At 50.4% G+C, this 143,052-nt stretch overlaps 1 protein-coding gene across 1 annotated transcript; it reads left to right on the top strand.

The window, feature by feature from the left end:
- The first annotated feature begins 44,264 nt into the window (after positions 1 to 44,264).
- Positions 44,265 to 103,426, top strand: MDGA1 (MAM domain containing glycosylphosphatidylinositol anchor 1). The gene is given in 22 exon segments (XM_032649733.1): positions 44,265 to 45,233; positions 74,158 to 74,297; positions 78,191 to 78,365; positions 79,467 to 79,663; positions 80,429 to 80,561; positions 80,803 to 81,072; positions 83,278 to 83,607; positions 86,507 to 86,535; positions 86,537 to 86,801; positions 87,641 to 87,846; positions 87,848 to 87,926; positions 89,564 to 89,583; positions 89,586 to 89,637; positions 89,640 to 89,692; positions 89,695 to 89,718; positions 90,560 to 90,737; positions 90,981 to 91,004; positions 92,003 to 92,155; positions 92,512 to 92,646; positions 97,287 to 97,417; positions 97,629 to 97,737; positions 98,459 to 103,426. Coding segments are annotated over 22 exon segments (2,862 nt in total). The 5' UTR covers positions 44,265 to 45,166; the 3' UTR covers positions 98,551 to 103,426.
- The last annotated feature ends 39,626 nt before the right edge of the window (positions 103,427 to 143,052 follow it).

Genomic DNA, 143,052 nt, shown 5'->3' with positions numbered 1-143,052 from the left:
ACATGCTTCCCTGTGCCTTAGTAGCCTTTTCTGTAAAGAGGGGAGCATAAAATTCACCTCACTAGGTTACTGTAGGGATAACAGAGTGAAGTGTCTGGCACATAGTAGGTGCTCAATGCGTGGCACGTGAAATGATGATCACAGTTACATTATTCCTGGGTGAAACCGCTCTCCTAGACACAGAGTTCCCAAAATGACAGCCTCTGTGCATCTGCCCTGAGCATCTCCTGGACCTCCCCATCCTGGTCACCTAACCCAGGACAGTGGCTTCTCTCTCCATCTCTCACTGCCTGAGCCAGTTTCTGTGAAAACCCAAGTTTATCACTGAGCAGAGACGGCAGCGTCACATCTCCAGGTCTCATGGTCCTATTAGGACAACATCAATGTAAACATTAGTTATTCACAAACCCAATTATGTTTTGATTGCTCTGACCCAAGTGAGATTGGGGTTACTCTTGATCCACATTTATTTTTTGTCACAAGCTTCCTAAGGCGGGGGGAGAAGAAAACAACCTCCTTCTTCCTCTACTGTACCCAAGCAGGAATCTTCTCCCAGGTTCCCTAATTTCTTCTCCTTCCCTGCTCCAGGACTCAGCCATACCTGGGCACTCTGCCATTAAATGGAGAGGAGGGGGGCTGGGCCAGGGAGGGAGGGAAGCCCAAACGCCTTTGAAATTTCAGTTTTAGTGAAAGGAGCAGCTCCACCAGGGAAGGGGGTAGGAGAGGACATGAGAAGAAGTTATATCTTTGCCTAGCCAGGGAGACTGAGAGAGGAGCTGCCTGGATTTGGGGTGGGGATGGCAAGCTGACCCCCCAACACCTGGGGCACCATGTGCCCACATTCTGGGCTATGCCCTTACTGATGTGCTCTAATTTGAACTCTGGATCTTCCCCCCCCAAACCTGCTTCTCCGGATGTCTTCCCATCTCAGTAAATCTTTCCACTTGCTCAGGCCAAAAACCTTGGAGGGGTCCACAGTTCCCTTCTTTTGTCATTCCAATCCATCAGCAAGTCCTGTTGGCTTTACTTCAAAATCCGTCAAGAGTGTGGCTGTTTCTCACCACTCCCGTCGCTCCCACCCTGGTCTAAGCCACCACGGCCTCTTGCCTTAATAGTCGTTATTATGGTCTCGACCATAATAGTCCCGAGTGGCCTCCTGTTCCATTATAATCTATTCTCAACACAGCCAGCAGAGTGACCCTTTGAAACATGTGTCTGATCAAGTCACTTCACTACTCCAAATGCTGCAAGGGGTCCCCGTTTCCCTCACAGTAAAAGTCAAAGTCCTTAAAATGCCTACCAGACCTTAGCTGACCTGGCCTCCTGCCTCCTTTCTGACTTATCTCTACCGCTCTCCCCCTCACTCGCTCTGCTCCAGCCACAAAGATGCCAAGCGCAGTCCTGTCTCCAGCTGTTGCACTTGCTGTTCTCATGCCTGGGAAACTTTCCTCCCAGATATCCACATGGAGGATTCCTTGGTCTCCTTCAGACCTCTGCTCAAATGTCACCTTATCACGGAGCCATCTCTATCTGTCAGGTCCCAGCAGAAAACAGATGGCACACTCAGACTGAGATCTATTGAGGAGAGTTTACAAAGAGGTGGGCGTTTGGAAACCACAAAGGATAGAGCAGGACCCCTAGGCTATTAAGAGTGAGGGGCCGTGACCATCCCAAGGACAGACAACAGGGTGGGGAGGTCCTGTTGGAGGGAGGCAGCTGTTATAAAATCCAGGATGTGAAAAGGACTGAGTGGAAAGGGCAACCTGCTAGGGGCTGAGATCTTTGGTGGAGGGATGCAGTCAACCTGGGTGCTCCCCCTTTTCCCTCTGATCTGTGGGGCTCCCCATCGGCCAGACCTAACAGAAGCCAGAGAGCAGGGGGCCCAGGTGATGCAGCCTCACGGGGCACAGAACCTGGTGGAGAAGGGTGGTGAGTGAGTCTGGAGAGGCAAAGGGAAGGTGGTCAGGTCATTACCCATGACTGCACTATTTAAATATCACTCCCGGCGCTCTATACCTCTTCCCTGCTTATTTTTCTATGTGCCAGTTATCACCTTCTAAAGTACATATAATTTTTGTTTGTTCATCTTCACCCATCAGATTGCAAGGTCCATGAGGACAGGGATTTTGTCTATTTTTGCCCACTGATGCATCCACAATGCCTTGAATAGTGCCTGGCATATCATAAATGCTCAACAAATATGTGATGAAGGAGCAAATGAGTGAACTTTTAAAAGAGGGAAGCAGCGTGGGAAGGGCCAGGTGAGATCTAATGGGGCCTGAGCTCCCTGGATTTCACCCTGGGAATTAATTGCCATGCGTAATGGAGAAAGAATGCATTCCTTGTTCAAGTAATTGGTGGTAACTGATGGTAACTTCAAGTAATTGAACACTAATCCAATGAGTCAGTAATGTACTTATTTATGGTATCTGTTTGTTCCTTATAAATAGTGGTATTACTTTTGTCAGGCTATTAAAATCCATTGGCTTTTAAAATCCTCAGCGACTTCACTGAGGTCCCTGGAGGTTACAGAATGAGTGGTGGGACCCGAGTTGGGTGAAGTTTGAGGTTGGAGCACAGGTCACGTGGGGTGGGTCAAAGCAGGCACTGGTAAGGGGTTTCGCGTCTGGTCGGCTGATGCTGGTTTGGGGATGGGGATTAAGAAACTCAGTCACAAAACCCTTTCCAACTTCTTGACTTCCTCTTTTACTCCCCTCTCCGTCTCAAAAGTATTCTTTTTAGATTGGGACATATGAGGTCCACGGGGGTCACTGGGTATAGGAGGTTATTTTTCCTCCCCTGACTTCTTTTCTAAGAGAACAGCAGTGTCCTGAGCTCTTGGACTTTGAGCCCAGCTAATTCTGGGCTGGATAAAAGGTGGAGGCGAGGAAGGGGGGATACCTCAGCCTGCAGACCCCGAAGGACCCAGAGCAGAACCTGAAGGGCTGAGAGGAGTTGTATGGGGGGTGGGGGGTGCTGGGGGAGAGCCTAAGCTCATAAAAGGCAAGTCTGAGGCTTTGGGGGTGTCTCGATGAGTTTAGGTCCAGCAGGTATAAACCTGGTCTCACAGATGGACTTGCACAGAAGGATGCAGAGTGATGATACCTAGAGAAGACACAGCCTCATCTTTCTAGATTCCTAACCCACATTCTCCCAACACCCCCAAACTAGGGGTGTCAAGCCTTTGGCCAAAATGTAAACCTCTCCTCCCCCACCACACTTTGCTTTTTAGATCCTCCATGGCCACTTGGCAAATTAAACTTATTACAGGTTAGAAAAAAAATATCAAATGGGCACAGAGAAAGCAGAGAAAGAGGTCGGTGCAGGGCTGAGTGTCTCAGAGGCTATAGTACGTAAGAGATCTCCTCTCCCTTCATGAGCCTCCACAATGATTGTCTCCCTTCCCTATGCTTCCAAAGTGGCAGCAGGAAGGCATTAAGGCGCAGACCCTGGAGTCAGATGACATGGGGTCAGACTCTGGCTGACTCTACCACTTCCTTGCCCTGTGACGTGTTGGGAAAGTTACTTAACATTTCTGAGCCTCAGATTTTTCATCTGTGAAATGGGGATGATAACAGTACCTGTCTTATAGAGTTGTTATAACATTTAAATGCACTTATGCACATAAAGCACTTAGCCCATGTAACCTGGCAGGCAGGAAGTGCTTAATCTGCCTTAGTTAGTAGAATAACTATGCAGGTGTCCCGCCACCTGTGACTCAGTTTCTGCATTCCAGTTTGGCCTCATCTCTAACCGCAAAGAATCTCAGATCCCCGATAGTCCTGACCAGTCCTAATAATTCTCCTTCCAAGGCTCAAGTGAACGAGCACTGCCCTTCTAGATCTGGAGTGGTCATCTCCTTTGTAGCAGACTTTTGATTTTGGCCCCTAAACATCAGCCAGGAATCATCTTTCCTCTGCTTCTCCCCTGCAGCCTAGCCTCTGGAGCAGCCCCAGCTGCCGAGTGACCTCCAGCTTCAGATTTCTCACTGTCTCTGTGACTCACCACCACCACAGTCTTGCTCTGTCTTCCTGTCTCTGTCTCACTGTCTCTGTCCTACTGTCTCTGACCCTGTCCCTGTCTCTCTGGCCTGTCTCTCATTTCCCCTCCTCGCTCCTCCTTTGTTCTCTCTGTGTCCCTTAATTAGCCATATTTTGGAACCGAAGTGTTTTTATTATGTATTATTTATTGAATGGCTGTACGTTTCCTGTTCTTAATTTAAAAGGCAGATCGATAAAATGCTTTATATTCCTTGCTTAAAACAAAACAGAGCTAAGTTGTTCTTTGTTCATGTGGCTTTCTTGCTTATTTCTTTTTTCATTGGAAGAAAAGATTCCTCACCCCCCTTCCCTTAACTGACAAGAACACTTAATTTACTCACTGGTTCATTCATTCAGTTAATTATTCAGTAAACAGCTATTGAGCCCCAGTTGTGTACCAGCTGTGGGACTTGGGGGACATAAAGATAATACAAAGCAATATTCCTGTCCTCAAGAGGCTCCTATCTAGCTAGGGAGACTTGTTTGGGGGCTGATACATGCCAGAAAATGTTAGAGGTACTGTGTCAATGTCTGATAGCATTGTATCTGGCACAGGGAGGGAGTGGGAAAGGCTTCCTAGGTGGAGAGCAAGTTGGGCTGAGAATTCAAAGATGGGTAGATGTCTTGATTTGAGCTTACCCAGAAGGAAACCCTAAGGCAAGGAAAAGAGTGCAAGGAGTTAATTTGGGAGGATCCCAGGATGCACTAGCAGGAGTGGGGAAGAGAGACCTGGAAGGAAGGGAGTCAATACAGGGTATATCAGTGAGCAAGTTATCACTGTGGGCAACTGGGCTCACTCCCTCTGGGAACTGTGAAGTACTTGTCTCAGAGTTGTCCCAACTGAGTGGTGAGGGAGCTGGGGTATTTATACTCCCATCAATTCCCATCAATCATTGGTGAGAGCCACCCTGGGAGGCATTAATTCTTCAACACTCCTGGCCTGCTGCACAGATGGCAAAGTGGGCTCTGATGGCCAGAAAGAGCCTTCAAACAAAGAAGCAGGTTCTGGCTGTGGGGAGTCAGGCTGGTGTATACTGAAGTGGTAAGGACAAAGGGGTGCTGTGGGGCCCCGACATCATCTGCTACAGTAGGTGTTGGGGGAGGAGAAGGGCATGCCAGAGAGGTGGAAAATGTGACCAAGGGCAAAGGGTGTGGTGACCCTCGGGGCCCACATAGAGTTTTGGCTGGTTCCAAAATATAAGTTGAGGAAGCCTGGCTTTGCTTCCCCTGGGCCTCAGCTTTCTCATTTATAGAAAGGGGACACAGATACCTTCCCTACCCATCCAAGATGATTTGCACAGAACCCCTTACCCCAACTTGGACCCTGAAGAGCAGTACCCAATTCAGCCCTTTCCTTGAATTTTTCCACCACACCTCCTGCCAGCCTCCAAGGCCTTGGATATGCGAGGCTATTTATGATGCCCTGTCGATATCTGTCTTGGTGGAGGAGTGTGGAGGGGGACAGATGGAGCCTGTGGTCCTATCCATCAGTCACTTGGCTGCAATCTCTAAAGAGATTTTAATTGTGAGTTCAGATTTACTGTAGCCATCAGTAGTGCCGCCCGCCTCTTTACCGGCACAGAGCAGGGCCTGCAGGTCTGCTGGGGTTTGCCAAATGGATGTCTTGTAGCAACGCTGAGGAAATATTTGCTGCGGTGAAACAATGAGCCTGGTGGAAAGCAATTGCCCAAAATCACCCCCTGACAGCCTGCTGGACCTCTGCCGGGGACTCCCCGCATTATATGCGCAGCTTTCTTCATTGAGCTGCACCCTTGTTACCTGCCCAGGAAACAAAGAAGATGGCCTCAAACTTGAACTGGAGGGAAACTGGGGCAGGGAACCCTCACCCCCCATCCTTGGGCACCCGTTCCCTGACCTGCCACCCCAGGAAGAGAAATCATCCTGAACTCTGGGGAAGGGGCACACAGAGACTTCCCACGCAGAGGAGCAAGTTCCTAGTCTAAGCCTGGAAACCCTGTGAATCCAGCCTGTAGATGACCCTAACTGAACTACACACACACACGCCAGCAGTGGCCTCCTTGGGTCCCTACAGCTCCTCCACAGCGTCCTGTGATCAGAGGGCATCAAGCCTCTCACCCCCTCCCCATAATTAGAAGCCTCGGGGAGAAAATGGCTGCCCCTCCTTGTCCTCCGGCTTCTGCTATGTCTAGAATCAGCATCTCATTAAGTGACACATACTGTACTGAGTCAGGTAGCAGTCAGCCAACTTCTGAACCAGGGCCCAACTTTGGTTACCTTCCCCCCGCTGCCCCTGCACCCCCATACCCCAGACAATCATGAGTAGAAACATTTGGGAGACAGGAGGTCAGGGAGTGAGCACAGGGGATTCCGGAAGGATTCTCCATGCATCTTCTCAGGTGCCTAGTGGGCCCTGCAGCTGAGTGCTGGGAGGGCAGGATGGGGTTCATTCTCTTTCCTGGATTGGGGAGGGGAGTCACAGGGCGGGTAACCCCTATGCCAGGCTGACCTGGTGACTTCAGGGTTCTGTGTTCCAAAGCCCTGGCTGCCACGCATCACCCTCATTTGTGACTTGTTTCCCCGCTTCTGAGACTGTGTCTTTTTTAATACTATTTATTTATTTGGCTGTACTGGGTCTTAGTTGCAGCATGCGGACTCTTAGCTAAGGCATGTGTGTGGGACTACTTCCCTGACCAGGAATCGAACCCGAGCGCCCTGCGTTGGGACCGCCGAGTCTTAACCACTGCACCACCAGGGAAGTCCCTGAGACTGTCTTTTTTTTTTTAGCTGTACGCGGGCCTCTCACTGTTGTGGCCTCTCCCGTTGTGGAGCACAGGCTCCGGACGCACAAGCTCAGCGGCCATGGTTCACGGGCCCAGCCGCTCCGCGGCATGTGGGATTTTCCCGCACCGGGGCACGAACCTGCGTCCCCTGCATCGGCAGGCGGGCTCTTAACCACTGCGCCACCAGGGATACCGCCTGAGACTGTCTTAACCGCCAACTCCTGACTATCCGCTCTCTAGTCTCCTCCCTCAGACGGGCGGGGTGGGGTACCCTCCTGTACCAGAAAGGGGCTTCCCGTGTCCTTCAGCAGATGGGGAACTGGCAGAAGCTGGGAGAGGAGCACTAATTCCCAGACGTCGGACCCCGCCTCCCCCATCAGCCTGGACACACAGCTCTGGCCTCCTGGGAGCTCAGCTGGTGGGGGGCGGGGGGGGGAGGCGGGGGGCTGGGCAAGAGGAGGCAGGAAGAGACCATGGGTTCTGCCCTCTGCCCCCGCCCCTAATTGCCTCCTTCACCTTTCTCAGGTTGTGTTTACCTTGGCCTCCTCCTTGTGCCCTGTTCTCCCAGACGATCTGATTGCTGTAATTAGTTAATCAGTAACTGGCATAATTTCCCCCTGATTAATGCAGGAATAATCACCCGCCAGGGCTGCCAGCAATTTGCTTATCAGAGTCACTTTGAAACAGCTTTGAAAAAGAACGATTGGCACCTTCCTCGGGGTTAAAATTAGAGCCAGAGGGGGCTGCCCTCTGCCTTGGGCGTCTGGGATGTTGGGAGGGGCCAGCAGGGGAGCCCCCGCCCCACTCCCTGTGTCCGGCCCTGGGGCGGCCTGCGGGGCCTGTAGAGAACACGAGGGGTCCCGCGGGTCTCCCGGCCTCCCCGGACCCTGGGCAGTCACGATCCTCGGGCTGCTTCCCGGCTCACGTTAGCACGGCTCAGCTGCGCCCCAGGCAGCCCGCGGCCTCCTGAGCTCGTGAGGCTGCCGTTCCCACGGTGGCTTCTGGCTCCACAAATATTTGCTGAATGGATGCAGGAGAGAGGCTGTTCCTGCCTCCTGTGTGCCCGCTTCAGGGGCCTCCCGGAGACACGGGGAGACAGGGCACGGGTACTCACATCATTTACAGCCACTCGGTCATTTCAAGGGCGATGGCAGTGTTGCAGAGCCCTCCAGGATGGAGCTGGTGGGTGGAGACCAGGATCGGAGGCCTGTCCAGGAGTAGGAGATTGTCGGTAAGGGCACAGGACAGGGTGATAGGACAGCAGGAGGGGCCTGCTCTAGGAAAACCACAACCCTCCCGCCCTTTTCTGGAGTACAGGAGTTATACTAGTTTCTTTGCATACATTACCTCACTTAATCCTTATGAGATAGTACATACTTAAAGCCCTTAATGAGCATGTACTATGTGCCATTTCTGCTTCTTTATTTTTACAAGTTTACTTTTAATTATGGCAATTTCCAGACATAAAGAGAGAATTGCAATAATGAACTCTTATGTACACAATATCCAGGTTCTACAACTTATTATTTTTCTAATTTTGTTTCATCGACTCCACCCTCCCTTCTTGTACTTGTTGTTCAAGTATCTTAAAACCCATCCCAGACATTATATCATTTCACCAGCAAAATGAGGTGCAGATAATAAGAGCATCATCCTCACAGGGTTGTTGAAGGATTTAAGGACTTTATGGTCTTAGGACATGTATCACTCAGTAGATATTTGTTATTATTATAGAAGTGGCGGAGGTGTTTAAATCTTGTCTAAGTCTGTAGGGTCTAGAGGAGAAGTGAAAGGCAGAGCCAGGGGTGTGAGAGCCTCCAGGTGATGGTACAGGGATCTCTCAGACAGGTCTTGGGGGTGTGGGGCAGGGGAGGCTAGTGTGATTGTTATTAACGTTTCCTGTGAGTGTAGGTCATCTGTGGAGCTGTGATAGGGGCCTGAGAGAATGATCACAGGGGATGCTGTGGCCTTACAGCTGAGCTGTGGCCCCTGCATGTTCCACTTGGCTCATCAGGTACACACCTGTCTCTCCAGCTCTCCTCTAGTGGGTGGAAGAATTGAGGGGAAGGGGTAGACGGGTAACTAGGGGCTCTGGAGGACTAGTTCTAAATCTCTCAGAAGGAAGCATCACAGCATCAAGTCAGGGGAAATCTGAGCGGTCCCCGAGGACCGCTAGGGGCTCGGGGTGCTCTGTTGTTGGATTTGCTCCCAGGTGCACCACCGGGTAATGAGGGACATGGGAAAGAGGTGATAGAAGCCACTGTGCTGGTCGCTAGGAGCCCGCAGGCTGGTTGGAGCACAGTGAATTAAGCCACTGATCTATAACAAGACACGCACTAGCACATGGTGGGGTGTGATTGTCCAAATCAGTTCCCAGGCCTGGCCTGCTGGAGCACTGACCCTGAGCAGATGGATGTCCATGTGTGCACATGTGGTCACACTCCTGACTTATAAATGCCCTGTCCTGTGCATACACTGTCAAGTCACGCCTGTCACAGAAGCTTTTGTCAGGGTGAGGAATAATATGTTAATTTAGAAACATTTCTCTGCCAAATAGGTGAGACTGTATGATATTGCATTAAAAAAAAATAATTTAAACTCCACAAAAGAATTCTAAAATGGGCTTTATTTTTAAACAACCAAGCTGTTTTCTGTGCTAGGGCAGCTGCCATTGGCCAGTTTGCCGCGAGTGCAGGAAATAAGCTTGATGGATTAGGCATGGCAGGGGGTGTCTGTATTTCTCAAGGTGAGTCTGCTCCCCTCCCTCTCCTCCCCATTCCACAATGTCACCCTGGGTAGGTCCCACTTTCTGCTGGCACGGTTTGCCTACCCCACTTTGCACAACATTGACACTTGGTATCCATCTACTTCCTTCTTGAAACTCACTCTCTCCATTTTGCTGACACTGAGCTCATTCACTTCTCCTCCTACCTCTTTGGCAGCTCCTCTTCTTCCACTCACTCCTCCCTCTGTCCTCCCCTTAAATGCAAGCAGCCCCTCTGAGATACCATCCCCAGCAGAGTTCAATTCTGGCACCACGTGTCTCCCCTTCCCAACCACCGCCATGATCTCTTCAATCCTCTTCAACTCTTTTATTGCCACCAGGCTGATTCCCAAATATATCCCTGTCCCTTGTCCTGATATTTCTCCAAGGACGCCCAGCCGGCAGTTCCCTTTGTGTCCTGGGCACTTCCACTAGGCGCTCATGCTGGAACCTCAAATTTAATTTGTCTCTATCAATTTGTTAGAATCTTCGTCTGCAAATTAGATTATCTTCTGCAAATCCTAAACCTTCAACCAGCACCACAGCCCCTTCAGTCCCTTTATCCAGAAACTTGGGAGCCACACACAGCCCCCACCATAATCATGTGGATCCAGGGCGTTCCATCCTGCATATTTTTTCCTTCAACCCCTCCTCACCATCCCCACTGGGTTGAGCCTCGGCCCTCTCACAGGGACTCTTTGCCTCTCATCTTGCTGTATCTCCCACCCACCCTCCAAGCCCAAACCAGAGTATAAAGTCCAGACTACTCAGGAAGGTGTATGTGAGCTCTCCAAGGTTGGTCCCAATGAACTCCTTCCCCTTCATCTCCCTGTACTCACTTTCTTCTCCCTGAACCCTCTGTGCAAGCATCACCCTGGGTGTGGCAGCTTTCTCAGAAGACACCAGCCACTCACATACATTTGTCCCTCACCTAGGAAGGCCATTCCCTACCCCATTCCCAACTTCTACTCATTCGATTCCTACCTACTTTATTATTTAATTTAAAAAATTTTTGGCAGTTCTGCATGGCTTGTAGGATCTTAGTTCCCTGACCAGAGGTCGAACCCATGCCCTCTGCAGTGAAAGCACCGAGTCCTAACCACTGGACCACCAGGGAATTCCCCTTACTCACTTTATTAGTTAGCATTAGGTTTAGCTGCAAATCACAGGGACCCCAAATAATAGTGACTTAAACAAGATAGATGTTACTTCTCTTTCATGTGGAAGTCCAGGTGGAGCTCTGCTCCATAAAGTCCTCAGGGACCCAGGCTCATTTCAGTTTATTGATTTGTCATCTCAAGGCTGTGGTTCCCATCCTCATGATCCAAGATGGCAGCTAGAGCTCCAGCCATTACCTCTATGTTCTCGGCAGCAAAGAAGGCAAAAGTTATGTGTGACTGCTTTTAAGGAAGGCTACCAGATGTACTACACTGAATTTCCACTTATCTCGCATTGGCCAGCTGCAAGGAAGGATAGGAAATTTAGTCTTTATTTTGAATCATGTGCCTGGCTAAAAATCTAGTCCAGAAGAAAGGGAGAGAATATATTGGGGAACAGCTAGGGTTCTATGATTTCATCTGACAGAGACCTATTTAAATGCCTCTCCCTTCAAGTGCCCTCTCAGAGCCCCAAATGGAATTAACCACTTCTTCCTGGGCCCTTGCCTATAGTACTTACCAGAAATTCCCTCTGCCATCTATTACAGTTAGTTCTGGAGTTGTCTTCCCTTCCAGACTGTGAGCCCCTGGGGGCATGGGCAGAGCCTTCTACAACCTTGAGCCTCCTTATGGCCAGATGCAAGTAGGGCAGAGAAGGTGCTTGGTGAGTACGTTTTTTTGACCAAGTTAAGCCCTTGAGCATCTCAGCTCATTCCTCCCTGGGGACCAGGGCTTTGAAGGTGCCTGGTCATTATCAGATCGTAGTCTACAGCTGGTGCACTTGTGGAACTACCCTGTAGCTATGATTGGTTTGCTTTTATGTAACAGGGCTTTATAGACATATAACATATACCATAAGTGCCCTAAACTTAAGTCTAAGACAATAACTTTGAGTAATGAACACATCCATGTATCACCACTCAGAGCAAGAGAGAGAACATTTCTAACACCTCAGAAGACACCCTTGTGCCCCTCCCTAGGAACAGACCCTGCAGAAGTAGCCATTGTTTGTGTTTTGTGTGTGGCTGTGGTTTTATTTTTTTTTTTATTTTTTATTTTATTTTTTTAATTTTTTTCAGTACGCGGGCCTCTCACTGCTGTGGCCTCTCCTGTTGCGGAGCACAGACTCCGGACACGCAGGCTCAGCTGCCATGGCTCACGGGCCCAGCTGCTCCGCGGCATGTGGGATCTTCCCAGACCGGGGCACGAACCCGTGTCCCCTGCATTGGCAGGCGGACTCTCAACCACTGTGCCACCAGGGAAGCCCTGGCTGTGGTTTTATTGATGCTTGTATTAACTTCAGCAACAACTGGCTGCTTGGTAACCATAAAGAAAGCACCCATCTCTCTGGCTCCAAGTCTTCTCCTGCCTCTCTATGTGCCAATCACACTAGTCTTTAAGTTTCTTGAACTCACTGAGATTTCTCTGGCCCCAGGGCCTTTGCACATGACAGTTTATCTTCCTGGAGCACTCTTACTCCACACATGGCCTATTTAATTCCCGTTTGACCCTCAGGTCTCAGCTCAAACATCATTCTTCATAAGACTGTCCCTACCTCACCAGGACTGGGTTCTACCTTCCCATAGCACTTTGCACTTTTTCTTTTGTAACAATCGTCACCCTTGTAACTCTTTAATTCCTTCTGTGGCAGACACACCCTAAGATGACCTCTTGATGAGTCATATCCCTTGAGTGTGGTTGGGACCTGTGATTTGCTTATAATCAATAGACTAGGTCAAGGATTACAGGATTGTGCAGTCCCAAATCAATTGAAGTTGAATTAATCAAAAAGGAGATTATCCTGGGTTGGCTTTACTTAGTTTAAAGCCCTTAAAAAAGGGACTGGAGGCCTCCCTGAGGTCAGAGACTCTCCTGCTGGACTCAGAGAAGCAAGTCACATGGAGTTCCACCTCTACAAGGAAATTAATTTGCCCTGAGGGAGCTTGGAGGCAGATGGTTCTCCAGTCAAGCCTCTGATGAGAATGCAGCCCAGCTGACACCTTGACGTAGCCTGTGGGATCCCGAGCAGAGCACCTAGATAAGCCAGGCCTGGACTCTCGACCCAGATAAGAAATGTATGTTGTTTTAAGATTCTAAGTTTGGGATAATTTATTACACAATAATAGATAACTAAGGGAGGGTGGGACAGAGACGCAAGAGGGAGGGGATGTGGGGATATATGTATATGTATAGCTGATTCACTTTGTTGTACAGCAGAAACTAACACAACAATGTAAAGCAATTATACTCCAATAAAGATGTTAAAAAAAATAGATAACTAATACATCTGCCTTTACCTCTTGTAAAGGGACCTTGTCTTATCTTTAGTGTGGGTATCCCTGTTCTCTAATAATAGATGTTCCCAAACTTTCTTGGCTCATGGTATCCTTAATGTCTTAATTTTTTTTTCACGATGCCCCTAGATCAAAAGAAATAGTAACACTTCCATTTATTAAGTAGTTATATCCAACAACTTAATAAGTATCTATGTCCTAACAACTTAGTAGCCATTTGAAGAAATAACACACATAAATTAAAAGAAAGAAAATTTTAACTTTACTCTTAACCACAATTGCTTACTAGTAGGATGTGTGAACCTGTTGGGCATTGCACAACTTCTCAAACCTTGAAATCAGATTGGACACCACCACCCACTTCCTCTTTTCTTGTTCTACATTGATTTGCACATGGATGAAAACCTATCTTCACAAAGATATGACCTTGTTTTTTTTTGCAAAAGACATATCTGATATAGGACTGTTATCCAAAATACACATAGAACTCCCAAAACTCAAAAATAAGAAAACAAATGGGAGAAAACAATTGCAAAGCATACATTTGACAGGGAACTCACACAGCTCAATAGCAAAAATGTATAAGGAACTCATACAACTCAATAGCAAAAAGATCAAATAATCCAATTTAAAAATGGACAAAGTATCTTGTGAGATAATGGAAAATATATATTGGTCTCTGTCCCCAGTTCCTGAAACCCTTGTAATTTCCTGGGTGATAGGAGTGTCTTTTGTTCTAATGAGGTGACTCTGGGTGGGCTCCTGGATGAGGGCTGGTCACCAGAAAGATCAAGCCATAATCAGAGGCTTGGCGTTTTCAGCCCCACTCCACCATCCTCCAGAGAGGAGAGAGGAGCTGGAAATGGAGTTAATGATTGATCTTGCCTACGTGAGGAAGCCTCCATAAATCTCCTAAAAGTATGGGGTTTGGAGAGCTCCCAGGTTGGTGACCACATGGAGGTGTGGGGAGAGTGGTGTGCATGGACAGGGCATGGGGGCTTGGTGCTCCTGCCCGCACACCTTGCCCCCTACACATCTCTTCCATCTGGATGTTTATCTGTATCCTTTATCATATCCTTTTATAATAAACTGGTAAACAGTAAGTAAACTGTTTTCCTAAGTTCTGTGAGCCACTCCAGCAAATTAATTGAATCCAAGGTAGGCATTGAAGATATCACCTTTTTGAAATAAATGCAGTGCAATCTACTGTTTAGTGTGAATGAGAACTACCTCAAACTAGTAGCTTGTGTGGTATACAACAGATGTTGCTGCGTTTTCTTTGAAAATTTTAAATATCCCACAGTGCCCCTATGAATTCACTGAGGTGTCCCAAGGTACCTTGACTCACAGTTTAGGAACCGTGAACCTGATACATGGAAGGGACTCAACAAATAGTCATGAACTGAGTGACTGGCTGCCTGGATGAATGCATGAACTGTGGTGGGAAGGGAAGCCCAGAGAGGACCAAAGGGAGCTCTGGGTGGAAAGGCTCATTTCCTCTCACCTAGCACAGTGGCTCCAGAGGGCTAACAGTCAGAGTCTAAACAGAAGCAGAAGCCACTCCAGATGTTTCAAACAGGAGGAACTCAATACAGGGGATTGGTTTTACAAGTGGTGGAAGAACAGAGAAGCTGAACAAGGGATGGTGAGGTGACTCAGAGATTAGTGAGAGTAGGAAACTGCTATTACCCTTAGTCTGTAAAGACAAAAGGAGAAGGTTATTTCCAGGCCCTAGGGGAACCACAGTAGCCCTGTTGGGCAGGAGGTGCAGCCAGGAAGGAGATGCAGCAGCTGCAAAAGATGCCAGATGAGGCACAGAGAGAAGGGGCACAACTGCCCTGGCGTTTCCCTACTTCTTGCCTTCCAATTGCTCACCAGTGCCTCCTATCAGCCCAAACCAGCAGGAAACCAGTTGGCATAGAGCCTGATAAATGGACCCTGGCAGGGGTGAGCCCCTGTTACAGAAAAGAGTTGGTGGGAGGATGGTTCTGAAAACAGGCCCAGGACCTGCTCAAGAGGGGTTGAATGAATTGGTTATGTAGGGAGAGAAACTGGGCTGCAAGGAGGGTCACTTCACCCAGACCCTTAGCCTCGCTTAGGAGCAAGCCAGCATCATTCTGAGAAGCGCCAGTGTGTCTAGGATTGGGCTAAAGTGGACACACTATGGTCTCCCAAACACTGGGGAGACTCTTCCTCCTCAAACTGGAACTGAGACCAAGCCTACATTATAGAGCTTTGGAGACAGACCTGTGGTCCACTGGCTGAATGACTTCCATCAGGTCACCCAAACACTCTGAGTTCTGGACTCCTCACTGTAAAACAAGGGCTTGGACAAGATGATCTCTTGGATTCCTCCTATCTTCAGCATCTTTCTGTGAATGGCTAAGCCAGACTTTGAGGATGGAAAACGTCCCAAAGGGCAGCTTGTAGGTGGAGGAATGGGTGGGCAAGAAGGTGGAGCCAGATTCCACCCATTTATCTAGTAAAGCCTGGGCTGGAGGCAGGGCACCAGCAGACTGCACGCATCTCAGCTCACTGGCAGGATCTGGGGAGTTTTCTTCTTCCTGGAGGCATTGCCCAGGCCCAGAAGCTTTCTCTGGAGGGAGAAGAGACCCAGAACAGTCTACCCCTTGGCCTCACCTCTTAAATGGTGGAGAGAGCTTGGAATCTGGGAGAGGGAATCATCTAACTCTGGAGGCATCTGCAGTGATCCCAAGGAGGGAAATAGAGTTTGCAAGACAGATTCAGGGGACCCTGAAAAGTTGGAAAAGGAATGAGGAGGAGAGAACTGGACCAGAAGTTGTCAAATGGCTCATAGACCTGGAAAATGTCAGAACTAGAATACACCTGACATATGACCTACTGTAGTCCTGTCACTTTACCAATGAGGAAACTGAGGCACAGAGAGGGGAAAGTAACTTGCCCAAGACACCTCATATATTATCAGCCAGTCTCCCGACTCTCAGCCTGGTTCTCTTCTGAACTACAGCTATCTCCCTCATCACATCAAGATCAAAACTGACTTGATCTGTGTCCCATTCTCTAAGGGCTCTTCTCTGGGTTTTCTGTTGCTCCAGAAAGTGAACTGAGTAGTGAATTTTCATTAAAACACGAGTTAATATGCGGTCCTACTAATAGAATGTCAGCCTCACAAAGACAGAGATGTTATCTGCTCTGTTTCCTACTGTATCCCCAGCACTTAGAACAGTGTCTGGCATGTTATAGGTGCTATCTCAACGATCCCACTCTGAAATCACAGTCTGTTGGGGATGATGTTCTGGTACACAGTGTAACAAGTGGTGGACATTTCAGGCTTTGGTTGTGGGAGCTGTTTGTGATTTTTTTTTCCTGAACACCCACCCCACTGGCCCCGGTGAGACTGTTTTATCTTTCCTCAGTACCCCTCCCTCAATATTTTCATAATAGAATTTCTCCAGCTGGATCTGCTATGTCACAGAGTCTCTCCCCTCTCTTTCACTTCCCTCTTCAGAACATCTTGTGGAACCCAATTCAGAAGGTTAGGAGAACAGTACCTAAGACCCTCCTTCCCCCTTGACCCCAGCCTGGCACCACCCTCAGAGCCGTTTTTCTCAAGACGTCAGTTCCAAGCTCCAAGCCCACATTCTCAAATGCTCACAAGGCATCTCTTTCTGGTTGGTTGTTGTGGGTTGAATTGTGTCCCCTAAAAAGATATATTGAGGATACCTGTGAACGTGATCTTGTTTGGAAATAGGGTCTTTGCAGATGTGAACAATACTAGGCCCTAAATCCAGTGACTGATGTCCTTATAGAGGGAAATTTGGACACAAACACAGAGAGAACACCATGTGGGAAACCTAGAGGCTATGCCTGGCCACCTACTTTGATGGCAGATATAGGGACAAATCATTTGTAAGGGCAAAGGACGCTGAGAATTTCCCATGGGGCATCTGGGAGCCAACTGGGATTGGTCTGTAGTCTTTCTAAAGGAATGGACCAGCAGATGCCCAGAGATTGATGGCAGATGAAATGACAGGTGGGGAGTGCCACACCCACGTCAGGTAACAATGATAGGTGAGAAAGCCCAGCAGTGAGTTAGCAGGGGGGTGTCTTTAAAGAACCCATGAAGGGACTTCCCCGGTGGTCCAGCAGTTAAGACTCCGCGCTCCCAATGCAGGGAGTCTGGGTTCGATCATTGGTCAGGGAAGTAGATCCAGCATACCACAACTAAAGATCCTGCATCGCCACAACAAAGATCCCGTGTACCACAACTAAGACCTCACGCAGCCAAATAAATAAATAAATATTTAAAACAAAAAACTTACGAAGTTTCCCGTGAGAGGAAAAGGCAGCTTTGCTCACATGCCGAGACCTGGGAGACCTCCACTAGAGTATGAGACAGTACCAGGCAAGTCAAACCTTTCCTGCTCCAGGCCTCTCCCACCTCCAAACTTGGAGGGGCAGAAATGGCCTGGCGACTGGAGGAAGGGAGAGAGGGCTCTAATGGGGAAAGAGACAAGAAGCAAGTGAAACACATCCCTCCCCTTCCCACAGTGGGGGCTGGACACCTGGGGCGGGCAGCCAGGAAGAGCCTTCAAATTTGTATGTAGGTACCTCTCTGGAAAGACGTAAACTGGACTTTAAAAAAAATACAAGCTTTATCAAGGAAAATTTTAAACATACCCCCAAGTAGAGAGAATGCTATAATGGACTCCTATGGACCATTTCTCGGCTTCAGCTGTTGTCAGCACAGAGCCAGTCTTGTTTCAGCTGCACTCCCACCCTTTTCTTTTCCCCTTAATGAACTGGACATTTTAATTACCAAATGAAAGATTTTTTGTTACATAAGCAAATGAGAACTTTTTATTGCCTAAGAGTGGTTTTGGTACAGTGTGGCCTTGGGACAGTGGTTTCACCTCTCTGTGCTGTAATTATTGCAAGGTCATGATCCCTGTTCTTCTGACCTCATGTAAGATGCTGGACCATGGAAGTCCTCTGGGAATGATCACACACGGGGTGGACGGGAGGTGGTGACGATGACGACGAGGATTACCAGGGTCTGAAAGTAAGCATGTGTGTGGTTGGGGTATGGGTGACGTGCAATTGCCATTTGGTGGCATGTGGTGGTATGTGGGTGGAGTGTGGTGACATGTGTGCTGGTGTGTAGTTGGCATGTGTGTGGTATGTAGGTGGGAAATTGGGTGGCATGTGGTTGGCACGTAGCTGGTGGCTGGGGAGAGAGATGTGTGGGTGTTGGCTGGTTCACTCTGGGCTCAGAGTGTGAAATGATTTATCTGATTTGCCCTCCCTTGTGCCTCCCCTCCCGGCAGCTGACTGCATCTCATACATACCAAGGTTCTTATCACATCAGGAATTCATAATCATCCCAAAATATTCAAAGGGGGCATGAAATATTTACACACAAGGCACCAGATGATGAAATGAAGCAAGCTCGTCCCCAGACCCCGGCAGATATCTCTCTCCTGCAAGGACAGCAATGGGGCTGAGAAGTGGGGACATCTCCATGGGTCCCATCTCACCTTTCAGAGTTCTGGGGCCCCCAGGGCACATACAACAAGTCCTTGTTTGGTGGGGGAGAAGCAGATCTCCAGACTCCTTCCTGCTGCCTGTGTAGGCATCCCCTCTCTCACTCTTCCCATGAAGCCAAGGATGCCTCTCCTTGGCAGGGGATGGCTGAGGGAGTGGCGGGAAAACTGAGAGGGGCTTGTCCTATATCATAAGGACCCCAAATCTTGGATGTGGAAGCAATTGCAGAATTCACTCATCCTTCTCTCCACCAGGTGCTGCAGGAATCCTTAGTTATCTGCTTGCTTAACTCCACCAACAGGGAGGTCATTACCCTTATTTAATAGCTGGTGACTTGTGGTTAGAAAGCTCTTCCTTGTATTGAAATACCTGCCAGCCTTCTTTAACCTGATGACCCTTCAGCTCCCTCTGAGGGTCACCTTGTTCACTGCCCTGAAGTCTGGCTTCTCAGTGTCTTGAAGCCCCCAGCCCTGCCAGCCACCCTGGGATGCCCCGGAGCACAGATGGGCCCCTGAGCAGCCATAATGACCTGGTCTGTTTAATTAGCATGAGATTAGCCTAATGCATATTTTAACATCACACCAGAGCTGCTCATCAATCACCTGCAGCTGGGGACAGACAGACAGTCAACCTGCAGAGCCAGGAGGAAGAAGTTCTTCTCAGTGACTTTTCGGGGGCACAGCACCCCCAGAGGGTTACAGAGCCGTGTCATGTTAAAAGGCTCAAAGTCCTTCCCTCCAGCTTCCAGGGCAGGAGGACGATGCTCAGGCCTCAGTTTCCCCAGTTACAGCTCTACCCCGACCTGGGCCAGCAGAATCGGCTGGGTTTCCTGCTAGTGATGTTGATTCCTCAAGGACACTGTTTCCCCCATCAGCCTGGAAATCCTTTGAGGACAGGAACCCTATCTTCTCTTCTCTCCTGTCTTCTCACTCCATCTGGAATTCCTAGCCAAGAAGTAGGATCCAGAACAGAAAGAACCCTGGACTGGGAGTCACTGAATGCGTGTGTTATGTTGCCCAAGCCATGTCTTCTGGCACAATCTGTCTTCTGGCAGGGTCTGTTTCCATCATAGTGGAGTGCAGAGAACAGAGGCTTGCAAGCTAGATCAGTTTTCCATTTCAGCTCTGCCAGAGGCTAGCTGGGTGAACTTAGGAAAGTGTCTTTACCTCTCTGAGCCTCCATTTCCTCAAATGCAAATGGATCATAATAATACCTACCTTATAGGGTTGGTGGGAGAATTAAATGAGTTAATACAGTTCCAGCACTTAGAGATACTTAACACAAAATGCCTTCCTCCCTTCCCCCCTCCCTCCCTCCCTCTTTCTCTTCCATCTCAGACTGTCTTGAATTCACAGGTCCTTCCATGGACTCTGGAGATTTTGCTGGTGGGGAGGTGAGACAGTGGATCCCTGGAGCACAAAAGAACCCTTACTGTCAGTGCTGGGTGGAGCCCTTAGTGGGGAGAGCTGGGGTGTGTGCTGAGCAGGGTGTAGCCTTGGGTGGATGAAGCAGGGCATTCTGATTGACACGTCTTCCATGAGGATAAACCAGAATGTGACACTGTTACTGTCAGACCCTGTGCAGCAGAACATGGAGGAGCCTAAATATTTCATGGTCAAATTCATCAATAATGGAGACCGAGACTAAATTACATAACTGTCACCTTTCTGTTAAATAATATTTTCTGCAGGGTGCTGGGAGGGGGCCATGGAAGCCTTTATTGCAAGTCATGAATGATTTAGGCCAGCAAATAAAAGGGATCAGGAAGAAAGAAAGGGAGAGGAATTTTCTAGGATCACCTAACTCATCATTGAGGGTGGCTGGAGGGAATCTGAAAGGTGTGAAGGTCTTGGGGGAGAGGGTGCTAGGCATACCTACAGGAAGGCTTTGGGGGCTGAGGCCCAACTTCCACAGCAGGACAGGGTGATTAGCATGCTAACCTGAGTCTCACTGTCAAATTGTTCCTTTTATATGGAGACGGACCAACAGAAGCTCAGAGACAACCAGAAACCAGGGGCTATGTCTCCTCATCGAATAGAGAGGTACTCGGAGTACAGGGGCTTGTCTCTCCCATCAGACCAAGGGCTTCCTGACAGCAGCAGCTATGTCTCCTCCATCAGAATCAGAACCCTAGTAGGCAGGAACTGTGTCTCCCCCCATGAAACTGGGGGCTCCCAAGGCCAGGGCCTAGGCCTCCCTCATCAAAGAGCTCCCCAAGGGCAAGAACACTTCCTCTCCACTGCGGGGGTGGGGTGGGGCAGGGGTGGGCTGTGCCTCTCCGGCAGGCTCCCTGATGGCGTGGGCATGATCCGACATCTGCCCTGATGTCAGAGCAGGGGTTCCTGGAGGGCAGGCATTCTGTACTCCCGATCAGAATTGGGCCCTGTAGGCAGCAACTCTCTGTTCCATTAGACTGGGGTCTACCTGCAGTCTTGGTCTGTGTCTTTTCCATTGGACTTGGGAGCCCCTGAGGGCAGAGGCTATGTCTCTCCACTCAGACTGGATGCTCCCTGAGGGAGGTGACTGACTTCTTTTTCCTCTCCTTCCTTCTTTGCTCAGTCAGGAGGGAAGGGCTAAGGCCTAGTGGCCCCGTGTCTTGGGACACAGCAGCAGCAGGTGGGCCCTCCCCTCCCCGGGAGGGAGCTCCAGTGGGTATGGATGCAAACTCACCCTGCACCGTCAGCCCTCCGTGGGAAGGGTGAGGGTTGGGAGTGCGGTGCCCGCTAAGTGTATAATTACACACTACTTGGGGTAATTTTCCTCTTCCTCAAGAAGCGCACGTTGGCCCTGATTTTCTTATCTGCAGATTGTAAGCTCGTAATTAGCAGCAAATTACCCACACAAGTGACAAATTTTTGTGCTTTCAAGCAAACAGACAAAATACCCACGGTTCACAAATTGCCTCTTGGTGCAGCAGGCACCTGGCTCCCGGCAATGCCCAGCCTGCCCACACGTGGCGGGGAAGGGGGTGAAGAGCTGGCGTGAAGGCTGAGGTCGCAGTCACAGGGATCGAGGGTAGACTGGCTTGCCTTTAGAATTAATCCTCCCTGCTCACCGACCAGCGCCACCAGGTCAGAGTACTTGGTCTGGGTCAGCTTCGTGGTCCCTGACGTGGATATGGAGCATGGGGTGGCAGCATCAGCCTTCAGGATAAGAGCCAGGTCCCCAAACCCTCATCCTCACCCAGGAGCTCATTGTAACCAGTTTTGTGTCTTTTCTCAGCCAGCATCCCCTCTTGGGGTACCACATGCCAGCAGAGCACTGCCTTTTACTTGCTTTTAAACAGGGATTCTTAACCTTTTCTGGGCCATGGATCGTTTGGAGACAGGGCATTTAAGGAGGTAATTAAGGTTAAAGGAGGTCATAAGGCTGGGGCCCTAATCTGATAGGACTGGTGTCCTAATAAATAGGGGAAGAGACACCAGATATCTCTCTCTCTCTCTCTTTCTCTCAAGTGCACCTGGAGGAAAGGCCATGTGAGGATACATTGAGAAGGCAGCTGTCTGCAAGCCAGGAAGAGAGGCCTCCTAACTGCAAAACAGCCCAGCTGATACCTTGATCCTGGATTTCCAGCCTCCAGAACTGTGAGAAAGTAAATTTCTGTTGTTTAAATCTCCCAGTCTATGGAATTCTGTTATAGCAGCCTGAGCAGAGTAACACACTCGGGTTACTTCTCTGAGCCTGTTTCCTCATAGGTAAAATGGGGGTAACCACTGAGCCTCCCATACAGGATTGTAGGGATCACATGAGATCAGGTGCGAAATTCTTATCAGTGTCCCTAGCACAAAGTAAGTGCTCGATGGCTGTGTTATTACTAACCTTGTAGGATTTTGGTGAGTTACTCTCTTTGCCCTTCCTCTTCATGTTCATTCAAGTTCTTTCCCACCAGGCTCCCAGACTTGATGAACACTCATTTAATAAGATTTGATTTCCTGTGCTCCCCAATACTCTTGAACCCCTCAATACCATCCAAAAACTACGGGTTGGCCAAAAAGTTCGTTTGGGTTTTTCCGTAACATCTTATATAATATATGTAATGCCCCTACCTTCCTGCAGAGGAGATGCCTCCCTGCTAGAGGCAAATAGGATCTGAAGTTACAGACTCTGTCACCCTCTCTGATCTCAGGGTCCTCACCTTTAAAATGGGGTTAATAGCACCTACCTCATCAGGCTGAAAAGAGGTAATATGTGTAAGATGTCTGGCCCAAGCATCTCTTACCCGTGGGCATAATGTAATGATAGCTGTGATCAGTGTTATTGTCCCTAGTAACCTGTTACTTTGGTAGCTCCCAATGAAACACACCTCCAGGAATCATGGCCTGTGTACTCCCCTCCCACCCACATTGATGCCGGGCTGGCCTGAGACCTGCTTTAATCAATAGGATACGGTGGAAGTGCTTTGGGTCAATTCCTGGCCTAACCCTTAAGGAGGCCTGGCAGCCCTGGTATGCTGGAGCTTTTGCTCATACCTGCTTGCAAGAGCGGATTGTTAAATCTTCAGGAATTTTATGGACTGATTGACCTCAAGTTGGTAGCTTAAAGTTAGTCTTGATGGAAATATTTACCTTATGGAGATTGGCAAATACTACAAAGCAGGAACCTTCCTTCTTTTCTTCCTCCCCTTCTTCCCTCCCTCCCTTCCTTCCTTTTTCTTTTTTCTCCTGTAGAGCCAGTTACCAGCACCCCACTGCTTGGCAGCTTCCACTTTAGAACTTTTGTGAACCCTGAACCACCACATTAGAAGTTCAGCCACCTTTCAGGAAAGAGCATCACGTGGAAAAGCTGCATGAGGAGAGAGAGGCCCTGGGACTACATAGAGGAGAACCAAGGAACCTGGATAAATGACCCAGTTGGGTCACTCCAGCCAGCCCGCAGCCTCTGTGCCCTCCTCGCTGAGGTTTCCAACCTGTGAATGGAGAGGCCATGGACATTCCAGCCTCAGGAGACATCATCAAACGGGTCAGAGATGAGCTGTCCTGGCTGTAACCTGTCTGCATTCCTTCTTTCTATCTTTTTTTTTGGTTTGGTTTTTGTTTGTTTTGGCTGAATGGCTTTCGGGATTTTAGTTCCCAGACCAGGGATCGAACCCGTGCTCCCTGCAGCAGAAGCGTGGAGTCCTAACCACTGGACAATCAGGGAACTACCTGTCTGAAGTTCTGACCCACAGAGTTGTGATCAAATGAAGGACGTATTGTTTTAAACCATTAAGTCTTGGGGTTTCAGGATGCATCCATGGATAGAACTGCTGTCCACCCTGAGGCAAAGAGCCAGACACTCTCTTCATTGTGTGGCTTTTCATCCCCTTCCACATTTCCTGGGTTCCAGGAAGCCCAAAGGAGAGGTGCCCAGCATTCCACACCCCAACAGGGGTGGCCTCATTTGCCCCTGAGTCACCCTGATCTTCCAGGGATCTCAGGGGGCATCCCCCACTCACACCCCTCCCCCACCCCATATAAACAGATAAGGAGATGTGGAGTGAGGGATTCTGCTGGGAAGGCTGGTGTGGAGCTGAGAGAGGAACAGAGCCCCCTCCCTCCCCTGTTGACATTTGAAAAGGACAAAATTAGGAGGAAGGTAAATGTTACTCTTCTCTTCTCCTGGGGATCAAGGAAGAGAGAGGCTGACCCAGGGTTCAGATTGTTTCAAGTTTGGTGAGGGCGCTGGAGTGCTGGGCATGAGGTCACTGCAGGCTGAAGGGGGCTGCTGCTGGTGGGCTTAGCATACTGCAGTGGAGCTTACTGGGACTGGTATGGGGCAAGACTGCCCTCTCTGTGCCATTCCAGCACCGCTGAGGCTGGGTATATCCAGTGTTCCCGACCAGGGTTGATCCTACTAGTCTGCAGTGTTTCCGAATTCCTAACAGCTTCTAATTTGGTGGATTTGGAAATAAGAAATTGGAATCCTGAGAATTCTTGGAAATTCCTGAAATCATTCTGTATTTTGTACTTTGCATAACAGTATATTTGTGTGTTTTTTAAAATGAGTGACCATAAATAATAAACGGTGAATAATTTTTCTGTAATAGTTTCTAAAAGTTTCAGAGGTTTTTTTGTTTAAAAAAATAATATTAGGGCTTCCCTGGTGGCGCAGTGGTTGAGAGTCCGCCTGCCGATGCAGGGAACACGGGTTCGTGCCCCGGTCCGGGAAGATCCCACATGCCGCGGAGCGGCTGGGCCCGTGAGCCATGGCCGCTGAGCCTGCGCGTCCGGAGCCTGTGCTCCGCAACGGGAGAGGCCACAACAGTGAGAGGCCTGCGTACCGCAAAAAAAAAAAAAAAAAAAGAGACATACACCACAATGTTCATTACAGCTCTATTTACAATAGCCAGGACATGGAAGCAACCTAAGTGTCCATTGACAGATGAATGGATAAAAAAGATATTGCATTTTTTACAAATTGAAGGAAGGTTTGTGGCAACCCTGCGTGGAGCAAGTCTATCAGCGATGTTTCTCCAACAGCCTTTGTTTGCCTCATTTCTCTTTGTCACATTTTGGTAATTCTTGCAATATTTCAAGCTTTTTTGTCATTATACTTGTTATGGGGATCTGTGATCAGTGATCTTTGATGTTACTACTATGACTCGATGAAGGCTCAGAAGATGGTCAGCATTTTTTAGCAATAAAGTGCTTTTTAAATTAATTAATTAATTTTTGGCTGCTTTGGGTCTTCGTTGCTGTGCGCGGGCTTTCTCTAGTTGCGGTGAGCTGGGGCTACTCTTCATTTCAGTGTGCAGGCTTCTCATTGTGGTGGCTTCTCTTGTTGCAGAGCATGGGTTCTAGGCGTGTGGGCTTCAGTAGTTGTGGCACAGGGGCTGAGTAGTTGTGGCTTGCAGGCTCTAGAGCGCAGGCTCAGTTGTTGTGGCACACAGGCTTAGTTGCTCCACGGCATGTGGGATCTTCCTGGACCAGGGCTCGAACCCATGTCCCCTGCATTGGCAGGCGGATTCTCAACCACTGCGCCACCAGGGAAGCCCCAAGACTATGTATTTCAATAACGTAGATTTGCTGCCTTCCAGATATAGACATTTGAAAGAGAAAACATTAAAAAAAGGAACATTAACACAAAATTAATGACAAAACTCATTAAAAATGGAAAGACACAAATATTAAAAAATTTTTATTCTTAAAATAAAAGTTTTTTAAACCACAAAACATTAATTGACCTGACAATTTTGATCTTTGTTTTGCAACAAATATTCCAGACATAGAAAAAAATCCTTTGTGTTGACACTGTTGGAATTGTCAAGCAAATGTCCAAAAGCACCTTCAGTCTGAGTGTCAGGATGCACATTGCTTCATATAAGCTCATTTTTTGTTTAACAACGGAAGTGTTTTGTCTCCTTTCCCTGATTTTCTTTTTGCCACTGAAATTGATATTGTCTTTGCTCATTCAGATTTTAGATCAGTATCTGATTTTGCGTCTGAGAATTCTACAACATTCCTATTTCCTTCTCTTTGCATTTCTTCCACAGAGAACATTCAAGCACTGGAAGATGCCAAGTGATCATGACTGGGTAGTACTTGAAGAATGTAACATTCAGATCCCAGCAAAGTTAACAGGACTACAAATACCAAATTGCCAATTTAAGGGCTAATTTTGCTTCCAAAGCTTATTTCTTGGAATATCATTCAGAGGATTTGTATAAAATATACTATGCATATAAACGTATTAATATTTATTTTATTTGTAAGAATGACTCACCATTGGGAACTTGGGAACAGACAGGGGTCCCAACATACACTGATATAATAGCAACAGCTACAAGCAAGATTGACAGATTAGATGGTAAAATTCCCACCTATGAGCTCCTGACCAAATTCCCAGAGACATTGACCTTAACATTCAACTCCATGTATTGGGGTTTTCAGATTTTTCTTTCAACTTGACATCATCAGTTGATCCCTTCAAACCAGTAACATCTCTATGTTGATTATGAAGCTTTAATTTTTGCAGGAGAATTATAATACTTTTTCCCATCTTTCAGTTTTCTTGACTGACTTTTCTTGAGACTTGGGATTTGAGAAAGAGAATTTCTAGAAACGCAGAAAAGACATTGTTGCATTGTAACACTAGGTCTACAGCATGGCTTGAGGGACATGAGCTTTATCCAAGGAGCGTGAACTCTTGACATGCCTGCCCTTGGATGCGATTCTGTTGCACAGAGGTTCATTAAAGAGAGAGCTGGACTTCAGTAGAAAGAACACCCAACCTCACTGGCTCCCAAGTTCTCCGTCTCCCCTGCTGAACTCTTACAAGGCAATGTTCCCCAGAGACTTGTTTTTAGCTCCTTTCTTGTCTTCAGCTTCATGCTTATTTGGGACACTCCATCTCTGATCATGGTTTCAATGCACTGATGAAACCCAAATTCATGTCTCCAACCCAGATCTCTCACTCTTTTACCTAAATACCCATTTGTAAGGTTTTTGCTTTCCAGCCGCATGACTCCAGACTTTGCTACTTTAGAAGTCTGAATATCCACGATAGGAATAATTCTAGCAGGGGACAAAATGGTTCCATTGAACTGAAAAGTGGGTTTGTCACCAAGACCTTTTGGCTTCTCATGCTAAAAGGAGGATTATAGTGTTGACTGGGGTGATTGACCTTAATAACCAATGGGAAACAATGGAGCAGGAAGGTATATGAGGCATCTCCTAGTAATTCTACATCAAGTGATAAAAGTTAATGGAAGGGGGACTTCCCTGGTGGTCCAGTGGTTAAGACTTCGCCTTCCAATGCAGGGGGTGCAGGTTTGATCCCTGGTCGGGGAGCTAAGATCCCACATGCCTCGGGGCCAAAAAAACAAAACATAAAGCAGAAGCGATATTGTAGCAAATTCAATAAAGACTTTAAAAATGGTCCACATCAAAAAAATTCTTTAAAAAAAAAAAGTTAATGGAAGACCAGAGCGACCCCAAACAAGCAACACTATCAAAGGCTCAGCCTTCTTCAGATGGAAGATTACAACTGTCCCATTACATAAAGAACCATGACCAACTGAGGTACTTGTGAAGTGCAAACAGGACATGGGATGAGATGACAAATACCAGCTACGGTCTTGTGAGTAGATGCAGAAACAAGAACTATCGTTTCTACCCATATCGTACCCACCCCCATTTGTGATGGATATATTGATCTGCTTTTTAAAAATTTCCCTTTTTTCTCCCATCCCCATTCCCTATTATTTGTATATAGGGATTTTCTGGATGGCTATATTTGCAATTTGTTGAATGGATTATAGAATATCAGCATGGGATCATGATGGAATTGGAAAGAGAATGGACATGCCAGTTACCTTGGTGTAATTACCAATATGAATTTGGGTTGAATCCCTTTGGGCAAAAGGGTAAGTTTTCATTAATGAGGAATAATTATGTTAGGTGGAAGCAGGTTTTGGTGGTCGTGGTGGTGGTGGATGAGCTTAAGAATGGAAGAAGGGTGTATGTTGACCTTAGGCAGTCAGGAGGTGGATTGTAGTGGGCATTTGTTATTCTTCCTGGCTGCCTAGGACCTTTAAACCTTCTTCCTTTGTTTGGGACTTCATATCTTGTGTGCTTGCCTTTCCCCTAAGTAGAAGCCAGAGCTCACTTTCCCAGGATGCCTTGCACCCAGTATGTAACTTAATAGCTAACGTTTATTGAGTACTTGGATTGCACCAGACACCGTGCTAAGCACTTTTCCTTCTATATCTCAATTCTCACAACTACTTTATGTGGTAAGTACTATCATTCGCCTCATATTGGAGACAAGGAAACTGAGACTGAGTGAAGTTAAGTCACTTGTCCAAGATCACACAGCTAGTAAATGGTGGAGCTGAAATTCATCAGTGAGTGGTGGAACTGGGGCCGTCTGACTATGGTGACTGTTCTAATTTTAACCATCTGCCTCCAGGTGATATCTGTGTTTGGTGAGAGAACACACAGATAAAGTCATTATAATTTCATTGTATTAAAGGTTATACTCTAAGAGCATGGAGGAGGAGAACTTAATAGAGATCCAGGAAGACTTTTGGTAAGAGATGTTGCCTGAGCTGAGTCATGAGGGATGCGGGGAACTGGTTAGACAAAGGAGGATGGGCAGGACACTCCAGACTGTGGGAACCGCACGTGCAAAGGGCCAGAGGAATGAATTGGCATGACCGGACGGGCCATATCGCAGTGTGTCAGGAGAGCGGAGGGTGGGAAGGCAGGGTCCGGATCCTGCAGAGCGCCGTGTGCTAAGCTAAAGAGTCTGTACTTGATCCTGGAGTCTGTGGTGAGTCACAGTGGGATTTTCAGTGGATTTGCAATTCGGAAGTCTCAGGCAGAGCAAGAGGGTGGTTTGCAGGGTGTGTAGGTTGCGAGCAAGGAGCTATCAGGAGGCCTTTGCATAATCCAGGTGAGAAATGAGCAGGGTCACACCCCAAAAGTAGTGGTGATGGGAAGAGGAAGTGGATGGAGGAGATGGATGTGAGAGATGTGGGAGGAGGTAGAAGCTGCAGGACTTGAATGTGGATTTAAAGAAGGAGGAGTTCAGGGTTTGGTCCCAGGTGTCTGCCTGGGCGACGTGGAAATGGTGAGCTGTTCACTGAGAGGAGAAATGCAGGAGGAAGAATAAGGTTGTAAGTGCTAAGCAGAGAGATGGGCAGCCTCAGAGCAGCCCGGAGCTGAAGGTGCAGCTAAGAACAGCTAACGATTACTAAGTGCATGTAACACGCTAGGCCTGGTGTTCAGAGCCAACCTCACAGGGACATTCGAAGGTTATGTGAATTTACACGTGTGAGGAGTTCAGAATAGTGCCTCTCACAAAGTAAGCAGTCTGGAAGAAACTACTGTTAATACTATTAGTAGCTTTGTTTTACAGACAGGGAAATGGGGGCTTAAAGAGGTGAGGTAACCTGTCCAAGGTCACACAGGAAAGAAGCTGCAGTCTGACTCCAGGGAGCGCCCCTGACCTCATACACGCTGTGGGTGGTGATCAGAGGAGGGGCAGTAGATGAGCTCACACAGGGGGCGCGTGAAAAGGATAAAGGTGCGGGCCAAGAGCCCGGGGAACGCTGACAAACCGTCCCCAAAGACCCTTGGCCAATTGTGTGCCCTTGGGGCCCCTCTGGTGCCTGTGCTTTAATGAATGTACTGCTCACCTCTGGATGTTTTTGAACAATACATTCGCAATATATTCCTGTGTCCCACCCAAGAACTTCTCCTTCAATCATTCTAGGAGAGTTGAGGTCCTGGGCCAACCTTGAGAGACCCCGGGGCTCACAGTGAATTCCTTCAGACAGGAACGATGCTTCGTGTCCTCCACTGCAGTGCAGGTGTAAATGTGGTACGTCTTAAAGTGGTGAAGGTTGAGATGGTGTTGTACATGTACTCCATTAAGCTTAGTCATTATTATTATTACTCACCATTATCGTCATTGTTATTGAATCTCCAGGGTTTAGCACAGCCTCTAGGACTTAACAAACACTTGTGGAATGAATGTCTGAATCAGAGCACCTTGGTTCTCGTTCTACCTTCTCCTTGGACGAGTCACTCAGAGTGCAGGCTAGGGTCACCAATCCCCACCTCACAGTCTTCCCAGAATTAAATGAGCGAATACGAATCTGTATTTTGAGGACTGTGGAGTGTTCTACAGATGCAGTGCACAGTCATGCTCTGCCTCCCCTCCTGGGATGCGGCTGGCAGCAGACCAGGGACAGTGATGGGGAGGCTGCCTTGAACTAGTAGGAAGCTCAGTTCCTTGTCAGACAAGTGGGGTGAGGCAGGTAGGGTAGCTGGGAGGACATGGGTCAGGCTCACCAGATCCAGGAGGGATTGTTAAGGCTAATGGACTGTAGCCTCCCCAACACCTGCCTAATGGTTTGGCATCAACGGTGCTGCATCCTGGATGTATACTTGCCATTGCACATATGCATGTATGTATATGTCTGGGGGAGGCTCAGCTATCTCCCAGAGTAAGGAGGTGGCAAGTATTAAATCTCTGAGAAGCTTCCTCTTATGTGGGATGGAGATAGTTGAAGTACTGGGAGCATTTGAGTTTGTTTGGGTGTCTATCCTGATATCTTTAAGCCAAGCATGTGCACGCGTGTCTGTCTGAGCTGCTTAACAGGGCCAGTGAGCCACGTGGGAAGTAATGATGGGGTCAGTGGTGACAGTGGGGCCGGCCTGGGGGGTTATATACATACCATGACAAACACTGTGGTAGCAATGGCGGTGGTGTTGAGGGTGGGTTGATGGTGGCCTCTTGGCTGCCCCTTTCACACACTGTAAATATTTAAGAAGGAATGGAGGAGGAAGGAGGAGGGGCATCCTCATCCCTCAGTATCCAACCAGCAGCTTCTCCCTAATAATCCAGCTCTTGCAATATCAATTTTTCCTTCCAGAAAGCAGTTCACTTTTGCTGTGTGATTGGGAAGGTAATAGGTGGGAGCAGCACCCCGCCATGGCATTTTTATTTAAATGGAGTGAACACACTGTACCCGGCCCTTCCTCCGAAACTTTGCTGAGACTGCTCCCACCATTCAAAACACCTTCCATTCAAGGTGACATCTCACCCATCCCTAAAGGCTCAGCTCAAATACACCTCCTTTATCACGCCTTCTTATGTCTTGCATGATAGAATTAAATTCTCTGTTCTTGGTACTCCTAGGTTGCAAAGACAACTGTTGTAGGAGTCCTGTGTGGCTCTGAGGCCAACGAATCTGGGTGGGCTAAAGGTTACATTGGAAATTGGGTCAATGTCCTTCTCTGGTTTAGACTGTAAGTTCTGGGGGTTCAGCTTTGTGTGGCCCCGTATACCGAGGCCTGGTATAGTGGTGGGTTAGTAAATGTTTAACAACCAGCTCTCTGGGGAAAAGGCCCCGATTTGTACCACTTGCCAATTTCCGGGATATAAATACTCCCACCATGGCTGACCTAAAGCTACCTACGTGATGCTACTGAAGGAGCAGTTGAGAAGAGATATGTACAGTCAGCTGTGAGCATGTATGAGCTTGTTCCAGAACACAGTTGCTGATTCACGCCTATGCTCCAGAAATGTCAACACCACCTAGTGCCTGGCACATAGTAGGCCTCGATACATGTTTGAATGAATGAATGAATAAATGAATACATAAATAAATGAATAGACCAAGAGCTGGATGAGTGGGTGGGAGGAAATCAAGAGGCTTGGGCAGTGGTGACTCATGGCAACTTCGGCAGGGGCAGGTGGGAGGAGAGAAGAGCTTGTTCTGCGCTGGGCAGGGGCATTGGTGGCCAGCACCAGGCAAATGCAAGGTATCCCAGTCCCCCATCCAGAGGGCCTTCCTGCCTCCCCCAGGCTTCCCCCAGTGCAGAGGCTGCCTTGCCTTCTCTTATAAATAACCCGTAATGCCTCTGAACGGGGTTTTCTTGCTGGGACTTTTGTTTCTTCAATCATGACAAAAGCTGCACTAATGAGTTATTGGAAAAACCAAGCCCTGCTCCGGGTCAGAGAGGCTGGGTGAGCACAGAGGGGGAGGTGCGGAGCCCGGCAGCCCAGACGGGGCAGGAGGCTGAGCTATTCCCTGAAGAGAGCTTGCCAGCTCGAGAGAGGGAATTTAAAAAGCCCTAATGGCTCATATGTGTCCAGGGCTTTCCAGTCCACACAGACTATCTCAAGGAACCCTTCTCTGCAAGCTACTGGGCAGGTGTCATTAACATCCCTCTGTTCCCAGGTGTTTCCACCTCAGGGCCTTTGTACCCGCTGTTCCCTCTGACTGGAACACCTTTGCTGCCAGGTATCCACTTGTCTCCCTCCTTCCATTCACTCAGGTCCTTGATTGAATTGAACGTTACCTCCTCAGAGGGGCCTTCCCTGACTACCTTGTCTAAAGTGGCACCTACCCTTGTTCTCCACTTTCTTGTCCTGCTTGAATTTTGTTTTGATAGCACCAATCATAATCTGATGTCTTGGACTGGCAGAAGCAGACCCCAAGATAAGGATTTGAGGGCAATAGTATTCCGTGACTCCAGGAAACACCCAGGGGAGGATGGGGAAGTGATACAGGGGAGGGGAGGCAGCCAATAAAGGGTGCAGTTATTTATCCAGTTACTGCAGAGGGAGGGATACTGGAGCCCAACCCTGCTGGGGAACTCTGGGAGCTAGTGTGGGACACATACCTTGGGGACATCCTGCCTGAGAGGTGAGGGAGCTGGGGTGTTTATGCACCAGCTCTGTGAGTCATTGCTGAGGGCTGCTCCCGGGGAGCTGGGGGTTCCTGGCTCTTCTGGCCACTATGTGGGCAGGCAAAGAAGGCCTTGGGCAAAGGCAATTAGAAGTCAGCCCGAGGGCAGTGAAGTTAGTATAATAGGATATGGGCTGACATAACAATGTTATGTTTGTCTCATCCAGTAAAATGGAAGGGAGGGACTTTGTCATGTTCACTGGTACAACCTCTGTCCCTGGAACAGTGTCTGGTAATCATGACATAGTTATCGAATGAATGGATGCCCATTTTACAGATAAAGATGTTGAGGCTCAGAGACGTGAAGGACTGTGCCCAGATTAGATTCATCCACAACGGAAGTATTTACTGAGTACCTACTTTGGGTCTAGCACTTTAGTCTCTGACTCCAATTGCTGGGTTTCCCCCTAGTCATGCCCTCCCCCAGCCAGGGTCATAGTGAGGGGGAGATGGGACATCCCGAACTCCATTCCACACCCCCTGGCGCATAAATGCCCCTCTGCCTGACCTGGCAGGGAGAGGTCTAAGAAGTCGTCAGTTGAAGTTCAGGCATGAGTTGTATAGCCAGGATCTACACTGAGATGTTATTTTGTGTTTTCCCATTTCGCTTGGAATAATGAGTGACATTTCCCCCTCCTCCATCCCAAGAAAGGAACCAAGGTCAGTGTCTGGGCTTTCTTGCCTCAAGGAGTTTTGGGTTTTGTTATCAATGCAACAGGGACACCCCCATCCGGTTCGGTTTGGAAGTAGAGGTCTCTTGCGGGGGAGTGAAGAGTAGACTAGACAAGCGATGAGGAAAAAGTGACTGACTAGAAAGGCCTCTCCAGCCCAGGAAGGGACAGACATTTGGGGGTTTTTGTCTGGGGCCTTGTGTCCCTCTGGCCTGCAGTGCCAGATGGGGATATGTGTGGAGGCTGGATGACAAGTGCTGAGGCCCTGAGGGTCTCCAGGGCCCAATGTGGTCACTGAGAGGGCTGCTGTGGAGAGCTCTCACAGCCTGTCCAGGGCAGCCGGCCAACTGAGGTCTGGTCCAGGGTTCAGGAGCCAAGGCAACAGGAGTCAATTACCATGGCAACCACAAGGCCCAAGGGCTCTTTCCTGGGTCCCAGATTCTTCTATGACCCTGGAGACTCCCCCCAAACATAACTAAGGCTGATTTCTCAGCACTCTGGCAACTGGGGAGACTTGGGGTCAGAATTTATTTGACTTGAAAAAATAAAACGGTATGACATTTATTGCATGTGGATGTTGCTGAGTAAATTCAAACCCACTCCAGTGCAGAGGGACCTGAGGGCCTGTGGATGAAGGGGACTGAGCTGAGAGGCACAACACCAGCTTCCTTTCTGCTAGGAAATCTGGCCAGGCAAAGCCAACCCCTGGGTCAGACCTCCTAACTGCTTGGAGGGCAGAGGAGACCACAGAGGAAACACTGGAAGAACTTTATATTTTTCTTAATGTATTTGAAAATCACATTTGTTTATTTCTGGTTATGAAAATAATACATACTGCTTAGGACTTCCCTGGTGGCACAATGGTTAAGAATCCTTCTGCCAATGCAGGGGACACAGGTTCGAGCCCTGGTCCGGGAAGATCCCACATGCTGCAGAACAACTAAGCCCGTGAGCCACAACTACTGAAGTCCGTGTTCCTAGAGCCTGTGCTGCGCAACAAGGGAAGCCACCACAATGAGAAGCCCGCGCGCTGCAACCAAGAGTAGCCCCCGCTCACCGCATCTAGAGAAAGCCCACACGCAGCAACAAAGCCCCAACACAGCCAAAAAATAAATAAATAAATTTACATTAAAAAATAATACATACTGCTTGCAAAAATAAAATGGGGGAAATAGAAGCATATGAGGACAGAAATGCAAATCACCCATAATTCCATCACCCACAATAATCATTAAAATGGAACTATCTGTCCTCACCTTTATTCTATATACAGCTTTTACATAATTGAGACCATATTAATATTATTTATATGATTTATATTCTATCTATAGGGGACAAAGTTCCCTGTGCTCTGCATGGTAAACAAATAAAAAACACAAGCACACATAGTCACATGTTAAGTTGCACAGACAGTGGAGAATAGAGCTGGGGGCAGAACACTGAAGAGTAATAATTCCCCACCCTGCTACTAAACAGCATCATGAACCTGAAGAATTTACTTCACCCTCTCTGTGCCTCAGTTTCTTAATCTGTAAAATGGGGTTGACAAAACCTCATTTAATTGCCTCCTGGCACTTTGGAGAGGGTCAAATGTGAAAGTTCTTTATCAACTGTAGTGGTATCATTAGGCCCTGATAAAAAGAACCAGGAGCCCTAGCTTCTGGCATTTAATTTGCTGTGTGGCTTTGAAACAATTCCTTGATTTCTCTGCTTCTTAACTACCTACTGAGTTAAGGGAAGGACTGGGCTAGAATTCCTAATAATAAAAATAATTTTTAGGGACTTCCCTGGTGGCACAGTGGATAAGACTACGTGCTCCCAATGCAGGTGGCCCGGGTTCGATCCCTGGTCAGGGAACTAGATCCCACATGCATGCCGTAACTAAGAGTTTGCATGCCACAACTAAGGAGCCTGTGAGCTGCAACTAAGGAGCCTGCCTGCCACGACTAACCCCCAGTGCAACCAAATAAATAATTTAAAAAATAATAATTTTTAGAATGCTTACTATGTGTTAGGCACAGTATGGAGCACTTCATATGCATTTCCTCATTTAATCCCCCTAACAGTCCTATGAAGTTGGCACTATTCATCTTTTTTTTAAAAATTTTATTATTATTTATTTTATTTATGTATTTTTGACTGCATTGGGTCTTTGTTGCTGTGCGCGGGCTTTCTCTAGTTGCCATGAGCGGGGGCTACTCTTCGTTGCGGTACGCGGGCTTCTCACTGCGGGCTCTAGGCGCCCGGGCTTCGGGAGTTGTGGCTCGCAGGCTCTGGAGCGCAGGCTCAGTAATTGTGGCGCACGGGCTTAGTTGCTCTGCAGCATGTGGGATCTTCGCAGACCAGGGCTCGAACCCGTGTCCCCTGCATTGGCAGGCGGATTCTTAACCGCTGTGCCACCAGGGAAGCCCCTGTTGGCACTATCCTTATCACCATTTTTTTGGATGAGGAAACTGAGACACAAAGAGTTTAAGTAACTTGCCCACAGCTAGTAACTTACTCAGCTAGTAAGCAGTAGAGCTGGGGTGAGATTAAAGACTCCTGAGCACTGCCGTCTACAGAACTCCTATGATGATAGAAGTGTTCTCTATCTGCATTGTCCAGAACGGTAGTCACTGGCTATTTGTGACTGTTGAGTTGAGCGCTTGAAACGCGGCTAGTGTGACTGAGACACTGAATTTTAAATTTGACTTGATTTAAACCTATGTAAATACTAGTAGCCAGAGGCTGTGTGTTTGGCCAGCACAGCTGTATTATATCAGCTTTTGGCCCCTCTTCTATGTGAGAGGCAGCACCAAGTAGTGGAGAAGAGTATAGACTCTAGTTTCTGGAGCCAGATTCTCTGATTGGAAAACCAGCGTCGCCACTTACTAGCTGTGTGGCTTTGGGGGAGTAACTGAACCTCTCTGTTCCTTAATTCCTCATCTCTAAAACGATGATAAAACTACCTACCTACTGGGTGGTTGTGAGGGCAAGTGGCCTTTAGGCTGAGCATTTTATGCTTATGCGATTGTCTACTTACTCTTTCAGATAAGCCCTGGGTTAGGGGGTGGAAACGGTAAGAGGTGGGGCTAGACTGCTTTCAAAGGGCTGAGTGGGAAGGTCCCTCGGGGTCCCCCTTCCACGCTTACTCAGGGCCAGATGTGGCTCCCGAAGGGCCCCGGGAAGTGGCGGTTCCCCAAGGAGAGCCGGGAGGGCCAGATAATGAGGCGAGTTAATCAAAAAGGCAGCGAGTCCCCAGGGCTTGTAGTGTGTTTGGAACAAGGAGCTTGTGGGACACGGCCCGGGACCCCTCCCATCCCCTAGCGCATCGTGCTGGGGGCCAGAGGGGCTGGGGGCTGCGGTGGATTGGGAAGAGAAGGAGCGTGGTGCAGGGGGTCGGGGTGGGTATGAGGTACAGAGTAGGATGACATCAGCTTGTCCTGGGGTCGGGACAGAGCGGAGGGAGCTGCAGCTGGGCCTCCCTGTCGCACCCACTGGGGGTGGGAGATGGGCGCCGTTCCTGTCATATTCTATGTGAATGGCGCCCCCTGGAGTTTATGCCACGCAGCGGTCCTGTCGGTGTGTGTGCCTGCGATCATTCTGCTCCAGATTTCTCGCTAGCCTCACCTCCACCACCACTTTGAAGGGCTCAAAAAGAGGTGATGGTTAAAGGAAAAGGAATTTGCTGGAGAACATAAACGGAAAGGTACCTGGGAGAATCACGGGCCCTGGCCCTGGGCCCAGCCCTGGCCCCCTCCCCTCCCGTAACTTCAGCTTCACTCCCCTCCTCCCTTTCCTCCTTTCCCCTCATATCCCAGCCTGTTTTTTCAAGCCTGAGGACATTTGATCCCGCTTACGAAGAGCTGCCCTGGAGAAGGTGAGAAAGACCAGCTCAGCGAAATCTGATGCCTTTCACTGGTGCCCTGGGGGCAGATGCCAGAGGACAGAGCCACCCTCAGCCTGGCTGAACGCACCCCCACTTCAGGACACTCACCTGACCCACACCTCCCCTCCTAGAAAGCATCCTAGAATGAGGCAGCAGTGGAGGGTCACATCCCCTGCCACTTGTGTACACAATGATTTTCCCAGAACGTTCTGTCCCTTCACTTGCCTACTTCCCTTCCCTAAGAATTTGCTTCCCCTCAGCCTGCACATAACTCAAACATGTCTTCTTATATATTCACTATGTCTATTTGTCCCTAATCTACACATTGTCTGGACAATTTGGGCCTCCCTTATCCTGATAGTTCAGGTCTTGCCCAGAGCCTACTTCTGTTTCAGTCAGGGTAACCCGACTCAGTTCATTTTAATGAGCAGACGTTGAGTGGCTGCTATATGCTCAGTCCTGCACAGGGTGCTGTCTACGAGTGATCCAAACAGGAGCAGGATGCCCACCCTGCCCTTGAGCTCACAGCAAGGGCACACCGCACAGATGCCACTCTAAGCCTGGGGTGGGAGGTGACATCCATGAGACCAGAGTAACAGGCGGGGCCTTCAGGGAGGAGCTGGTCTCCAGATGCTCTGCAGCCCCCTTAGCCAGGTGTGTCTTCCTAGGGAGGTTAGTGGAGTGAGGCAGGGGTGAGGCTTCTGGCTGGGGTGGCACCTGGCCCCCAGAGAGAGTGGGTTCTCCTCCCAGTGGGTGCTGATGCTGCATGCCAGCTTCACAGTTTCGCCTTCAAGCAGGCCGGGTTCCCAGGAGCCCAGAGAGACATTTGCATTGGGAGAAACACCTAAATAAAACACCAGGCTGCTTCCCTTGGGCTTGGTTGAGACTTGGAGGGCTGCAGGCAACCAGGCTTAGGGGTATGAAACAATCTTGCAGTAGAGCCAAGAGTCAGAGTAACCACATTTTGTGCTGTCCTTTTTCCTTATGCCATTAGCATTTACCCGTGTAGTGGATAGTTTATTGTTGTTATCAGTGTCTCTGTTCCTGTGTCTATATCCTGGCTCCTTTTTTATGCCAGGATCTATGAACTTTTAGTAGCAGTCTACCCACTCCAGGTGGGGGGCCTGAGGGTAGAGCTGTGTCTCCTCCTTCAGACCGGGGCTCCCTGAGGGCACGGATGTGTCTCCCCTCAGCCTGGGGCTACCTGAGGGCAGGGCTGTGTCTCCTCGGACTGGGGCTTCCTGAGGGACTTTACTTGTTGGATGTCCCCACCAGGATGCTCAGTATAATGCAGGCACAATGCCTGGATTAATAAATATTTATTGAATTAATGAATAAATAGTCAAGAGAACCTGACTTTTCCAGCCTATTCACCCCCTTCCTAGACCCACCCAGTGGGGAAGTAGAGCTGGGTAAATCAGTGCTCCTTACGCCTCCTCAGAGTGGGAAGACCATGTGTTTCCAAGCTGGTGCTAAAACCAAATTACTTCTGGTCCACTGAACTGTCAGCTCAAAAAAGTTAAAACTTCCCCTGTTCTAACATTAGTGTGGACAAAGGGAGCTTGAGACAGACCATGTGACCCTCACTTGAGAAATGGTAGCATCTGGGTCTCTGACACAGCTCATAAGGCTTTGGAGTTGAGGCACATCTGCTTATTGTGGAAATGAGAATCTGGAAGCCAGAGAGGGAAGATCTCACAGTGAGGCAGGGTGCAATCATGACAGTGGCCAGAAATGCGGGGGAGAGACTCCTGTCTCTTTTGCATCCCCCAACCCCACCATTCTAGGACTGGTAGTTTAGTAACACACTGTTAAGCCAGTCAGTGAATGTCTCTTTGCCTCAGTTTTCACATCTGTAAAATGGTGAGGGCCACATGTCTTCACTTACCTCATATTTTAAGGACCAAGTAGGATGGTGGATGTGGAATTCCTTGAAAAATTCAAATGTTCAGGCATTCTTGTAGGGTTGTAAAATAATTTACAAGAGAATCCAAATAAATTGGACTTTCAAAAGTGATCATGGTTCCCATTCTCACAATCTAGCCCCATGAATTTTCATTTGTCATTTTATGACAAGTATTTATTGAGCACCCACTAAGTGCCAGGCACCGTGTCAGGTGCTAGGGATGCTGTGACACCCCCTTCAATCAATTCCTCACACAGAGCCAGAACAAGCCTGCTAAATTAAAGTCAGATCCTGTCCCTCTTTTCTTCATTACGCTGTCATAACTCCCATCTTACTCAGAGTAAACTCCAGCATCCTGCAATGAACGCAAAACCCAAATGACCTGCCCCCTTAACTTCTCTGATCTCAGCTCCTACTACTCTTCCCTCATCTACTCAGCTACAGCCAAACACTCCTCACCACCGCAGGGCCTTTGCACTTGCTGCCCCCTCTCCCTGCAATGTTCTTCCCCCAGACATTGGCACGGTTTGATCCCTCTTCTCTTTAAGGTCATGACTCAAGTGTCAATGGGGTCTTCTCTGGACACCTTCTCTAACATTTCAGGCCTCACATTTCCTGCTCCTCTTCCTAGCTTTTGGTATTTTCCTTACTATCTAAATACTATTTATAGACTATATTGTCTGTCTCTTCACTAGAATGTCACCTCCATGAGAGGAGGGGTTCTTGTCTGTTTTGTTCACGTTGAATTTGCAGTGCCTAGGGTAGTGCCTGGCACATAGCAGGAGCCTATTAAATATTTCTTAAATGGTGAACATATGGTCAGGGTCCCTGCTCTGAATCCTGCATTCCATGAGCAGAGAACCTGCTGGGGGTATGGAGTGAGGGGGCAGTGGAGGGGGCTACAGACCCTTTGAACAACAGAAGTCTCTATGGCCCTTCCTTTCTGAGGATGTCATTGCAGGATTGCAATATTACTAGTCTCGAGCAGCACGATTTATAACAGGAGTTAACTGCTTACTAATTAGCAGCTGGAACCATTAAATTGGCTATTTGTTAGAGCTGGAATTAATAAACTGGTCTTTCAGTGGGGTCATAACTCTCCCCGTTCCTCACTCCTCCCAGCCAGCCTTCCCCTACCCGACCAGAAAGTGGCTTGCCCCTAGATTGAATCAATACCTCTCACTGCACGATTTTCAGAGACAATTTCCCTTGCAAGGTGATGATGCTATTCCCGCAAAGACTCTCTCTCTCTCTCCCTTTTTCCTCTCCCAGGCTCTGCCTTGCTGGAGACGAGAGCGAGTGAGCGAGAGGCGGGAGGAGATGGGAGAGCTTTCTAGTAAGGCACTCTCACAACAGAAGCCCGAAGCTGCACTGCTTGGCTGAGATCTGGGGCTCCTGGTTCCCTGGCCTCTCACGTAACCCCCCCACTCAGCAGCTAGTTACTTAGTCTTCCTGGAGGTGGCAGGCTGGGCTTTCTCTAGGGCAAAATAATGGGGTTTTTCTTAGAATATCATGGGTGGAACCCAAGAGTTGGCAGTTGGGTGCTGACCATCAAGCCTCCAGACAGCCTGTGCCCAGTGGTCCGCTTCATGGATGCCTCAGGTCCAGTGGTCTAGCTCTCATCCCCCACCCCACAAGAGCCCAATTTGGGGCCCAGAGGACTGTTCTCTATTCGAGAAGAGAATAGGAACACTTCTTGTGAAAATATTTACTAAATACCTAGGCCCTTACGTCTCTTCTCTACCGAACAGTGGGAAAGGGCAAGGCTGCAGAGCCCACTTCAGCCACTTAGCAGCTGCGTGAATCACTGAATCTTTCTATGTCATTCTATGAGAATAACAGTCCTATCTCACATAGTTGTTATGAGGATTAAATAGTTAATACACGTGAAGGGCTTAGAACAGTGCCTGGCATGTGGTGTCAGCTATTACTATTATCACTCGCTTCTCTCAACCACTCTCCGAAATAGGGACCCTACTCACTTTACAGCTGGGGAACCTGAGGCCTAGAGAGGTTAAGACTGGAGCTCAGGACAGATGGCTCCCAAGCCTAGTGCTCTTTTCCTTCTCCAGGCTGCCTCCCATTGTCAGACTCAGGGCTCTGTCAGAGGCAACAGGCAAGGCACACCTAGTGGAGGAGACGACTGAATTTACAGGCACGCGCAAGCAGGCTGTCAAGGTATTTACACTGCATACAATTAGCTGTAGAGTATTCCCGAGTGGATTAGCTACAGCAAATGTTCAATCCCAGCCTGGCTAGAATTTGGTTCTCTGCTCCCCCTCCCTTTTATCCCTCCCCCATCGCAACTCTTCTCTCTCTAGGCCAGTGTAGGTATTCAGAGACGGTAAATTCAAGTGACTGTCAGCTGAGTCAGTGGGGTTCCTTGTTCACCAGTAATGCACCCCAAAGCCAAAGAGGCTCAATTAACTATTTGGGGTTGGACTAGCTAATTGAAAAATAGGAAGGCAGTTTCCAATGACATGGACAAGTGCTCATTCAATTCAAAATGGGCAAAGCCAAGGAGGGTGGGAATCACTGTGATCACTCCCTGAGAGCTTCCTGGAGGAGGTGACAATTTTTGAATAATGGGAGAAAGATGACAATAAAAGAAGCTACTCACCATCACACCCTCAGTTGGTGCCACTTCCTTTTCAGACTGGGTGGGGGAGGTTGGTGGGAAGATACAGAGCCTGATAGCCCTGTATCTCTGTGAGGCAGAAAATGGACTTTTCTCTTTGGTTTGGGGGGGCGGTAGTGGGGAGTGAAATTTTTTAAATTTTGTTTTAATTTGCGTAGAAAAGATGGTGGCATTGAGGGTATCCTAGGTCTGTGGTATCTGGCCTATGATGGAAATCACTCATTCATTTAACAAATCTTCAGTTGGCATCTGCTGGGTGCCCAAAACTAAGTTGGATCTGGTTCACCTTATTCATTCAGCCTTGGACCCACAGGTAAGGAAGGAGAGGAAAAAAAGGAGGGGTTGAAAGAGGAGAGATCAAGTGGAGGGTGGGCTGCAGAATAAGATTCTTCCGATAAAAGAATATGAAAAAGAATGTATGTATTGGGTTGGCCAAAAAGTTCATTCAGGTTCTTCCGTAAGATGTTATATGTATAACTGAATCGGTTTGCTGTACAGCAGAAATTAACACAACATTGTAAATCACCTATACTTCAATAAGATAAATTAAAAAAAAAGATTCTTCCGATGGTCTCGGACTTTCCGAGATGGACAGAAGGAAGCTGAGATGTTACCTGATGGCACGACCCCCCCATGCTGCCTGGAATTTCTCTAGACACCTCACATTCCTGCCACCCCACCTCCGAAGCTGGGGGCACGTGCTCCTGTGAGGGTTAGCCCCTGGAGGGTCAGGAGAGGAGGGAACCAGCAGGACATGCGCCTGGGAAAGGGGTGGCTTTTTTTTTTTTAATTTGCGTACTGAAAAATAAAGTCTTTTTTGGTATACAGTCTTTGAGTTTTGACAAATGCTTGGAGTCGTGGACTACCATCACAACCAAGATATTACGCAGTTCCGGGTGGTGGGGGAGGAGGGTTTGTAATCTCCCCGCTTGTTAGTTGCTGCGGTTTTCCGCGCTCCCACGGGCAGCCCTAATACAATCCTTGCGCACACGCCGAGATAAATAACGGCGACAGGTGGAGCAGGTGAGATTAGCAAGACCTGGGTAGAGGAAAGCGATCGGAGGTGCGGGGGAGGCCGCCCGCCTTGCTTCCTAGCCTTTACCTCTCCCTACCGGCGTTTGGGAGGAGCACTGTCCCCATCCCTGCTCTCGGAGGGCCGGTTTGAGGTAGCGGAGTCCGGGAGTGCGGGACCCCGCAGGTGGAGCTGGCCCCTGGCTTGGCTGCTGAAAGAGAGGGCGCCCCTGGGGCGACTGAGGTCTTGAGGGGAGGCAGGACGGAGAGAGGGGCGAGCTGGGGATAATGGAAGGTGGCCTGGGGAAGCTCTGGCTGCGGGGTCCTGCGGACAAACCTGTTGGCAACCTGCGGGCCGAGGCAAGGGCAGGAGCTCTGATCGCACCCTTTTCGCCCCGGGCTCAGCCAGCTGCTCCGGCGGTGGCCCCCAAGCCGGACGCCGAGAGAGGCCGAGGCTGCCTAGAAAGGGGCGGGGCTCGGCCAGGGGCGGAGGGACTCCAGGGCCGCGCAGACAACCCTGCAGACCCACAGCAGGCGACCGGCTCGCGAGCCTGCAGGACCCCAAGAGCCGCGGGCGCCCCGGCCCCCGGCCTTTCCCTTCGATCCCCGCTTCAGTCCCGCCCCCCCAGAAGTACAGAACATTTACTAAGTGGGCAGTGCCCCGCAGGCCAGGCTAGAGTCCCCGGGGCGAACGGCCGTGCTTGCCCAGCGAGAGTACTGGGATCGGTGCACCCGGCTCGGGCAGCCGGTCTGGGTGTGCAAGGGCGGGCGAAGAGCGAGTGTGCGAGCGCGCTGCAGAGCCCGCGCCGAAACCCACGTCTCTTCGCCTCTGTCCTCGGGATAGATGGATCCATTTCTGCTTTCTGACATTTTCCTGCTGGGGGGATGGGGGGCGGAGAGAGGGAGAGAAGGGGGGGTGCAGAGAGGGGGAGGGGAGGGGGAGAGAGAGGGAGGGGGGGAGGGGGGAGAGAGAGAGAGAGAGAGGGAGAGAGAGAGAAAGGCAGTCTGCTTCCCCCAGCCCTGTTTTGTTTTCTCTAATTGGTCCTGGGGGAGGCGAGGAAATTGGACAGAGGCTGGACCCGGCGAGCTGCGCTGCCTTTAATTGGCTCCTTTTTTTTAACTGGAGGGGAATCAAACAGGAGAGCGAGCGACAAAGGGTGGGAGAGCGAGAGACCGAACGAGGAGACGCGAGGAGGAGGGAGGAGAGGGGGAGGCGGGGGGAGCGCGGAATGAAAAGCTCGGAGCGGGGAAAAAGCAGCACAGCGAAGCCCAAGTTGCCGAGCGAGCGGAGCGCTCTCGCGGCCCGGAGCCCAGCTGCAGCCGCGCCCGGCAGCCCGGCCCGGCCCCGCCTGCTCTGGGCCCCCGCCGGCGGAGGCCGCCGGGCGGGGGCGGGGACGGGGACGACCAACTTGGGTCGCGGCGCATCCCGGCTCTCCCGAGAGCGCCGAGCCCGGGAGCGCCACCGCCACGGCCAGACGGCGGGAGCGGAGCGAGGCGAGCAGAGGCGGCGAGCGACTCCCGCGCCGCAGCCCAGGCCTTGGCGAGAGCGCGAATATTTTTCAAACGACTCAAACTTTCCTTCTTTCCTCGCGTTCTGGGGTCTCTCTTGGATGGAATTGCTCTCCTGATTCCCGCGGGGCGCTGGGGCGCGATTCCTCCCCGGGGTTCCTCGGTGGCTCGGCTAACTTCGCGGACCCGTGGACCCGTGACTCTCGCCCTTCCGCGGAGCCTAGCCCGCGCTTCTCCCCTGCTCAGGAGGGCCAGAGCCGGGGCTTTTCGCCTCCGAGAGGACGCCCAGCCCGGCTCCCTTGGGTCGGGCCATTGAGCCCCCCGCACCAGCCGCAGAACTGGAGACAGCGGATTAACCCCAGCGGAGCCCCGGCCTCCCCGCCCCAGCTCCGCGGAGGGGCGTCCCCTGGGCGGGGAAACGACAAGTTTGTCAGTCGTCGGTGGCCTGTTGGATCGAAGCGCCTCCGCCTCCGCAAAGGGGTCCCTGGCGCCCAGAACCCCGAGCGGACATCCCTGGGAACCCGGAGAGGCTCGGCGGCCGGACTTCTCGGGCCGGGGCGCTGGCTGCTGCGCCGGGCGCGCCGAGGCACCCGGGGCCGGGCCAGCGCCCCCTGCGTTCCCACGCGGGCAGCGGCCCCGCCGGAGGAGAAACCCAGGTCGCTGCCGCCGCCACCGCCGACTCCTCAGCCTCCTGATTTCCGTCGCCGCCGCCGCCGCCCCCTCCGTCGCCTCTCGGGGAAGGGGAAGACGCAAGGGGCATCGCAGGGCCCCGGCGGAGGCGCCCCCCACCGCCTCTCGGGCTGTGCCGCCTCGCGGGGATGAAGCACGGGCCGTGAAGATGGAGGTGACCTGCCTTCTACTTCTGGCGCTGATCCCCTTACACTGCCAGGGACAAGGAGTCTACGGTAAGAGCCCGCGTCCCGCTCCATGCCGGCTTAGCACCGCGCGGAAACTTTGCAAAAGGCGCAAAGTGCGCGCTGCCCGGGTTTGGTGGGTACCCCGGCTCGGACTCTGGAGTGGATGCCCGGGTCCCCGCCCTTTTCCAGAGAGCGAGGAGATCGAGCTAGCTGCTTCAGAGCACGGAGACAGGTTGTAGGGTCTGGCGTGAAGCCAGGGATGCCAGGGGGAGGTAGTACCCACTTTCCCAAATCCTGCCAGGGGCGGGAGTGAATCGGAACCCTTGAGAGCACCCAGTTGGCTCGGGAGACCCTGACAGACCGCACACCGGGGGCTGGGAAAACGACTTGCACCGAAACCTCATCCCACCCTGGCTCGGCCTCCGGAGTGGAAGCCGAGCGATGCACGATGCGGAGTTGCGCCCGGCTGGCGAGCGAGCTGGCTGTCGGTACCGCGGCCCGGCGGCTGGCTCGCCTTCCCGGCTCTCGCTGGGCTTCGCTGCTTCGCTTCTTGACAGCCCAAGCGGATGCAGGCATCCCCCAGATCCGGCTCCCAAGACCCCAGAATCCCTTTTCGGACCTCTCCTGAGCCAGTTAGTTCTTTCTGTCCCCGGTTCCCAGCTACAAACGCCCAGCCCCACCTTCCTTCTGCCTGCGCGCACACATTCAACCACAGTCCCCAGAAAAGCAAACACTGCACGCACCCATCAGGCTACGTGTCGAAACTCTGCCTCCTGCCACTCAGCTTTGCTCCCGCGTCCGCACCCACACTCTCAGGCGCCAAGGGAACTCTGGTTACCCCTTCTTCCTTCTCCCTCGTGGTATTTCCGGGAGAAAGATCCCGGGAGTGGGCATCATCCGTTCAGGATGACGAGGGCTCATCCCTCTCAGGGACTTTCCCTCTGAGTTCTGGCAGCCAGCAATGCCCTGACCCACAGCACAAAAAGTCTTTGGGGCCCGGTGGCCCTTACTTTACCTTCTTCTAACTGCAGGGTGGTCTGTATAGGTCACTTTTTTAATGATGTGTAGCTGGAGTGAGGAAGATTCTCTTTCCTTCTTTCTCTAGGGTTGAGGACCTAATTATTCATCTTTAGATCGGGAGAGGGTTTGACCTATTCTGTTGAGGGGGTGGGGGCAGAGGCATTGTCCCTCAGCTGCCAGCCTCAAGTGCAGACGCTAAATGCTTCCTTCTGGGGATGCCTGGCCTGTCTCCCTGAGCCTAGCAAGAGGGAGGGGTGTCCTGGGGGCATCTGGGAGGTGACATCCTCCTGGCTCTACACAGCTAGCTGGCTTGGGCTTAATTCCCTGGGGAGGCTGGCCCAGGCATCTGGCCAAACTCTGCTTCTTAATTAGTTTGTGTGTCTTACTGCCTGGCCCTTTACATAGGCCAGAAAGGGAAAGAAGGAGGAAGAATGCAGCAGGGACTGAGAGAGCCTGCATTGTGGAGAGGGGGCCACTGAGCGTCTTCCAAGGGCCTTGGCCTCCCCAGGGTAGGGGAAGACATCAGGGTGTACTGGGGGGTCCTCTTTCTTTTTTCTCCTCAAGGTTTCCCTACAGCTTCACTGTCTCCTTAAGAGGTGGCCTAAGGAGGGACCTGCTGAGGTCTTTGCCTTCTCACCACACCCCAGGGGCTCTGGAGAGCGATGGGGAGCCCTCCGCCTCTGTTGCTATCCTCCACCCTGCTCCTCCCTCTGAGTGCCCTTGGGCAGATCTGGCAGGCCCATCTCCTGGCCATTCCTCTTCTCTATCCCCTCCAGTTTCTTCAACCTTATCTGGGGCTGCGTGGGACCCATCTTGAAGAGGCTCCCCTGAGCCTAGCCTGGAAACCCCAGCAATGAAGGCAGGGGGTGGGGCAGTAGTTTCTGTGGACCCTGATTCAGAGTACTTTGGGGCCAGAATTTAGCCGTTGGCTTGTAAGTCCCCCTTTCTCTGTATTTTCTCCACTCCCTCGTGTGCCTGGGTCCCAGCTGCTCTCACTCAGAGCACATCAAGGTGTGTTGCTGTGCACTGGGGCCAACCCGGAGCTCTTGGGTGACATTCTTTCCACTTGCCCTTTGAGAGCATGACTCCAAGGAAGGCCTCAGGGGAACTGCAGGGTGAGAAGTCTTAATCGAGGTGGATGGAGAGTGGAGGATTTAGTGAGGAGGAGGACCACAAGAGGCTGCCGAGTTCCTTGTGATGCTAGAAGCTTTGGCCAGATATAGCAGAAGGGAGAACTATGGTATCACCGGGTCTGGGTTAAAGAAATAGTATGGGGAGGGCCTTCCCTGGTGGCGCAGTGGTTAAGAATCCGCCTGCCAATGCAGGGTACACGGGTTTGAGCCCTGGTCCCGGAAGATCCCACATGCCGCGGAGCAACTGCGCCCGTGAGCCATGACCACTGAGCCTGCGTTCTAGAGCCCGCGAGCCACACCTACTGAGCCCGCGAGCCACAACTACTGAAGCCTGCGTACCTAGAGCCCATGTCCACAACAAGAGAAGCCTCCGCAATGAGAAGCCCGTGCACCGCAGTGAAGAATAGCCCCCACTCACCGCAACTAGAGAAAGCCCGCGTGCAGCAACAAAAACCCAACGCAGCCAAAAATAAATAAATTAATTAAAAAATATTAGTTCTTAAAAAAGAAAAAGGAAATCATATGGTGAGCTAGTTCTTCTGCTCCACCACCCCCCCCCCCAAAGCAGATGAAGCAGTTTGAGAAAGAGTAGAGTGCAGGGGTGAGGGATGGCCACTCATGCCCATCATTGTATGTCAGCACCTAGCACGGTGCCCGGCACACAGCAGGAGCTGGCAAGTACTTGTTGCACGAATGAAGGGCCATTGTTGGGGGGAAGTTGAGGAAATGCTTCTTGAAATTCTTTCTCTCCAAGAACTCTGTCTAGGATGGTTTCCAGCAGCGTAGTGGGGTCTCTGAGTCTTTGCTTAGGGAGAGTCATGGAGTCCTAGGCTGGCAGCCGGAGGGGACCTCAGCTTCCCTGGCAGTGAGAAGGGAGGCAGGTTTTACTCAAGGCACAAAAGAAAAAGTGTGCCGGAGGGAGGGAACCTCAGCCTGTGTGGCTGAGGGAGGAGCAGATTAACATGGAAGTTGAATTGAGGAGAGGGAGGAAGAGCAGGCTGTGTAGGGTAAACCCGTCGGGATCTGGCCTGGGCTGTGGGTCTCCGGTGAGGCTGGTGGGAGGCAGGTGCCTGGAGCCCTATGCCTGGCTTCCCTCTGAGTGTGCTCTTGTCATCTCTGAGGTCCGCTGTCTACAGTAGGGCTGGGGAGGTGCTGTCAGTCTGGTCAGGTGGTTTTGCTCTTCTTGGGGGCACAGATGCTACAGGAGCTGAGTACTGGACCAGATGGTCCATTTGGAGCCTGTCCCCTCTTCCCTCCTACCTCCCAATCTCCTGGCCCAGTTTGTTGTGCTCCCAGTGGATCCTGTAATCTGCTTTCTGGCAAGCCAGGGGGGGGTGGGCTGGCCCCAGACGCCTAGTTCTGGGGCAAAGACAGTAGCTGGGTGATGGAGGAGGAATAATCTATGTGTGGATAGCATCAGAAAACACCCGCTCCTCCATCCTGGCTTCCTCTCTTCCTTCCATAGCTGCTGGACTTCCAGCCAGGGGCAGGTCAGTGGGACTCCTCTCCTTTACAAAAACACAACAAACCCCTGGATTATTTAATATGCAGGAGTGCGAATTGACATTATCCTTAAGACAGGTTGTTTGCAACTTACTGGTGGAAGTCAAAATATTTCACCAAAGGTGTCATCAGAAACTACTATCCTATGCTAATTTTTGTGGGAACATGAAGACAGATGTTGAATAATTTGACAAGAGTAACATAGCTTACAGAATTATCACCAAGTCAGGTTTTTTCCCCTCCTCTGAGGGGTGCGGAGAGGGAATTTCAGGAAGTGTGTCTCCCAGTGCCGTCTTCTGGGTGTTGATCTGAGTGTGGGCACCCTTGGGATTTTTCACTGGCATTTCTACCCCATGCCTTGAAACTGGCTGTCCCCTGGAGAAGGAAGGCATCGCATCAGAAAACTCTTGCCTCCCAGGGCAAGCAGAAGGCTTGGGGGTTTCTAAATGTCCTCAAGCAGATCCCTGCCTCTGTCCCTTCTTCCTTCTCAGTTATAGAAACTACATGAGGGAGAAAGAGGGCCTCGTGTCCACAAATCCAGGCTGTTTTGTTTGCTTTGTCAGCATCGTCTGCACCCCTGCCCCACCGAGTTTAAGTTGACCCTTGTGCTAGTCTGAGGGCTCCCAGGCCTGGCATCGGGCCGGAGAGTCCTCCTTCAGGTCAAGAGCCCCATAATGTCCCATCGTACACTGCAGGCTGCAAACCTGTGCTTCCTGCCTGGAAGGGGTCTCTGGGGAATGGGGCTGGGGGTGGTTAGAGAGGATGAGTTTGTTAGCCAGGAAGGCACCTTCGAGAGGCGGGCTGGGGACATGCCAAGAGCCTACTTGTAATTGGCCAGGCCTGGCTGTGAGCTGCTGGGGCCAGGGTGGCAAAGCCTCGATTAGAGCCTGGTATTAGCTCTGCTTTGCTGGAACATGGAGGGACGGGTGAGGGCTCCATTGGGAGAATGGAGGGAGCTAATCACAGCTGCCAAGGCCAACAAATGAATGATGCAGAAAATCAATACCTGGGGGCGGGAGTGGAAATCCGGGCAGTGGTAGCAGCCATGGCTTCTCCCGCTGCCCAGGAGGCGCAGGTGGGCCTGGGAGGAGTGAGACAGAGGCAGCAGTGTGAGGACCCTCCTCTCCCCCACACCCTCCCCCCTCCCCTTCATCTGCCTTCCTCTCCCCCACTCCTCCCTTTCATCTCCTTGTGGCTGGGCTCAGGAAGGATGGGCCAGGAGATGCCCCACCTGGCAAAAACAGGGGGCCTGGGAGATGGGACCTTGGGCCGCTCAGTGCTGGAAGAGCGCTCCCCAGCTCTGACATGCCTCTGGACACCTGAACCTGACTAGGCTCCAGGTGTGAGGGTGTGTGTCTGGGGACCCTGCCCTGTGCTGCTGGCCCTGCACTGCCACTCCAGAAATGGCCAGCAGGGGGAGGGCTTGGCTGTCACATTGCTTCTTGCCTTTCCTGGGCTCCTTTGGCCTCAAGACTCCCAGTAGGGTGAGCTTAGCCTGGGGCCCACGGGAGCCCCTTAGGGCCTTCTGAAGCCCCAGGCCGCCCTCCACCTCCTGTGTCCCCACCCCAGTGTCCCAGGGCATTCGCCTGTGGCCAAAGCCACACTTCCTGAACCCTAGGCTGGAGGAGAGCTCTCTGGTGGGGCTTGGCTGGGTTGTGTGCAGAGCAGGGGCTTGTGCCTTGGCAGAGCTGCCTCTTTGTGAACCTGGGTATGGCCCCTCTTCTGCATCTTCCTCCCCATAGTCAGAGACCCTGCTTTGCAGGCACACATCTGCTGACGGCTGATACTAGGTATTAAGTGGCCCCTACTGCATTTAAATGCTGATATGGAAGGCAAAAGCAATGCTTAACCCAAAGGAATGAATGTTTTTTCTTAAGCAATGCAATCTCCCTTTTCCCAAGTCTATGAGTAACACGTGTTCTCTGCAAAAACAATCAGAGTAAACATAAAAGTATAAGGAAGAAAGTAAAACTCACTTGACATCCTGCCTTGCATTCGATGATGATTCTTTCAGGCATCTTTTTGGGCAAATAGGAATGAACTTTTTAGGGAAGAATCGTTGGTTATGACGACCATATCTTATAGGTGTGTAAGTACCACGTGCATTGCCAAGCATTTTCATGTGTCTAACTCCTTTGATTCCATAACATTCTGAGAGGTCAGAACAGGGGGTCCTATTGTCCCTATTTAACAGATGGGAAAACCAAGGTTCTAAGAGTTTAAGAACTTGCTTAAGGTTACACAGCTGGTAAGAAGTGGCTTGTAGACTCGATTCCAGTGGATCTTCTGATTTGGGGGTTGGAAAACAGTATGGTGTCCCTCTTGCCATTCATTAAATATTTACTGAGCACTTCCCTTGAGCAAGGCCCTGTTCTGAGCATTGACAGGGCTACTGAGATGAATAAGATGCTCTCAAGGAGAAGGGGAGAGGAATCACATACAAGATGGTGGTTCCTGGACGATCTTGATAAATGCCATGTGACAAGGGCAGATAAAGGACTGTGGGAATTTGAAGAGGAAGGAAATTACTTCCAAGGCCTGGTAGAGGAGGGGGCATTTGAACCAGCCTTGACAAATAGAAGTAAGGAGTGAGAAGGGCATCCCAGGTGGAGGACTCATTATGGCAAAGGCATGGAGCATAAAGAACCTGGGTGTGTGTGGGGAGTTGTGAGTCGTTGATTTGGGCTGGAGTGTAGGTTGAAAGGGAGTCAGGGCAGTTAGAGTTGGAACAGTAAAGGAATAATAATAAAAACTGCTAACATTTGCTGCCCAGGCTGAGATAAGGAATATGTATTGTCTTCTTTAATCCTTACCATAATCCCTTAAGAGAGAGTCACTCATCAGCCCATTTTACCAATGAGTAAACTGAGGGCTCAGAAGGATGAAGTTACTTGTCCAAGGGGCAGAGCTGGGTTTGAACCCAGATTTGCTGATTATAAAGCCTGTGCTTGTGGGGAGTAGGCTGGAATCTTGGGTTTGTGAGGGTGTTGAGCAGGGGAATGGGTTGATATGAGCCCAGGTACCTCATATCAGGCTGGGTAGCCGTGCAGCTGTGTGTTTGAACTGGCTGCAGTCAGGTGGAGGGAGACTGGTCAGGAGATCCAGAAGTTGTCTGGGGAAGTCATAATGAGAGCTTGATCCAGGGTGGTGGCTGTGAGAATGGACAGGAGGGAGTGGGTACAAGAACTGCAGCCAACCAACAAACATGTAAGTGAAGCCTCTGTAAGTGGCACTTGAGATATTTGATGAAATAAACATGCTCTTATTCTCCTAGAGTTTAAGTTCAAGTTGAGGGGAGACAGGCAGTAAACAAGTCAGTGAATAAGTAATGCATTCTATGGTGATGAATTTTATAAAAAAAGGGTAAAGCAGCTAAGGGGACAAGGTGTGGTAGGCTGTGGTTCAAGTTCATACCCATTAGTTGGGGGTAGAAGTGCTCCTTGAGTAGGTGCCATCAGAGCAGAGACCTGAAGATGCCCGAGGGAGGAGGGAGGAAGCCCCGTGGATGTCTGCAGGAAGTGTGATCCAGGCGGGAGAATAGCCAGTGCAAAGGCCCTGGGGTAGAAACATGCCTGGACTACTTAGTAACAACGAGGAGTCCAGTATGGCTGGAGCAGAGTGAGCCATGGGGAAGGGAGTAGGAAGTGGGGTTAGAGAGTTAATGGGGGCAGGTTGTTTGCAGCCTTGAAGGCTAAGTAAGGACTTTGGACTTTCTTTTTAATTAATTAATTTATTTAATTAATTTATTTTTGGCTGTGTTGGGCCTTCATTGCTGCGCACGGGCTTTCTCTAGCTGTGGCGAGCGGGGGCTACTCTTTGTTGTGGTGCGCAGGCTTCTCATTGCAGTGGCTTCTCTTGTTGCGGAGCACGGGCTCTAGGCGCGTGGGCTTCAGTAGTTGTGGCACGCGGGCTCAGTAGTTGTGGCTCGTGGGCTCTAGAGCGCAGGCTCAGTAGTTGTGGCGCACGGGCTTAGTTGCTCCGCGGCATGTGGGATCTTCCCGGACCAGGGCTTGCACCCGTGTCCCCTGCATTGGCAGGCAGATTCTCAACCACTGCGCCACCAGTGAAGCCCAGGACTTTGGATTTTATCCTGAGAGAGGTGGGGGCCATGGGAGGGTTTTGAGCAGAGGACAGACATGAACTGACACCTTTTTAATAGAATCCCTCTGGCTGCCATGTAGAGCATAGACCGTAGGAGGTTGGGGATGGGGGAAGGATCCAGTCAGAGACTGTTACAAAAGGCGAGAAGTGAGACTGTACAATCATTGGGTCCTGACAGTATTTCAGAGCTTGGGCAAGGGATGGGAGCTGAAAACAGCTCTGAAGTTTGGTGTTGGGAGGCTTGGCACACAATGGCAATGAGATGGAGTGAAGGCCATGGGAAGTCAGACAGGTCTGGGGCAGTGGAGTGAAGCAGTTAAATGCCTGGCCTTCTGGGTAAGGAACCCGTGTTTGAACCAGCTGTGAGAGCCCGAGAAATTACATCTGCTTTCAAAGCCGTGGCTCTTCTGCTTGTCAGATGGGTTTGTGATAAGCATGCAATAAGCCGTACCTGGAAAGCCCTGAGCACTGTTCTTGGCACTTAGCAAGGCCTCGGTGAATAGTTTTATTTGAATGACAATGCCAGTGCAGTTTTGAACTTCATGGGATTCTGGTGCTGGGATGTCTGGGAGAGATGTTGATGGACATGAGTGGCGGTGCTCAGGGGAGAGATCTGTTCTGAGTGGTGGACTTGCACATCTGGATTTATGTCTACACAATGATGTGAGGTGAGACCACAAGGTGGGATAAAATTGCCAAGGAAGAGAGAGTAGAGTGAGAGAGGAGACTGGGCTGAGACCAGTGCCCTGGGGGTGGGAGGAGAAAGAGGAGACAGAGCAGGTGGCATCAGGGAGGTAGGAGGAGACCCAGGAGGGGACAGGGACCAGAAAGGCAGGGAAGGGATGGAGTCCACGGGAGGAAGGGCCATCTGAGGTGGGGGAGGAGACAGAGTAAGGGCCGTCTGGGGACTGGGAGGTTGGTGGGGATGCGGCTGCAGCACAGAGCGGGGCTCCTTCTAAGGGGACTTCCCAAGGAGTCCCCTGGGGATTTTGTGAAAATGCAAATTCTGACTCAGTGGGTCTGGAGCTGAGCAGAGATTGTGCATTTCCAACCAACTCCTGGGTGATGCTGACGCTGCTAGCCCACAGATTGCTCTTTGAACAGCAAGGGCAGACAGGGAAGAGGATTGGACTCAAATGGGAAGACTTGGGTTGGAGGGTCAGTGGGCAGCTTGCTGCCTCTGAGAGAGCCTGGCCCAGGAGCCTCACCTCTCTGAGCTCAGTTTCCTTGTCTGGAAGGCTGGTTCAGGCGCTCCCACCTCTTGGGATTACAGAGGAGCCGAGAGTGATAGCACTTCGTAAACTCTAAGGCAATCTATGTGGACTTTGTTTCATGAGAGCAGAGGAGATGGCAGGCAGATGGTAGGGAGCCCTGGGTGTGGGTGGTGTATGGAAGCAGGAGGTTCAGGCTGCTCTTTTGAGAAATGTCGCAGGCCAGGGAGGGCTGGAACCGCAGTTCCCCTACCCAGGCCGGGCCTTCTGCCTGTGGGAAGCTGGGGCTGCAGGGGTGGGTGACCTCAGTGTGTGTGTGTGTGTGTGTGTGTGTGTGTGTGTGTGTGAGAGAGAGAGAGAGAGAGAGAGAGAGAGAGAGAGAGAGAGAGAGAGAGAGAGAGAGAGAGAGGGAGGGAGGGAGAGAGAGAGACAGAGAGAGAGAGAGAGAGAGAGAGAGAGAGAGAGAGAGAGAGAGAGAGAGAGAGAGAGAGAGAGAGAGAGAGAGAGAGAGAGAGAGAGAGAGAGAGAGAGAGAGAGAGAGAGAGAGAGAGTGTGATGTGGGCGGGCGTGAGGCCGCTGCTTGGCCAGCTTTGGAGATTCCACCCCAGGCTCTTCTTGGTTCCTTTCCAGTCCCAGAAACTCAGCAGGGATTGACTTTGATTATCTGGAGGGTTGGGAGCTGTGTAGAGAAGTGTTTCTCAGCCCGGCGGGCATGTCAGAACCACCTGGAGAGCTTTTTCAAGAACAGATGCCTGACTCCACCCCCAGACCTCCTGAATCAGAAACTCTGCAGGTGGCATCAAGGCAGCTGTGGTCAGAAGCTCTCCAGTTGATTCTCAGGCACAGCTGGTGTAGACAGTGCATCTGAATGAGTCAGGCCCAAACAGATGCCTTCTTCCCTTGGGCTTTCTGAGGGCATTTCTGGGTTTTCCAGGTCACCGCCCAAGCTTTGTTTCAGCCATGCTCATCTAGACCCTTGGGTCTTAAAAAAAACACACTTACCATTTTTTAAATTATGAGCCAGGGGACTTTCTAGTTTAGTAGTCTAACTGGAAAGGTCAGGAGCTTGGGAGAGTAGCCTCTCTCACTCTGCTTCTAGCCAGGGAATTTCCAGACCTGAACCTAAAGAGACTGAAAGAAACTGCTCCAGAAATGTTGTTTTCATTGATTTTCAATAGGTAAATTCTGTTACCTTTTTGAAATGTGGCCCTTTTGTTTATTCTCTTCTCTTTTTGGTTTAGAGAAAATGAAAATTTCAGAGCGGGGCCCCATCGTAGCAATTCAACTCAAATGTAAACCGAGCAAATGTTTAATGAGCAGTTGCTAAGTGTCTGGAAGGGAGGTGGACGCTGTGACTGCAGGGAGGGCTGAAGGATACCTGCCCCCAAGGAGCTCGCAGTGGTGCGGGAGAACGCAGCCTTTTCCAGCGTCCTCATTTTCCAGATGACGAAGCTGAGGCTCAGCTTGAGGGACTTGCCCAAGCCCCTGAAGTTAGCAGGTAGTGGAGTCAGGATTTGAACTCAAGCCTGCCCAATACCAAGTCTGGTACTTGCCTACTGCCCCCAGTGTGAAATTCCAGAGGGCAGGATCTGACCTATTTTTTTTTTTTTCCCCTAGACTGTGCTGTGGAGAATGGGTTGCTGATGGGAGCAGCACGAGGACCCTCAGTCCTATATCAGTTAGGAATCACATTCTGTTGCCAGAACCAAAGACCTGACTACAGAGTCTCCAACAAATTAAAGTGACTTTCTTAAGTCTAGAAGTAGGCTATCCATGGCTGCTCTGGTGGCTCCTTGGTCACTAGCGATCCAGGCTCCCTTCATCTTGCTGTTCTGATCTCCTCACAGTGGTGCTTCTCAAACCTTGCTGCATATTAGAATTCCCTGGGGGTGTTTAAAATTTGTGATGCTTCGGTCATACCTCACATCAACTAAGTCAGAATGTCTGGGAGTGAGAACCAGGGATCAGCATTTTTTTTTTTTTTTTAAAAAAGAAAGATCCCGAGATGATTCAGATGTGCAGCAAAGTTCGGGAACCCCTGCCTTAGAGCATTTTGCCTTAATGTCACCAAGGGGCTGCTGGGGCTCAGCCATCATGAGACATTCCAGGCAGGAAGAAGGGAGGAACACTTAAAAGGCTGAGTCATTTACCAGTTGAGTCAGCTTTTCCAAAAGCCCCCTCCCAATGATGTCTGCTTACATCTTACTGGCCATTCTGTTTTTTTTTTTTTTTGGCTTAGTCGGGTCTTAGTTGTGTCACATGGGATCTTTCGTTGTGGCACGCAGGATTCTCTCTAGTTGTGGTGTGAGGGCTCTGTAGTTGCGACGTGCGGGCTCCAGTTGCCCTGCGGAATGTGGGATCTTAGTTCCCTGACCGGGGATCCAACCTGTGTCCCCTGCATTGGAAGGTGGATTCTCAACCACTGGATTACCTGGGAAGTCCCTTACTGGCCATTCTTAGATGAAGGGAGGCTGAGAAATGTAGTCTTTTAGATGGACATATTCTCACCTAAGAGAATATCAGGGTTTATTTAGATAGAAGGGGAGAATGGAAGTTGGATAGGTCATGAGCAGTCTTTACCACAAATCCCCACCTCAGGATCAGTTGGCATTTCTTGAAATGAAAGGATTTTGATGGATGTGAACAGCTGTTCTTCTCCCTACCTCACTCTACCCTGCCAGCCTAGCTCGGGTTGGGTGGGGTGCTCTGGCAGCTCTGAGTATGGCCAGAAGGAACCTTAGAGAAGACAGAGAACCAGAGCAGGGAAAAGGCTTGCTTGGGGCAACCCAGACGTTCATGTGAGGGTCCAGCTTCCCATCTGCTAATGCTCGTTTGCTCCCCCTCACCCCAGCACACTGTTCATTCACATTTCCGTGAGGTTGTTCGTTTCCACTGGTTGGTACCTCCCTCCACTAGCAGGTGGCTCCTTTCAGTCCCAGCCGCAGGAGAGCTCTGTGGACCCTCCTGGTTTGCGGGAACCAGAAACTGAGGGACTGTGCTAGAAACCATGATCTACCTCATCTTTCTGCCTCTCAGCAAGCCCATACCCGCATGAGCCCAGGCAACCCCACTGCTGTTTGCTCAATGTCTAATCCTTTGTTGGGAAGTTCTTCTCATTGTCTAACCTTATTTCAGCTTGTTGTAACATAATCTCTTATCAGAAAGATTCAGAAGCTGAGGCCTCTGACCTGAACTTGAATATCTCCTTAGCCCTGAGACTTTTCCTATGTGAAACTCTAAATGAAGGCACTTATCCCATCACTGAGAGGGACATCCGGAGGGTAGACTTGGGGAGGGAGCTGGATTCTGGTGTTCCAGTAAAATGCAGGGGGCCTCTGGAGAGGTCAGTTTATCTCTAGCAAAATACGTAAGCCCACAAGGCAAGCTGAAGGTCTGTGCCATCACAAGACCTGGCTTTACTCTCCTTTCTGGAATAAGGCCATGTATTCCAGACACAGAGAAGGCCAGGAGTTGGAGCTTGAGGGTGTGGTAAGAAGTGAGCTCAGCTGTGATACAGTGGTCTTAACTGACCCAGAGGCACTTGAATCGCAAGGAGTTTGTGCAGGAAGAGACTGAGACCAGAGAAGGTAAGGTCAAGGTCACACAGCAATTAGGTGCCAAGACTGAAGTTAAAAGTCACGTCAAAGGACTTTCCAGCTGGATCTTTCTCATTCTCCTATATTATCCTGTGGGCTCAGGAGAAGCAAGGACACATCTGCATGGCATTTATAAGCTCCCATGAAGTTCAAAACTGCACTGGCATTGTCAGAGCCAGGAGGGAACTTAGATCAAATATAATAATGTGTTAGAAAAGAAACCTGAGGCCTAGAGAGGGCAAGAGAAGTCCCCAGACCACAGAGCAAACAGGCAGCCCAGCTTGGAATCATGGAAGGTCACAGGTAATGGGCTTAAAGGTTACCTGGCCCTAACTGGTCAGTTTTTAGAGGCAGAAACCAGTGGTCAGAGGTGAAGGGTCACTCCAAGCTCTACCTGCCATTGAATACACCCTTCTCTCCCACTTCTATCTCCCAAGTCATATCTGGGCTCTAGGATACCGAGAGGAGTGTGTGCGTGTGTACACGTGCGTGTGCATGTGTGGCTTAATGTGCCAGGGGCAGCAGGCAGGAGACGTAAGAGGCTTTCTCCAGATCAAGCCACCCACCTCCTTCTGGGGCATTCAGAGGCTACAGTGAGTTCTCGCCCCCGCTCCTGGCTTCCTCCAGTTCCCCATACAGCCATGGCCCCTGGCGTTGCCCACTGGCACAGTGACCTCGGGGGTGCTGGGAGGGCTCAGCCCTGAGGGATGCCCTAATCTGCTTGAAGCACCGACACCCTGCCTGCCTCACTCCCTCACCTTCTCGGGAGCTGAGGGAGCAGGGGCTGTGAGGCTGTCCAGGGCGAGGGTGGGCTGCATCTCCCCACAGTCTCCTGCCCTTCATTCTGGCGGAGCTGGGGCCAGTGAAGCCAGTGGCTCCTTCAGGCTCCCTTGCAGAATTATAGAGCCAGGGATGCGGGGCTGAGGGGTGAAAGGAATGATTGGTGGGGAGCCCTGGCTGCTGGTGGAGATCAGTGTGTGTGTGTGTGTGTGTGTGTCTTTCTGTCTGTCTGTTTGTGTATGGAGAACCATTGGCAGGAGATAAGCTGTGCTCACTGGGTACCTCAGCCGGAGCTGAAATACATTCCCCAAGTCCTCTCTATGCTGGGCATGTACACTTCATCAGTATTTTTCATGCACATGTAAATATACGTGGGCATGCATGTGCTGAAAGTATGCATATATGTGATCATGCCCACAAGAACATGGGTTTATGTGCAGGGAGTCATGTATGTATGTGTGGGGGGACTACAGACCTCTTTGGGGGCTTCTTTGGGTCCACCTTTATCCAACCGCTCCTCTGGGCAGCCCCTGGTCATCCTTGCCTTGGTCTCCAGGCAGGGGGCGGGAATGGGCATCCAGCTCTCTGGACCGTCAACCCAGCGCTATGTCCAGCCTGGGTTATAACTGCCCACCACCGCTTCTGGGAGACCTGAAGTGGGGGGCAGGGACAGGCTGAGGCTGGCCTGAAGCTCCTGGCTAATTTTCCCGGCCTCCATCGATCCAGAAACTTCTCCTGAGTCTATTAGCAGTCAGCGAGTGAAAATATCCCCCATTTCAAGCCCTGACCTGAGACAGGGAGGAATCCATAGCAATTTGTTCAAACAGAGGAAAGCATTTCCCTCTGATTTGTATTCCAATTTATTCCAGGCAGGAAGGGGGTCAGGGTGGGGGAACGGGGAACCCTGGCACGGCCAGAGCTGGGCCCAGGCCATCCCCCTCAGCCCCCCATGCCAGCCAGGGTGGCAGCTGGTACTCCCTATGGCTCCTGGGGGTGAGGGCTGAGGAGGGGAGGGTGGGCCCCAGCAGGGGGATGGGAAGAGAGACCCTTCCCAGCAGGCCCTGCTTGGCTGGAAAGCTCAGTTGTGGATGTGGTTTTTCACAAAATACAAAGCTGCCTGCTTGGAGCCTCTCTCCCCGCACTGGGGCCTGTGCCAGGCGTGCGCTCACCCTCTGTGCCCGTGCCAGGGTAGGGGCTGGGCTGAACGCATGGGCACAGTGGCCCTAGCTGGGCTGAGTGGCAGGGGGCCTCTTCTTCTCCTGAAGCCCTCCCCAGCCATCCTCGCAGGAGCAGAACTGCCCAGGCTCAGAGGGGAGCTGGCACCTTGGAGAGTCCCCTTGCAGGGCAGGGGCCCCCTCACGGCGGGAGCCCTGAGCACATCTGCCTGACACAGTGCTCACGCTTCATTCCTGGCCTGAGCAGACTGGAGCTCACGGGTGTCCTAACCAGGGAGTCTCTTTTGAGCACCTAGGATAACGATAGCTCTGGCTGACATTTATTAAGTACCAGCTACTTGCTGGGCACTGGGCTAGTGCTGCCAAGCACCCAGTTTTGGCAGGGTCCATGCGTCCTCCTGCACCTCACTTTCCTCAACCTTCTGCATACTTCTGTCACCTCCCTCAGCCGTCTCTGCTCAGTGTTTTCAGTTTCTCCTGGGAATCACTTCTCCCTTCCACCTGCGGCTGGCCCTAGTGACCCAGGGTCTCAGGACTGATGCCTCTGCAGCCCCCCTTTTCCAAGGGCCTCCACAGACAGGCCAGCTTCCTTTCTTCTGGATCACTTTCTTTGGTGCCACCTGGTCTTCCGCTCCCCGCCAGGGCTCAAGCCTCTGCAGAGGTGGCTCCATGGCAACCAGAGAGGAGGATTCTGGGAAGGGTCAGCCAAGTGGTCCTGCAGCTTTGCCCCCAACCCCTGCTCTCCACTGTTTCCTTCCCTCATGCCTCAGTGCCCCAGGGAGGAGAGTAACCAGAGAAGTTCTTCACACCAAGGTGTCAGTGACTAGCAGCTCTCAGGTCAGCTGTCGCACATGACTTGCCAGGCTCCATGACCCCACCGAGGTCTAATTTCAGAAGCAAGTAACTAAATATATCAAAGTCATCTCTCTCGCTCAGGTGGGAGTGTGGGAAGCCGTGTGGCCTGCAGGCTCGTAGCAGAGGCTTCTGCAACAGGTCTGGGTTCAAGTCCTGCCCCAGTCACTCACTGGCTGTGTGATCTTGGGCAGGGTATACTCTGTGTCTCAGTTTCCCTGTGCACAAGCAAATGATAATAATAGCGCTCCCCTCAGGGGGCTGTGGTGAAGAGGAAATGGGAACTTGTGGAAAACCATTCTGGGCCCAGTGCCTGGGGCTTTTCAGAGGAGGCACTGCTAAGTGAGTGATTCCAGCGCCCAGGCCTGCTCAGGCCTGCTCTGATGAATCACAGAGGCTGCCACCAGGGAAGTGGCATGTGAGGCTCTATGTACAGGCATGTGACACAATATTGGAGGAAAGGCCGAGACCCTGGTGCTGGAGAAAGTGTGGCAGAATTCCACCCCTCCTCCCATCTTCCTCTTGGGGAAATTTATAGTAAGAATATTCCCTATGAGCTACTTTATGAGTTGGGAGACAGGTGTGTTTTGCACCCAGCCCTTTACTGCTACTCACATGGCTGCCCATTCCAGACCTCACTTTCCTCCTAAGAGGCAGTGCCCCCCACCTCCTGTCCTTAGCCCCCAGGAGCCTCCTAATGGCAGTGACTTTTCTGTCCCTGGTTGTGATTGAACTTAGGTCCAATTGGCCTCCCCCATCCACAGATCCTTCACTTTTCTCCCCCAGCCGACTGGGTTTCAAGTCATTTACAAGTTGTTCAGAGACTTGGCATGCTGAGATCCTACAGTGCATGCCACTTATGTGGATTCTTAAATTTCAGCCAAAAAGGAGCGAAACCCTTCAGTGATGGAAGAAAAAAATAATGAGAATACTTAGCAGAGGGGCAAGTATTACATTTCCCAATTTATAAATATACCTGATGCTAAAAGAAAATATGTTCCCAAACTTTATGCTTCTGGAATTGACTCTTGAAAAAAAAAAGAAAAAAAAGATTGGTCATCTGGTCATCCCTTTCAGAAATTTAACGTGCTTTCCCTCCCAGGGGTGTTCTCCTTTTGAAAGGGACACAGAGAATGCACAAGTGACTATTTATTTATTTATTTATTAAAATTTTTTATTTATTTATTTTTTGGCAGCGTTGGGTCTTTGTTGCTGCACGCGGGCTTTCTCTAGTTGTGGCGAGCAGGGGCTACTCTTTGTTGTGGTGCGCGGGCTTCTCATTGCGGTGGCTTCTCTTGTTGTGGAGCGGGGGCTCTAGGCACGCGGGCCTCAGTAGTTGTGGCACACAGGCTCAGTAGTTGTGGTGCGCAGGCTTAGTTGCTCCGCAGCATGTGGCATCTTCCTGGGCCAGGGCCACAAGCCCGTGTCCCCGGCAATGGCAGGCTGATTCTTAACCACTGCACCACCAGGGAAACCCGCAAGTGACTATTTAACATGCTGGTGTTGATGAGTGGTATGAAGAACACACAAAGCAGGTAAGGGGATTGAGATTGATGGCGGTGGGGGCAGGAATGCTGTCTTAAAAAGGGTGGTCAGGGAAGGCCTGTCTCAGAAGAGAGCTGAAGGAAGCAATGGGGTGAGCTCTGGAAATCCAGGGAAGAGCAATCCAGCAGGGGGAGCTGCAAGTGCAAAGGCCCTGAGGTGGAAGTGGGCTTCGTCTGCTTGAAGAAGAGCAAAGACAGCAGTGTGGCCACAGCTGGGAGGAGGGCACATGCAGGGTGTGGCAGGCTATTGAAAAAGCTATGGCTTTGACTCAAAGTGAGAGGAGACCCACGGTAGGGTTTTGAGAAGAGAAGGGACAGGATCTGACCTAATGTAAAGGGATCCCTCTGGCTGCTTGTGGAGAACAGACTGTGCCAGGCAAGGGAGGAAGCAGGGTAGAGGTCTCTGGAGGCTGCTGTAAAAATCCAGGCAGGGCGTCGTGGTAGTGGTTTCTAAGACCAGGTTGGTGTTTCGGGGGTCAGATGCACGATCAGTTCCGAAGGTTGAGCTGGTGGATTGGGCATGGGATGTGGACAGAGAGAAGGCAGGGATGACTCCCAGGTTTCTGGCTGCCAGTGGTGTTTTCAGTGACGGAGGGTGAGGAATGGCTCTCAGGCCTTGGGGGTGTGGCGGGGTCACTAAGTGCTGTCCTCCTGAGGTCAGTGGATGTGGACAGAGGCATAAAGTTAATCAGGCCCTTGCATCTCTGATCCCTGGTTTTTTTAAACCTTCAGAGGCAATCCTCCTCCTGCCTCCTGAGCTGGGGTGAAGGTCCAGCCTGGAGGAACTACACAGGGGCTGCTTTAAGAGGTTTCAAGCCGTCAGGTTGTGACACTCATAATTCTACCCCCAGGTGGGTGGGATGATGCTCAGGAACCCACAGTAGCCTGGGGTGGGGGTCGGGGGGGGCAGAGTGCTGCCCAGCCAGAGTGGCGGTGGTAAGCTCTGCAGAAACACTGTCCTTCTGTCCCCTGTCCTTCTGTCCTGGTGTCTAAGGGCCCCACTGCTGTTAAGCTTCAAGATTGATTTTGCTTTCAGGGTTGTTATTATCCACTTAAACAACTTCATAGGAAAAAAAACGGAACCTAGTGACCATCAAACATTAACCATTCATTCTAACTTCCCTGCCCATACCTGTCAATACATTTTTACATAGCAGTAAACAGTGGTCCATTCGGCTCTCTTGGCTGACTTTATCTCCTACACACATCTCCTGGTATTGACTGAGCCCTCAGACCTGTCAGCTTAATGGCCGCAGGGCACCCCCTGCATTGATGCGCTGGAGTTTGGTCACCATTTCTCCAGTGCTGGGCATTTGGGCAGATGCCAATTTCTTCTTCTAAATAGCTCTGCCATGAATATCCTCATGTGAATTACTTTTTCCTTTTAAATTATTTCCTTGGGGCCCTATTCCCCAAAGTGAGATTGCCTAATAGGTCATAGGATAGGAAACAGTTTTATGGTTCTCATTTCGCACTGCCGGCCCGTGCTACAAAAAGTTTGAGCCGGGCTTGTGCGCAGCCCAGCCACAATGGATTTTTATCATTTTAATTTATTTTCACTGGTTTAATAGGTGCATTTATGGCCTGCTTCTTAACTTCCAGAAGCTATATTTGGATCTTTTGAACACCTAATAATAATAAGACCTGATCTGTGCAGAACTTTACAGTTTACATGGCACTTTCTGATATGTCATCTCACTTGAGATGACATATCAAGTGAGACACGATGAGCCTACTATTATTGGCCTCTGTTTTGTATGGTGAGATGGGGGTTTTAGTCAAGTTAAGCGCTGGAGTGGAACTTTCCAGCCAGTTCTTGCAGGTTTGGTTGGAAAGAACTCCCCACCCACTTGCCACCATCCCATTCTTTCAGGGGGCCCAAGCCCCCGCCCCCCCCACCATCCTGTTCTTTCTGAGGACCCGGTCCCCAGATGCTCATTTCAGCCCCAGTCCAGTGCCTCAGCCCCCTGTCTCCCTCGGTTCCCACAGCCAGGCCTGTGTCATGCTGCAAGCTGTGCCCTGTGCTTCAGGCTTGGGTCTCAAAACACTGGGCTTTTGGGTCATAGGGGCCTTTGAGGGTTCTTTGCTTTAGCGAGGCCACTGCTCCCCTCCATTCCCTGGCCCAGGTTGGCCAAGGCTCTGCATTCTGGGTTGGGGCCTGGACCTGGCAGTGTGTCTCTGGTCCCACCCAGGATGTGCCCCATCCGTAGTGTTGGTCACAGGTACACTGGTGCCCAGGGTGACTGAGCCTCAGGCTCCAATAAACAGGGTTACTCAGGGGCCTGTCAGGCTCAACACTGGAGGCTTCAACTCTCAGGACTAGGGGGACCTTCTCAGGGTGGACACACCCTTAGGTATGAGTTTGTTTGTTTGTTTTTGTGGTACGAGAGCCTCTCACTGTTGTGGCCTCTCCCGTTGTGGAGCACAGGCTCAGGACGCGCAGGCTCAGCGGCCATGGCTCACGGGCCTAGCTGCTCCGCGGCATGTGGGATCTTCCCGGACCGGGGCACGAACCCGGTCCCCTGCATCGGCAGGCGGACTCTCAACCACTGCACCACAGGGAAGCCCCATGAGTTTGGTTTTATTCTGCTCGCTTCTAACTATACTTCTAGAGCATCTACTAGGCAGCATGTGCTGTGATTGGTGGCTTCCATTCTTATTGTATTTAACACTCTCAATAGGGAGCATTCTTATGCCCATTTTATAGGCAGGAAACTGAGGTTGTAGACTAGAGAGTTAAATGATTTGCCCCAGGTCACACAGCAATTATTGCAAACAATCTGAATGAGAACGCTGTGTCTACTCCAGCCCTGCCCCTCCCATGGGCTTGGTTCAATAGGTATGCTTTGTCAGTTGGAAGCTTGGTCACCTCCAGAATTTGGCCCACTGCCAGGGTCCAGGGCCAAGTGAACTGCAGTGGTGGGGTCTCCAGGACTGCAGATCTTGGTGGGGCTGCGTAGCGGGACCCCAGCAGAAAATTTTTACACGAGAAACCCTATGTCCATGGGCCCCACAGCCCTGGGCCAGGCAGGCTCAGGTCCTGGGTTCCAGAAACCATTCTCTGCTCTGATAGGTGGTAGCCCCTCTCTCTCTCCATCATCCTGGATGTTCTTCTGGGGAGAGCTTTCCTTCCAGTGATTACCGCTTTCTGTCCATATTGATGTTCTGGTCTCTCGGGATTATGGCTCTTGGCATCCCCCCAAAGTAGACCTCTTCATTCAGTTTTACATTTTCCTCTTACAGGCCCTTGGAACAGGCTCCCAAAGGGTCCCAGGCTATATGATCAAATGGAAAGGGAACTGAAATTTATTGAGCACTTACTAGATACTAGTGATTATGCTCTGTACCAAATGTGCATTATCTCGTTTCATCCTCACAACCCAGAAGTTATTTTCACTAGAGCTGAGATGTAGTATTATCCCCATTTTACAGATGAAGAGACTGAGGCTTCGAGAAATTAAATAACTTGCCCAAGGTCACATAGTTATTAGAGGAGAGATAGAGCCCTACCTCCTGCCCCTCATACTACACCATCTGGGCAGCCCCTCAGACTTGCATTTACAGCTTCGGCTCAAGCAGTGCCCAACTTGAGGCATGTGCCTTTCTGATCTCTCTTCCCCGAGGGTCCTGCCTATAATGTTAGCACTGTCCTAGGGCACCTCATTTGTTGACAGTTTTGATCTCCCTGCCCACCAGGGAGAAAGTCCCTTTATAGTTTCCCCCAGGGGACCTCAGAGCCCCCACTTTAGAGGGCTTTCTGGTGGCCTGTCCTAACATCCCTGAGTTCATTAGTTGTGTGCAGGTTAGACTTCCACTGGTATGCAGACAGTGAAGATTCTAGGAGTAGAACCTGGCCCTCTCAAAACCTGTGTGCCTTCTGATGGGGCCAGGATGTAGGTGCAGTGGTGCCAAACCTTCCCAGGGACGGGGGCCCAGATGGACTGGCCACCACTTTCAGCGGTGCCAGGCTCTGCCGGAAGCATCAGGCTCTGCAAACAGTATCAGCTCCTGAAAATGGAACCAGGCGTTACACACAGCGGCAGACCCTGCGAGCCTTACCAGGCCCTGCCTCTGACTATGAGAGCAGAGCTTATTTTCATGCTCAATCATGGTGACAGGCTGGCAGCCTGTGCCCTGATCTTTCAGCTGTGGCTGCTTTCCACACTCAGTAACAGTGCTCTTGGACCCGGAGGTCAGAGATAGATACATACATACTCAGGTTGCGGAGAGATTTTTGAAGCCAAAGGGGAGGTCGGCTGAATGTGGATCTGGTTTTGGTAAGCAAAAAAGACGTATTGCTGAGAGCAGACTTTAATAGAGTCGGCAGCAAGGGGAGGGCAGAGGTGCTTCAGGGAGGGGGATGTGCCTGACTGCCTCTGCATTCTAGAGCCGAGGGCAGGACAACAGGTGCTCAGGAAATGTTACAGAAGGGATCCATGAATCAATGGTAAGTTAACAGGCGATCGTATGTGCCTTTGAAGGGCTGGGAGGCCAGGGAGCAAGAGGGAAGATGGAGAGAGAATCATCCTGGACCAAGGTCTAATGCCCTGAGACAGTGACCAGAGGTGGACGGGGCAGGGTGTGCTGATGCTTCCCCTCAAGATGACTGACACTAAGGAGAGGCCAGGGGAGGTGGTACTGGTGGGGGGACTGGTTCAAACTTGTTTTCCCAGCATGGAATTGGCACCTCCCCTAGACTCCAGAACTCCTGAGAAGCCACCTGGCCTGCCCCCTGGCCAGCGGCCCAAATAGAGGGCAGACTTCAGCCAGCTCTGCAGACAGGGCTGTGGGGAGGGCAGGGCGAAGCCCCACTGTGGAGAGCACAGAGAGCAGGGTTAATTTTCCCGAGAGGTACACATTTGATGGCCTGTGGTCCGCAGGAGAGGTGTGTAGCATCATCTCTGGCAGAAGGAGGCCCAGGAGGAGCCAGCCGAGCGCCTGCCCTGAGAGCCTCCTTTCAGGCCCCGGCCGCCATTCTCTGAGCAGCTAATTAAAAGAGAAAAGCCTGTTAATATTTCAGCACTGTTAACTCTGCTAAATTATTAAGTGTCCATTTGCATTACATACACAAAAGGATCGATAAACATGTGTGTACCAGGAGCTGGGAGAATAAGGGAGGAGTAGTTTCTAAGGATGCCACGTGGGACAGGCCCAACCAGTGACTCAGAGACTATGTCCTGCACCTGGAGCCCTGTGTCCTCAGCACTGTGCCCGGCACTTGCAAACTGGAAATGCATGGGGCTTAGCACAAAAGTCAGAGAGTCAGATGGACTCCAAATCAGCAGGGTGTCCTTGGGCAAGTTACTTAAACTTGCTGAGCCTCAGCTTCCTTATCTGACTAGTGGGAACAATAATAGGCTTGTTGTGGGCAATAAATAAGATAATAGATATAAAACACTCAATAAAACGCCTGCGCAGAGTAATATTATTATTGTGTATATTATTATGTGATCGTTATATCATGGTGATGGGAGGGAGACCTGAGACATAACTCCAGCTCACAGTAATCCCTCCTTGTTTCCTTTCTGCCTCTCAGCAGGCCTTTATAGGCATCATTCTTATCCCACCTCTTCTAGACTACGCACTTCCCTAGTGCAGGGCCTGAGTGCCATAGCTCTCTGTACCCCCAGCACCAAGCTCAGCACGTCACACTTATAAGGATTTGTTGAATGACTATCTGATAGAAGCTAGGACCAGACCACAGATTCTGTTTTCATATCGCCTGGCCCGGAACACTCAGTGATGCTTCCAGGAGGTGGTTAGGGTGATGGTACTTGCCCTGCCATCCAGTAACTGGGAGATAGAACCAACTTCAGGTGGGGGAGTCGGCAGCACCCCCTTCTTTTCTCTCCTTGCCTTCCCACCACTCTGCTCTGTTTGGAAGTTTCCGCAGCCTGCAGACACACTTCCCCTGAAAGAGTCAGGAGGGGGAAGCAGAACACCAGATCCCACTTGGTCATGATTAACCTTTTAAAATTTAGGGTGGGGAAGAAAGCTGCAGGAAAGCTGATGTGATGGGGCTTTTAATCAAGGGTTTTCATTCCCTTTGCTGTCTGTCAGCCTTGTTTGGCTCTACATCCTACTGTTGCATCCTCGTGTACTTTGCCAGTGTCCCCCACCCCCTTGGCTCGCAGCTGGGGAGAAAATTCTCTGATGGGGGATGGGGATCCTTGATGAAATTCCCCTTCTAGGTTCCAGTGAGAATTCTCTTCAGAAGGCCACGGAGCAAGCTGGAATTTGCCTTAACATGCGTCCTTGAGAGTTTGTGGCTTCCTCACTGGGCCTCCTGGGTGCTGGCAGTCCCCACCCCTACCTACGGTTTGGGGTGTACACTTTTGGAGGTAGAAAGGAGTGAGCTGACAGACCAGAAGCATGTGCCAGGGACTTGCCATTTCTGCTCAGTTGCCCTCTTTAGGATGCTGCCTCATTGGTGACATGTCTCATGCCGCTTGGTTACTCTCAACCAAGGGGCTGGGGAGGGGAATGTTACTTGGCTCCACAGCCATTATACTCTGTTAGGAAAGAGCTTTATGGTCAAGTGGAAAGCACTGGATTAAACCAAGTTACATGGATGTGTTTACTGCAGGACTTTTCAGGGCCTTTAATAGTATACTCTTGTGTGCTGAGACTCTGAGAGGGAGAAGATGCAGCATCCTTATTTGGCGATGGGCTATCTGTGAGCATTTTATGGCGCACAGGTTTGGCAGACAGTGTTTTCCTTTTCCATGGGGTTTGTTGCTAAATATTGGGAGAGTGAAATAGCAGAAGTCTCATAGGCCAGAAGCAGGGAAATTGTTCCACAATCCTTCCTATTTTCTATCCACCAACATGGCGTCAAGCAGAGATAAACAGATCCAGCAGTGCCTCTGAAATTCAAAGGGAGCGTGTTACAAATACAACCTCTGAGGCCCGCCCCTGAAGAGTCAGGGCTAGTGGTGCTGCATGGGCCTGGGAATATGCATTGCAAGCATTGCAAAGGGCTCCCCTAGTGACACAAGGCGGGGGTAGAGGAGTCTGTGGAGGGCAGTGAACTGAGTTCCAAGCTAGTGGGAAGAAGGCCTGGGTTCGAGCCCCAGCTCTGCTACTGTCCTGTGTCTGTGAGTGGATAGGGTGTTCCCTTCTCCAGGCTTCAGTCTCCTTCTCTGCCAAAGGAGGCTAAATAGGACGTGCCCTTTCTGGCTCAGAACTGAGGCAAGGAGCTTGCAAATATACAGTGGACCCCAGGAATGTATCAGGCCTCGTCACCTGTGGCAGATAAGACATCGTCCTTTCATGTGAAGGCCTTGTAGTCCCCTGGGGAGGTGGCGTTTTAAGAGGAGTGCAGGATCACTTACGGAATAATAATGCTGGCTGACATGCTTGATGGCTTACTGTGTACCAGACAGTTTTAAACACTTTACCTGAGTTTACTTATTTATTCCTCTCCATAACCCCATTTTACAAATGAGAAAACTACGGCTTAAATAACTTGCTAAAAGTCACAAGGTAACTTGCTGAAAGTTAAGTGTGTAAGAGGGATGCTCAGAAAGGGCTCCATTCCATCCCTCCCCTCTGGTTTTCCGACTCCCTGCACAGTCCTCAACATGAACTCTGAACATGTTCATGAAACACCCCTAATGTTTTAGTGTCTGCTTTGAGCAGCTCCACCCCTGAGATATAGAGGGGGCCACAGAGGGTGGTCATCTGTCCCCACCTCTTGCTCCTATTTAATCATCTCAGGAGCTGTCATTTATTGACAGAACACATACTGTTTGGCCAGATGTTTTACATATATTGTATTCAACCCTCACACTAGCCCTGGGAGAAGGCATTATTGTTCCCATTTTACAAATAAAGAGGCTGAGGCTCAGAGAGGTTAAGTAACTTGCCCAATGTCACCCAGCTAGTGGGTAGCAGAGCCAGAAATTAGTCCCAGATTGTCTGCTCTTTCCACCTCTCTCCAGCAGATCCCTTCTCCGCCCACTGTTCCTTTTTTCACGACGCCCTGCTTTGGGGTCATCTTAGCACTTAACACACTCTGAAACCATCCGTTCATTTCTGTTTCCTTGTTTGCCATCCATCTCCCCAACAATGCTGTTTCAGAGCTGGTCTTTGTTTGCTTTTCATGACAGTCTCCCTAGCATCCAGAGCAGCGGCCTGCTTTTGTTGTTTGATAGACTGAATGAAGGGATTATGTCATGGTGCCTTTTGACTCAGGCCCTGGCCTGGTTGCCTTTAGAATCAGAAAATGTTGCCACTGGTAGTGACTTCCTGGGGTGTGTAGAGTGAGAGGCTGAGGCTCAGTGGGACAGAACCCCTTTGGGGGTCTGTAACTTGGTGGGATCTCCGTTGGTTTAGGGTCAGAGAGCAGTTCCAGCCATTCCAGGGGTGAGCAGAGTGGGGGAGGCTGACTCATGTTAACGAAACTCAGTGGGGGTGATGGGCAAATTGGAATGTCTATGCCAAGGGGGTCTGAGTGCTTTGCAATTAGGCAGCACTTGCACCAGAAGGCAAATCTGAACCGGGAAGAAGTCAGCCATGGGAAGTGGCTCATCAAGTAGGACTCAGAGTAAAGGGAGTGGGTAATTGTAACGGTTAGTGTCAACTGAGGAAGCTGGATGACATCAACAGACAGTGTCATCCAAGGGGGGGGGGTGGATGCTCTTTTTTTTTTTTATCTAATTGAAGTGTAAAGTGATATAGTAAAATCTTAAGCAAATACCTTGATGCATTTTTACATGTACATCCACCCGTGTAACAGCCGCTCAGATTAAGACTATGAACATTCCCATCTCACTAGATGGGATCCCACCTCCTCCCCAGAAACTTCTCTTGTGCCCTTCCCAGTAAATAATCGCCCACCTCCACCCAAGGGCAACCACTGTTTAGATCTCTGTTACTATAAGGTTGGTTTTTCCAGTCTCGAATTTCAAATGTATGAAATTATACACTATTTCCTCTTTTATGTCTGAGCTCTTTCCCTCAAATTGTGCTGTGAGATTCAGCAGGGTTGTTGTGTCTATCTGTAGCTCTTTTTTCACTTCTGTGTAATATTCCATTGTATGAATATGCCAGAATTTATTCATCCTTGCTGCTCTTGATGGACATGTGGGTTCTCTCTTGTTTTTAGCTATAATGAATAAAGCTGCTATGAATATCCTCGGACCTATTGTTTGGTTGTCATAGCACTAATTTCTATTGGGTACATACCCAGGAGTGGAATCCCTGCATCATGGGGTGTACACTTGTTTAGCCTGAGTAGGTGCTGCCAAAATCTCTTCCAAGGTGGTTCTACTACTTTAGAGTTGGATAGTCTTAGGAGTTAATGTCATTAAAGGGCGTTAGATAACCTGAATGATGTCATCACCCATGATGCCAGCTCATAGCCCAATGTCCAGTGAGGAAGAGTACCTGTCAGGGGGCCAGAGGCCTGGTGTCTGCTGGCCAGGCCCCATCTTTTCTGGCTTGGGCTGGCCAGGCCCTGAGAAAGTCCAGCTCTCCAGCTCTTTTTCAGTATTCCTTATCAGTCACCAAAGTGTCTATCATTACAACACTGCCTGGCTACAGGCAAGCCACAGTGTCCAAGATTACAGCTTATCTTCCATTGGAGCCTGTTAAATCAATGTCTTCCTTGTTGAGAGGCACCCCAGGCCTCTTGCAGACATCCATGCAGCCTTCTGGGCTTATCAACAACTGGCACACACATCACACATTGGTGGGTTGTTTCCTGAGGACCTTGGCCACAGATGGCTACCTTTTCCAAAGCATTTTCATTGCAGGGGGTGATAGTTCAGACCCATTCCCTAGATTCCAGGGTTCATCTTATACAGGGCCCACGTGCTGTTTATAAAATTCATAGAAAGTAGGAGTTGAAAAAAGACCTCAGAAGTCATCTAATACACTCCCCTCCTATAGGTGGGGAAACTGAGGCCCATGAGGTTTGACTTGCCCATGGTCACACAGCTTGTCTCCTGACAACTAGCCTAGGTTCATTCCTCCATGGCAGCCAGACTGGACACTCAGACTCTGGGTTGGTAGCAGCTGCCACTGTTTGCAGAACTTGCTGCTGTTTGCAGAGACTCTCATGGTTAAACACAGCCTACATCACCCCCAGATGGCTGCCCCACAAACTTCTTGATGTGTGGCCGGGCTGCCTCTGTGGACCCACCTCTGTAATGAGCTCATGACTGTCCCATCAGTGTTGGTTGGAAAGACTCTGTTAAGGTGCTATTTGTGGCAACAGTAGAACACATCAGAGTTCTACTAAGCACTTCTCATTTATCCTGTGTGATGATCACATCCACCCTTGTTGAGTTCTCAGGGTTGGTAGCATTCTCTCCATCTTAGAGATGAGAAAATGAAGGTCTAAAAATCACTAATGTTTTACCCCAGGTAATATGGAATATAAGACTGCCCTATCAACCTGCAGGAATCCCCCCTGTTTTCTGAGGGCTGGTTCAAAAGCTGCCTCTTCCACAGAGCCTTCTGTGATTCTTTCTCCAGCAGACAGTGACGTCTCTCTCCTCTCACCTCCTCTTTACCTTTCTTAACAATGCTTAGCAACTTCACCATGGCATATTCCTATAAATTCATTCATTCAGTGTTCACTGAGTACCTGCTATATTCAAGGCTTTGCGCTGGGGATACCAAGGTGTGAAGCTCATGGTCTGGTAGGCAGAAAGATAAGAATGCTGAATTTGGTAGACACGCAGATTGATGCTTTGCTGTTGCACTGGAAAAGCGATGGATACAGAAGGAGGGAGGATGTAGGTCAATCATGGAATGCTTCCCGGAGGAAATTACACATTTTATGAACAGGTTTTATCTCAGCCCCCTGCACCTCTTTAGGGCAAGGACTGAGTTTTCACCCCCTTGTGTCCCTCGTGCCCTGGATTAGCTCTCCTGCCTCCACTCCCTCCACCCTCATATGTGAGCAGACAGGTTTGAAATTGGGGGCCTTGCCCTCCTTCCCAGAGCCCAAGTACTGGTGGGCTGGGGGCTGGTTTGCCTTCAGGACAGTGGGGCTAAGACACTGAAGGAGGGCCATGAACTTTTCTGGTTCAATCATTTTCCCTTTGGGTGCCCCAGCCATATCGCAGCTCTGGTCCCCCAGCCCTGGTCAGATCCCAGCCCTGGCCACTGTGAGAGAGGTTAGGGAGGATCCAAAGTCTTGTGAGAGCTTCCAGGCCCCCGGTGAGAACTTCTCTCACTTGGAGAGGAGGCTGGCATAGGTTCAGAGAGCAATGAGGGAAAAGTAACAGGCATTTGGGTGAGGGGAACGTGCAGTCCCCGGGGCTGGGGGCTATCTTAGTTAGGTTCGCTGAAGGTTGAGCCTTGGATGGTTGGTGGCAGTGAGTTCAGGCAAGTGATTTGCTGAGAAAGTGCTCTAAGGACCAACTGAAAGGGGCAAGGGAAACAGCCAGGTGAAAACGTGGTTTAGTTGACTTAGTCTCAGCCTGTTCCCTGGGGTGGGGGTAGTGGGCCTCTGGAACATGAACAGAACCGCGGTCACCCCAGCTTGAGGCAAGGTGGCTGGGCTTTTGCATCATGTCCACCAGTCATTGGGGTGTGTATGTACTGGGGAAGGGATGACCTCCTATAGGCATGTCTGGTCCAGGCAGCTCCCACTGGTTGAGGGCAATTCCCTGGGGCAGGTGAGCTCTGCGTGCCTAGCAGCTAACACAGCAGCTGGGAATGGAGGCACCTGCCAGATACAGGGAGCTGGGCAGAGCAGCAGCAGCCTGCACGACAGGGGGCTGCTAAGACGTGATGCTCACTGGGTGATAACCACTCTGTACAGATTACAAAGCCCCCTCACAGTCCTCAGCTCGTTGAAGAGCACAGATCTCTTGCAAGGGCCGTGGGATGGGGAGGAATTGCCCCTGTCCTGAGTCCCTGGCCCTTCTGGTCTGGCCCGGGGTCCTAGGAGCATTCTTTCCTGAGCTCGATGGGATCAGGCCTCTGAGGGATGTCATGGAGAAGTCTGGGCTGACCCCTCCCCCTGACACACTCAGGAGGGAGCCTTAGACCCCCTCTGGCCTTGGTGCCTCCTGTCTAAACCTCCCCATCTCCCGCCAGCTCCAGCCCAGGCTCAGATTGTGCACGCGGGCCAGGCGTGTGTGGTGAAAGAGGACAACATCAGTGAGCGCGTCTACACCATCCGGGAGGGGGACACCTTGGTGCTGCAGTGCCTTGTCACCGGGCACCCTCGGCCCCAGGTAAGCCCCTGGCCTGGCTTGAGCAGGCCCCTCCTGACCCACCCCGCTCTGGGATCAGAAGAGGCAGTGGGAGCTGTGACTAGAGACAGACAGCAGCAAGTCAGCAGAAGACAGGAGCCTGGGGCTGGGGAAATAGCTGGAAAATAAACCCTGTGGGGAAGGGCTAGAGGCTGTGGGCTTACTCACCTGGAAATATTGATGACTGAGGGCAAAAACTGAATGTCAGTTGTTCAGTTCCACTCCAATCCCTGTATCTGTTGAGCAGACGCTCTATCAGATATATACCTTCAACCGCTGTTTGAAGGCAGACCACACGCCAAGCACTGTGCTCGTTACTTTCTCCAGTGTTTTCTCTTTGGAGCCTCGCAACTGTGCTGTGAGGAAGGCATCAGGGCCTCCATTTTAAGCTGAGGAAATCGAGGTTCAGAGAGGTTGGGTAAACTCCCAAGGTCCCCAGCTTTTGTGAGGGTGGGAGCAGAATTCAAATCCAGAACCAGCATTCTCTGTAACTTCCTCCTACTTCAGGAGGCTTCCAGTAGGCAAGCCCCACACTTTTGACATTAAGAGACTCAAAGCTATTAGAAAGTAACAGAAGATGCGTATCTGGAAAATCTGGGTGAATTTTGTCCCAGACTAAGTGTTTGGTTCAGGCAGGAAGTATTGGCTGGTTATCACTGAGAGCTGACAGGTGGAGGCAGGAGGGTGGGCTGGAGGGATGGGTAAAATTTGCTGGCGAGCTGCGGTGACCTTTAAAAGCAACAGAAAAGGTTTTGGTTGGATCCTAGGAAGCGCAGTGATTGCAAAATCCTGTTTTCGGGGGACAACTTTGGGAACAGGGACAGCTTTAGTAGGTTTGGTCTTGAGACAAGCAGATGGACAAGAAAACTCCTAAAGACTTTTTCAAACTGAAACTGTCATCACTGCTTCCTCCTTCTTAATGATTGTTTTTTGGAAGCGTAAACAATGCTGCCAGTCTTCAGGTTGGTGTTTGCATAGGTGTGACTTTAGGCATTGGGCCACCTCTCCCTCAGGCTGCACTGGCCATCTGTGTGTGTCCCCTTGTGCGTCACATGTAGGCATCATTTGTGGCTGTGGCTGTGAGTCCATGCACCCATTTTCTATTTCCATTTGTAGTTTCATTATTCTTCCTGCTACCTAGGCTCAAACCCTTGGGCTCATATTTGACTCTTCCGCATATCATTCCCCACACCTAGCCAGGCTCTGAGGCCTTCCTTTTTACGTCTCTTGCATGGGTCTCCTATTCCTCATTACCCCTTGAGGTCAGACCTTTAGTCTTGTCCCTTGGCCCACTGCAGTAGACTCTAACTGGGCTCCCATTCTCCTACATCTCCCCCTCCAATCCATTCCTGCACCCTGCTCCCAGAATCATCATCCTTAGACCTGCTACATTATATCACTCCCCTGCTCAGAAACCTTCGATGACTCCACATTACCTACCAGACCCAGTTCAGGCTCATAGAGGTGGAACTAAAGACCCCCCCCCCCACACTCCCGCCCCCACCTGCCTGTCCTGTCTGATCTCCCACGGCCATCCTCCTCACACCCCGTCTTCAGTGAACCTGTCCAAATACACCCTGTTCATCCTTGCTTTAGCCACTGCTCTTTACCTGTCCTGAAATGCCTTCTAGTGCTTTTTGCTCATTTCATTACAATAAATATTTATTGAGCACCTGCTATGTGCCAAGTACTGTGATGGGTCCTGAGGATACAGCTGCAGTTCCTGTTGTCATGGAGCATCCAGTCTAGGGGTGGAGCAAGTATCATCTCATAGCCCAGTTTGTTGTCAGATGGAAGAATGAGTGGGCATGGAATTCCCTACTCCAAACAAATAGCAAGAGAGAGGGACTCTCTATGGTTAAAATGAAGAAGAAATCTATAGCGATGGTAGTGAGCAAAAGCTGAAGAAACTGATACTTTGAGGTACTTAACTGCATACTCACCTCAGGGGTAGTAGTATTAATACACACATTGTGGGTAAGCGCTGAGGCCACAGGCCCATCTATGACTGGAGCTAGAACTGGACTTCTTACCTAAAGCTGGAAGCTTGATAAGAGTGATACCACCTATGAATGGGGACCAGAAGATCTCTGCCCCATAGCCCAGAGTCACAGCAGGGAGCAGACTTTCTGCTTCAGGGTGTGGGTGCAAACAGAGTCACCTATGAGGGAATAACCCTAATCCAGTCTGTGTCTTGCACTATCCAAGTGGTGAGGAGACCTTAAGCTGAGAAACTAATATAAAAACTGGGACTTCCCTGACGGTCCAGTGGTTAAGACTCCGTGCTTCCAATGCAGCGGGTATGGGTTCGATCCCTGGTCAGGGAACTAAGATCCCACATGCCGCGGGGCATGGCCGAAAAATACCCAAACTGGTTGAAACCTGTGAATGCATATATCTTGGGCATAGGCAACCATAAAGCTACACCACAGACAGGCCTGTCAGTGCCCAAGTGGGAGTTCTGAGGAAGATAATTCCTACTGAATACAAGCCCATGGGGTGAAATTTTAAAGCATATCTAAAAATACAGTGCCAGGAGAGCCAGTCTATAGACCCAAATAATTGAACAATTCACATCTGAGAAAACAGAGATGATAGAGCAATATGAAAGGATCTTTAAAATAAATGTGTTTAAAATGTTTAAAGAGACAATGGAAGGAATAGAATCTATAAGACGGGAGATTATAAAACCTGATCAGTTAAGATATGGAAAAAAGCAAATAGAAATCCTAGAAATAAAAAATAATAGTCTTTAGAAAAATTTGGCCTCAATACCATAGAAGTAGCTAAAGAAGAAACTGATGAATTGGATAATAGATCCAAGGAAATCAGCTACAATGCAGTCTGGAGAGGACAAAGGGATGGAAAATGTGAAAAGGAAGTTGGGAGACATGGAGGATAGAATGAGAAGCTGTAACAAATTTAGGCATTCTACAAGGACTAGAGAAAACTTAGAAAGAGGCAACATTTAAAGAGATAAAGCCTGAGAATTTTGTAGAATTGAAGAATGGTATGAACTCTCAGATGGATAAACCAAGTCCTAAGCATTTGTAAACAAACCCCATCTAGATAAATCATGGTAAAACTGCAAAATGTCAAGTACAAAAAGCAAAAACATTTTCATGGTCTTGTTCTTTTTCCAAAGCACCCTCTGATCTACGTCTGAATGTCCTGAAACTGCATGTAGCCTTCCCCAAGTTTTGTAACCCCTGGGTCCATGAGGGTAGAGTTGAGGGTGGTGAGGAGATGAGAACAGCAGTGACACACCGTCACTCCTGCCAAATTCTATTGGTCACACAGACCAGCCCTGGTACAAAATGGGAGGAAAGTACAGAAAGGTGTGAATACCAGGAGGTGGGGACCACGGCGGGCCATGGTGGAGGCTGGCTATCACACAGACCTCTTTCACAGATGAAAAATCTGAAGCTAGGAGATGAGTAACCTACCCAAGGCCACTAAGCTAATAAGTGGAATAACAAAAATTTAATCAAATTCTTACTTTTCCAGGAATGAATTATATACTCATTTAGTCTTCTCAGTAAGCCTAGGAGGGGAGTAATATTTCCATTTTACACATGCGGAAAGGAAGGCAGGAGAGGTTGGGTAACTTGCCCGCAAATCCATGATGCTAACAACTAAACATACTGCCTTTTTAAAAGCCTCTTCCACCTGACCCCAGATTCCCCAGGCTCTTCACTGAGAGGTCCTACCTCCAGCGTGCATTCCCATGTTTGGGTTAGTTTTGCAGGCCTGTGTATGCCTTATGTGCGCTCGTGGAAAAGTATGGGGGTGGGCGGGGACCCCCTCCCCTTCCCCCCCTTCCCCTCCCCCCCCTCCCCTCTGCGGTCTGACTCTGCCCTGCCTGGCTGGCCCAGGTGCGTTGGACCAAGACCGCGGGCAGCGCGTCGGACAAGTTCCAGGAAACATCGGTGTTCAATGAGACACTGCGCATCGAGCGCATCGTGCGCACGCAGGGCGGCCGCTACTACTGCAAGGCTGAGAACGGCGTGGGCGTGCCTGCCATCAAGTCCATCCGGGTGGACGTGCAGTGTGAGTCGGGTCTGCCTCTTAGTACCCGGGCCAGGGGCCTGCTTCTGGGGGCTCAGGCTGGGAAGGAGGAGTGGGGAGAAGGGTAGAGAAGTGGCACCTCCATGTAGAACAACTGTAGAGACTTTCTCTTTTCCAGGATAGAGAAGGGCATCCCTGATGTTCCTTTGACGTGCACTACCTTATACCATTCACCCATCTCTATCTTTAATCCCATATGAACCTTGCAGCATCCCTGCAAAGTGGTCAGGGAGGGCAGGACAGGTTGGATTATACCCATTCTACAGATGAAGAAGCTGAGACCAAAGGCTTGTGACTTGCTCACTGCATAGGTCTCTTCTCATTATGGTCCAGTGTCCTTCCCACAGTACCTCATGTCTCTGCTTTTGTCCCAGGGAAGCTCTGAAATTTCCCTATCCCAACACCTGCAGGACCAGGCACCCCTCAGTCCTTGCTACAGGTTGAATGGGAAGCCCTCAGTCCCTGCCTGCCATCCATGGATATTCCCTTGACCACTCAGAGGCTATCTCCCTTCTTGCCATCTGCCTCTGTGCCATCCAGGCTGACCTAGGTACCCAGAAGCTGTGGGGCCAGGCCCAAAGGTCTGTCTGCCACCATCTTAATATCTACAATGAACCTATCCATTAAATACACCCCCCTGCCCCAAGTGGGACCTGATAGAGTGGTGGAACCCCAGGCCCTCTCTTCTGTCCCCCTTCAGCCACCCAGGGGCCTGACAAACCCTGGGGCTGAGGGTCGTTTCTCAAGTTATTGCAGCTGGAAGGGTCTGGCAGGCATGGCCTGATTTCCAGTGTGCAGCTACTTCCTCCATCCCATGGTAGGAGGGTGAAGATAGACACACACATCCCCCCGCCCTCCCCACCCCCCAGCCAATGCAGGTCCCTGGGGAGAGACTGCTGAGAAGCCAACACATCCAGTCCCCTGCCTCTGACAGGTTGCTCAAGCTTGCAGGGCTGGGAGAGCATCTTGCTCTCTGGAAGCATCCCATGAGGGTAGCTTAACTTTCCCTGAGAGCTGCCAGGGGCCCAAGCCCTCCACCTAGGGGGTCACGCATCTGACTCCACTGGGGCTGTGCCCTTGCAGACCTGGACGAGCCAGTGCTGACAGTACACCAGACAGTGAGCGATGTTCGAGGCAACTTCTACCAGGAGAAGACGGTGTTCCTGCGCTGTACGGTCAACTCCAACCCACCTGCCCGCTTCATCTGGAAGCGGGGCTTGGACACCTTGTCTCACAGCCAGGACAATGGGGTCGACATCTATGAGCCCCTCTACACCCAGGTCAGGAGGGGCGGCAGCTGGCTTGGTCTCCTCATGGCTCACCCCACATTCTTCCTCCTGCACCCCACAAGGGAGGGGGCCAGGGGGGCTGAAGCCTCACCATCTGGAGTTCCAGGGACTGCCCTGACTCCAACAAGTTTCTTCTGACATCAGAAGCAAGCATTCTGATTGGGCTTCAGACCACCTGGGGCAGACAGAATTGAGACAGAAAGGTCAGGAAACAGTGGTGAGGACAGGAGAGTCCTCAAGGCAACATGTCCTCTAAGAAATTTGCCAGTTAGGAGAGGCACCTCCTGGGGCAGACAAGTCATCCCTGCCTGTTGCTGGCTGTCAGGGTCTTTGGAACGGCGGGTAGGAACAGCAGGAGTTGGGGTAGAAAGATGAGTCACTTCCCATGGCTCTCCTGCAGTCCTAGGAGATGGTGATGAAGCCATCCAGCAAGAGAGTTTTCAGAGGCAGCTTTCCTAGGTGGCTGTCAGAACTCCACATGTAGCCGTGGCCTGTAGGGCCAGCCCTATATTTGTATGGGTTGTAAGACAGAGCAGGATTCCCTCGTTACCCTTCCATTTCCTAGAATGGGGAAACTGAGGCCTGGTCCTGACCAGTGTGTACCAGGACACCCTCAGACCCATGGAAGCCCAGGGTATGGGGAGTGTGCCATCCACCCCAGGCTCAGTCCTGAATAGGAATTTGCTTTAGCCTCTGGTGCTTGGTGAATGTGTGTGAGACCCAAGCAGGCCCCTCACCCCAGTGGTCACTGCCCAGGGGGAGACCAAGGTCCTGAAGCTGAAGAACCTGCGGCCCCAGGACTATGCCAGCTACACCTGCCAGGTGTCTGTACGCAACGTGTGTGGCATCCCGGACAAGGCCGTCACCTTCTGGCTCACCAACACCACGGGTACAGGCACTTCCCTGCCCATCCCCTTTCCCACCTGGGCTGAGTCCTCAACCAGGAGGTGGTGCGCATCTCATATAAGACTCCAAGCACATCGCCATGAGTGTTTCCCCTCCTCCTTCCTGCCTGCTCCTTCCCTTCTCCCCCTGCAGGCCTTCCCCGGCCCCCATTCCCTCCCTGATTCTCCTCCCCCACATCTGGCCCTGCCTCATGGTCCCCTAAGACCCCATTCTTGTCCTCCTAGCACCACCAGCCCTGAAGATGTCTGTGAACGAAACTCTGGTGGCGAACCCTGGGGAGAATGTGACGGTACAGTGTCTGCTGACAGGCGGTGATCCTCTGCCCCAGCTGCAGTGGTCCCATGGACCAGGTCCACTGCCCCTGGGTGCCCTGGCCCAGGGTGGCACCCTCAGCATCCCTTCAGTGCAGGCCCAAGACTCTGGCTACTACAACTGCACAGCCACCAACAATGTGGGCAACCCTGCCAAGAAGACTGTCAACCTCCTGGTGCGATGTACGTGGCTCCGGAGGGGTGGAAGGAAACTTGGGAAGCAGACAGGGTCCCTGTACCTTGGGAACTGAAATGGGAAAGGGGCCTGTCTGCTTCTCCTTGGTAGGGGAGGTAGGCTGAGAAGGCAGGTTCCAGGCACTTTGATTTCCCTGCAATTCAGGTGTCTGCCAGCAGATGGCAGGACTAAAATTTGCATAAAGTTTTATTTACAGTTTACAATCAATACATTTTCAAATATAACCTCAACAACCCAAGAAGTAGGAAGGGCTGGTGTTGATTACCTAGATTTTTTTAGACTGGGAAACTGAGGCTGCAAAAAGCTAAATGTGGACATTCCAGACTCTAAGAGAAAGTTCCTGACTTTCTCCCTGTACAATGGTTTCTACATGATTAATAGAATTAAAGTGAAAATAACACACATTTCCACATACCTCATATGTAAATCTTTATTAGCAAAGCATTTCAGTGAGTATAAAGATAATTACTAAATGTAAAAATGATTAAAACTTGGAGCACAATATAAAGAAGTACAAATACTTTCCTAACTAAATTTCAGCCTCAGTAATTATCATTAGCTGCTCGATAAGATCTTGATTTTACTACTCTGCTTTAAGGAGGAAACTTTAAATTCTTCTGCTTGTGCAGCTTTAGGTGGTTGTTTTAAAATTTATTAAAAAAAATTTTTTTTTAAAGATCCAGGCTTGTTTCCAGCTTTTTAGCACTTGAAAGTAAGATACAGCTTCTGTCAAATTCAATTGAGCATCTTCTGATGAACACTCTTCTGTGTTCATCCGTCACTGACCAGTCTCTCCCTGACTCTCCTCACCAAGAGAAGCTAGCTCTCTATGACTTTTTACTTAATTATGATTAAGTAGTGAGAAAGATAATAGTCAAACTGTGGTTATCTAATGACCACTGTTTCCTTTGATGGTACTTTTCCCATCAGAAGATTGTTCTTCCCCACCTGATCCATATGCCCTTTAAAACCTGGGTTGGTAAGATTGCCATTTTCATCAAATACTTGTGGTCACCTCTCGGGGTGACATACAGCCTGCTTCACTCAGCCCAGTCCTGATTTATGGCTGTTGTAGCAGAGTCCTTTCCAATGAGCACCTAATATTAAGAATTCTGGGGCTTCCCTGGTGGCGCAGTGGTTGAGAATCTGCCTGCTGATGCAGGGGACACGGGTTCGAGCCCTGGTCTGGGAAGATCCCACATGCCGCGGAGCAACTAGGCCCGTGAGCCACAACTGAGCCTGCGCATCTGGAGCCTGTGCTCCTCAACAAGAGAGGCCGCGACAGTGAGAGGCCCGCGCACCGCGATGAAGAGTGGCCCCCACTCGCCGCAATTGGAGAAAGCCCTCGCACAGAAACGAAGACCCAACACAGCCAAAAATAAATAAATAAATTTATAAAAAAAAAAAAAAAGAATTCTGTCTAATTCTAGGCATACATAAAACAATTTTTAGATTTTTAAAGGAGGCCAGACCACTTTCTTTCTAAACTCTGTATTTTTATGTAACTGCATGTAAAATGATTGTATTGGTCTTTTTTTTTTTTTTAATGACACAAACTTGTTGCAAAGAGCTAAACAGCACAAAAGGGCAAGTTAAAATTTTCCCCTTAATTTCCCTCAGTTCCATTCTCTAGATAGAACCAGTGTTACATTCTGGTGCCTCTTTCCAAAATTTGTATTTTGTATATTCTGGGTTTAAAACAACAATAAAAATAAAGCAGCATAGTAGTTAAGAGCACAGGCTCTGAGTATGAATTCAAGATTGGCTATTTACCAATACTTCTTTGAGCAAGTGAATTAAACTGTCTGAGCCTCATTTCCCTCCTTTGTAAAATAGGGAAAATAAAATGCCTCCCTCAAAGATTGTGGGATGGGCTAAACGAGGAAACCCACATACAGTGCTTAGAACAGGGCCTCTCATAGTGTATGTTTGGTCAACAGTGGCTGTATTGATTACTAAACCCACTTTTCTACAGCGAGCTTTTCTTTTTTAACTTTTGGAAACACATCTGAGAGAGGAGAACAATTTCCAAGCAGAGAAAGTGGTGGTTTCTCCTGGGAGTGGGATCGTAGCCCCCAAACTCCAGGAAGGCCAGTTGGAGGGTAGAAGCTGCATCTGGATGGGGGTGGTGAGACAGGGAACCCTGGCTTTGGGCCAGCTCCAGCCACCTTTCCCTCCCCATCCACCCATAGCCATGAAGAATGCCACATTCCAGATCACCCCAGATGTGATCAAAGAGAGCGAGAACATACAGCTGGGCCAGGACCTGAAGCTGTCATGCCATGTGGATGCAGTGCCCCAGGAGAAGGTGACCTACCAGTGGTTCAAGAATGGCAAGCCAGCACGCATGTCCAAGAGGCTGCTGGTGACTCGCAATGACCCTGAGTTGCCCGCTGTCACCAGCAGCCTAGAGCTCATTGACCTACACTTCAGCGACTATGGCACCTATCTGTGTGTGGCTTCCTTCCCGGGAGCACCTGTGCCCGACCTGAGCGTCGAGGTCAACATCTCCTCTGAGACAGGTGGGCAGCTGGAGGGGGGCAACAGGGAGGTATGAGGGGGCTGGAGAGACCCACAGAGGGGAGGTGGGGGCAGCAGCTTGGGAAAGGGAGGCCACAGTGAGGAGGATACCATTTGTTCATGCCATATGCATTTATTAAACACCTGTTATGTGCCAGGCATTATGCTACGCACTGGAGTAAAGTGGTGGGCAAAACAGGCCACATTGAACTTAGTAGCAAATGTTTTTCAGATCATCCCACAAATAAATGTATCACTGCAAACTGTGATGCATGAGAGTCAGGAAAGAGTTTCCTAAGATAGCAGGTTTGATCTGAGATCTGAGGGAGGGGCAGGATTTTAGTAGGCAAAGGAGAGCAAAGGGAGGGTGGAAGAGAAAAGCAGGCCAAGGAATCAGCATATGCAAAGGCACCGAGGCAGGAAAGTACATGAAGCATTTGGCGCACTGAAAGGAGAGTGTGGCTGGGAGAATAGAGTGAGATGAGAGTGGAGAGGTTGGCAGGGGCCAGATTTTGCAGAGGATTTGGGTCTTTATTCCAATAATAATAAATAACGATAATGAAATAATGGCCAACATTTACTGAGTGTTTTACTATGTGTTCTGATGATTTTATATTTATCTCATTCACCTTCATCATTTACTTTATGGTGGTAGGTGGTTCATCTTCAGTTTTTAGAGATGAGGAAACTTAGGCTAAGAGAGTTTAAGAGTCTTACCTAAGGTTACACATCAATAAATGGTGGAGGTGGGATTCAAACCCAGGCATACCAGACTTCAGAGCCTGCTCTCAGCCACCCGTGAAGGGTTTACACTTTGAAAATTACAAGAGTTTGGAGGGAGTGACTTTGGAGAAGGTCTCTGGAATCTCATCTCCAGCCCCCAGTACCTTGCACTGAGTTGCTGGCTGACTTTGGCTAAGCCTCTTCAACTCTCTGGGCCTCAGTCTCTCCCTCTATGAGACATTGAAACCAGATGGCCTTGGAAAAAGGCTCCTTCCCATCCTGACATCTGAACAGGGAGAGGCCAGGTGTAGCTGGAGGTGTCAGGAAAGGCTTCCAGAAGGAGACAGACCTGAGCTGGGCTTTGGGAGTGGACTAGGCCTCCACAGATTCCACAAATCCATTTTGCAAATCACAGAGCCATGTCTGGGGTGAGGAGGCTGGGGACTCAGACACGAATGCCACAGCCCCATCATCAGAGCTCACTGCCTAGACAGAGAGATAGACCTGTTGGCAGAAGGGCCAGGCAAGGTGGAGGAAAAGGAAGGACAAACCTTAGATAAGACTCAGGAGCTAAAGGTGGGGTCCTGCAGAGCATCTGGGGGCACAAGAGGAGTACCAGGCTGCCCGGGTCATCAGGGAAGGCTTCTTAGAGGAGCCATTTTCCATGTGAGCATTTGCCCATGCTCAAGCCCATGAGAGGAGGGACAGGGAGCCCCCAAGGTGTATGAGACTTGCTGTGTCCAGGAAGTATGTTCCTTACAAGTGGATCCCACAGCTGGAACACAGGATGGGAAAGGAAGATGAGGCTGGGGGTTGACAGAGGCCAGAGCACAAGGGCCTTGTTAGAAGAGCAAGGAGTTTGAGCTTTAACCTGAGGGCAGTATGGCCTCAAAATGGAACAGCCCTTTATCTTGTGGGGGCAAAGAAGGGTTGGGAGCTGGGGGTGTTTTAGAAAACAGGGAAATCAGTGGGGTACAGGGCCTATTTCCTTCATTTTATTCGTCAGCTTGATGCCTAGGACATAGAAGCTTTTTAAGGACCTGTGGAGAGACGGTTTTAGAAGTGGAAAAATAAATTAAAATTAACTGGCTCCAAAATACAAAGGGAAAACTGCAGAATTAAAGCCAATAAATGTATAAATGTTTACAGAGTATAAATTATGCTAACTAGATAACTGGACTTCACCTTGCCTTGTAGAGTTATTACGATTTATATTTAATGTAGACATTTAATTTGTTTGATGTGATATGGGATGGGACCCATGGAAGTCTTTTAAAAGACCCTTAATTTGGGCAATGTGTTGGGTTGGATTAGGTTTGGCTGTGAATAACAGAAAAAAACCTAAATAATGGTGCCTTTAAATGAGCTAGATGTGTATTTCTTCTTTAAGTAAAAGTGAGCAGTCCAGGCTGGAATAGTGGCTCTGCTCCACCAAATCCTCAGAGCCCAGGCTCCATCTTGTCTGCTTTTCTGTTATCTTTAGCATGTGCCCCCTCGTCCACGATGGCAGTGCCAGCTGCAGCCATCAGTCTGCATTCCAGCCTGCAGGGAGGAAGAGAGGCACTGCCTCTCCATTTAAAGACTCACACCATCTTGGCCAGGATTTAGGTCACGTGACCAGAGCTAGCCATAAGGCAGGCTGGGAAATACAGTCTTTATTCTGGCTGTGTGTCCTGCTAAAGCCCAGATATTCTTTCACTTTTGAAGAAAGGGTAAGGATGTTGGGGGACAGACTACCAGCCTGTGATAACACTCCAGAAAGAGAAGATGGAGGCTTTCACTAGAGCAGGGCCAGTAGGCAGGAAGGAAGGATTGAGGGGGAAGATATTTAGCAGAAACTATTTAAAAAGTGGAACCCCCCCAAATAAATAAATAAAAGGTGGAATCCCCCAAACTTAGTAATGTTGGGGATAAGGGGATAGAAAGAATTGGCCTGGACGACTTCAACACTCTTTCTGAGTTGGGAGACCTTGAGGTAGAGACCCAGGAGGTGGAGAGGATTTGGGGAGGGGAGTTCTGCTTTGAAGATACTGCAGGATCTGTGGAACATCAGGGATGGGAAAGGAGGCTCGCACTTAGTGGGAGGGAAGCAGGAGCCCCAGAGCAGAGGCCGGGGGATGGGGGGGGGGCGGTGAGGGGAAGCTCTAACCCCGCTCCTACCTCTTTCCTGCCCCGCAGTGCCTCCCACCATCAGCGTGCCCAAGGGCAAGGGCCGTGGTGACTGTGCGCGAGGGCTCGCCCGCCGAGCTGCAGTGCGAGGTGCGGGGCAAGCCGCGGCCGCCTGTGCTTTGGTCCCGTGTGGACAAGGACGCTGCGTTGCTGCCCTCGGGGCTGTCCCTCGAGACCTCGGACGGGAAGCTGCGGCTGGAGCGTGTGAGCCGCGACATGAGTGGGACCTACCGCTGCCAGACGGCTCGCTATAATGGCTTCAACGTGCGCCCCCGCGAGGCCCAGGTGCACCTGAACGTGCAGTGTGAGTCCCACCGCCCCACCCAGACTACCGTCCAGAGCTGTCTCTCCCGGTTTACAGTCAGGCCTGCCCCCTCTTCACCCCTTCACCCACCCTAGTCCAACCAAACCCCTCTGCTGATACCCCTAAACCCTCCTTGACCCCCGGTGCTCTAAGACATGGAGGTCCATGACTCTTGCCGCACTTCTACTCCATCTTCATTCCCAGGGACCCAGTAAGCAAAGAAATAACTGATTTTGCCAAGTGAAACTGGGAGTTTGAAGGAGGAAGGAACCTTCAAGGGAACACACTGCCTCTGATAGTAAAATGACGAGAGTTAACTTACCACGTGCCAAGCACTGAGTGTTTTAATGCCCAAACTCATCTAGCCTTCCACAGTCCTATGTATAGATTCTGTTATTCACCCATTTTTACAAAGAGGGAAACCGAGTCACACAGATGTTAAGTAACTTGCCTAAGATCTCACAGCTAGTTAGAGGCAGAGCTGGGGTTTGAACCTAAGCTATCTAGCTCCGGAGATCATGCTGTAAATCCCGACGTTATGCTGCTTTTCATTACACGGAGGGTGAGGGGACCATTTGAGGCATGAATAGAGGCCCAGTCTGGGAAGCTCGGCTGGAGGTTTTGGCCGGGAAGGAGTAGGTATCTGCAGGTCGGGGAGGTATGAGGGTGGCTATTTTGTATGTTGTGAGTATGTATCCGCCCTGAGACCCTTCCAGGATGCTGCGGGGTGGGGGGAGGGGTGGCGGGAGTAGGGGCGAGTACGTCGCCTCCCCATGGGGCCGCTCCTCAGACCCCACTCGGTGGGGAGAGGCCCCGCTGACCGCCGCCCCCGCCCCCAGTCCCGCCGGAGGTGGAGCCCAGCTCCCAGGACGTGCGCCAGGCACTGGGCCGGCCAGTGCTGCTGCGCTGCTCGCTGCTTCGAGGCAGCCCCCAGCGCATCTCCTCGGCTGTGTGGCGCTTCAAAGGGCAACTGCTGCCTCTGCCGCCTGCCGTCCCCGTCGCCGCCGAGGCCCCCGACCACTCTGAGCTGCGCCTCGACGCCGTCCACCCGCGACAGCAGCGGCAGCTACGAGTGCAGCATCTCCAACGACGTGGGCTCTGCTGCCTGCCTCTTCCAGGTCTCGGGTGAGTGTCCCGACTGCCCCGCCCCAGCCAGCCCCGCCCACCTGGGGCCAGGCTCCGCCCCAACCCCAGCCCTGCCCAGGCTCCGCCTGGGGCCCCGCCCTTTGCGGCCTCACTGCGCCTGGTTTAGGGCCGTGCCTTTCCCGGACCCGCCCATGCTAGGTACAGATCCCACGCAGGCCTCCCGGATATAACCGGGACGTTCTCTCACAGCCCTGAACCCTCCACTTGCCCACTCTAGGTCTAGGCCTTCCCCTTTCGAGGCCCGCCTCGACTTGGCCTAAGCCTCGCATGTTTTAGCTTTGCCCGGTTCCTGGCATCTGACACACCAGCTCCCTTCACCAGGCCTAGACTTCGCCCCTCTAGCCCCAGGAGCACCAGGTATGGGCCCTTACCTTTAAAGGCCCATTCACGCCTGGCTTACGCCCTGCCTACGTGAGGCATAGGCTCCACCCCTTCCAGCTCTCTGCTTCCACCTGTTTGAGTAGCAGGCATCGCTTTCCCTCCAGCCCTGTCCACGTCAGGTTTAGACCGACCCGCTCAAGCCCTGGGCACCGCCGCATCTCAGCCGTCACTTCTCAAGCCCCTCCTCCTTCGTCCTTGGCCTTAGAGGCTGCAGATAGGAAATCTCTTCCTGACTGCGGGCCCAATGTGAGGGGTCTGAGCTGTTAGAGGAGGGAAGAAGGCCTCAACAGCTTCTCTGGAACGTCGTGGGTGGCGCTGGGCCAGCCAGCACACATTTCCTGAGCTGTCACTCTAGAGGTTCAGGCCCCTCGGTGCCCAGAAATCCCTTTCAGCCCCATCTCTTCATGTCATTCAGGTGGGCATTTTGGGGCTGCAGATGGGCGTGGGTGGGTCAGAAAGGAGGGAAGGTCGTGGTGAGAGTGGAGGGGAAAGGCGGGACCCACTCCCTTCTCTTCCTCCCTTGGAGAGAGCCGGTACCCTGTCAGAAGCAGCACCCCAGAGGAGAGCCCCAGGTGTGCCTGTCCCCCATTTTACTGTGCCCCCGCTCTCCCAACAGCCTCTGACTGACTGGGTGCCCCTTAGCTCTTGTTTGGATCTCCTCACTCACAGTGGGGGGCTAGGGCCACAGGTCACTGGCCACCTACCCAGCCCCTCCCCACCCCACCCAGCCCTGCCAGCCAGAGGCCCCTATGACATTTCCCACCTCCTTCCCCCTCCCCTGTTCTCCCACACTTTCCCTGTCTCCCCACCTTTTGGCCGCTCTCTATCTCTCTTCCCTTCCTTCTACCTCAAAATCCATGACCCTTCTTGGTGTCTTCTATCCAATTCTCTTCCACCTGTGTCTTCTCTAATATCCCTTCTCTGTGTCTTAACCACATTTCTCTTTTCCATCCTTTCCTTGGACTTTCCACTCCCTTGTCACCAACACCACCTCTTGGATTCCCAATCTCCCTTTCCTTCCATCTCCCACCTTCCCACCTACCCCTCATTCTCCCCAATCTCCTCTCTACCACCATCTCCTCTCCTCACAATATTCCTTCTTTCTGTCTCCCCCCCCCCCCCCGCCTGTACCACGCATCCTACTTCTGTCGCCCTCTCCCGCACCTCCCTCTCTCTGTGTCTCTCCTCATCCCCCTGCCCCTCATGGCCCCATGCCCCCCTCCCGGCCCTCTCAGCCAAAGCCTACAGCCCGGATGTTTTTACTTCGACACCCCCAACCCCACCCGCAGCCACAAGCTGTCCAAGAATTACCCTACGTGCTGCAGTGGACCCAGAGGGAGCCTGATGCTGTCGACCCTTTGGCTCAAACTACAGACTCAGTGTCCGCCATGTGGGCCAAGGGGACAGGGGCTCAGGTGCAGGCTGGCCCTGGGAATACTCATCAAGCAGGGGTGAAGGGGTTGGAGAACACATTGACCCTCTAGAGATAACTCTTCAGAGCCAGGGAAAAAAGTGTTCTGGACACAGGAGCTGGGACGCTCTAGGGACCTGTCCCCTTTGAACCCATGCTCTGGGCACAGCCCTGAGAATTAGGCAGGGGTCTGCTGGGTTCATGTGGGGGAAGGCGGGTAAAGCCAGTCCTGCTCACAAAAACAGAGAATCTACTCTTATATCGGAAGCTTAAGGCATGAGCTTAAGTCTCATCTACAGGGTCTCTAGGACACAAGGCCAGAGCACTATATGAGTCTCGAGTCCAGTCTAATTGCATGTGGTTCTGCCCAGAACTAAGGGGTAGTTGGGTGGAGGGTAAGAGTGTGACTCTGAGGTAGACTGCCTAAGCTAAAATTCAGTTCTGTATTAACTTGGGCAAGCTACATCTGTTTGGCTTCAGTTTCTTTCATCTGTAAAATGGGGGTAATTATACTGTTCCAACTGATAGGATCATTATTTTGAGGATTAAATGAGTTAATAATTGCCACAGCATTTAGAACAGTGCCTAGCACACATTAATTTTTTCAATACGTGTTACTATCACTTATTATTAAGACAGCCCTGGGAGGTGGGCATGGAAGGGGTGATTGCTCTATCTTACAGCTGAGGAAACTGAGGGCCTGGCTTCCTAGTCCTTTGCTCTTTCTGCTCCCCTGCACTGCCCCCGAAAGTCACACCAGGGCCTGGGCTGGTGCTTAGGTGGAGGGTGTCGGGCATCTGGGAACTCCCTGTATCTACAGTTGAATCAGCAAAACGCCATGGTGAAGGCCATCCCGGTGCGGCGTGTGGAGAAGGGGCAGCTGCTGGAGTACATCCTGACCGACCTTCGAGTGCCCCACAGCTACGAGGTCCGCCTCACGCCCTATACCACTTTCGGGGCTGGAGATACGGCCTCCCGCATCATCCACTACACAGAGCGTAGGTGGTGGTGGCTGTGGTGGTGGGATAAGTGGGCCCATCTCATGCCCAGGGGACCCCTCCATATTCCCCACGTGGTTCCTGAGCTTGGGGTTCTCCAATGTGCAGTGTCCTACCCTGTCACTGCAGGCCAGGAGCCTCTGGCCCCCAGGCCTACTCTGGGGACCCTGTTCCTAAGCCCACGCACCCTCTGCACAGCCCCACACCTTGGTTCTGACTTGGTTTTCCTGCTTGCTTTCTCAGCCATCAACTCTCCCAATCTGTCAGGTGAGACACCCCTACCCACTTCCCCTTCCCTTTAGGGACACAAAGGCTCCCCGGGTGGGAGGGACCCCCAAGAGATAACCCAGAGAGTAAATAGTGTGGAGGCCAGAAGTTGGCAGAAAAAGCAGAAGGGAGCAAGGCTGGGCTTGGAGATATTTGCATCCAGGATTTATTCTGGGGCTTAAAGGCTTGAAGTGAGGGTGGAGTCAGGAGGACATCTCTCTAACTCAGGGCCTTTTGTCCTCACTCAGCACCATTCACTGTCCCCAAAAGAAAAATGGAAAGACCAGGCTAATCCACATTCTCTGTTCCCTGGGGCAGAGGTCCTTAATCTGAGATCCATGGACCACCCCTACAAAGGATGAGGAGGGTCCATGAAACTGGACCCTGGAAGGGCATACAATTACTTCTTTATTTTCCCTAACTTCTAGAAATTTAACATCTTCAATGATGAATGTAGGAATGTGGTATAATCACTACCTGTGACTCTGTCATCAGTGGAAATCCAATGTTTTCACATCACCTAAAAGTTTTTGTAGCCATCTCTAAATATCATTTCCATTTATTAGTATTTCAAACTACAGTAGTTAGACCTAACACTGGATCCTGTGATTTAATTAGATAATAGAGAAGCCCACTTACTACTATATCACAAATTAATTTTTTAAATATTTTGATAACTGTATTTCAATATAATTGATTTCCTTTGTAACCCTGTGTTTTTCATTTTATGTACCTAAATAATTATTCTGAGATGAGATTCTTAACTTCACTAGACGCCAGAAGGGTTTGTGGCACAAAAAAGATTAAGAGGTCCTGTTCCGGGAATAGATTGGTCAGGGGTTCCATTGCCTGGTTTCTGAAGCCCTGGGATCCTGGGCCCGCTGCTTGGATGCTTGGGAACTGTCTCATGGGTGACCAGGAAGGCAAAGCTGGACCAGGGGACTTGAGGAGGCTGACTCTCTTTGTCTCATTCCCTCCCAACTCTGCCCTGAATATAGACAACACCTGCCACTTTGAGGATGAGAAGATCTGCGGCTACACCCAGGACCTGACAGACAACTTTGACTGGACCTGGCAGAATGCCCTCACCCAGAACCCCAAGCGCTCCCCCAACACTGGTCCCCCCACGGACATAAGTGGCACCCCTGAGGGTGAGGACATGGCCTGCTGCTAGGAATGGAGAACAGCTTCAGGGAGGGGTCTAGCCCTGGGGAGCCCGGTCTGAGAGGAGACACAGCCCCGGCCTCAGGGAGCCCCGGTCTGAGAGGAGAGAAACAGCTCTGAGCTGCTAGAGGATTGGGAAGAAGAGAAACTGCAGCAGAGCTAAGCACTCACAATTGCTGGCCCAGACTCCTGTGTTGTGCCGTGAGGCAGGGAGGTCTGGGTGGGGTGGGGTGAGGCACCTGGGATTCAGGCAGCTGATACTAAGGCCAAAAAGGAATCAGATGGAAAGAGGCCTGGGAGGGGTGAGGGGGAGGCTGTTGGCACATCTCCCCCTTCCCTGCAGGCTACTACATGTTCATTGAGACATCAAGGCCCCGGGAGTTGGGGGACCGTGCGAGGTTGGTGAGTCCCCTGTACAACGCTAGCGCCAAGTTCTACTGCGTCTCCTTCTTCTACCACATGTACGGGAAGCATATCGGTGAGTCGAGGGACCAGGTAAGCTGCACGAGTGTGTGCTGGGGCAGGGAGGGGTGTCCACAGGAAGCTGGGGACTGGCCCGGGTAAGGCCTGGGCGTCCCAAGTTGGCTGAATCACAGATCCTTATAGGGAATATGAGCAGAATCTGGGCAAGGGGGAAGTCCAGAGCCAGCTTGTCTGAGGTTTTGAGATGATCAAGGCTTTCTGAGGGTGCAAAGAAAATGGATCCACCAGGATGAGTCTTGGAGGGGATGGAGAAATCAGCTAAAAGGTTGCATGTATTGAGTGCCTGCCAGGTGCCAGGTGACATCCTGGGTTAGGGATGCATCTGTGGTCTTATTAACCCTCACAACCACCACGTGTGGGAGGTGTTACCATATAGACCAGAGAGGTTAAGCATTTGCCTGAGATCACACAGCAACCCAAGTCTGTCTGACTCTCCCAAGCCCTAAACGCAGGGTTGGAAGGGAGCTGCTCTGTGAGCAGTGAGGGGAAGTACTACTTCGTAAGCATGACCATGAACCTAAGGAGTGCCCTTTGGGAAGAGATGGCACTGGTAGGAGTGCCACATTAGTCAATGAACTCATCAGTTCAGCCATCATTTCCAGAGCTCTTGCTCTGTGCCAGGCATCTAGTGCTGCAGCGAACAGGATGGACAAATCCCTCACCCTCTTGGCACCTACAGTCAAGTGGGAGAGACAGACGTTAAATAATTAATTGCACCAGATAGGATTTGGTGACCACTGTGATGTGTGTCTGCAGCAGAAGGACAGAGGCCAAGACAGCTGATAAAAGGAATAGCCAACTGCCTCTGGGGGCTGGTTATGGAAGACTCTGCTGAGGAAATGACAATTTTAATTATTTGTTTGTTTGTTTACATATTTATGGGAAAGGTAGTGTATTTTGCACAGGTCAGAAGGTACAAAAGGGTGCATAAGGAGAGTCCCTCTCCCATCCCAGTCCTCCTGCCACCTAGAGTCCCTTCCTGGAGGCAATCAATGTATTAGATTTTGGGGCAAACTTCCAGAAATGCTTTAAGCATGTAGAAGCCAGTACACATATATTCTCTTTCCCTCCATTTTACACACACTGTCCTGTGCCTTGCTTTTCCCTCTAAACTGTGCATCTTGGTGATCAGGCCTTAACAGACCATAGAAAGCTTCATTGTTTTCCTCAGCTACATGGTAGAGGAAGTGACTTTAAGCAAGTGTGGACCTAAAGGCTCATTGTGAAGTGTCCACAGCTAGAGTGATGGGTCGGGCCGAACTGATGAACTGGAATGAGGTGGGATGGAACCTTCTGCAGCCACTGGGGTCCCCCGGGCCATCCACACAATCCAATTCACCCAGGACCTGGGTCTGGACTTCGTGAGAAGCTTCCTGTGGGGTAGGTGGGGGTGAGGGTGACCAGGACCTCCCTGCCCATCTAGAGTAACCACTTCAAACCAATCCTGGTTTGCCCCAGCCTTTCCCACTTTTAACACTAGAAGTCCCACGTCCCAGGCAAACCGGGACAGTTGGTCATTTTATCCTCAGCTCAGGAGGGGCACGGGAGACCCAGCGGGCAAGAAGAGCATGTTGGACACAGTAGGGCCCTGGGAGATCAAGCCTTAAGAGCTGGGATGCCCAGGCGCCTGGGAGCAGATAAAGCCCCGAGGGAGCCATCTGTGCTCCAGAGCTTGCTTGGTGTCCCCCAGCAGGTGGGACAAACACCAGTCACTGAAAGCCTCTGGGAGGCAGGTTTGAATTCTACCTAAGGAAGATCCTGTAAGTATCAGATCTTCCCAGCAAAGGAATGGGCTATCCTGTGCCTGGACAGGAGGACTGTCCAGCAGGGGTGCTGTGGAGGTGACCCCTGTCCCAGGTCATGTTACTCCCCTGCTCGGCTCCCTTCCATCACCATCTTCTCCAGGCCTCCCGTACCGATCTGCCCCTGGCTGCTTCTCTGACCTCGTTTTCTGCTGCTCTCCCCTGACTCTACTCAGTTCAAGCACGCCGGTCTCCTTGCTTTTCTTTAAGTACTTGAGGCCTTAGAAGCCTTTGCTTGTGATATTTTCCCCCGCCTAGAATGTTCTTCCCCTCCCCTCATTCAGGCTTCCTTGGAGAGGTCTCCGACAGCCCCATGTAAAACACCTCTGTATCCCTTTCCTGCATTATTTTCTTTATAGTGCTTACTGCCAAAAGAGCATAAGCTTCAGGAAGCAGAGTTCTTTATCTTATTCATGGATGTGTCTCTGGTGTCTAGAATAGTGCCTGCTCAATTAGATGAATGAATGGATGAATGATGGGGAGGTAGGGAGGGCTGGGCTTGATGAACCCTGAGATAGCTTCTTACCCTGAGAAGCCTCTTTTCAGTCAGCCCTGATGACAGTGATGGAAAGTTCTTCACTGAGCATTCAAATATCGAGAACAGATAGGAATTTGATGGGGACTTTCCCTCAGGAGCCAAATAGGGAGAGAGGATGTGAATCCCAGTAACTGCCACACTGTAGAGCAGGGAGTGGTCTGGGCATGGGGAACTGCAGTTTAAGGTCTCAGAGTTCACAGGAAGCACAGAGGGCTCCCAGCTGAAGCCTGGGAAAACTTCTTGGAGGAGGTGACATTTCAGAGAGGACTTGAAGCACAAAAAGGATTCGGTCAGGGGAACATAGTAGGGGAGGGCATCTCAAGCAGTGGGAACAGCCCAGGCAAAAGCCCAGAGTCTGGAAAGCTGGACTGTGTCCAGGCTGCAGCATGTAGCTCAGTGTGGCTTTGGAGGTGACAGGAAGATAGGGAAGAATGTAGTGAGCAGGCACCCTTAAGGCCCTGGCTGACCCTGTGAAACACTGTCAGGAAGAGGGGAGATCTTGGAGCTGGTGGGATGATCAGGGAAGGGGGCAGAAATTCAATTTTGGTTTGAGTAGTGAAAAGGTGGGGTTCCCCCATTAGGGTCCTTGGGGCAGGGTGGTGGAGGAGGAAGAAACGGTTTGGAGATTGAGGTTGGACCCTGGAGGTTGGGGGATTGGAACCGGGGAAGATCTTCAGGAAGGGGAAGAGAGGGAGGTCCCTTTGGGGCTGGTGAGAAGCCCAAAAGTCTCTGGGGCTTGGGCCCTGCCTAAGCCAGTGTGGCATCTCCCGGCCCACTGGGTGCTGGCTTCAGCCCTCTCAGGGCCCCATCTGCTGGTGAGGGTTCTCCACATGCCTTGAACCTTTGTTTGCTCCTCCCCCAGGCCTGGGTCTGCTGCTGGGGAGGGGTGGGTGTTTCTTGCTGTCCAGGTCCCTCCTCTCCCCTCCCCTCCTACCCCACCTGGCAGCTCTGGGCACCAGCTGTCCCCAGTCCTTGTGCCTCACTGGCTCTCCTAGGTCCAAGCCAACTCCTTTAATCTCAGGCAGGTAACATTTGGTGGCCCTCCCCCACTGGGGGGGTCTGTCTATCTGGTGTCACAGATGGTGTGGCTTTGTCTGGGGCAGTGCCATGGAAATGCCAGCTACCAGGTGCCATCTAAGATTGATTCCCCTTCTCTCTGAGCCAAGTCTTTATGTCATAGGAGGCTTGATATAGGCTAGAAGAGCCGGCGAGGGGGCATGACATTGCCTGGGTGCTCTTCATCAAGGCCTGATCCCTTCCTTCTCTTCCATTGCCCCTCAGCATCTTCACAGTGCCAGGCCCCTGGGTCTGTGGGCGAAGGGGCTCAGCATCCCTAGGCTAATAACTCCAAAATTTCACATTTTACCACAGCTATGTAGCACATATACTAATATCTTTCTTTGAATCAACTCCTTTTTTCTTAGCTTTGTCCTAAGCATCAATATTAGAGAAGTTGTGGGTTTGAAAGGCTAGCTTTATTCACCTCTTAAAACATATATACAATATGAAATTTTTCATTGAGGTATAATGGACATTATATTAGTTTCATATGTACAACATAATGATTTGACATTTGTGCATATTGCAAAACAATCACCACAATAAGTCTAGTTAACAACCAACCGTCACCAGAATTTTTTTTTCTTATGATGAGAACTTTTAAGGTCTACTCTCTTAGCAACTTTCAAATATGCAATACAGTATTCTTAACTATAGTCACCATGCTGTACATTACATCCCCAGAACTTATTTATTTTATAACTTGAAGTTCGTACCTTTTTAGTCCCTTCACCCATTTCACCCACCTGCCACCCTCCAAGTGTTACATTTTTAAAGTCTGTTCCTGTACCTCCAGAAATCATTGCATGTATCATGTACCACCAAGCGTGTGCATTACGTGCTTCGGGAATCCTGCTCTGTGTTCAGATATGGGCCCCAGTGTCCTGGGACAACTCCCCTATCTAGAGGGGGGAAGGGTGCTGTGTGTGGGTGTGTTTGTGTGTGTGAGTGAGTGAGTGTGTAGGGGGAATTAGCTGATTAGGAAGGAAAGGAAGAAATGAAAGAAGATTTGCCAATCGTCCTGATAAGTGGAAGCCCTGCTGCCCTATTGCTGTCCCCTTTCTTTCCCTTGCTGAGGTCCCCTCTGGGATAACAGGACACCGAGCCAGTCTGCGATGGGGAGAATGTCCTGCCCAGCGGGGACTGTGCTGCGGGCAGTGGTAGGGAGTTGAGCCTGGTGAATGGGGAAAGGTGAGGGTGCCCCCTCACTGCCCCCTCTCCTCACACCCACCACAGGCTCCCTCAACCTCCTGGTGCGGTCCCGGAACAAAGGGGCTCTGGACACGCACGCCTGGTCCCTCAGTGGCAATAAGGGCAACGCGTGGCAGCAGGCGCATGTGCCCATCAACCCCAGTGGGCCCTTCCAGGTGAGTCTGCTGGGCCCAGGGTTCCTCACAGCTCTCCCGGCCCTGGGCCATCGCTCCAGCCGGGGAGCCCTCAGGAGGGCCCAGGGCTTGCTCCTGGGAGCTGAGGAGAAAAGCTTGCAGGGACGGGGGGCCTTCCAGGGAGACGGAGGCTAAGGGCTGGGAGTCTGTGGTGCAGAACCTCCCTCATGCCTGCTCTCTGACCCCACCCCAGATTATTTTTGAGGGGGTTCGAGGCTCGGGCTACCTGGGGGATATCGCCATAGATGACATCACACTGAAGAAGGGAGAGTGTCCCAGGAAGCAGATGGATCCCAATAAAGGTGCAGGATGGAAAGAGGGCGGGGGTGCTGAATCTCTGGGGGACTGTGTGGGTGGGTGCCTGTGTCAGGGGAGGCGTTGCTGTCTGAATTGGGGTTCAGAGTGGCTGGGTGATGGGATGCATGTGCTGGTGACTGTGGGAACAGCTGCTGATGTGTTTGGTACCCACCTTGGGCCCCACCCTGGCTCAGGCTGTGGGCCGTATGGAGGACAATGAGACCACCAGACCCTCCTACGAGCTTACTAAGTTTACAGTAGCAGCGTCTGTGTCTGGGTGCATCCGTGTGTGTGTGTGTGTGTGTGTCCAGGTGTGAATGTGTACCCCTCCCCCTCCGCCACTGGGGGCCAGGTGTTTGCAATAATAACAGCTGGCGTTTACCAGGTGATTACGATGTACCAGGCAAGGTACAAACACCTGTATATGCGTGATCTCATTTATTTCTCACAGTCCTCTGGGTGGCTCTTCCTATTAGACTTATTTTACAAACAAGGAAACTGAGGCCACTGAGGTTGAGTGAATTGCTCTGTGTCTTATGTAGTGAGCCACAGAGCCAGGATTTGGACCCAGCAGGCAGAGCACACCACCTCATGTCTTACGAGTGTGTCTGTGAGCACAGAGAGGGGGCAGAGGAACAGCCCTCCCGTGGCCTGCTGGCTGTTCCTCCCTGGCCCTGCTGAGCTGACCGGAGCCCTGGCCTGTCTCCCTTCTCTTTCCCGTCACAGTGGTGGTGATGCCGGGCAGTGGAGCCCCCTGGCAGTCCCGCCCACAGCTCTGGGGGCCCATGGCCATCTTCCTCTTGGCGTTGCAGAGATGATGAGCGCTTCGTGGCCCCCCCCACCCCGCCCCCGGCACACCAAAGTGTCCGCATCGTACCAAAGACTGACCCCATGCCAGCCGGGGTGCCCAGGGGCAGAGCCGCCCGCCAGTGAGGGGGCCTGCGTTGGCTGTGAGGATGAGCAGAGAACAAGGACAGCGGCCCAGCACTGAGGCCCCGGAGACGTTTGTTCGACACACGCACACACACACCCACGCTCACACACACAGAGATAAATTAAAGCACAAGTTTCTATCTGACCTGCCAGCATCTTCTTTGCTGCAGAGACAGGGGACTCGCCTGAATGGCATCCACCACTCCAGGGACCTCGGCGCCACATAGGCCTTGTCCTGGCTGCACCTGCGGTGTGTTTCTGACCTTCCCCTGTCCCTGACTCAAGGCTTAGCTCAGCCCCGTGGCTTTACCAGAAGGAGCCAGAAGGGGAGCAGACACAGGAGCCCTGCCCTTGGCTGGACTCTGGGGCCCCCTGGAATGGAGGAGGCCGGGGTCATCGGGGGCCAAGCGGGACTGACTCTGCGAACGACAAAGGACATGAGGCACCAGCTGCACACAACTCTGTTCCCAGAGCGAAGGCCAGAAGCCGGAGAGCCCAGGCCACCCGTATCCCCTGACCCATTCATTCCTGGGATGTCATATCCTGCCCCTCACTGTGCCCCCCTCGAAGGGACCTAGCGCAGGGTCTTGGGCCCGGACAGTCTGGAGACTGACCCCTTCCCCACCGTCCCCATCCCACTGCACCCCACCCCACAAGCAGCTGTATTCCTGAGAGCACAGTCCCTGCCCTGCTCGGCTGGCCTAACCTCAGACCCCAGCTGAGCCAGGGGGGAGGGGTGGTGGCCAAGCCATTTTCTGGGGTGAGGCTTGGCTCCAAGAGGGGCAGAGGAGAAGTCCTGCTTTTATGATTTCATGCCCCCATATTGGACATTGATCTTAGGAGTAGAGTGGAACCTCCATTTCTTATATACTTGCCACAAAGGGGTGCTCTGGATGGGGTGTGTGTAGGGGGCTGCCCTGTCCTCCTCCACCGTAAAGCACTGTCTAATAGGCTGTTCCCTTCCCCGCCCAGGGTCAGTGAAGGAGGAGGGGTTTGTAGGGCTGGGGGTGGTGTGTGGGGCAGTTGCTGGTCACCATGTTCCCTGGGAGCTGAGCCTTGTGCCCCAAAACTGGGAAAGGGCTCCATGCCCTTGGTCCTGGGTTGGGAGACTGAGACGGACATGATGGGACCTAGACCTCCTCCTCACTGTCATCCCTGAGCCCCCCTCCTAGCAGTCCATGGGAGAGAGGAGGCCCAACCCCTTCCAGGGTGAGTCATCACGTGCGTGTGCATGGGGCTGTGTGGGTGTGCACGTGTGAGCATGTGTGGGCCCATCTGTTGTCTGTGTACCACTGTGGGTATATCTCTAGCCGGAGCGTGTGCAAATATGTATCTGCGTGTGCAGTTATCCATATGTGAGGCTGGGTCTAACCCCCGTCTCTTGTGAGTGCCTGCGTATGTCAGTATGTCCATCTTCATTTGTGACATGAATGTTTGTGGAGTGCTGGCCAAATATGCCACTTCAGCCCTATTCTGTAGTCTCAAGCTGCCTGCTACCACCTGAATTTCTACCTTTTATCCCCTACGGGTGACAAAGAGCTTACAGATGACCCTATGGAAATGAAGGCATCTTTGGTGGAGGTGTCACAGGGCTCCTCCTGGAGCATTTGGTGGGGACAGCTGCAGAGAAGGGAAACCAGAGTAAACGCTGCCCATCTCAGCTCTGCCAGGCTGGTGTTATCATCATCACCAACAGCTGGTGGGTGGCCAGGCCAGGGCTGGAGTGGGGACTCCTGATACCCGACCAGCGTGGCTGCCTTCCCGGCCAAGCCAAGGCCTCTGTCCGAAATGAGTGGCTCCAGGTTCCCAGAACGTGCTGCCATTTTTCTGCGGGTATTGTTCCTTAATTGTCCCATCTGTGCAGGGTCTGTTGTCCCAACTAGACTGTGAGCTCCTCCTCTGAGCCTTCCAACCCTCCCCTGACCCCATCCCACCCTCATGCCCAGCACAAGTGGGTCTGTTATGGAAATCTCTCAACGGGCTTTGCCTAGCGGAATGGATTATAGAAATCAGTGGTTCCCAGCAGAATAGAACCACCAGAGATTCTTTTAGAAAGCACCAATGCTTGGGGCCCGCTCCAGAGATTCCAGTTTAATTGGACTGGAGTGCAACCTGGCATCAGAAATGTTTGAAAGCTCCTCAGGAGAACCCTAGAGTAGGAACCACTGGCCTATCACCTGCCAGGTGCTTCCCCCGTGCCCTGGCTGGCATGGGTGCTGGAGATCAGAGCGCTTCCTCCTTGGGGCTCCATGGTGCCCCATGCCTACTGCCCTCAGATGACCTTTGAATACATCTGTCCCCTGCTCTGGCTGCTCCATAATGGAGACCCTCTCTCCCTTGTTCACCTCCACATCTGTAGAGCTGGATACAGAAAAGGGAGTCAGCATATGTCAGCTGAGCTGAAGCACATACACATGGCCTCTGAGTTCTGGTCTGTTTGGAGAGAGGGGACATGGTCATGTGGACAGAGAGTGCGGAGTGGGGGAGCACCAGGGAGCACTTCCAGAGGGAGGTCGGGGCGGGACCGGGGCAGCCCTGACTCCAGGGTGGCTTGACCTGGGCTAACAAAGTGCCCGAGGGAACCGCTGAGATCCTTGGTCCTTGCGTGTGTCTGCACGTGCCAGCAGGTCTGCAGCGGATGTGGGTGTCAGTGTGTGCTGACATTAACAGTGTGTGATGCGAGCACCTAGGGGGGTGCTAGCCTGTGTGTGTGTGTGTGTGGTGGGGGGTCCTGCAAGGAATGAGTGTCTTTGTGTGTCCCTGGGTGACTTGTGAGTCAGTGTTTGTGTGCCTGTGAGTCAGCACCTCTGTGTCAGCGTCACCTGTGCCATGCGTGTCTTTGTGTGCCAGTGGGTATCAGTGTCCATGTGTTGGTTGGTGGCCCATGAGGACCCCCAGCCCAGGGGAGACCAGTCTGGCTGGATCCAGTGCATCTCCCCAGTGGCAGTCTCACCCTCTGGGTCAGGGTGGCTGAGGCATTTTGTGGCCTTAAAACAGGGAGTCCAGGGTCAGCCCTCAGGGTGTTAGGGTCCTCTACCCCTGTCCCTTCCAGCTTGGTGTCTGGGGGACAAAGGGACTCCTGGGGCCAGGTGCTGTATAGGTAAGAGACAGGGAGCCTCAGCTTGGCTGTCCTGCCCCTGGAACCATAGACGGCCACCCGGGGTGCCGAGCTAAGCCTGCAGACCAAGCCCCCTGCTCCTGGGACGCTCCTTCCGCCTCTGCCCTCTCTGGGATAGCTCTGACTCTTCTTTCTCATTCACTTTGCCCTCTCCCTATGCTCAGTGAAAGCCCCTGGCTCAGGCTGTCGGTGCTGGGATGGGGCATAGAGATCCTAACTTCTCATGGTAGGAATGAGAGTTAAGCCCAGAGAGGAGGAGGGACTTGCCCCAGGTCACACAGACAGTTAAGGTGGAGCCAGCCTTGGAAGCCAGGTACTACAGTCCTGGGGTTGTCACACCTCTGGCCACTGCTCATGCCAGGCAGCAAGGAGGAGCTTGGTCAAACATCCCTGTCTCTGGGTGCTGGTACAGATGTTACTGGGCCCTGCACTGGGAGAGGTACTGTCTCCCTGCCCCCAATTCTGGCCCCGCATCCCAGGCCACGGCCCCTCCTGCCCCAGGTCAAGCCTGGGTGCCACATGGAGGCTGACACCCTTTGCCCACACTGGCTATGGCTGCTGCCCTCCCCCAGGCTCCCAGATGAAAGGGACTCTCTTTCCCCTCCCCTCTGTCTTCACATGAGCCTGGGCTGGGAATGAAGGTCAATGTGTCCTGGTGTCCTTATCCTGTTGACTTCCCCCTAAGGACCAGGGGAACCTGGGGGAGCAGGGCTAATCCTCGTGTTTTCCTCTCTCTGGACAGCTCAAGGGGGACGGGGGTATTTTCAGGGTCTGTCCTCAGGAATGGGGTGGGTGAACCTGCAATGGAGGGTCCCTGTAGGGCCACTGGTTGAGTTTCTGGGTTCAGGGGAGCTCTCCTCAATTCCAAAGGCAGGATAGCACCCCCTCTCTGTTGAGTCAGTGCTTCTGTGTGTGTGCGTGGATGAGAGGGTGTGTGTGTGTGTGAGATAGAGGGTGTATGCCCGAGTAAGAGTGTGTGTGTGTGTGAGGGTGTGTGTTAGGGCAGAAGGACCACTCTTTCCTGGGGATCCCTTGACCCTTAGAGCTGGAAGGGACCTTAGAGACCATTTAATCCAGTGTCCCCACTGTACAGGTGAGAAAGCTGAGGTCCAGAGAGATGGCCCTTGCCCACCACCAGCCCCTCCCCTCATGTCACCTGCATTCATTTCCCAGGGGCACCCCTAGGAATGCCCTCCCTCCTGGCATCCCCCCACAGATGCTCACATAATCACCATCTCAGCACAACTCTGCTGGCCCCTCTGCACCCATGGCCTCCAAGCATCCTTCCTGCCCCAGGGTAGCCAGCTCACCAAGGCCTTTACCTCCAACCCAGGAGAAAGGGCAGGGGAAGGAGGGTACTGCTCCAGCCCTGCGGCCTCCAGACTTGGAAGAAAGCCAACCCCTCCGTGCCCAGGCCCACCCTACCACCAAGGTAAAAAGCACAACCGGAGACCCTCATTAACGGGTGAAAGGGACTGGGGTTGTTTTAGTCACATGACCCCATCCTCACCCCTTTGCCTTGCTCTCTGTCTCCGCCCCAGCCTCTGCCCCTTCTTTGTTCCCCTTTCCCCCCCACACCCCCCAGATGTAACCTCTAGTTGCGGACGCGGTTGTTTCAATCAATAAAGCTGCGGTGTTCTAGCGCTCCGGGTCAGGCGTTGTGTGTTGGCGGCAGGTGGGCTGGGCCTGGAGGGGGTATGGGTGAGAGCCTGGGGATTCCCCTCAGGCCCCTGGAGGGAGCCCTTCTTCCCTTCGGCCCCAACATCATGGCTCCTGCTCTGTGGCGTGGACAGTGGGGACCTGCAGCCTGGTGCCCAGCCCAACTAACTCCTAAATGCTGCCTTCGTGGAAGCTCCTGTTTAGTGGACACTAAGCTCATAATTGCACTGGGAAATGTATCCTTATGAGCACAATTAATGCTGTGAGGGAAATTGGTGCTCTGGAAAAAGGTAAGAGGAGGGTCTTATCTGTGTTGGGCCTCCAGGGAAGACTTCTCTGAAGAAGAGACATTTAGAAGATACCTAAAGAATGATTGGAGTTAGCCTTTGGGGGCAGAGGGAATCTTCCAAGCAGAGGAAACAGAGTATGCACAGGCCAAGAGGGGTGAAAAAAACTTAGAAGTCTCAAGGAAGAGGAAGGAAGACAAAGAAGGAGGAATAAAATTGATCCACTACCTGTAAGAACTCTGCCCTTTCCCTTCTCAACACCCAGCCCCACCATCCCTCCTATACACTTGTACTGCCCACCCCCAACCCCCAATCTCTGTTTCTGTGCTGGCCCCATAAGCCCCACTCTGCACTCTACTTGGCCTCCCTTATTCACCACCAGTTAGCTGCCCACTTGCCCCCAAATCATTTTGTGCCAACCCTTCCCTTTTCCCAGACCTCTCAGAATGCTAAAATTTCAGAGCTGGGATGTCCTTAAAGTCACTTATTTCAATCATCTACTCCTATGCTTTCCTTGGGAGAAACAGGCTTGCCAAGATCATGGGGACAGGCAGTGATGGGGAACGTTCACTTCCTTGTGAAGGTTTGTGACATGACCCCAAATCAAGGGCAGATGTGTCATGATATGAACTACCGGGAGATCAGGCAAAGAACAGGAAGAGACTTTATCGTGTTACTCGGTAGTAACAGGTAGGTAGAGCAGAGAGTTTCATTTCCTTGTTTCAGATGGGCAAACTGAGGGTCAGAAAGGTGACAAGACTGCAGGCTCCATGCCCCACCTTTGTCAGCTCACACCTTGGGTAACTTGTTGCTGCCACACCTGGGATTTCTCTTCTGGAGCTTGGAGCCCACCACTGCTTTGGGTTGGCTCATTGGGTACCAGGAAGGGAGACTCACTCGACCTCACTCAAGTACAGGGGCATTACTGTGAGGCTCCATGTAGTGAGGGGGACAGACTTTCTCAGAAAGCCAAACACAAGAGCCATAACAGGGATGAATTTCTTAAACCAGCTGGGTATTCTGCCTTCAAGGTAGTTTTAGGAGTTTATGGCTCCTCACCTGGCAGAGTAAAGATGGCCACAAATCTTTTGTTATCCTACCTATAGGGAACAGAACTCTAATTCCCTTCCCCTTGAATCTGTATTGGTCTTGGTGACTTGTTTGGCCCATAGAATGTGACATTCTGAGTTGAAGATGCCTTGCAGCTTCAGCTCAGGCCTCTTGGAATGTTCTTTCTGGGAGCCCTGAACCAGCATGTAGGACATCCAACTCCCCCAAGACTGACATGCTGGAGAGGCTGCGTGAAGGGCTCTAGTAGACCATCCCAGCTGAGTCCAGACCTCCAGCCGTCTCCTGCAAAGCACCGGACATGGGCCTGAAGCTGCCTTGCACCCTCCAGACCAGCCCATCCACAAGCTGAACACCTCTGTTGATGCCACAGGGAACAGAAGTACTGCCCAGCCCAGCTTGCCCAAATTCCTGACCCATGAAGTCATGGGGTAAAATAAAATAAGCGTTGTTTTAAGTCCCTGAGGTTAGAGATGGTTTGTTACAACAGCAATCGATAACCACCCTGGCGTGACTCAGCCACTTTCCAGCATCTGCTTCTTTTTACCCACGCAGTTCTCTCCTGACTCATAGTGTCTGCGCTTTCATGACTTCTGCTTTCCAGACATCTCCAGCTCTAAGTCTCCCTCACAATCTTCCAGTGACAGCTCCCAGCATTCACAGACTCAAGTTCTCGAGAGAAAGAGCCCACTCGACTGGCTCACCATTTTGTGCCCGGTCATACGTACATCCCTGGGAAACCTGTTGATAAGTTGCCCTTGGGTTAAGTGCCACCCCTGATCCAATCCACTGGGTTGGAGGAGGGGGTCATGAATATAAAACATGGCTGCTTGTGGGCCACTGCTTCAGAGAGACTGTGCGTGGACCCACTTCAGAAGGGCAAGGGGCTGGCAGGCACCATAAACGTACTTCCTTGGTTCTTCCCTCTCTTTCCTCCTCTAGTGATGATCTATTCCCAGGGGCACAGTTATGCAGCGTGTGCACCATGAAGTTGATCCCATCCAAGGGTGGGTCTCAATGCAAATTGTACAGGTGGGTCAGGCAGCTTCCAGGAACGGAGTCTTGTGTTATGCACTTGTGGTGACTCAGATATTTTTATTTTCGTGTCTACAGATGAGGAAACTGAGGCTCAGAAAGATGCTATGTTTACCCAAGCTCATACAATTAGGAAGGGGAAGAACCTGGAGACGAATCTAGATTTTTGACTTTTTTTTTTTTTTGCGGTACGCGGGCCTCTCACTGCTGTGGCCTCTCCCGCTGCGGAGCACAGGCTCCGGACGCGCAGGATCAGCGGCCATGGCTCACAGGCCTAGCCGCTCTGCGGCGTGTGGGATCTTCCCGGACCGGGGCATGAACCCGTATCCCCTGCGTCGGCAGGCGGGCTCTCAACCACTGCGCCACCAGGGAAGCCCAAGATTTTTGACTTTTGGTGCAGTGTTTGTTTATGTCAGCCAGATCCTCTCCTCTTCCTCCCCTTTGGGATCATTCTGCTTTTCTCACCGGTTCATCCCCAGGAACTGGGAGAAGCAGGGCCCTTTGCTGTGTGGCCCTTCACTTCAGATGGAAATTGTTCCCGGGCCTGATTTTCTATTTCTAGCTGCCTGACCTTTTTGCATATGTCCTTTGTGGAAAGCTACTATAATACCTTTTTAGAAAGAGGTTGGGTATAAATAAATCCAAGAAAAAAGTCAAAACTCTTCTTGAATTCACCCCAACCCCGCATGGAGGTATCCCTCCATACTGCTTCTTGAACTGCCTGCACCCAAATTCACCTTTCCTGGGCATGGAGCCCTATTAGCACCCAGCAGGTCTGTGCGCTCTGAGGTCAACTTGGCAGGCCCCCCCCAAATGCAAATCCTACCACTCCATCCATCACCCTGTCTCTCTAGTAGTTCTGGTCTTTAAAAATACTTTGAGTTTCCCATTTATCTGAGGCCTCATGAGGCCAGCCAGAGCTCGGCCGAGTGGACTCAGCACTCTGCAAGGCCCCATTCCACCTACACATGCTGTACTAAGTAGAGCCCCACTCTCAGTGTCCCCACCTCCCAGGACACCCACCAATTCACTCTCAACTGTGAGGTGGTGAGAAGTAGAGTAGAGCGTGAGTCAGAGAGGCTGCGAGTGCCAAATGTCCACGCAGTGAGCGTCGCTGCTGCCATTTAGAGATGTCTATAATGTATTGTTGAGAGAGAAAGGCAGACTAGAAAAGAGCATGCTTATTACTCTGGCATTTTTTATATAAAAATATCTGTGTGTACTTGTGTGTGTGTGTGCATTTTTTTTTTTAAGTCCAGAAGAATATTCACCAGGTTATCTGTCGTTCTCTCAGTGGAGAAATTTCAGATGCTTCTGACTCATATCTTTAGACTTTTCTGTATTGTCTGAATACTTTTACAAGAACATGTATTATTTTTAATAACCAGGAAAAAAAATCTATTTTTTCCAGAAAAGAAAAGCCAGAAGTCATCAAGGACTATAGATTATACATAAAGGTCACTTTCTGTTCTTAGCATTATTTTTATAACTACACATCACAAAGATTGGGAAAGGGCTTTGAACTTAGGCCTCGAAACCTTTTTCCTGCTGATGTATTCAAATAAAAACAGATAGTTGGAAAGAAAGGGAGAAGAATTGGCCTGCATTGATCGGGAGTGAGGAGGTGGGATGTTAAGCCAGGTTTTGACTAAGAGAAATCCCAAGGAGAAAGAATAACACTGCTCGCAGCAACAAACACTAACATTTGAGGTGTGCCCAAGCCCTGCGCATGTGTGAGTGTGTGAACGCGTGCCTGGGTGTTGGCACGTGGGTGAGTGCGTGTGCATGCCCTCTTTTGGACGCCGTGGTGTTGGCAGCCCCCGTGCAGTGCTGGCATCTCCCTCCCTCTCATGAATGCAGGGCCATTTAATGAGGCTTCACTCCTGCCAAGGTGAGTGTGTGGACAAACACACCCACTGGGCGGGGGCGGCGGGGAGTGGGAGGGCTGGGCTGTGTGGCCTGGACAGGGCCTGGAGGGGATGGGCAAGAACTGCCTCTGGGCCCTTCCCAGACTCCTTCCCGACCCAGGTGACAGAAAGCCCCTTGGAAACTCTCAGACCCTTGACTAGAAGCATCCAGGCCTGTGCTGATCTCTGCCTCAAGACTGGAGTCAGAGAAGGTGTCCTGCTTCCACGGGAGAGAGGGAGAGAGAGGAGTTGAGGAGAGGTGGAGAGAGACAGAGACCGAGCCCAGGAAGTGGAAAGAGCACTGAGAGGACGGACAGGGATGCCTGGACCCATTTTGGCTTGTGACCTCCAGTAAGCCAGCCCCATCTGGGCCTCCGTTTCCCTGTAAATTGGGGGACAGGATGGGGAAGTTTAAACTTAAAGGGTCTTCCAGCTCTGGGATTGAATGAAGTGAGGGGGTGGGGTGTTCCTGAGAAAGGGGGCTCCCCCAAAGGGGTCAATGGGAACCCCAGCAACATAGCCCTGTTTCTGTTTGTGGGACTGAGCATCTTTCTATGTCCCCCTTCCCAGCACTGGGGACCCCTGTTACCCAGGCGCACCCCCAATCCCTGAACTGGGCCCCACCCCTGCCAAGGGGCAGGCCAGGGTCCTTGTGGGGCGCTGGCGGGCAGATGCCGGCTGTGCCAGTGGTGTGGTGGGAGATGAGTGGGACCCACTGGGGTCTGGCTGAGACCTAAAGCAGGGTGGGGTGACATCAGGGTTGAGCCAAAGACAGAGGAGGAAAGAGGGACAGTCCTCAGGGAGGATGGCTTCCGCGTGGGAGGTGGCTACAGGTGGACTTGGGGGGTTGGGTGGTGGCAGCTACAAGGATGCGGGGAGGAGCTCCTCCCCTGCATGGCTCCCCAGAGGCATCAGAAAAGCTCTCTTCAGCCTGGCCTTTCTACCCTGGTGGTGGGGACAGCATAGTAAATCCAGAAGTCTTCCAGGAGGTCACTGGCCAACCCTGGACATCCTCTCCTGGAGTGAGGGTGGAAGTGGGTGGGAGGCAGGACCTAACTGGGTCTCAGAGATGTCCCTTCACCTCTTCACCCTAGGTCCAGAGATGGGGACAAGATGGGGGAGGGGGGTGGTGAAAATTCCCCATTTCCCCTCCTGCTGAAATGGGAATCTGAGGCACTTTTTCTTTGTCTAAAACTTGAGAAGCAGAGCAGGTCAATCTCCCCCCCCACACACAGGCTGCTACCGCTGTGGGGACTCTGGCAGGAGGCAAGTTCAGCGTCTGGTGCCTTCTGGCCTGTGGAGTAGTGATGGGGTGGTGAGGTGGGAGTCCTTGTCTCCGACCCTCTGTCCAGACCCCCCAGTCTCTGAGGGAAGTGAGAAGCCTGCCTCTGTGGGAGCCCCCTCCGCTGTGGCCTTAACCACACCCCTGCTGGCACAGAGTCACACCTTTAGAAGCCTCCAAACAGCTCTCCTCTTGCCTCTCTCTCACCTACCTGTCACCATGGGGACAGCCTCCAGGGCTGGCAGAGGTGTCTGCTGTCTCCAGACCTGAGCAGGGCCCGGCCCCTCTTGGCTGGTGAGAACTGACTCAGTCTGGAGATTCAGCGCTGAAGAGAACCTCTGGTCACCCCCTCCATGGCTGGCCAGAGTCTTCCCTACAATACCCCTCCAGCCCTGCCCAAACTGTGCCAGTGGCCAGGAGCTCAGTACTTTGCAGGCAGGTCACCCCCTCTTGGCCAGCCATTGTCCCCTACCAACCCTCTGCATCTTGTGTGATGGTGGGGGGAAGGCTGTGGCAGAATGGGGATGAGGGCTCTGTTCCCCACTCCAACATTTCAGAATGGGCTGGGGAACCCCAGGCTGTCTCCCTTGAGTCACTCCATTGAGGCTGTGGCTCTGCCTTGAGAAGCGATGTAATGCCCAATGGGAGGGACAGACACTGGGGTCCTGGCACCTGGGTTCTGGCCCAGGCTTTGCCATGGACTTTCTTTAGTTCCTGTCTCTGAGCCTCAATCTTCCCACCTGTAAAATGGAAGGAGTTTGGATTGATTGATTTTCTTAGGGTCCTAAAGCTCTGACTTCCAGTGTTATTTGCTATTAGGGTAAAGAATTGGGCATGAAGGACCATCACTAGTAGCCAGAATCATTGTTTGTTTGTCTCTCTGGGTTAGCAGAGGATAGATTCCTGCAACACACATTTAATCTGAGGGCCACTGCCCACATCTGGGACGCAGCACCCTTGTCTGTCCCCCAGGCTCTGTCCAGGTTCTTAGGTCTGACTGAGCCCTGTTCCCTTTTCCAGGAATTACATCATCTTCAGGCCAGGGTGGATTTCTCTCTCACCCCTGTTGTCATGTGGGTCACCCCGCCCAGCTTCCAGGTTCCCTGTCCACTCTGGATCCATCTCGTCATTTCTGAGCCTACCACCCTCTCCACCCACTCTGACTGCAGAAACTCTGACCTCCTTCTTTCCTCTAAGCCCAAGGAGAAAAAGAGTGGTTATATGTATTTGTATGGCAAATTCACTTTGCTGTACACCTGAAACTGGTACAACATTGTAAATCGGTTATACCCCAATTAAAAAAAAAAAACGGGAGCATCTCTATCCCTTTCCCTCCATTGTCTGCTTCTCCCTTCTTGGATTCTGACCCTGAGAGGACACAGTAGCATTCATTTTTACTATGTAGTATTTGTTCATTTATTCACTCATTCACCCACTTAGTCACTGTTGCAGACATTGCTGGTTACTGATGTCACAGTAACTCCCTTCTTTTTTGCCCACCTCCCACCATAGAGCTTGAAAAACTGAGGTACTCATTTCTCAGCCTCCCTTGCAGCTAGAGCTGGCTTATGTGACCCAGTTATGACCAATAGATACGAGAGGAAGTCTGCTGCGAGCTTTTGGGAAAGGTTTTCCTCCCTGTTGAAAGAAGGAAACTCTGGAGAATAATCCTATCTCACCACCCTGGCCCTCATCCTGCTTCCTGCCCGTGGGCATGATTGTGTGAGCTCATGATGTCTGGCACAGTGGTAGCCATATTGTGACCATGAGGCACCAAGCACAATGATAAAAACCAACACTCTGAAGATGGTGGAGTGGAAAAGTAGAATGAACCTGGGGTCCTTAATGATTGTTTGAGCTGTTGAGTCATTCCTGAAACCACCCCATGACCCCTTCATACTACTTGTTAAGTAAACAAGTGTCACAATTGTTAAAGCTTTATAAATGTTATTATTTTGCTGTCACCATAACAGCACAATTTAGACATTCATTCAGTTGGTCATTTACTTACTCACAAATTCACTCATGCATGTATTCACCTTCTTACTGAATTGATTAGGATAGTGGTTCAGATGTTCTAACAGAGACCCCATGTAACAGTGGCTAAGTTAAATAGGAATTGATTTCTCTCTCACAAAATAGTCTGAGTGTAAGTAGTCAAGGGCTGGGGTGGCAGCTCTGAGATGTCAGAGACCCAGGATCCGTCTAGCTCATTGCTTCACCACATGCTTCAAGGTGTCCCCACTGCATCACATCTCAGCTTGAGGGAAGGGAGAAAGGCAAGAGGGCCTTGTTCTCTCTTTCGAAGGTGTGATCTGGAAGTTAACATATCCCACACTTTTTTGTTCACATGTCATTGGCCAGAACTAGCTACAAAGTTCTGGCCCCTCCAAGATACAAAGGAGACTGGGAAACGCATGCTCTATTCTACGTTGCTATGTGTCTAGCAATAAATTATAATTTTTGTTTTACTGTAAAAGAAAGTGAGAAAAGATATGGGGGGCAATTAGCAGTCATTGATTTTTTCACTCATTCATTCATTCACTTGTTCATTCATCAAACATGTATAAACACATACTTTGTAGAAAGCACTGTGCCATGTGCCAAGGCCCCAGATTTCAGGAGCTCATGATCTAGTGGGAGAATAAGGCAAGTCTAGACATTCACATCCAACACACTTTTGTGAGCACCTCCTCTGCCCAGACATGCATCCAAACCAAAAAGCAAAGATCACCAATGACATTACATTTGGGGGGCTGTGTGTTGGCCCACCTGTCCTCTCACGTGGACTACCCCTACTGAACCAGTGATGTAGAATGAAGGAAGGGAGAACAGTGATGATGGCAAGTGAGAGCATGTCTCTCAGAACAAATCTGTGCTTAGAAAAACCCTTCTTGGGGACTTCCCTGGTGGTCCAGTGGGTAAGACTCTGTGCTCCCAATGCAGGGGACTTGGGTTCAATCCCTGGTCAGGGAACTAGATCCCACATGCGTGCCGCAATTAAGAAGTACGCATGCCACATACTAAGAAGCCCATGTGCCACAACAAAGATCCCATGTGCCGCAGCGAGACCCAGCACAACCTAAACAAATAAATTAATTAATTAATTTAAAAAATCCTTCTTAGGTTCTAATGAGAATCCTGCCTGCTGAAATGTGAACTCTCTCTTTGTTCTTGGGTGTGACAGGCATCAGTACTGGCATCTCACCCAGGCCCCCTTCTGACGCCTCTGAAGATAGGCTGTCAGTCTCCCACGCTTGGGGTTTCAAAGTGACTCACTTCTTTTGGGAAGCAGAGACTCTGTGTGAATGGTCCTCACTCTGTGTTTGGCACTCCTGGGCACCGCAGGAGTTTGGTACATGGATGAAGAATCAGGAGTGTGTGCTAGATTGTATTTTGCAAAATTGGCCTCAGCAATATTTCTTCCAGGTCCCGCACACTCCTCATCAAAAGTGAATCTATTTTTGGGACTTCCCTGGTGGTGCAGTGGCTAAGAATCCACCTGCCAATGCAGGGGACACGGGTTCAAGCCCTGGTCTGGGAGATTCCACATGCCGCGGAGCAACTAAGCCCGTACACCACAACTACTGAGCCCACGCGCTGCAACTACTGAAGCCCACGTGCCTAGAGCCCATGCTCCGCAACAAGAGAAGCCACCGCAGTGAGAAGCCCGTGCACCGCAACGAAGAGTAGCCCCTGCTCGCCACAACTAGAGAAAGCCCGCACACAGCAACAAAGACCCAATGCAGCCAAAAATAAATTTAAAAAAATATATATATGTAAAAGTGAATCTATTTTCTCTCCTCTCGAAATTGGGTAGATTGTGACTGCCTCCACCAAGAGAATGTGATACAGCTCTGCCTGGGTCCATCTATCTGCCACTCTCTTTCTGTCCGACTCTCGATAATCTCCCTGGGAACCCATCTCCATGCTGGGAGAAAGCACAAGCCGCAGAGAGGGACCACATATAGGTGTCCAGGACGGCAGCCCCAGGTGAGGTGTCAGCTGAGAGCCAACATCAGCCCCCAGTCACCTGAGTGAGTTTCAGATCATTTCACCCCCATCCTTCAAGCCACCCTAGCTTGAAGTGCTGGTGGAGTAGAGATGATCTGTCCCCACAAACCCTGTCCAATTTGAAGATTCATGAGCAAAAGAAATACCATCATTGTTTTAAGCCCCTTAGTTTTGGAGTGGTTTGTTATGCACCAATAGACAACCAGATTTTATTTATTTATTTATTTTCTTTGATTACTTAGGCTGCATCGTGTCTTAGTTGCGGCATGCGGAGTCTTCACTGAGGTGTGAGGATCTTTCGTTGCAGTGCGGGCTTCTCTCTATTTGTGGCGTGAGGGTTGTCTCTCTCTAGTTGTGGCGCCCCGGGTCCTGAGTGCATGAGCTCTACAGTTTGCGGCATGCGGGCTCAGTAGTTGTGGTGTGCAGGTTTCAGTTGCCCCGCAGGATGTGGGATCTTAGTTCCCCAACCAGGGCTTGAACCCACGTCCCCTGAATTGGAAGGCAAATTCTTTACCACTGGACCACCAGGGAAGTCCCAGACAACCAGGTTTTAACTGGCCACAAATTCTTTGCCACTCCTCCCATCAAGAGACTGAGACTTCTTCCCCAGCCTTTGAATCTGGGCTGGCTTTGCTCAGTAGAATACAGCAGAAGTCATGTGCAATGGCCAAGCCTAAGCCTCAAGGGCCTTGCAACTTCTCTTCTCACTTTCTTGCTGAGCTATCCTGCTAGATGCTGGAGACAACAAGGCCCAGCTGACGGCCAGCACCAACCTCCAGACATGTGTAAGTGAGTTCACCTGAAAACATCCTGCCCCAGTCAAGCCACTGACCGCAGCCACGTGAGGAATCCCTGGTAAGAAACCAGCCCAGATTGCTGACTCCCAGGATTGAGAGTAAATAACATGGTTCTTACTTTAAGCCCTTGAGTTTGGCACATACCAGTAGATAATTGATAATATCAGCTTCCTATTTCTGAATCAACATATGAATTGAGAGGTATTTTGAGTGCCCAGTGCTGTACCAGGTGTGGGCACAGGGAAAGTGGATGAGATCGTTGACCCCAGGAGCTGACTGCGTAGTTGAATGTCAGGGAAAATGAAGTCTCATACTGGAGTAGATTGCTAGCTGACAACCCAAACCATTCTCCCTCGGTGATGGAATAGTAGCCCAGCAGCACATGGCTGCCCAGCTGCACATTTTTCTCAACCTCCCTTGCACCCACGAACCATGGGACTAAGCTCTCTCTGTGAGATGTGGTGGGAAGTGATGGAGGCCAGCAGACTACGAGCGTATAGTCAGGGTCTCCACATCCCCTTTAGAGAAGAGCTTCTTACCACCCTGGCACTCAAACTGCATCGAGGAAATTATAATTCTCTTACTTGCATTTTGGATTCTCTGTTATAGGAGTTTAGTTCTATCCTATTTAATAAAACCAGCCTCTCCTGCAAGGCGGCCTGCAGCAGCCCAAGTCTCAATTCTTGGAGCTGGGTCTGGCAATGGAGGTTGTGGGAAAGTGGGTAATGCTTCCTTCGTAATACAGCGTGAGCTCCATAAGGGCAGGGCCTTTATTCTTTTTCTTTAGACTTATTTCTTCAATGCAGTGCTGGAAATGCAGCATGACACCCAGTAGATGCTCAATAAGTACTTGTCCAATGGGTAAGTGACCCAAGGAAAAACTAGTATTTCCTAATCCAAGGACAGTGCTTATATGGCCTCTTCAGACTGGGGCTCCCTGAGGGCGGGGCTGTGTCTCCCCTCAGACTGGGGCTCCCTGAGGGCGGGGCTGTCTCCCCCACCCTGTCTGGAAATTATTGAGTGCAGAATTTTGTCTCCCCGTCATACTGGGGCTTTCTGAGGGCTGTGATGTATCTCCCCCCTAGACCGGGGTTTCTGTAAGGCAAGGCTGTGTCTCTTCCTCCCGCCCAGCCTTCTTAAATCTGGAATCCCCTGAGGGCAAGTCTCCTGGTCCCTTTATTTTCTCAGGACCAGAGCAGTGCCTGGCTTCTGATACCAGAGCAGGCAAGAATATTTGGTCTTCCCCCCTGCTCCTAACCCCCTCTAATTTGGGCAGTGACTGTGACAGGGGCTGCAGATGGCATCCAGTGATGGTAGAGGGTGGTTAAGCACCCTTGGAATGAAGCTTAGCCTCATTACAGCTTGTTTGAGAGAAGAGCCAATTAGGGAAGCAATTTTCCTTGAGCAGTCTGGAGAATGGAGTGAAAAGATACGCAGACAATCAACCAGCAGCCTCTCCTGGGCTGGCTCCATGGAGGCCCCTGCCCACCCCCTTGCCTCCTAGGAGTGCCCCCAGCCACTCAGTTGTGGCCAGTGGGTAGAGAGGGACAATGACACCCCACCTGAGGTCAAGGTTCTAGAGTACTTCATGACCAGCCCCCCCCCACCATGCTGCCCTCCACTAACTTATCATGGCAATAAATATACACTCTCAGCTTCTGAACTTCCTGCTCATGGCATTGGGGGGTTTTTCTTGATCACTAATCAGCCTTCTTTGGGGCTACAGTTTCTTTTCCTTATATCCTTTGTGAGGAAGGAAAACAGGAAGTACTCTGAGGACATGCCCAGAGGCCCTCTCACCTCCCCTTCTCCATTCACAAAGTCCTGTCCCTTTTGTTCTCGGGCAGATTCCAGAACGATGGTTTCCTGGGAGTTCTCTGTTGGCCAGAACTACTGGATGGGGAGCAAATGACAGAAACCCAGCTTAAATGACTGAACTAAGGGGAAAAAAATTAAAAAGGAGAGGGGGGGTACTTATGAGAAGGATTCAGAATATCTCTCATAATCAAAGGAAGGAAGGGCAGAGCAGGCAGGAGAGCCTTGGTGACAACTGGATCCCAGGACTCAAACGCTGCCAAAACTTTCTGTCATTTTTCCCTCTGGTTTCTACCTCTCTGCCTGTTGACTGAAGTCTCTCAGACCCTCTTCCTCCACATGGCAGGCACTGTGGCTTTCTCCCTCGTGTCTCCCAGCTTCAATCTGAAGAATCCCAGGGAAGAATTCTGATTGGCCCCGCTTTGGGCACAGGCTAACTCCTCAACTGGTCATCTATGGCCAACGGTGGGGGGAGGTGCCTGATAGATGCTTTCTACCAGGATCTCAGAGCTGGACAGGTGGGGTCCATCCCCCACAAGAAGGGGTATGCCAGTCCCAGGAGAGTGGTGGGGGCTGGGAAGACCATATAAGAATTATCAGTTAGGAGGGCACAGCTGTCTCCTTCCCTCACAATGTGCCTGGTAACTTGTCAAATAGTTTATCTGCCTCATCTCCTTTATTTCTTGAAACAGGCATGAAATAAATTCCTATTATTATCATCCATGGTATTCAGATGAGGAAACTGAGGCTCAGTGAAGTTAAATCACTTGGCCCAGGTCACGCAGCTGTTAAGTGAGAGAGCCACAATTTGAACCCCAAACTTTGGGTGGCACAAGTGGGGGAGGAAGGAAGAATCAATCCATATGATGAGCTGAAGTTGGACATGTGAAATAGAATTTCTAATACCAGGAGGTCTGTGCCAAGTGTCAAAGCAGAGTCTACACAGAGCTGAAGGAAGCCAGATTCCATGGGGCAGAGTTGAGCAGGCTCTAGCAATTAGGATAGGCTTCCCAGAGGAGGTGTCATTTGTGAGCATAGCAGGATGGTTTGGGCTGCTCCAGAGAGTAAGCAGGCAAAGAGCTGCAGGTGCTGGCAGTTGGGAGTTGGGCTGGTGCCCATCCTGCGGCAGCACAGGCCTTAGTCTTGGAAGCCAGCCCTTTAGCTGAGCCACACTGGAGGAGCAGCGCCTAGCACAGTGCCAGGCACACAGTAGGCACTCAATAAAGAGTGGTAACTATTACCCAGACTAGGTGGTGACAACGCTGCCAGGACTACTCTGTCAGCCTGATGATGAATGGAGACCATGAGAGAGAACACTCTCGACTACTGAGCACCTACTGTGTGCTACACACTTTACCACATTCTGCAGAAGGTAAATCCTGAGAGCAGGGATTTTGTATGTTTGTTTTGTATGTGTCCTGCACATAGTAGAGGCTCACTACACATCTGGTGAATCTGCAAGGGGGGCCTCACAACCCCTCATTTTACAAGTAGAGAAACTGAGGCTCAGAGAATTAAAGGGACTTATCCAAGGTCACAGGGCTAGAAAGTGAGGGAATCAGGTTCTGCTGATTTCCCAAAGCTATTTTTTCAATGAGCAACCCCAGCTCCTTCCCCAGGGACAGGTGGCTGCCAGGCAGAGGAGGAGGTTGGGGTCCTGCCTCTCCCATCAGACTCACTGATGAGAGGTGTGTTTTGCTGTCCCTCCACCCTTGTTGGACCCTGCTCAGGGTTCAAGCTCTTCAGACCTGGATGAGGGCCAAAGGAGAGAGGGGACCAGCAGAGGCTTCATAGGTCTGGCCCCTGCGGGGTACCAGCCACTTCCTGGGGAGTCTGAGGGAGGTGGCCTTAGCTGCAGGGGCAGCCTGCTAATTAGGACACGGTCTTTATGACTCAGTACTTTGAGATGTCATTTTCTAGACTTGGGGTTGGGGGTGGGAGTGGAGAAGGCACACACAGAGTTGTTTTTAATTACATTTGGTTTGCTAATTTCTGATAGAAAATAAACATTTACCGGGAGCCATATTTCTTCATTTCACGCCGGCTGACTTCTGAGTTTATCAGGAGCCCAAACTGGCACCTCCAGCTCACCTCCCCGCCCCCCCGCTGCCCCCCCCCCCACTGGAGTCACACACCAGAGCTCAGAAGTTGGCCAGGAAGGGGGAGAGATGGGAGGAGATGGAGGGGTGGGGGAGGGCAGGCCCTGCTTCTGTGGGTGGCAGGTCTACTTTTCGATGTGGACAGAGGGGAAGGGGGCCTGAGGATGGGGAGCTCCTCACTCCTGATGCCCAGGAGTGGGGGCAGGGAGTCTGGAGGGGGCATGCCCTCCCCTTCCACCCATGAAGATGATCTCTAAGGACACTTCTGGCTTCCACATCCTAGCGTGGTGATGGGTCTCTCCAAGGACTGGCCGTGGAGGGCTTTTTGGGTGATAGGGATGGCAGGGAGATTTGAAAGGTCATCCTGTCCACTGCTTGGTCTCCAGATGGGCCCATGCAAGGGAGTTGGACAGAGGGAGAAAAGAAGAAGAAGGGGAGAGGGGAAAAGGTATGGGAAGAGAGGAAGGAAGTCAGGGTGAATTCCCCAGGGGGGAGATAAGTGGTCCCCATAAAGTAAAGACATCTGCCCTTGTCTCTGCTGAGGGTGAAGGTCTTGAAATTTACAGGGGACACATAAAAAAGAGGATGCCTCCTGATGCTGGAAAGGGAGAGGAAACTAGAGGTCCTTTGGTTGAGGGCTGGGCCTAGGCAGGGTGGAGAGCTGGAGCAGGGCACTTTCTCAACCTCAGCACTGTTAACATCTGGGGCTGGATAATTCTTTGCTGTGGGGGACTGTCCTGTGCCTTGTGTCCCTGGTCTCTACCTACTAGGTGCCAGTAGCACTGACCCACCATCCATCGTGACAACCAAAAATATCTCCAGACATTGGCAAATGTCTCTTGGATCGTGTATGTGTGCAAAATTGTCCCGATTGAGAAGCACTGTCTAGGATGCCTGGGGGTGAGGATGAGGGTAGAGAGGAGCTGCAGGAAGATAGGGAGGAGCTCGTGGGGACCCTGGACTGAGAGGTGATGGGGTCCCCTGAGCGATGGGGAAGAAAGAAGGAGATTTGGAGACAAGAGAGTAGAAAGTCCCCTGCCCCCAACCTGGTTTCTAAATCCATGTTAAGCCATGATTGTTGGTTTTTTTTTTTCCAATTACATTTCAATTTAGCTCAATTACTTTTCCATTATTGTTCAAGCGACTCGGTTTTAATTGAAGCTTCTGGTTCTTATCTCTCTCATTCTCCCACATAGAAGAGGGGAGGGAGGAGGACAGCTGGGGTTAGAGGAAGCCCATGTTGGTGGAGTTCTGGGGGCAGTGGGCATCTTCAGCAGAAGGACCAAGGCCTTGAGGGGTGGAGCACACCCAGGCGCTCTCTGTGGCACCCCGACTGGCCAAACAAATCTGCAGGAGGGGAAAGGGAGAGCTATGATAATAACACTTGTCAAGTACTGGACATCATTGTAGCTAAAAGCAATAAGGTATCTACTATTATCAAACTCACTTTCCGGATGAGAAAACTAGGCACAGAGACATTAGAAAACTTGCCCTGAGTCACATACCTGGTAAGTAGCAGAGCTGGGAGGTAATCTAGCCCTTTGCCTCTTGAGTTTAGGTGCTTAGCCTCAGGCTCTACTCCCTGTCCCTCGAAGTTATGCCCACTGGCCCCCTCCCAGCCCCAGCCCCATCTCCCTGGAACTCCCTCCCTCCCAAGCTCTGAAGCTCTAACTCAGTTCCTTCAAGGGTGTTTGGCTTTTCATCTGTCTCTAATTTCTCCCCAGAATTCGAGGCCTGGCCTTCCCTACCTCTTCCAGGAAGTCTTCCCTGATTGCCTCTGACCTTATATATGCCCCCAGCCCCAAGCTGCCCATCATGGTGAGGTGGGGTGGGGGCTGGGAAAAGGCAATGATTTGAAGTTGGACAGATCTGAGTTAAGTGTATTAACTCACTTAAGAGCTGTGTGATTTGGGCAAGTCATGTAAGCTCAGTGAACGTCTGTTTCCTTGTCTGTAAAGTGGGTATTAATAATACCCACCCCTCAGGATGTGAGTGGATTACACTAAAGGAGATGAAGTATGTAAAACACCAGCAAGGGATAAGAGGCTTAATTAAGCAGGATAAGGGGTTTTCTCAGCCAACCCTAATGTCAACCCTGAGACACAGGTATAGCAGGGATCAATCTCTCCACTTCACAGAGCAAACAAATGAGCCCCAGATATGTATTCAAATCCTGCAGGGAGATGAAACAGAGACTGGGACTGGGATCTCCCTCTTAACCTTGAATTCAGCAACCCTGTGGCAGAGGAGATGAGGGTCGAGTATAAACAGCTGTGGACTTTCTGAGCCTATGAGGGTGAGGGGTTTGGATATTTACTCTTCCCCCACCTTCCTTGTTCTTCCTGAGATCCCAGTGAATTCACAGAGGGGGTGCCCCTGAGACTCTGAGGGTATATAAGTGATGGAAGTGAGAGCAGACAAGCCCCCTGCCACACAGTTGTGGTGTGTACTTGGTTTTCTCAAGTAAGAGAGATGTCTTCCACTAGAAGGAATAGAATACTAGACCCAAAGTAGCTTTAAATGGTTTTTCTCAAAGAGCTAAAAGTCTGGAAGTGGTTCCAGTGTTGGTCAATGACCTGGCTCTTCACAGATCCCTCAGCTCTGCCACCTTCAGCATGTTCATAGTATCCACCTCATGGTCACAAGATGGCTGCTAGAGCACCACATCACAACTTCCAAAGACAGCATCCGGAGCTGCAAGGAAAGAGAGAGAAGAAGGGGACTCCCCTCATGCCCTCTCTCCTTTCATCAGGGAGAAAAGTCATTCCCAGAACTTGTCCCACAGATTTCCCCTATGTCTCATTGGTTAGGATTGAGTCATACATACAGTCGTCCCGAACTGCAAGGCAGTATGGGAAAGCCAGCCTCTGGCACCCTTACCCCACGGGTGCACCCTTCGGGGTGGGGCTCCAGCTTGATGTAGGGAGGGCCTCCTGGAAGATCCCCCCACTTGGGCCTTGGCGGACTTTGACTTCTGTGCCTCTCATCTGGAACATCCCCTAAACAAAAGCCCAATGAACAGTGTCTGCAAAGAACCTCAGGATAAGCAGCATTGGTGCTTACCTCTCGGGTTATGAGATTCCATCCCCAAATTAGCTTGGTATTCCCTGCTGTCTTTTCATCTTTTTTGAAGCTTTTAAGTTTACTTCTTAAAATGTATTTTTCCAGTGCTTTTTGTTGTTTTTAGAAGAAGGGTTGATCTGAAAGACCTTACAAGTCATTGCCTGGAACAGGAACTGCAGTGTCTGACAAATAGGAGTGGTCTGTCACACTTGGCTTAGACCAGTGACTCACGCCAGAGGCTGGGCACATGGCTGAACCCCAACAAAGTTAAGGCTCACTGAGAGAAGGAGAAGGGGGAGTGGCTGCAGTGTGGGCCATCCGCAGCCCACACCAAAGCAGTGATAATTATTGCTGAAATCCCGAGGGCAGGGCCCAGGGGACAAGAGAGGAGGCTTGCCTGTGAAAGGTGCCTTTTTGCCTGAACTTGGAGATTTATTGATATTTTCCTCCAACAAGTATTTTATTTTTTGAGACAACAGCAAACTCACAGAAGAGCTGGAAGTATGTTACAAATAACTATGTATTTTCTGAACCATTTGAAAGTAAGTTGCAGACCTAATGTCCGATCACTCCCAAATACGTTAATATTTCCTACACACGAGAGCATTCTCCTGCATTGCCACAATACAACCATCAAAATCAGGAAATTAAAATTAATGTATTACTACCATTTGAGCCTCAGACTCTGTTCATGTTTTGACAACTGTCCCTATAATATCTTTTATAGCATAAAGATGCAGTCTAGAATCATGTGTTGTATTTAGTTGTCATGTTTCTGTCACGTGAAGCTTCTTTCACTCCAAAATGGTTCTTTGATTTTTTCTTGACTTTTATAACCTCAACATGTTTAAAGATTACAGGCCAGTTATTTTGTACAATGTCCCTCAATTTCAGTTGCTTTCCTCATAATTAGATTCAAGTTATGCATCTTTGGCCAAAAACATCAACAAAGTGATTCTGTGTTCTTATTGCATCCTATCAGGTTTCAATATGTACAATTTCTGATAACGTTCACTTCCAACAAACATTTTTTGAACATGTGTATATAAATCATTGTCTTTGACTTCTCAGTGTCCTCTAGCTGCTGTCTGGACCCTCACACATAAAAACAAACTGTGCCAAATTGTATGTTTCGAGAAATTCCATGGTTTGTTCATTCAGGGGAGAGAGCAATCAGGGAGAGCTTCAAGGAAGAGGTTTTGTATGGCCTCCAAGCATGGGGAGGATTTGGCAGGGACTGAAGGCAAGCACTCCAAGGTAGGAGGAAAAGTATATGCAAAGCCTCAGAGCTAAGAAGAGTAAGGCATGTGTGACAGAGACAATGTTATGTATTCAACAAAGCACTGTCATTTCTCTCTTGGGTATTCAGAAAAACTACATTTCCCAGACACAGACACCTTTGCAGTTCAGTTGGCCCATGTGACCGAGATCTGGACAACAGACTATGGATGAAACTAATGAGCACTGCTTCTAGGCTTCCCATAAATTCTTCTGCTTGATCCTCCATGCTCTTTCCTCCTCTTGCATGATAACCTTGGAGTCTGCAACTTGAGGATAGCGATATTACTAGATGAGAGAGCCTGGGTCCCTGAATGACTATGTGGGACAGAACTTTACCTCTCACCCATCAGATTGTGACATGAGGGGGAATTAACCTTGCTTATGACAAGTCACTGAGATTTGGGGGTTATTTATTACAGCAGCTGGCATACCCTGACCAAGATAGTATGTGATGGAGACCTCAAGGAAACCAGTCTGTTTAGCACAGTAAGCATGTGTGAAGACTGTGAGACAAGATGAATCCAGTTACTAGTGGGACCTTGAATGTCAGGGTAATAAATATGGAATTACTTTCAGTAAGAAATAGGGAGCCACTTAAAGTTTATAAGTCGGGGAAAGACATGAGAAAAGTAGTGTTTAAAGGGGAGGTGGTTTGTAGGATAACTTAGGTTGCAATGAAAGAAGAGGGAAGGCTATGTAAAGCCTCTTGTGGTCATCCAGGTAAGGGGTGTTATTAAATAGGATTAAGTTCAGATTGACAGAAAACCCCAAATAACAGTGGCTAAATCAAAGGAATATTTATTTCTTTCACATAAAAGAAATCTTAGTGTATCAGTCTAGGGCTGATCCTCAGACCCCTTTTGTCTTTTTGCTCTGCCATCTTTAGTAGATGGCTTCTGTGTCATGGAAAGAGATGGCTGCTTGGGTACCAGCAGCGAGTCACATCCACTTCCTAGTCAACAGGAAGAAGAAAGGGGCAAGGAAGGGAGTGCCCCCTCCCTTCGAGTACACTCCACAAAGTTGCACGTATCGATTCTACTTACATATTCAACACACGTAGCAGCAAAGGAGACTGGAAAATTTAGTTTTTATTCTACGTGACTCCAGATGCCCAGCTAAAATTGGGAATATGAGGAGAATGGATTTGGAGGGATAATAAACAGTCTCTGCCATGGGCGTGGTGGTGCCTAAGCCCCAGGGGTGGTGCTGAGATTGGAGAAGCAAAGGGAGGACCAAGAATGATGAACAACTGAAACAAACTGTCCTGGGTTCAAATCCTGGGTTCTCCATTTTACTTGTTATGTGATTTAGTCAAGTAAGTTTCTTAGCCTAAGCTTTTAATTAGTTAAAGAGAATGATACTACCTCCCCCATTGGGGGATTGAGATATTAAATGCAAAATGTCTGGCACATAGAGGATGCCCAATAAATGGTAAATTAATTTAGCCCTTGAGAGGCAAGAAAGGACTGGGAGAAGAGGGGCCAAGGGGAAAGAATTAGATCATAACATCGTTCATGCATCCACTCACCATCTCGTTATTGGCATGCCAGGTACAGTGCTGGACTCGAGATAAACAGGGGACAAGGCTCTGGCCCATTTGAAGAAGTTCCCCACCCATAGAGACAGACAAGTAAACAAGCGATTAAATCATGATAGAGTGGAAAGCCCTGCCTCACAGTGTCAGCCAGGTTTACAGCTCTGTCTTCCTCCTCCCCAGGAGAGTGGTGGGAGCTCTCCAAGGTACTGGCTTGGGCCTGCCGCTCCTGCCGTGCGGGCCCTGCCATCAATCAGGGAGCGTCATTAGCAGGGGAGGGTTCTACTATTCTGTCTCAAAGTGAGGGGACCTTTCCCTGTGAGCACACAGGTGGGTTAGGAAGAGCCTGGGTGGGGAAGAGGAGAGACCTGGGTGTTTGCAGCAGATTGTGTCTTGGGTTGTTGTTGGGTGAGTTACGGGCAACCTGGTCCTTAGAAGTAGGCTGACAAAATGACTGCCATCGTGAAGGGGGTCTCTGATGGTGCTGTTTCAGACATCAACAAAAGGAGGTGGGTGTTTCCTCTTTTATAAGATTTTGAGTTCTGGTTCTGAGGAGATGGAGTAGGCATACCCCCACCTTGTCTCCCACTGCATAAAACTATAAATCTTGAATTCTTGAAGCAGGTATCAAAGGATTCTGAAAAATAAATGGTGGCAGGCGGATTAAGGAAGAATGACAAGTTTCACCCCTCTGGTATTGCCCATCCTGGACTTAAAGGCAGCCTGAAACTCAGAAGTGCTCATTGGGTGTGGACAGAAAGAGCTCCATGAGAAGCTTTCTATTTCTGGACCAAGGAGTGGGAAAGGGGACCCCTATGGGTTATTGAGAGTAGGGGACATCCCCTGTTGCTTTTATTTTTTTCCCCTTTTTTCTGGCCCAAGCCCCCAGGCAATACTGTGGTGGCAGTGGTGATGGTTGCACAGTGATGGAGATTTGGTCAGCAGAGCAGGTGTCTAAATCTCTGAGAGAGGGAAACTCTTATCTCTCACCAGAGTAGCTCTGATCCCAAGGGCATAGGGCAAATCCCCACTACTTTCTTCTTCTTCTTGTTCTCCCGTTACTTGTTCCTGTGTGTGAATCTCAGGCCTCACCTCTGAGCTGTGTATGCCTGGATCTGATGCTAAACAGCTGATCCAGGCTTTGAGAACTGAGCTACAGTGCAGATTACCACCTAGATTTCAGACTGGCCAGTGGGTTGCACACACGTGAGACTGTTCCTCAAAGCACTGCAAACACTTTGAAAACTAAACTGGTATTGGAACCACAACCCACAGAAGGCAGGGCAGAACTTGCAGCCTAAACCTAATTTGGTTGATTACCTGCTAACAACAACAACAACAAAAAACCCAAAACACTTCTTAGGATTTAAGTAAGGTCCAAAATAGCTAGGATAAAATCCAAAATTGCTTGGCATGTTAAGAACAAGGAAAATCTTAACTCACAAGGGAAAAGAAAAGGAACAAATGCCAACCCCAAGATGACACAGTTGTTGGATTATCAGAAAAAGACTTCAAAGCAGCCGTTATAACCATGCTCCAAGAAGTCAGAGTGAACACTATTGAAGTAGATAGAAAGTTAGAAAGACTCAGCAAAGAAACAGAAGATATAAAGAAGAAGAACCAAACAGAAATTTTAGAACTGAAAAATACAATAACTGAATTAAAAATTCACTGGATGGGCCCAATAGCAGAGTGAAGATGACAGAGGGAAGAATGAATGAACTTGGGTGACTGATAGCTATTCATTTTGAAAAACAGACAGAAAAAAGTTTTGAAAAAAAGATGATCAGAAATTCAGGGATCTGTGGGACAATACCAAAAGTTGAACGTTTGCATTAACAAATTCTGAAAAATCGAATTCAAAGTATGTTTTCTGACCATAATAAATTAAACTAAAAATCAATAACAGAAAGATAATTGGAATATCTCCAAACACTTTGAAATTAAACAACATACTTATAAGTAACTCATGGATCAAAGAGGAAATCTTAAAAAGAAAATATTTTGAACTGAATGAAAATGAAAATAAAACATATGAAAATGTGTAGCATGCAGTTAAAGAAATGCTTAGAGGAAAATTTATAATATTAAATACTTATATTAGAGAAGAAGAAAAGTCTCAAATTGACAATCTAAGCTTTTTCCTTAAGAAACTGGGTGGGGGGACAGTGGGGAGTACAAATTAAACTCAAAGTAAGCAGAAGGAGTAAATAATAAAGATCAGAACAGAAATCAATGAAATTGAAACCAGGGAGAAAATAGAAAAGAATCAATAAGATTAAAATCTAGTTCTTTGAAAAGATCAATAAAATTGATAAGCCTATTGCTAGATTGACAAAGAAAAAAAAGAGAAAAGATGCAAATTACCAATATCAGGAATGAGAGAGAAAGAGGGAATGTAACCACCCATCTCACAGACATCAAAAAGAGAATACTGCAAACATCTCTATGTCCATAAGTTTAACAACCTTGGTGAAAGGTCAGCAAATCATGGCCCATGGACCAAATCTGGCCCACCTATGTTTTGTTTTGTTTTTTTTTGGGCGGGCCTCTCACTGCTGTGGCCTCTCCCGTTACGGACCACCGGCTCCGCTTGCGCAGGCTCAGCGACCATGGCTCACGGGCCCAGCTGCTCCGCGGCATGTGGGATCCTCCCAGACCGGGGCACGAACCCGCGTCCCCTGCTTCGGCAGGCGGACTCTCAACCACTGCGCCACCAGGGAAGCCCTCACCTGTGTTTTTTAACTAAAGTTTTCTTGGAACATGGCTCCACTGGTCTGAATAGTACCCCACCCTCAAATTCATGTTTATCTAGAACCTCAGAATGTGACTTTATTTGAGATTAGAGTTTTTGCAAGTGTAATTAGTTAAGATGAGGTCATACTGGATTAGGATGGGCCCTAAATCAAATATGACTGATGTCTTTATGAGAAGAGGAGTGGATACAGGAAGGAAGATTTGGATACAGAGATACAGAGAGACATGGACGGAAGAAGGCCAGGTGAAGACTGAATTAAAGATGGGAGGTATGCTGCCATGATGCTTCTTCTGGGACTGGAAGAAGCATGGAATGATCCTTCCCTAGAGTCTTCAGAGGGAGCATAGCCCTGTAACACTTGGATTTTGGACTTCTAACCTCACAGACTGTGAGAGAATAAACTTCTGTTGTTTTGATCCACCCATTTTGTTATGGCAGCCCCAGGAAACAAATACCACAGCCATGCTCATTCATTTATATATTGTCTATGGTTGCTTTTATACTACAGTGACAGAGCTGAGTAGTTGTAACAGAGTCTGTATGGCACAAAAGCCAACAATATTTTCTGTCTATCCATTTACAGAAAAAGTTTGATGACCTTTGATATAGACAAAATAAAACAAGTCCTTAAAAGCCACAATTTACCAAATGCACCCAATAAAAAAAAATAACCAGAATAATCCCATACCTATTAACGGAATTGATTCATAGTTTAAAAACTTCCAAAAAATCTCCTGGCCTGAATGGTTTCTCTAGTAAATTCTAACAGACATTTAAAGAAGAAAAAACACCAATTCTACACAATCTTTTCCAGAGAACAGAAAAGGGAAAAATCCCCAACCCATTTTATGAGGTTAGCATTGTCAAATTGCCCAAAGCAGATAAAGAAGAAAACTACAGACCAATATCCCTCAAACAAAAATCTTAAACAAAATACTAGAAAGTTGAATACAACAATACATATAAAAAAGAATACCCCATGACCAAGTGAAGTTTATTTCAGGAATAAAGCCAGACTGGTTCAATATTCAAAAACCGGGACTTCCCTGGTAGCTCAGTGGTTAGGAATCAACCTGCCAATGCAGGGGACATGGGTTCGAGCCCTGGGTCAGGAAAATCCCACATGCCGTGGAGCAACTAAGCCCATGAGCCACAACTACTGAAACCTGCGCACCTAGAGCCTGTGCCCCGCAACAAGAGAAGCCACCGCAATGAGAAGCCTGTGCACTGCAACGAAGAGTAGGCCTCACTCACCACAACTAGAGAAAACCCGCACGCAGCAACAAAGATCCAGCGCAGCCAAAAATAAATAATAAAAAAATTAAATATTCAAAAAGCATTCGATGTAATCCATCATATTAACAGACAAAAGAAGAAAATCCACATGATCATTTCAAACTGAGATAATAAATTTACGTGGTTTTAAGCAGCTGAGTTTTATGATAATTTGATACTCAGCAATAGATAATTAATATTAGCAACACAGTTAATATTAATATTAGCAACCTATCTATTTCTTCTGTGTTTCTTCTCCCACCTATCTCATACCCCCAGAGAAAATATTTTGGTAACCTCTAGGGAACCACTATCCTGAATGTGTTATCTTTCCCATGCTTTAAAAAATACTTTTACTTAACGTGTATATACGCCCAAACCATACGTGGTTTATTTTAATGTTTTTATATATAAATGGTATCACACTGTCTGCAATTCCTCTGTTACTTATTCTTCTCAATAAGGTATTGTGATATTCATCCATGTTATGTGCATAGATCTTATTCATTCATCCTTACTGCTTATAGTATTCCACTGCAGGATTATGCCACAGTTTATTTATCCAGTCTTGTATTATAATGGACTTTTAATTTGTTTCCCTTTTTTTTTTTTTTTTTTGCCTTTCCAGTGTTGCTGGGAACCTTCTTGTGTATGTGTGTGAAAATATGGAAATTTCTCTAGGGAGGGGAAAAGCTTGGTCTAATCCTTGGGTGTTAAGGCTTCTCCCAGAGTCCATAATGAAGTGGTCACAATCCAAGTGTATGATGAGTGTGTATTTATGAGGGTTGGGGAGAAAGAGTCATACTGTAACAATGAACGACCATGACCAGGAGTCACTGAGCCTTGTCTCTGTACCTGAACCAAGCGCTTGAAGTACTTACCATAGAATGTCTCTCTGTTGGAAGGGGATTTAGATGCTATTTGTCAAACTTCCTTGGGAATTTCTGTCTCTCTCTTAACTCCTGCCTTGCCTGTGTAGCTTTTCTCACTTTCCCTATCCCAGTCCTGCAACTTTTGTCAAGAGCTCAAGAGAAGGCATTGGGGAACAGATGGGAAAGGAAAAGAGAGGTCCTCATCCCCAATCTTTGCCATGAGGGGTTGGGAGCTGCCAGGGCTGAAGAAACAGTGTCAAGCCACTGACAGAGAAACAGAAGAGGCAGAAACAGAAGGAAAGGAGCAATGCAGGCGAGGGGAAATGCCCTCTTCCTCCATGGAGTTCAGGAGAACTTCTGCCTGGACCAGCATTACCCAAAGTGTATGTGAGCATCACACGTTTCCTGAGATGCCACAACACATGCACACTCATAACACACACACACCCATATAAGCAAGCACACACACCATGCACACAGATACACATGTATAGAAACACGCATACAGCACACACCCCTGTGTACACAGCAAAACACATGTGCACACAGTGATACACATGTAACACATACACACACCCCATGTGTGGGCACACACCCCATGTGTGGGTACACACACACTCTTTCCTGGTCAGATAAAAGTGGGAATTGCTTTATCCCCGACCCTTCCCCGTAGGTTCCCAGTGCACATCAGAATATCAAAGGCTTCTAGAAGTTGGGCATGAAAGAATCCCACTCCCTCCTGTTTGGGACCCTTCACTTGTTTCATATCATTTACTTCCTAATTGTGAGTTTTGTGTCATTATTTGTTTTTTAACATAGAAATAGTTTGTGTTTTTTCAATTAGGAAATTTATGCGTGCCCAATTGCAAAAAAAAAAAAGTTTGATAATGCATTAGAGCAAACACAAAGTAGAAAGCACAGAGGGAAAATTACATTTTGGTATATATCCTTCCAGTATTTTTCTCATAAATATGCACATGCTTTTCTCTTTTTCATAACTTGTTTCTTTCATTTGATAATATGCGTTAAAAATCTCTAAATGAGTGAATGGTATCCCACATTATGGGTTGTGGCAGATTGTATTTTCCAAAGATGGTTAGAACAGTATCTCCCATCTCACAAGCTCCCTTCAATAAGTGGAGTCTGAGCCCCGTCCCCTGGAACCTGGGCTGACCTTTGTGACTGCCTTGACCACTAAACACTATGGGATTAGTCAAAAAATTTCCACCTTGTCCTCTTGGAATGCTGGCTTTTGGAACCAGCCACCATGCTGTGAGGAAGTCCATGGAGAGGGTCATGAGAGGAGCAGAGGCCCTGGGAACCACAGCCCCAGCTGAGCTCCTAGTTGGCAGCCAGTACCAACTTGCCAGGTGAAGAAGTTGCTTTTAAGCGACTCATCCAGCCTTAATCAATCTGTCTCAACTGGTGCCAGTAGAGAACACAGCTGCCTTGCTGAGCCCTGCCCAAATTGCAGATATGTGGGAAAAATAACTGATTGTTGTTGTCTTAAGCCACTAAGTTTTACGGTGGTTAATTACACAGCAACAGATAACTGGAACATGGGTGTATCATACTTTATGTAAGCATCATACTACATATGTATATTTGGGTTGTTTCCAATCCTTTTGCACTGATGTCCAACTTTCTTCTTCAGTCCGTCCTGTCTCCTGGATGGCTACAGCCCCTTCTTCTATGTCCAAGGAGCCCAGTACTGGGTTGGGTGCATACAGGAGGAGCTCAGTATAGCTTTACTGCAGAGGCTGGTGAGGGGAAACGGAGAATCTCATGGGGATCGCCTTCCCACCCCTCTGCTCCTGGGCTGCAACCTGCTGTCTGCTGCTGCAAGGGCACATCTCTCACTGCACTTATCACTGGCTCCCATGGGTCCCTGGGAAGGGCAAGTAAACATAAAGGGAGGTACAGATGTGACCTAAGGGGGTGATGGAGAACACAAATGAAAGGGGGTAATGGAGAGCAGTATTCTCCCCAGGGAATAGAAACAAATCTCTGAGCCCACAAACTTCCTCTGGAGCCTGGTCTCCCAGAGTGAGTTGAGGGCGGAGTGGTGCAGAGCTGGCCTGGTGGTGTGGAGAGAGGCTGCAGTTGCTGGCCAGGCTGTCCATGGACCTGCTGAGGGGGTGGGGAGCACGTCCTCTCTCCTCAAAGGCAGTGATTCCCCTCCACCGAAACACACCTTGCTGTTACAGGAAGGCTGGGGCACTCTGAGCTGGCCTGGGGTGTGGGCAACATCTCTGGCCATTTGGGTCCCGTCAACCTGGGCCTCCTTGTGGCCAGGCAGAAGGGCCTGTCTTGGCCTGTCTGCACTTGCAATGAGCTGCTGAAGTGGCAGCCGGACCTGGATGGATAGGTGGAGAAGCTGCCCTCAGGGAAAGGCAGTGGGTGAGCATCCTGGAAACACAGCCACTCCTGGCAGACCACTTGCCTCTGGAATTTTAGGGGTTGGAGAAATCTCTCTGCCACTCCAGAACCAAGCCCCACCCCTGGGTTCAATCTGCTGCTCCTTTCTCAGTTTAGGGCCTTTCCCACCCCCAAATAAGAGTTCTCTGAAGCCAGAAGGAGAAATCCGGGAGCTTTCTTCATTAGAGTCTCTAAAGCCATCTGCCAGGAACTTCTATAAGTAGAGTTGGGAGGATGCCTCAAGACTATGGAATCCAGGGCTTTGCCTATTTGAACGTGCACAGGAATCACCTGGGGCCCTATTAAAATGCAGATTCTGATCCAGTGGGTCAGGCGTGAGGCCCGAGATTCTGCGTTTCTAACCATCCCCGCATGATGCTGATGCTGCCGGTCAGTGAGCCACTCTTTAGGGAGCAAGGCTCTTGTCCACTGCTTCAAGCTCAGGGGCCCAAGGAGGCAAATGGATGGGCTCAAGGCCGCACGGTGAATTAGAACGTGGGCCCCGCTTTGCCCTGCACTCTGCATAGTCCAGGACAGGTACAGCACTCCTCAGCTGCCCACACCAAAGAAGAAGCGCTGGAAGCACCCCGCCTTCCCCCCTGCGATGGCCAAGCTGAGGATGTAGACAGGCGCTTGCTGTCGGGGTAGCGCAGGCCGATGGTGGGAGGTGTGCTGGTGCTGAGGAGCCCTTTCTACCTCCAGAAGCGGAGAGGCAAGTCTCTCTGCGCACGGGACACCACGTCTAGGGCACCTGCTCTGCAGCAGAGAGGAGGCGAAATAGCCTAGAGGTGGCCTCTCAGCCCCAGTGTCAGCCCACTTACTGTGGCACATACACACACACACCCCTATAGTTAAATCACTCAGCGGCCCCCTTGTTGATGAGGGACAATCTCCCACTGTTCGCTCTTGGCCTAGCTGCCCCAGCACAGTCTAAATGCTTAGGTAGGAAGAAAATCCAGGCCCCCGGGCGGAGGGATAACACTGAGAGTTTTCTGCTCCAAGTGCATTCAGGGTCTACTGAGCCCTGTGAACTGGCCCCTGTGAATTGGACTGAGGAGAGAATGCTGGGGAGCCCCCAGTCTGAGGGAGAGGAGCTCCCAGCTTGGCTGATTGTCACTCTGCACAAGGTAGAAACTAAAGATGCTGGGATATGAAAGATCCCTGGTTCTAGACCTAAGGTCTATGGAGATTATTGTAAATTGTGAAAACCATTGATTTCTGCTTCTGCTGGGAATGTACTGAAATGGCAGGAGAACTGGAGGCAGACAGCAGGAAAGAGTTCCTACCCAGGAGAAATGAAGGCACTGGGACGGTGGGGTTTGGTCCCGGGGAGATCTGCCCAAGCTGCAGGGCCTCTCCCCTGACTGGATGTTTACCCTTGAGGCTCAGTTGCCATCCCACATGGTGGAAGCGGGAGGGCCAGGCCACTTTTCAAAACTTCTTTATTCTGAGGAAGTGCCATCCTTGAAAATGAAGAGTGTCTAGCAAGAAGCCCTGCCCAGGTGTTCAGGAAAAATAGAACTCCCCCCACTCCCCTGAATACTACTGCCCTCGTCAGCAGCACCCTAACTGAGAAGGCCCCTCACCATTTCCTCCACCACCAGCAGTGCGATGGCCAGAGCTCTGGGCTACCACCAGGAGGCCTAGGTTCAAGTCCTAGCTCTGCTGGTTTGCTGTGTGACCCCTGGCAAGTCAGTGAACTTCTCTGAGTCTCATCCATCACAGAGGGAAGAGAGCCCAGCACCTGGCATTGTTGTAAGGGTTAGATGAGACTGTCAGTGAAAGCAGCTGGTAGGCCTAAAATCACTGAGAAAGCACAATGGCCTACTACTACAGTTTAACTGTTATCACGTACCTCACTGTGGTGGTAGCACCCTGGGTCTCCGGTCAAGGGTGACATGACAGTTGCCTGCCCTCTGGGGTTGCAGAGTCCAAGGCAGGAACACAGGCCTTAATGTATGGGTTCCTCTTAAGAGCCAAGGCTCATCTTCAGGAAGCCATTTAGAACCCACTGGGGCCAATCCCCAAAGGTTCATGCAGCCTGGCCAGATGGATGGTGGGGCCTGTGGAGGTCATGTCACTCTGCCTGTTCAGCCGGTCCCCCAGGCCCCGGGAGCTGACAGCCCAGAACACTGAGCATTAGCTAGTCACGGTTCCTCTTTCTAAAAAAACACAACTCTATTAAAATAACAGTGTGATTTTTTTTTTTAACTAAATTCATTGATTGATTGATTTTTGGCTGCGTTGGATCTTCATTGCTGTGCGCGGGCTTTCTCTAGTTGCGGCGAGTGGGGACTACTCTTCGTTGCGGTGCGTGGGCTTCTCACTGTGATGTCTTCTCTTGTTGCGGAGCATGGGCTCTAGGCACATGGGCCTCAGTAGTTGTGGCACACAGGCTCAATAGTTGTGGCGTACAGGCTTAGCTGCTCAGCGGCATGTGGGATCTTCCTGGACCAGGGCTCGAATCCATGTCCGCTGCGTTGCCAGGCGGATTCTTAACCACTGCGCCATCAGGGAAGTCCCAAGAGCGTGATTTAGTTAATTATTCTCCATAGTAAGTGGGTAACTGTAGAAATACATTCATCCAGCTCCCTAATGCTTGACTGAGTTTCCTAAAGTCCCTCTTTGCTCTTTTCACTTCATCTTCTCCCCTAAGAGCTTTCAGTGGCTCCCAAGATTGCGTAGGATAAACCCCAAAATCCTAGTTCTGAGATTTTGGGACCTCCACCATCTGAGCCCTCTCTACGTCCCTGCCTCGCTACAGGACTCTACATTCTGGAAAACTAGGCTGTCTATTCCCTGTCCTTGTCTCTGTCTTCTTCACCTTAGCCCCTTAAAGACTCTGGTCAAATCCAGTTTCCTCCACAAAGCCTTCCTTGATTACTAGAGCCTAGAGTTTCTTGAAGTGGCTTACACCATCAGCATCAGAATCACATGAAATGTATAGAAGGCAGTGGGGTTTTTTTTGTGTGTGTGTGTGGTACGCGGGCCTCTCACTGTTGTGGCCTCTCCTGTTGCGGAGCACAGGCTCCGGACGCTCAGGCTCAGCGGCCATGGCTCACAGGCCCAGCCACTCCGTGGCATTTGGGATCTTCCCAGACCAGGGCACAAACCCGTGTCCCCTGCATCTGCAGGTGGACTCTCAACCACTGCGCCACCAGGGAAGCCCAGGCAGTGGGTTTTAAATGCTGATTTATGAGCTCCACTCTGGATCTATTGGACAAGACTCCGTGGGGGAGAGGATGTCTGAGACTTTGCTCATTTAATAACGCACACCCTCACCCCATCATGTGCCACTGCCCCAGCTTTTGGTAGACCTGTCCTGCTCTGAACCCCTGTAGCACTTGTCCTGGACCTCTCATCTAGATACGCCACTTGCAGAAACGTGATGGACTAGACATGCCAAAGGGCTCTCTGACTATAAAACACTCAAATCCTTAATAAACCTTATGTAATGATGTGGGACTTGGGAGAAGTCAGGGAACTCTTCAAGACTGCCCTGAGGGAACATGCTGATATTAGCTCCACAGCTGGGAAGGCAAGGAAACTGACCCGGCACTCTTGCTTTAAGTACAGACTTGACCTGCAAGAAAAAAGAAAAAAAAAAAAGTAGAGACTCAGTGCTTTAAGCCCACATCCCCTGGCTTCCAGAAAAACCTACTGCAAATCCTCTCTGAAAGAAAATATATCAACTTAGTCCCCAAGGATTTCCACAGATTAGGGTTAGGAAAAAAAAAAATCTCATGATCAAAGTTCACCAAACACTTACAAAAATGAACCATCATAGTGAGAGCCAGCAGAAACAATAAGCAACAGATGTGAATTCCCAAGAAGTTCAGATACTAGGATAATTAGACACTGGTTTCAAAAGAATAGCATAAAATTTTTTTTAAATTTAAAGTTGAACGGCAAAGACAATCGTGCAACAAAAGTCTAAAAATGACAAGGCAATTTTTTTGGGGGGGCGCTACACAGGTCCCTCACTGCTGTGGCCTTTCCTGTTGCGGAGCACAGGCTCCGGACATGCAGGCTCAGCGGCCATGGCTCACGGGCCTAGCCGATCCGCAGCATGTGGGAAGAGCATGTGGGAAGAGCATGTGGGATTTTCCCGGACCGGGGCACGAACCCGTGTCCCCTGCATCGGCAGGCGGACTCCAACCACTGCGCCACCAGGGAAGCCCAGACAAGGTAGTTTTTTTAAAGGACTGAATTCACCTCAGTAACTTTTTGGGTTAACTGACTTCCTGGAGATGGCCCTTGGCTATTAAGAGAAACTCACTGACAGAATATCAAACAGAAGGAGAAAATCCTAACAGCAGCCAGAGAGAAGACAGGCCTCATGTCATGCCTCCTTATAATGTCAGTTCCCTGTAGATGAGCATGTACAACCTCTTCTGCCAGACCCAAGTCCCATAAGGCCCAATTTAACCACTGAGTCTCAGGTTTTCCACTGGTAATAGATTGAGGGGGTTGGTGGGTATGGTGGGAAAGAGTCCTGGCTTTGGAGTCTGGTGGTCCAGGGATAAACTCTAGCCCTGCTACCCACTGCCTGTAGTCATTTTTGTTTTCCTGGGGCCAATGCTCACACCTAAGTCTTTGGCTTGTGTCTTGCTACTGAAGTTAAAAAAATGAAAAGCAAGATAACAAACACCCATGGAAGGATTCCTATTTTTTGAAAGATTTACTGAAGCACCTACTCTGTGCTTATTCTTCAGAGATTCTCTCAGGAAACCCTTGCAAAATCCCCGGGGAGGGGACCCTGGGGCCAAGGCAAGGGAAAATCACCCCTCAGTTCATGGTGTACTTTCGTTGGTCTGTGCAAGGACCGCCCCCCATCTTCATTTTCTTTTCTCTCCTTCGTCCCTAGCCCCCACTCTCATTCACTGCCTGACACCAGCACACATTCTGATGCACTTGAGGTGTCTTTGAATATGTATGTCTGTCCTTGTTAAATATGTAGTATTGGTTTGCCTGACAACGTGTTTCTAATTTCCATATATGATACTGTGCTATGGACCTTAATTCTGTTTCTTTCTTCCCACTCAACACTAGATGTTTAACATCTATCCCTGTATCTGTCTGTACATCTAGCATGTTGTTTTTCATTACAACTTGGCATTCTATGGTGTCCCCACTTCACAGGTGAGGTAACTGAGTCTCAGAGAACCTAGACAACCTTGCCCAGGGTCACACAGCCAGTAAGGAACTAGCCTTGATTCACAGATTCAGAGAGAGATGCTCATTGCCTCTTCTCACTGGGTCCACTGACCTCACTGCTCACTGCAAGGGGGAGGTCACTGACTGGGCCTCCACTGGCCTCCAAAATACCCTACTCACCCTGGTGCCTGGGTTCTGGAAGGCCCCATCCCTTCTTCTAGAGCTCTTCAGTGGCTTTCTTTTACAGTATTTAATGGAACATGTTTAATTAGGTAATATAATTTAACTTATTTAAGTAGGTAACACAAGTGCATATTTCAACATGCAGAAGATATGAAATGGTATACGGTGAAGTCTGGCTCTCTGTTGACCCCAGCCACCAGGTTCCCCAAGCTGGAAACACCCACTGTTACCAGAGATATTTTATCCTTACACAAAAATAGGTTTACGTGAGGTTCCCATATCCCCATTTTTATGCAAATGCTAGCATACTCTTTATACTGTTCTACACGTTGCTTTTGTCACTTCAGACTGTATCTTGGGCGTTGTTCCACATCAGTATTCTAGTAGCTTCTGCTTTCTTTCTGGCTGCATAGAATTCCACTGTGTGGATATACCATCATTATTGCAACAAAGTTTTTATTGAAGGACATTGTCCAATCTTTTGCTAAATAAATTGCTGCAATAGACATCCCCATGCATGTGTCACTTCTCATGAAGGCAAGTGGAGTGGATATTAGGAGGCACTGCTCAGACTCCTTCAGGAACGGGACTGGGCACTCATTCCCCCAGCTGCCTGGAGCATGGATCGCTAACAGCTCACACCTGCAAACCTCCTCAGGCACTGCCCTCAGGTGACCCTCACCCAAGGCTATGCCCCTGCCTGGGGCATAAACACCCACTAACTGGATGGTAAGAGCCCCCTGCCCCAATCTGGGACATCCCTGCAGGGCCATCCCAGCCCAGAGCTCCCATGGGATCTGCATGGAAGTTCAACTCCACCCTCTGCCCATCCTGCCTCTCTCACTCCCTTACAGGTGTCATTCCCCAGAATGTTCCCCCAGAAAACCTCCTGCGTGAAAAGTTCTGCCTCAGAGACTTTTTGTTTCCAGGGAACCCAATCAAAGACAGAAAGGCTGTTAGTAGGATGATTTTCTAGTTAGGGAATTAAAGGACCAATGTGCTTATAATTTGGGTAGATTTCAACGTAATTTCAAAGGACAGAACAAAAGAATATGGACGCAACTGGAGTCCATAAGCGTCCTGAATGGAGCCCTTCCACCTGACCCAGGTTAGAATGCGCTCTTGTGCAGATGGTCACGTAGGGTTTTCCAGCATTCCTATGCAGCAAGCAGGACAGAAAATCCAACGCTTTGCAGCTGGGAGGCTGGGGGTGGGGGCAGGGGGCTGCTTGCCCAAGATGAGGCAGCCGGCACAGCGAAGACAGGGTCATCCTTGTTTACATCCAACATGGGGATGCTGACATGTTCGCTTCCTCTGGGGACTGCAGGAAAGGGTGATGGGGGAGGAAACTGCAGGAAAAATACATACACGAGAGGGTGAGGGGAAGGCAGAGTTAGCAGGACCTCCTAGTTAGGCCCCCACCCTTCTCTGATGTCCCCCAAAGTGCCCCAGTCTGGCCCAGCCCTCCCTCTTCTCGCCTGACCTTCCCCTACTTCTCAAACTCTGAAGGCCACTGAAGCTGTCAGATGCCCGAGAGAAAGTAGTTCAGAGTAACATGAAGGCCATGTGCAACCTCTCCCAAATGTCTCAAATCTCTACCTGATTTTCAGACTGTATGAAAATAACCTCATGCACTAAAATCACCTTTCTAACCATTTATAAGAGCCCAGCTTTCCTCTGGAGCCTGACGGCTATATCTTAATATGAGCCTTCCGCCTGGACAGGCTTCCCATCTCCCTTCCTCTTCCACCCTGCAGATGTGTCCTCTTCATCCTCCAGCCCTCACCCAGGCACCGCCTCCTTTAGGAAGCCCTCCCCCATCTTTCCAGGGGACTCTGCTCCCCCCTGCCACAGACCCCAGTAACCACTACTCACACTCAGTGTTATAGGTTGAATTGTGTCCCCCTAAATTTGTATATTGAAGTCCTAACCACCAGTACCTCAGAATGTGACCTTATTTGGAAATAGGGTCATTGCAGATATAGTTAAGATGAGGTCATACTGGAATAAGATGGGTCCCTAATCCAATGTGACTGGTGTCCTTATAAAACACTGCCACATACAGAGAAAGAGCCACATGCAGAGAGATGATGTGAAAGTACCATCTTCCAGGAAAGCCAAGGGTTGCCAGTAAACCACCCGAAGCTAGGAGAGAGGCCTGGATCAGACTCTCCCTCATAGTCCTCAGAATGCATCAACCCTGCTGACACCTTGATCTCAGACTTCCAGCCTCCAGAACTGTGAGAGAATACATTTCTGTTGTTTAAGCCACCCAGTCTGTGGTACTTTGTAACTGCAGCCCTAGGACACTAATGCCCCCACTAAGCTCTCAGTGAGCACAGACGGATATTAAGCTCCTCGCAAGGAGGAGTGAGTGCATTGCTGGGATGCTGCAAGCTGGGTGCTAGCGCCTTCATTTACACTTTGGGAAATTGAGGCTTAAAGCTGTGTAAGTGGTAGAGCCAAGATACAGACTCAGGCCATCTGGCCCCAGAGCCTGCATTTTTAACCACGGGCAGTATTATCAGTAGTAATACTGAACGAAGACCCACAGTATTACTCCAGGCTCTGGACTCAGTGCTGATGCCTCCCACAGCACTGAGGGGCGCAGAAATCTTCCAGCGGCCTCAGGGGCTTGCCAGGCTCCTTGTTGGTGAAAGGCCAGCCCAGGATTTGATGTAGGGCCTTCTGTCTCCTAGAGACAGACGCATGCCCATGTGCACATCGGTCTACCAGCCGGGCTGTGGGTGCCCCGCAGGGTGCCGAGCACACAGCAGGTGCTCCATAAATGTGGGAAGAGTGACCTACATGTGCCTCCAACGTGGCGGCCTCCTTGGGTCTCATAACAACATTTCATACACTGCTCTAGGTTTTGACAGAATTCTCGTCTCAGCCTGCTAAAGGCCTGCCTAATTTTCCACTCTATTGACAGACTCCATTTTACTTAACTGGCCCCTATTGTGTAGCAATTGGATGGTTTCTCATCCTCTCCTAAACTAGGGGGAGGCGTCAGGGATGCCTGTGCTGTGCTGGTGGTGGCTTCTAAAGGAACCGGCCTAGGAAGAACATCTCTGTGCCACTGGCAGCAGCAGTGAGCTGGGGAGACGCCTGGGGACAGGCCTGGTCTCAGGAGGTGTCATCCTGTCCGTGGTCACCCTCGAGTTCTGTCCTTAGTCCCTGCTCATTTTTGCTGACCCCCTCAAGGGAACAAAGGATGGAGCTCCCACATGGCCTACTCCCTGTCCCCTCTCATCCTCCTGTTATCCGTCACTCTCTCGTCTTGCCCGTCCTTCTCTGAAACAGAATTCTGGAATTCTTTCCATAACATTCACTGAGTGCCTACCTGGTGCCCAGCGCTGATCCAGGTGCTGGGGATGCAGCCATGAACAAAAGAGACAACATCCCTGTTCAGAAAGCTGACAGTCCAGAGTGGATGATGGACTCCAAACAGAGAGAAGTGATAGTCACATGGTGATAAGTTCTATGGTAGCAAGGGGAGAGGGCTGATCATTTAAACAGGGTGGTCAAGGAAGGCTTCTCTGATGAGAAGAACAGAGACCTGAACAAAGAAGAGTGACCATGTGGACATGTGGAGGAAGAAGTTTTCAGGCCAAGAGAACAGCAAGTGCAAAGGTCCTGAGGCGGGAGAGGCTGGCATGTTCCAAAAAGAGTAAGGAGGCTGGTGCGGCTGTGGTGGACAATAGCAGCCACAAGGTGTAGGGCTTCTGAACCTCCATCACAGCTTTGGCTTTTACTCTGGTGAGATGAAAGGGTTTACAAAGACACAGGCTTGAACTGGCTTGTTTGAAAAGATCCCTCTGGCTGCTGTGTGGAGAGTAGACTAGAGAGGGGATGGGGTAGAAGCAGTTGCAATAATCCAGGCAAGAGACAATGGCAGCCTGGACAGGGTGGTAGCAAAGAAGCATGTGTAGACACACACACACACACACACACACACACACACACACACACACACACACACACCATTGGGAACATAGACCTGGAATCCAGTCTCAGCACCTCTGCCCCTGTGTACTTGCTCCAACATCTCTCTCCACCACTTGAGTGTTTGATTGTGTGTCTCCTCCCTGCTTTGTCTCTCTCTGTTCCCAGCCTCGGTCTCCCTATCTCTGCGGATGCCCCCACATTTATTTCTCCTCCTGTCAGGCCCAATTTGGAACATTAATTAGTGATGAATTAGCAACATAAATCCCAGCAGTTGCTGTCGCCTGGTGCCCACGGGCTCTTGGAAGGGACCTTGCAAATCTGATCTTAATACCTCTCGCCTCCTCTCCTAGGGCAATTACTTCTCACAGCATCTGCCTGTGGAGGCTGTGGCCATCCCACACCCTCCCCCCAGCCCGGCTGAGGACAACAAGTTCATCTTTGTCAATTATTTACTGAACGGTTTATTTTGCACTGGGAGGTGATAAGAGAAGGGAAAGTCACATGTGAAATCATCACCGTAATTATACAGACGCTGCTGCAGCGCCCAGCATCACAATGCCACAGGTGCCAGTGAGGGCAGGGAGAAAATAAAGGGTAGAGGCCCACTGGTGGGCAGGCGGCCTGGCCGTGTGGCCTTGGGACAGCCCCCGGGTCTCTCTGGATTGTGATCAACAGACATACCCATACTGAGCTTTCAGAGTCCCATTCCAAATGGGAAGGGGGATACAGGGAATTAAGCAGAGGTCCATGCTTCTTCACTTGGGGAGATCAGAATGTGGGAAGGCTGATATCATCGTTATAGTCCTTCCCATCTGAGCTTAGGAGCCCCATAGCATGCACAAAATATGGTTGCATGGTAGGGGGCTGTTGATAATCTAGCAAAGTACACTTCCAGTGGATTACAGAGCCTGGAGCATCTGTCTCACCCATCCCGCCCCACTACCTACACCTCATCTCTGACTCCTCTCCCCTTTGCTCCACTCCAGCCACACTGGTCTCCTTGCTACTCCTTGCAAACACCAGGCATACCCCCACCCCAGGGCCATTGCATGTGCTGTTCCTTCTGGTTGGAGTGCTCCTTCCTCAGAAATTTGTACGGCTCGCTCTCATCTTCTGGAGGTCATAAGCAAGCATCACCCTTCAGTAAGACTCTCCCTGAGCACCTCATTGAAAAACGCAAGCCACCCACCCTGACACAAACTTTCTCTATCTCTCTTCCTGCTTTTTTTTTTCCAGAGCATTTCATCACATTTGACTTATGATGTGTTTTACTTATTTATTTGTTTGTTCTCTGTCTCTGTCTCTCTGCAAAGTATAAGCTCCACAGGGCTGGGGTTTTTGTCTGCTTCCTCCCTGTCCCTGCCCCAACCGTCAATATCCCGTCTGTGTCTGAGGCACTAGAACACAGCCTGGCACAAAATTAGCACAGAGTTGATCATTGTTGAATGAACGAATGAATGACTATTTGTGTGGGATGGGGTCTGGATGTGGAAAGGACAGGGGTGATTTCCTTTCCTGGGAACAGTCTGGCAAGGTCCGCTGTGGCACCGGGAATTCAGGAAGATGCTTGGCAGAGATGGGGGACCCTGGCCAGGGAAGAAAACTGCTGGAAAAGTCATTTTAAAAGCGAGTGTTCCAGTTGATTTCATGTCTGTGCATGCCTCGGGGCTGGCGTGTTTGATGCTGCCCCTCCATCGGTCACACACAGACTGGTGGCCCCCCCTCCTCCCCGTTCTCCCAAGGGAGGGAACAGGAACACGAGAAGCTGTGGACACTTTGATTAACTCCCAGCAAGAGTCCCCACGCCTGTCTCCTCTGTCCCCAAGGCTGGAATGGGGGGCAGTGCACTGAAGCTGGGAGCTGGCGGGGGGGGGGCATCTTCACAGTGTGTGAGAAGGGGGAGCTGTGGCCCTTGAGGGAGGGGGGCACTGAAGAGCATTTCTGGGACAAGGGACAGTGCTCTGCCCCACCAGGAAGAGATGGAGAGGGGCTGAGTGGAGAGATAACAGGGAGGTGGTGTGAAGAATCAGCGCCATGGGTAGGGAAGGAGGCAGGTCTCTCTTTGGGGCAGCAGGAAATGCAGAGAGAGAACCAGGGGCTTCCTGGTTCTCCCCTCCTGGGGAGGGGGTTCAGGAACTGATGGGGGCAGCAGTGGGCCTGAGGGGGGGGCACCAGCTCTTCTTCCAGGACCCTGTCACCCTCAAGCTCCTCTCCTCTCCACGGAGCTCTGCTGCCCTCCCCGCCTGAAAGAAAGACAGCGATTTTTTTTTTTGAAACATAGTAAAATATTTTATAATCATCTTCCCATTTAGCGATTTATATCACATATATATTTCCTTTGTTATAAATAGTAAGTGTATTATTATAATCTATTATTTGTTACTTGTCATATATATATATATATATATATATATTTTTTTTTTTTTTTTTTTTTTTTTTTTTTTTTGCGGTATGCGGACCGGGGCACGAACCCGTGTGTCCCCTGCATCGGCAGGCGGACTCTCAACCACTGCGCCACCAGGCAAGCCCTTTTTAACATCTTTACTGGAGTATAATTGCTTTACAATGGTGTGTTAGTATCTGCTTTATAACAAAGTGAATCAGTTATACAATATACATTATGTTCCCATATCTCCTCCCTCTTACGTCTCCCTCCCTCCTACCCTCCCTATCCCACCCCTCTAGGTGGTCACAAACCACCGAGCTGATCTTCCTGTGCAGTGATTTTTTAAAGCCAGTTTTCCCCCAAATCTCCGGAGACTCCGGAGCTGCTGTTTCCATGGAAACCTTCCCCCCACCAACCTCGGGAAGGAGGAG

The sequence above is a fragment of the Phocoena sinus genome, chromosome 11 (genome assembly GCF_008692025.1).
Source record: "Phocoena sinus isolate mPhoSin1 chromosome 11, mPhoSin1.pri, whole genome shotgun sequence".
In the NCBI taxonomy this organism is placed as follows: domain Eukaryota; kingdom Metazoa; phylum Chordata; class Mammalia; order Artiodactyla; family Phocoenidae; genus Phocoena; species Phocoena sinus.
Note: the sequence above shows the minus strand (reverse complement) of the source record. Positions and strands in the feature narration are given on the sequence as shown.